We start from the raw sequence: 143808 nt of genomic DNA on the forward strand, positions 1-143808 counted from the left end.
ACATAAAATTATCTACCACAATGTCCTACCTGTCAATGACTACTTCAGCTTCAACCACAACAATACACAAGCAAATAATAGATATAAACTCAAGGTAAACCGCTCCAAACTCAATTGCAGAAAATATGACTTCAGCAACAGAGTGGTCAACGCCTGGAATGCTCTACCTGACTAGTTTATTCCCCAAACCCCCAAAACTTTAAGCTTAAACTGTCTACTGTTGACCTCACCCCATTCCTAAGAGGTCTGTAAGGGGCGTGCATAAGAGCACCTGCGTGCCTACCGTCCCTGTCCTAATATTCCTTTTTACTTACTCTTTTCATGTATCCAAATTATGTTTATACTTTTACCAGTGGTGAAATCCACATTTTTTTACTACCAGTTCTGTGGGCATGGCTTGGTAGGGGTGGTGTGGCTTGGTGAGCATGGTAGGGGAAGGATACTGCAAAATCTCCATTCCCACCCCACTCCTGGGGGAAGGATATTGCAAAATCTCCATTCCCATCCCACTCTGGGGCCAGCCGGAGGTGGTATTTGCCAGTTCTCCGAACTGCTCAAAATTTCCGCTACCAGTTCTCCAGAACCTGCTGGATTTCACCCCTGATTTTTACCTGTTATCTTATATATTGATCATCAATTGTGTTGTAAATGTTGTACCTTGATGAACGTATCTTTTCTTTTATGTACACTGAGAGCATATGCACCAAGACAAATTCCTTGTGTGTCCAATCACACTTGGCCAATAAAAAATTCTATTCTATTCTATTCTATATATCAGTGGTAGTCAACCTGGTCCCTACCACCCACTAGTGGGCGTTCCAGCTTTCATGGTGGGCGGTAGGGGTTTTGTCCGATACTGAAGCAATTTCCTTTTTTTTAATTTAATTTGATTTTTAAAAAATTTTTCATAGCATTATTTAAAAACATTTTTATTAGGTTTTCATAAAATTCCCCGTGACAATTTCTGAAGATATACTATTTGTATCGCCCGCGCATAAGTTTAGTTCACGTTACGTAAGTGAAACTAAATGGTAAGTAATTATTATTATATGCTTTAACTTGCTGTAACTCTGCTTTATAAATTTTATAAAGTAAAGTTACTTCCCTACTTTATAAATCACCATTACTGTGGAACCGGTGGGCGGTTAGGAAATTTTTACTACTAACAGAGATACAAAAGTGGGCAGTAGGTATAAAAAGGTTGACTACCCCTGTTCTATATGATTGATTGAATAAATAAAATAAGCCAGACATTGCCCCATCGGAGGAAGCCCTTCATGCATCGCTCCGCTTAGGTTGCAGAAGAATCTTGTTTTTGGCGCCCGCCCGCTTTAAAGAACTCCGCATCCTCCGCCTTTCCTCAATCGGGCTACCTAGAGAGAGAGACCGGCTGGCGGTGGGCGGAGCCTGTCACTAGTTTCCTCGATGGCTCGAACTCGCCGGGCCCCCGCCCCCGCCTCCTTTCCAGGCTTGTGGGCTCGGCGTCAGTCACGTGACGGGAAGCGGAAAACCCGTGGAAAACCCGTCCGCATAAGCAGCCGGGGGAGTCCGAGGGACGCGCCCCGTAGTTCCCACCCACCCCCACCTCCCTCCGGTTCCCTGCCCTTCCTTTCATCCGGAGCCTGACCCGGATCTTTTCCCTTTTTTAAGGTGCTCTTGCCAGTCTCCCCTCCCCTCCCCCGAAGCAACCCTCGGAGCTCTGTAATGGGGGGCCGGGCTTCCTCCCGGCTGGTCTTGGCGCCGAGGCCACTGCAGCCTTCATGCCGACGGAGGGCGGCGGTGGGAAGGGAAGCGACGGGGCTTCTCGGGGTCTTCGCGCCTGGCTGCTGGACGGGGGTGCGACGCGTATTTTGCATGGAGACGACCAGCTTCCCAAGGCTTTGAGCCTGGAAGCTCCGCGGGAAGGAAGGCGGGAGAAGGGAAATTGCAGCAGCAGCAGCAGCAGCAGCAGCAGCAGCAGCGGATCTTCCGAGCGAGCAGCGATCCTGTGGCTAAACGGGTGAGAATAACACACACACGCACACAAAACACACACGCACACCCCTACACCTGTTTCTGAAGCCAGCGAAGCGATGCACCTCCACGTCCCCTTTGCTACAGCCTCTGCTAACCCTATCCTTTATTTGCTCGTTCAGGATAGCAGGAGGTGGTGGCTAAAGGGGTGAGAGTAACACACACACACACAAACACACTACCCACACATACACAAACACACTACCCACACATACACAAACATACACAAGCCAGCACCCGATCCACCTCCCCTCTCGTTTGCTACAGCCTCTTCCTACTCTATCCTTTATTTGCTTGTCCAGGATGGCAGGATGGCTGTATTTGCTTGTCTAGAAAACACACACACACCCCTACGCATCAACCTGACTAGGTGGCTCAGTGGCTAAGACACTGAGCTTTTCAATCAGAAAGGTCGGCGGTTCGAATCCCTAGTACAGGGGGTTGGACTAGATGACCTCCAAGGTCCCTTCCAACTCTGTTACTGTTATCTGCTAACCTATTAAAAGCACCTCGATCCACCTCCCCTCTCCATTGCTACAGCCTCTGCTAACCCTATCCTTTATTTGCTTGGAGGGCAGGAGGTGTTCCCCAGATTTTACATCTCTGTTTGGGTTCTCGTGTGATGCTGCCTAGTGTTGTGTGCATTTGGCCGGGATGTGCAGTTTTGGCCTGAGCGTGTCAATGCTGTCTTAAGCCATTTGGATAGTACAGAAAATCATAGTTTTCATAAGCGGGTCTTAATAAGCAGCCACAAGTGATGTCTTCCAAACGACAGTACTGTCAGAGCTATCATCCAATAGGTTGGCCTTTACAATGCTGTAATAGAATGGTTCCCAGTTCTTATTGATACGTATACCGCCACCATCCCATCATCAAAACTTTTGAGGATCGCCATAACAATCAAGGATCAGTAGTGAGGTGGATACAGTACACAAATGCTATCATACATACAGTATTACTGTCCTAAATGGTTCAACAGAAATCCAAAGTCCAGCAAAAATGACTTTAGGCTCTTCTTTTTACAATTTAAAAAGGCTGAGACTTCATGCAAGCAACAGCTCTTGCTGTTTCTTAGTGTTTTATTGTTTGAAGCCATCTGAGATTCAGGGTGAGACAGTCAGAATCATGTGAAATGTAACGATGCTTGAATTTGGTGCCATTTTCTAGTAATTAGAATAGAAGAGAAGAGAATAGAAGAGAATAGAATTTTTTATTTGCCAAGTGTGATTGGACACACAAGGAATTTGTCTTGGTGCATATGCTCTCAGTGTACATAAAAGAAAAGATACGTTCATCAAGGTACAACATTTACAACACAAATGATGGTCAATATATCAGTATAAATCATAAGGATTGCCAGCAACGAAGTTACAGTCATACACTCATAAGTGGAAAGAGATTGGTGATGGGAACGATGAGAAGATTAATAGTAGTGCAGATTTAGTAAATAGTTTGACAGTGTTGAGGGAATTATTTGTTTAGCAGAGTGATGGCCTCTGGAAAAAAACTGTTCTTGTGTCTAGTTGTTCTGGTGTGCAGTGCTCTATAGCGTCGTTTTGATGGAAGGAGTTGAAACAGTTTATGTCCTGGATGTGAGGGATCTGTAAATATTTTCACGGCCCTCCTCTTGATTCGTGCAGTATACAGGTCCTCAATGGAAGGCAGGTTGGTAGCAATTATTTTTTCTGCAGTTCTAATTATCCTCTGAAGTCTGTGTCTTTCTTGTTGGGTTGCAGAACCGAACCAGACAGTTATAGAGGTGCAAATGACAGACTCAATAATTCTTCTGTAGAACTGAATCAGCAGCTCCTTGGGCAGTTTGAGCTTACTGAGTTGGCGCAGAAAAAACATTCTTTGTTGTCCTTTTTTGATGATGTTTTTGATGTTAGCTGTCCATTTTAGATCTTGCGATATGAGAGAACCTAGAAATTTAAAGGTTTCTACTGTTGATACTGTGTTGTCTAGTATTGTGAGAGGTGGAAGTATGGAAGGGTTTCTCCTAAAGTCTACCACCATTTCTATGGTTTTGAGTGTGTTCAGTTCCAGATTGTTTTGGTTGCATCGCAAGGCTAGTCGTTCAACCTCTCGTCTATATGCGGATTCGTCATTGTCTCAAATGAGACCAATCACTGTTGTGTCATCTTCAGTACTGCGAACTTCAGTAGCTTAACAGATGGATCATTGGAGATGCAGTCATAGGTATACAGAGAGAAGAGAAGTGGGGAGAGCACACAGCCTTGGGGGGCCCCTGTGCTAATTGTACAGGTATTTGATGTGATCTTGCTTAGCTTCATCTGCTGCTTCCTGTTTGTTAGGAAGCTTGTGATCCACTTACAAGTCTGTTCCGGTACCTGTAGCTGGTTTAGCTTAGTTAGAAGAGTATCTGTAATGATGGTATTGAATGCTGAACTAAAGTCTACAAAGAGGACCCTTGTGTAGGTCTTTGGAGATTCAAGATGTTGTAGGATGTAGTGCAGAGCCATATTAACAGCATCATCTGTTGATCTATTTGCTCGGTATGCAAATTGCAAGGGGTCTAACAGCAGATCCGTGATGGTTTTCAGGTAGGAAAGCACTAGCCTTTCAAAGGTTTTCATGACTACAGATGTTAAAGCAACTGGTCTGTAGTCATTCAGTTCCTTGATGGTGGGCTTCTTCGGCACTGGGATGATGGTAGGGCGTTTGAAGGAAGAAGGAACATAGCACATCTCTAGTGATTTATTGAAAATATGGGTGAAGATGGGGGCCAATTGGTCAGCACAGACTTTTAAGCAAGAAGGAGTTATCTTGTCTGGGCCTGGAGCTTTTCTTGGCTTTTGTCTGTGAAATAGATCCTGCACTTCCTTTTCTGTGATCACTAGGGGTTGTGAACCCAATGAAATGGGGTCAGTTGTAGGAGGCTTGGCTGTTGTTGGTGTGTCTGAGATGGGGGTTGTGGAGATAGGTGGCTGTAGTTTCCTTTCAAACAAATTATTTTTATAGGCAATCCTCTCCAGTATCCACATGGATGATCAGGGTCACAGGTTGGAAATATTGTAATCTAGTGCAGGGTCCCCAACCTTTCGGACCTCAGGGACCACTAAATTTATAATTTTAAATCCCACAGACTACCAATATGATCTGCCTAATGACTGTCTGGGTGGGCATGGCAACATGATCATGTGACTGGGTGGGTTTGGACAACTTGATGTCACTCATGTTGAGAGAGGCGCCTTGCCAGCCTCTACTCACCGCTCCTCACCTTCCTGCCCGGGTTCCTTAGGGCCACAACAGGAAGCAGTTGTTGAAGCTAAGTAGCCACCAGGAGAAAGAGTCGGCAAAACAGCTGGCTCAGTTCAAATTGGATTTGACCGAGAAGGAGGCTCAGCAGAAACACCTCACTGAGGACTAGGAGCATAGGCTTTCCAAGCTGAGGGAAGACTTGCGGGAGTGCAAGGCCAAGTACTGGCGCCTGGAGGCTCAGCGGTCTGAGATGGTCAACCAGTTCCAGACCATGATGCAGTCCCACTGGAGCAAGGCCCTCCAGTTCTTTGCCGCCAGTGGTGCTTCCCCCCAGCCTTCGCCTAAATATCCTGCACCAGGAGGCTGAAGTAGACCCCCAAGTCGGAATTTCTGCCCTTCTCTGAGCCACACAAGAAGACCCCGAAGGGGGAGACTCTCTGCAGTAACACAAACATTCATTGCATGTATCCAGCCCAGGGGCCGTAGTTTGAGGACCCCTGATTTAGTGCAATATAAAAAATGCAAATCATTTTTCTGCAGACCACCAGAATTTTCTCGCTGACCACCAGTGGTCCACGGACCACCAGTTGGTGACCGCTGATCTAGTGTGTTCAAAGTTGTGGGAACTAGAAGCTGATAGAGCGCTGCATGGCTAGTGCAAGATCTCTTGATCATTCCAGTTTAGAAAAAGATCAAATGGCTGGATGTGAAAAAAGAAATATTTAAAGGTCATTAGTGGACCAACTGTTCCCTTAACTTTCCTCTTGTTCCTTACATATCAAAAGAAACTCTTTTTTGGAGGGTTTATTTTTGGCATTTGTTGCAAGTCTTATCTCATTCTTCTGAGCCTTAACTTTCTCTGTTCTTGCACATTTTGGGCTATTTGCTGATTATTCTGCTTTAGTTACAAGTTGCTCTGTCCATTATTTTTATACTTGTCCTTTTTGTCCCTCAGCTAATCAGAACGTTTTGTGCAACCATGATTTTTAAATCTTGATATTTTTTTTTAATCAGTCATGCATTAGGTTAGGCTGTGAAGCATGGCTTATTTAAAAAGGCTGGACTCATTGCTCAAGCCAAAACACATAAATTTGCTTCTAGTGCTTCTGCTGCCCCAATAGTTTTTCATATTATGTCCTCCTCCTCCTCCTCTTCTTTCTTCTTTCTTCTTCATTAAAAGTGCATGCTTTTAGCTTGCCTTTAGATTAGCAATTCTCTCCCAAAACACAATCTATTGAGAAAAGAAAATTCTGCCATGAAGTATCAAAAATCTTTCTCTCCCAGTTTAATTTTTGACTAGGACTCAGGGGGTGAAACCTCTCCTCCTCCTCCTCCTCCTCCTCCTCCTCCTCCTCCTCCTCCTCCTCCTCCTCCTCCTCCTCCTCCTCCTCCTCCTCCTCCTCCTCCTCCTCCTCCTCCTCCTCCTTCTTCTTGAAATGGGCACAACTCCTCATCTTTTCATTCTGATGTTTTTCTCGCTCATTTCTGTCTAAAAATATAACAGGCATATTAGATATAAAAAGGACGTCAGTTTTTTACAGACTTCGTAGCATCCTTGGTGCACTCTGAACTTGGTGCGCTTCCTTGAAGATGTTTCATTACCCAACTAGGTAACATCATCAGTGTGAGTATGTTTGTTAGAAACTTGGGCAGATGGAGTTTGCATGGAGCTGAAGAAGCGTTCCTGGAATTTGGAAGAAAAACACACTTTTATCTGTGATTACACAGTTTATTGCGAAAGATTATGAATTATCACTGGAGACAGGTGGAGAGGATAGCCATTGGTCCCTGCAATCAACAATGGCCACACCCAATTCGATGGCACCTACCTAAGTAACTGAAAACATCATTGATAGAAATTTGAATCCAGAACTGGAGTAGATTTCCCCAGTGTGGGTGCCTTCCAGATAGCTGACTTCAACTTCTACGATGGTCAGCAAGGGCCACAATATGCAAGAAATTCTGGGAAATATGGTCCATGTGTCTCAGGATACCCAGGTTGAAGAAGGCTGCTCTTGTCATGTCCCCCTCCCCCTCCGACGACCGGGTCTGGGAAGTCTGTATCAAGCGTGGCCACGAAGCCTCTGCAGCTTTGCCAAATTCCTTTCAGATTTCTCAGGCAGGCAGGAATCCAAGGTGTGACTTCAGCAAACCAGATGAGACTTTGCTTGACTCAAGGAATGCTAAAAAGCAGATCCTTTATATAGGCCATGAGGTGTGGCTCCATGACTCAGCACTTATCCAGGCCTGCCCCTCCCTTCCTTCTGCTGACGTCGCCTCTCAATTCTCTGGAAGCGGGGATCCATCCACTGTAAATTCCCTTCCTCTGGATCTGCTGCCGGCAATTCTAACACGTGGCTGGCTTCGTGCTCACATGCTGTAGGAGTGAGGTTTGTTTGTTCATTCCTGACATTCTGTCCGGGCATGGTGCCAGGGCTGGGGGCTGGGGGCATGCCAGGCCGTTCCTCTTCATTATCAGACTCTGAATCTGATAGCAGGCCTGGCAGGAGGAGGGAGGGGCCCGGCTGAGGAGAGGAAGGCGGGCGAGGCACAACAGCTCTGGGTTTTCATGAGCTTTTCCTCTATGATCATCCGTAATTATCACCGTATGGTTTTTGGCAGGTTAGTAGATGTTCTGAACTGACTTACATGCCTGGATTCAATCTTTAGACATCTCAATCCCTGGAATGGCATCTACCAGCCAGAGTACACATTATTGGATTGCCATGGGGTGGGGTACATAATAGAAAGCCCTTTGCAAATTCTGCAAAAAATTTATGCTTAAAAACAGGTGCTATTTTTGTTTCAGGGACACCAAGCAACCGCTGAAGATGCAGCCCTGTGCATCTTGTGAAGGAGGAACCACAGACTTCTGAACCCAAATCCATGAAACTGATTCTGAGCAGATACGCAAGAGAATTCCAGGAAAATGTCTTCGTTGGGTAAGGATTTCATTCTCCTTTTACGGATTGGAAGGGTACTGGTTACGTTGTTTTGTGGGCCCATACTGATCAAGGGACATCCCTTCCTGAAATCACATTTCCGTTTTTGTTTTCACCTGAAGACGAGTTAAACCATCTTGGAGTAAAATCAACAAATTCTAATCAGGGAGAGAAGCAACTTAGAACTAAGGAGAAATTTCCTGACATTTGGAACAATTAATCAGTGGAACGACTTGCCTCCAGAAGTTGTGAATGCTCCAACGCTGGATGTTTTTAGCAAGAGATTGGATAACCCATTTGTCTGAAATGTTATAGCCGTGATGGCAGACCTATGGCACATGTGCCTGAAGTGGCACGCAGAGCCATTTTTCTAGGCACGTGAGCTGTCGCCCAACTCACCTGCAGCTGCGCATGCGCTCAGACCCCAGCTGGTTTTTGGGTCTCCGGTGCACATGCGTGCAATTCAGGGAACCCAGCTGGTCTTCGGAGCTCTCCTGCGCATGCGCACATGTTTGCACACGTATGCGAGAGTACTTGCCTGCAGTGCGCGCATGCGTAGACGGCGTACTCGCTCAAGCATTGCATATGTGAGAACCATGTCGTGTCCCACTCCTCCGCTGACGGCCGGGTCAGGGAAATCTGAATCAGGCGTGCCTCTGCAGCTCTGCCAAAGTCCTAGCAAAGTCCTCAGGGCAGGCAGGAGACCAGAAAGTGACTTCAGCAAGATATGTTTAGACTTTGCCTGACTCAGAGACTGCCAGAAAGCAGATCCTTTATATAGGCTATGGGGTGTGGCTCCATGACTCAGCACTTATCCAGGCCTGCCCCTCCCTTCCTTCTGACGCCGCTGCCTATCAATTCTTCTGAAGCGAGGGTCACTCCAATCGGCAGCTGTTGGTAATGAACCTTCCTCAGGCTCACATGCTGTGGAGGAGAGGGAGGGGTCTAGTTGCTCCGTTTGCCTGGGCATGGAGCCAGAGCTGGGGGCTGGAGATACTTGCTCTTCTTCAGCCTGTCTGGGCATGGAGCCAGGGCTGGGGCCGGGAGATGCCCCTCCTCAGCCTGTCTGGGCATGGAGCCAGGGCTGGGGCCGGGAGGCATGCTAGGACATTCTTCAGCGTTCGGAAGCAGATAAGCAGACCCCGGCTGTGGTGGTGAGATCGGACGAGACACAACAAACCATATGTATGCGCAGATGGTGGGATTGCGCATGCAGTGCACAGGGGGAAGCCGCCCGAAAGCCGCACGCATGTGCCGATGGTGTGGTTCCGCGTGCAGCACAATGGAAGGAGCCGCACGTTAGCTTGGATAGCACGGCTTTCGTTGAGTAAAAGGTTTGCCATCACTCTGCTATAGGGTTTCCTGCCTAAGCAGTCAAGTTGGACTAGAAGACCTTCAAGGTCCCTTCCAATTCTGTTGTTCTATTCCAGTGACGGCTAACCTTTTTGCCAACCGTGCCAAAAGCTGGTGGCGTGCCGGTGGGACTCCACCCATATGGGTGTGTGACTCCACCCATAATTCGGTGCACCCCACCCCCCTGCACATGCACGTGTGACACCCACCCGCGCTTTTGGCACGCGATGGCACGGTGGGCACGGTAGGCCTGTTTTTCACCCTCCCCAGGCTCCAGAGGCTTTCTTGGAGCCTGGGGAAGGTGAAAACGGCCTTCCCCACTCTCCCGGAGGTCCTCCAGAGGCTGGAAACAGACTGTTTGCTGACTTCTGGTGGGACCGGAAGGCCCGTTTTTTGCTCTCCCCAGGCTCCAGAGCCTTTCTGGGAACCTGGGGATGATGAAAACGGCCTTCTCCCCCCCCCCTCCCCAGAGGCCAGAAGCAGCCTGTTTTGTGACGTCCAGTGGGCCCGGAAGGCTGAAAAATCAGCTGGCTGATGTGCGCCGGAGCTGAGGTAGGGCCACACTCACGTGCCCACCGATATGGCTCCACGTGCCACCTGTGGCACGTGTGCCATAGGTTCGCCATCATGGTTCTATTCTAATTAGCCAAGTGCATGTTTCCTGGAAAAAGGTAGATTGTTTTTTTTCTCTTGAAGTTGGAGCTACTTCAATGAATTCAGCATTTGTTCCCAACAAATGCCCCTCCCCACAGCGTCTCCTTAAGTCTCAGTCCCCATGTGTGCGTTGTGAAGGGGGCAGGGCGCTCTCCTCCCAAGTAGTAGTAGTGGTGGTGGTCAGCCTGCGCTGTTCCCGCCTTCTTTCCACTCTCCGTGCTCGAGGATCAGGAGGGGGTAGTCCTTGCTCATCACCTGAGCTGTATCTCTCATGTTCACTGCTTAGCTTCTCTTGGTCATCCTGCCCCTCTTCCTCCCTGCCTACAAGCCATCCCACTCCTGAAAGGCCCTGGCTTGACTCGGCCTGCTCCTCCCCATATTCCTCCGAAGCCAACAAAACCGCCTCCTCAATCTCCATCGGCTCCAGTTCCAGTTCGTCTTCCTCCGCAGATTCAGGCTCCGACGGGAGCATGACACTATGCCTCCATTGCTTCTACAAGCTAAGTTGCCTCTTATCTGACCGTTATCTAGTCTGCAGCTTTTCTTCCTGTCTCTCAGATGGAGATATCTGCAGCTCTTTTATTGGCCTCAAAGGCGGTCAGGACGTTATTTGTAAATGATAGATGTGAGCAATATCATATACTGTATCCTCCCTCCCGCCAACGCAAGAGTCAGCAATGTCTTCTTTTTCAATATCTTCCCTCTCTCTTAATTAGAATTCCCTAACGTGACAATAAAGTTAGAAGACAAAGAAGATGTCTCCTGGCTTCCAAACAACCAGGTGGCAGAAGGAAGTCGGAGTTTCTCAGTTGATCGTTCAGGTACAGAAAAAGTAACCTAGATTTGTGCCCAGTGCTTTTTAAGGCCCACGGAATGGAGCTAGACAAAATTAAGGAACTAAATTCCTTAAATGAAGTGTAGTGGAGCATAACGATTACAGGCAGGGGTGGCATTCACTTACCTTGGCTATCGGTTCGCAAATGTGAGCGCGCGCCTCCGCCACGCATGAGCAGGGCCTTCCACGAATGCGCAAGCAACAAAAACGGGACATGACGACGTCCAGGCGGGTGGGCGGAGCCTCCCGCAACCGCCACTATCGGTTCACCTGAATCGGATAGAAGCAGCTGAATATCATCACTGATTATAGGGCTGAACCAAGAGCTAGGTTGTGCACAGCTTATATTTATTACCTTAGTCCAGGAGTCTGCAAACTTGGCTCTTTTAAGACTTGTGGACTTCAACTCCCAGAGTTCCTCAGCCAGCTTTGCTGGCTGAGGAACTCTGGGAGTTGAAGTCCACAAGTCTTGAAAGAGCCAAGTTTGCAGACCTCTGCCTTAGTCCAAGCAATCTACCGTATTCCATCTTCAGTGCTCTTCTCCAATATTTGGGATAAGTATATAATATTAGCAAGCTTACTTCTAGAATGATTAATGTAAATTTCACTGAGCCAAGAACACCCCCACCAACACTTGCAGGCCAAGCTACTTGCATATCAAGGGAAAGCAAATCCCACTCCTTTCTGGCACTGATGTTGTTACCTAGTTGGGTAATGAAACATCTGTAAGAAAACAACGAAGCACACGGCGCGCCGAGAACCTCACAGTTGAACCTTGAGATACAAATAATACTTATCTGTTTGTTTTCTTTCTGTGTAGGATTTCCAGTTCCCAAGTCTGAAGTGATCCATGGGGGAGATCCATGGATTCCGGAGCCTATTTCGCAAGAAAAAGAAATTCCAGTAGATTATGGTTCCGGTAAGATTAACTATTGAGAGAATTATTGCGATTAATCTAGATTTCCCACATCAGGAGTTCCTTAATTGGGGTACCACTGAAAAGACCAGCTTATGGAAAAATTCTTTCCATGTGATTACTAAGAGTTGACACTAAGTTGATGTCACATAATCAATTAGTCAATTAATCTAGCTTTCTCAGATTAGAAGTTCTCTAATTCTGCTCCATTATACCTTTAAAAAACTACTACACTGTAGCATTGATCTAGACTTTGGAAAACCAAGTTCAGTTATTAATTCAGCCATTGGATCATCTTGATTTGAGGATAACACAATTGGAGAAATACCATGATTATATTTTGAAGTATGTTAAAACAAAATTACTTTTCTTTCCCTCCATATATGCCCTTAATGTTGTGCTTGGTAAAATGTGCCCATTCTGAAATTACTGTGTATTTTTTTGGGTGGTGGGGGGACTATCCTTCACAGACTGGCTCTAAGGCAGCGTATTGTCCTCCAGATATGTTAGTATTACAGTTCCCAGCATTCTAAGGCATCGGAGCAAAGAGAATTCTGGCAGTTGAAGTCCCAATACACACGGAAAATCCCGGGTTGGGAACAGTTGTTCTGAATTATTGCCTAAAAGTTCTGGGATTTGCCCAGAAAATTGTAGATATCTCCCCCCCCCCCCCCGTTGCCAGTTATCAAAATAACATTTCTATCGTTTCTCATTTCTTCTGATCAGAGCTTCCAGATGTAATAATAAAGCTGGAACAGGAAGAGATTCCATATGTTCCCTGCCCCCAGGTTTCAGAAACAAGTGTGACATTCAAAGCAGTTCAATCAGGTAAGTGAGATTAATTTACTCCATTAAGTTTTATCATTAGGAAGAAAGAACTGTGCTGACCTTACCTCAAATTCCTTCTAAGAACCAGTTTGGTCTAGTCAGCAGTGGTGGGATTCAATTTTTTTTACTACTGGTTCTGTGGGCGTGGCTTCGTGGGCGTGGCAGAGGAAGGATACTGCAGTATTCCCATTCCCTCCCCACTCCTGGGGGAAGGATACTGCAAAACCCACATTCCCTCCCCACTCCTGGGGGAAGGATACTGCAAAATCTCCATTCCCACCCCATTCCAGGGAAAGGATACTGTAAAATCCCCAATCCCTCCCCACCCCACTAACCTGCTTTCCAGCTCCGTTCTTCTGTGCAGGGCAACAAAAGAAAACCCAGCTGATCAGCTGGGACTCAGGAGGCAGTGAATAGATCTGGGCCAGGGCCAGCCAGAGGTGGTATTTGCCGGGTCTCCGACTTTCCTTAGGCATGAAACTGGCTGGGGAACTTTGGGTCAGTCACCCTCTCTGAGCCCAATCTACCTCACTGGGTTATTGTTATTGTGGGGGAAAGAAAAGGAAGAAGGAATATTAGATAGATTTGCCACTTTGAATTATTTATAAAAATAATAAAGGTAGGATAAACAAATAACATAACATAATAAGAGAGTTGGAAGGGACCTTGGAGGTCTTCTAGTCCAACCCCCTGCACAGGCAGGAAACCCTACACCATTTCAGACAAATGGCTATCCAACATTTTCTTAAAAATTTCCAGTGTTGGAGCATTCACAACTTCTGCAGGCAAGTCGTTCCACTTATTAATTGTTCTAACTGTCTGGAAATTTCTCCTTAGTTCTAAGTTGCTTCTCTCCTTGATCAGTTTCCACCCATTGCTTCTTGTTCTACCCTCAGGTGCTTTGGAGAATAGTTTAACTCCCTCTTCTTTGTGGCAACTCCTGAGATATTGGAACATGGCTATAATGTCTCCCCTAGACCCCTAGTTTTCATTAAACTAGACATACCGAGTTCCTGCAACCGTTCTTCATATGTTTTAGCCTCCAGTCTCCTAATCATCTTTGTTGCTCTTCTCTGCACTCTTTCTGGAGTCTTAACATCTTTTTTACATCATGGCGACCAAAACTGAATGCAATATTCCAAGTGTGGCCTTACCAAAGCATTATAAAGTGGTATTAACACTTCACGTGATCTTGATTCTATCCCTCTGTTTATGCAGCCCAGAACTGTGTTGGCTTTTTTGGCAGCTGCTGCACACTGCTGGCTCATATCTAAATGGTTGTCCACTAGGACTCCAAGATCCCTCTCACAGTTACTACTATTGAGGAATAGTAGTAAGGAATGTATAAATAAGGAATGTAATGTTCCCTCTCAGTCAAGTACTTGCTTTCCTACTTAATCTCTTTCCAGTATGCACTAAGCAAGATGTTACTTCTGAACCAAGGTTCTCAACCTGGGTGCAATAACATGACATAAACATGTATGTGTATCTCTGTGTGTGTGTGTGAAATCCATATTCATTCTGCTTTTAGAGGATCTGAGATACCAAGCTGGAGAAAGACCTTGATCTGGGACACAAATTACATTATGGTTTAACACAATCTATGTAAACTGGGGCACCACCTGGGATAGATCTTAATGATCTTATTTCCATGAGTTAGTCAAGATATCGACCGAGGAGGTCTTCCAAGAGATGTCTGAGGACAATCAAGAGGTCGAAAATCCTGTCACAACTCCCCCAAACATTTTGACTCCCCCATCCCATCCCGCCAGATGTTCCAGCTGAAACCCTAATCCTTGCTTGATTTTTTTAATTATTATTTGCCTTTATATCCCGCCCTTCTCCGAAGACTCAGGGCGGCTTACACTATGTCAAGCAATTAAAAATGAGCATTTCTTTGTTTATCCCAATAGGAGGTGGCCATGACAAAATGTTGCAGAGAGAAATACCATTTTACTCCGGCTGTGTGAGACGTTTCCCTGACAAACCCGACCGTGTCAAGCAAGAGAACCAGAACACAGCCGAGAAGCCCCACAAGTGCTCTTGCTGCACCAAAAGCTTCATGAAGAGGTCCAACCTTCGTACCCATGAGAGAATCCACACGGGGGAGAAGCCATTCCGGTGCTCCGAATGCGGCAACAGCTTCAGCGATGGTTCCAGTCTCATCAGGCACAAGCGGAAGCACACCGGGGAGAAGCCGTACAGCTGCTCGGCATGTGGGAAGCGGTTCAACCAGAGCTCCAGCCTCATCAGGCATGAACGGAGTCACACAGAGCAGAGACCCTACAAATGCTTGGAATGCGGGAAAAGGTTCAATCAGAGCTCCACCCTCGTGCGGCACGAAAGGATCCACCGAGAACAGAGACTGTACAAATGCTCGGGCTGCGAGAAGAGATTTATTCAGAGCTCCAGTCTCCTGGCTCACGAGAGGATCCACCGGGGAGAGAAACCTTACAGCTGCACAGTTTGCGGGAAGGGCTTCGTCCAGAAATCTAACCTTCTGATTCACGAGATGAAACACACCGGTTTGAAGCCGTTCAAATGTCCGGACTGTGGAAAAGGTTTCAATCAGAATTCAAGTCTCGTCATACACCGGAGAATCCACACGGGAGAAAAACCGTACAGTTGCTCGCACTGCCGGAGACCTTTCAGCGACAAGTCGAGCCTTAACAAACACGAGCGAGCCCACCGAGGGGACAAACCGTACAAGTGTTCCAGCTGCGGGAAAAGTTTCGTGCGGAGGTCTCACCTCCTGACTCACGAAAGGATCCATACAGGCGTGAAGCCGTTCAAGTGTTCAGACTGTGGTAAAAGCTTCAGCAGCCGGTCGCACTTGATCAGACACGAGGGGACGCACACAGGGGAGAAGCCCTACGATTGCTCGTTCTGCGGGAAGAGCTTCAACCGGAAGTCCAACCTGACGAACCACGAGAGGACACACACAGGGGAGAAGCCTTACAAGTGTTCTGATTGCGGGAAAAGCTTCAGTGACAGGTCCAGCCTGATTAAACACGAGCGGATCCACACCGGGGAGAAGCCGTACAGTTGCGCGAACTGCGAGAAGAGCTTCAGCGACAAATCGAGCCTTATCAGGCACGAGCGAATCCATACGGAGGAGAAGCCGTACAAATGCTCCGATTGTGGGAAAGGATTCAACCAGAGTTCGAGTCTCATCGTGCACGAGAGAACCCACACAGGCGAGAAACCCTTCAAATGCTCCGACTGCGGGAAAGGCTTCATTCGCAGGACGATTCTTAATAAACACGAGAGGACCCATGCTGGGGAGAAACAATAAAAAAAAAAATCACCCCGGGTTAGTGGACAAGGCCCAGATTCCGTTATGAACTCCTAAGTCTTCTGATTTGACAATATACTTGCTTGAAGGAAGCTGTTGGAACGAATGTAGGCTAGTCATAGAGCTGTGCACTGAGAAATTCTTTTATTTCTGTGGTTTTAGATAGCCTTAGAGCAGAGAGGGACAATTACGGCAACTTTAGGACCTGTGGACTTCAACTCCCGGAATTCCTGAGACAGCCATTTTATGCTGGCTCAATAATTATGGGAGTTGAAGTCCACAGGTGATAACTTTCCCATAGTTGCCCATCCCAGCCTTAGAGAGATGTTTCTCCTGGCCTTCCAAGCCCTTTGTCGTCATCATGTGACATGGGGAATTACTCATAGACCATGGGTCAATACAGAATTCCCCGTTTAAAGGCATTACGTCAAGTGAATTGCAAACATGCTAGATTCTGCTGCTGGAATGTGATTCTGATATTATTCCTCCATGGAGATCTGTTGGCATATGTCATAGAGAAGGGGATGCGCAAGACAGTCTATAACGGTTAACAGTCTATAGACTGGAGGATTGTGAGAAAATAAAACGAGAGTGTATGATGGGAAAAAGAAAACATGGATTGTAAAGAATTATGAACCTAAACTAAGAAAAGAGGCGGCTGCATTAGTAACCATAAAAAGTACCTTTTTTAAAACATTTAAGTGTTGTTATCTATGCCATCATGGATAATAGTCCCTATTGGAAGGACGGATATCCCTGTTTAAATGGATGACTGAGTCATTCTGGCTTTCCAAAACATTAGAAGCCGTTTGGGTATATAGAGCAGTGTTGGCAAACCTTTTCGACACTGAGTGCCAAACTGCATGTGCAGTGGGACCAGATATTGGCAAACAGGCTGTTTTCAGCCTCCGGAGGACCTCGGGGGGGGGGGGTGTGGGAGGCCGTTTTTACCTCCCCCCCTGACTCCTAGAGAGGCTCTGGAGCCAGGTGAGAGAGAAAAACGGGCCTTCCCCACCACCCCCGAGGCCCTCCGGAGGCAGGAAACAGCTCTATGTCCCTATTGGTAGGCCCAGAAGGCCCGAAAATCAGCTGGCCGGCGCGCGCATGCACGCCGGAGCTGAGCTCATGTGCCCACTGATATGGCTACGAGTGCCACCTGTGGCACACGTGCCATAAGTTCGTCATCACGGATATAGAGTTTCACATCTGTAATTAGATTTCTTTTTCCCTCTCTTCTCTTGCACACCCATGTCCTCACTGTAAGTCTTCCTTAAGACTAAGGGGAAATACGGTAACAGTCTAGCACAGGGCTGTCAAACTCGATTTTGTTGAGGGCCGCATCAGGGTTGTGTTTGACCTTGGGGGGGGCCGCGGTCCTCCAGAACTCTGTTTTCGCTGGCAGAGGCACCACGGGCCAGTCCTTCGCTGTTTCCAGGGTGCCCCCCCCCTCCCCGGACCAGATCTAAGCACCCTGGTGGCCGGATTTGTCCCCCGGGCCTTGAGTTTGACACCCTGGTCTACAGACATAGATAATGCTTGTCTTACAACTACAGTTAGGATCAGAATTACTGATCCTAAAAGCAAAACGGTTGTTAAATGAGGGGGGCCTGATTTACGACCTTTTTTGCCATAGTTGTTAAGCGAATCACTGCAGTCGTTAAGCGAATCACACGGTTGTTAAGGGAATTCAGCTTTCTCCGATGACTTTGCTTGTCGGAAGCCAACTGGGTAGCCAACATGACCCCAGGACATTGCGACCATTGTTAACGTTTGCCGGTTGCCAACCTTCCAAATTTTGATCATGTAACCATGAGGATACTGCAACGGTCGTAAACACAAGGACTTTTCTCAGTGCCGTTGTAACTTTGGTTGCTAAACGAATAGTTGTAAGTCGAGGACTACCCATATCTAAAAGGCATCGGTGGAGAATCAAGTTGAGCATGGACCAAGAGATTGAGCTGAAATTAAGAAAAAGGAAATTCAGGGTGAATATACAGGCAGTTCCTCGACTTATAAACACGATGGAGCCCCAAATTTCTGATGCCGAGACATTTGTTAAGTGAGGTTTGCCCCATTTTATGACCTTTCTTTGCCACTGTTAAGTGAATCACTGCATTTGATAAGTTAGTTGGTTTTTTTCTCTATCTCAGAGGTTGGCAACCTTAAACACTCAGAGCCACAAAGGCCCTAACTGGAAGCCCCCTATTCAATTCTGGAGACCGTTCCCCCCCACCCCCGTGTCTCCTTCTAGTGCAGCGTCCTTTTTCCTCTACCTATCCTAACTGAAAGTCCTATCAATTGCGGAGCTGACTGGCAATGAAGCCGCAGCAGAGGGATGAAAGAGCCACATGCGGCTCCAGAGCCACAGGTTGCCGACCTCTGGTCTATCCCAGGAGTGAAATGCTCCCAGTTCGGACCGGATCACCTGATCCAGTAGCATTGGTGGTGGGTGATTCGGAGAACAGGTAGCAAAAATTCCCTCCCACCCCCCTGCACATGCCTAGCTGAGCCGGGGTTTTTTTTCTCTTAAAAGCATTTTTTCTTTGGCCGAAGCTCAGCTGGGATTATCAGAACCTTTTGAAAGCATTTTTTTCTACAACCTCATTAGAAGGTTGCAAAAGGTGATCACATGACCCCAGGGCATGGCAAGAGTCATAAATCTGAACCAGTCGCCAAGCAGCTGAATTTTGATCACATGATCATGAAGATGCTGCAAAGGTCGTAACTCTGAAAAACGGTCATATGTCACTTTTTCCAGTGTCATCGTAACTGAACGGTGACTAAATGAATCACCGTACACCAAAGATTACCTGTCTTAAATTCTCCAGCTATTGTTGTATTATGCAGACCAGAACTGAACATGGTGTTTCAGAGTTCACGCTCTTGATAAAATAGCTTGGTTGGTGATCAGCCCAACCTTGCATTGGCCCCAGCGGTGGGCTGCTGGGAGTTCACAGGGGTTCGGGAGAAGATTCTGTGCAGTTCGGAGAATCCCCAAATCCCACTCCTGGCTGCCCCTGCGCCGCCCACCCCTTCCAGGAGTCTCCACACAGCCTGTGTTGGATGCAGGTAAGTGTAGGGCATTCGCGGAGGCTCAGGGAGGGCGAAAAACGGGCCTACCCCAAGTTAGGGAAGGCCAGAAATGGGCCCGTTTCTGGCCTCCAGGATGCCTCTGGACCCTGGGGAGGCCATTTTTGCCCTCCCAGAGGCTCAAGGGAAGCCTCCAGAGCAGGGGTCTCCAACCTTGGCCCCTTTAAGACTTGTGGACTTCAACTCCCAGAGTTCCTCAGCCAGCTTTGCTGGCTGAGGGACTCTGGGAGTTGAAGTACACAAGTCTTAAAGGGACCAAGGCTGGAGACCCCTGCTCCAGAGCCCAGGGAGGGCAAAAAGCCCCTCCCCCCCAGCCGTGATGCAGGAGGCTGACTAGGCCACGCCCACCATGGCCACGCTCACCCAGCAAAGGGCAGAGAACCCCTTGCTAAAAATTTTTTGAAACCCACTCATGATTGGCCCTTATGGCGGCAGCAGCTGGAATTAGGCACAAAATTGTGTGTGTGAGAGAGAAAGAGACAAGATGGAACCAGTGACTTTGGCCTCCCACAGCTATGCATGTAGGTCATCAGAGATGACCTCAATAAACAATTACTGAGCTCCAGGAGTTGTTGATCAGGGAATTCATTTAACACATATTTGTGTGCATGTGTTTTTTTTTATTTAATGTCCCTTGTCAGTCATCAAAATTCAGGTAAAATCCCTGATTTAGGACCACAATCGAGCCCCAAATTTTAAGACATTTTTGTCACAGTTTTCAAGCAAATCCAACTACTCCCACCCCCATCCCAATTGACTTTGCTTGTAGGAAGCTAGCCATGAAGGATACAACTGGTGCTCACATGTCTCCCTGGGGCAGTGCAATTGTCATAAATAAATGCCAATTGCCAAGTGTCTGGATTATTCAGAAATCAGTTCTTGTGTTCTGCCCTTCAGACATGTCACTTGATCTAAAAGCTCCAGGATTGAATATTGGCAGAGATCACACATTCTGCTCAATGGGCATCTAATTTACGTTAATCACATTTGGCTGGATGAAGTCACAGATGAAGTCTAAGTCTAAGCCATGATTTAAAGATGGCTTGCCTTTTTTTAAAGGACCACATAGATGGATTTTTTCCTATGGTGATGTGGCCCAAACCTAGTTCTTCAGGTCTTCAAATGGTGCCCCCATTGCTGCAGTATCTGAGTTCATCCATCTTTTAGAGCAGGGACAGGCAACCATGACCAGTTTACAACCTGTGGATTTCAATTATGGGCCGCGGTGTGGCTCAGGCTGTAAGAAGCCTGTTATTAAACACAGCTGCTTGCAATTACTGCAGGTTCTAGTCCCACCAGGCCCAAGGTTGACTCAGCCTTCCATCCTTTATAAGGTAGGTAAAATGAGGAGCCAGATTGTTGGGGGGGGCAATAAGTTGACTTTGTATATAAATATACAAATAGAATGAGACTATTGCCTTACACACTGTAAGCCGCCCTGAGTCTTCGGAGAAGGGCGGGATATAAATGTAAAAAAAAATAATAATCTCAGAATTGACGTATAGCTGGCTCAGGAATTCTGGGAGTTGAAGTCCACAGGTCATAAAGTTGCCATAGCTGCTCACCTAATTTAGAGCTTTGTGTCCTGATCTTGGCAATTTCCAAGTGTGTGGACTTCATTTCCCAGAGTTCCTTAGTAAATGCTTATTACTGAGGATTCTGGGAGTTGAAGTCCACCCATATGAAAAATTTGAAAATACCAACAGAATATTGGGTGAGCCCAATTTGGATATAGCAACTTTACTATTGAAGTTGTAGCTTACAGAATTTAGTGAATATTCCCTATAGATCTTAAATACTATGCATTTATACACCGAGCCTGTCAGAAACAGTTGCTTGCAATCTTGGTGTATGAAATGAAAATTGCCTTCACCTTAAGTGAGCATACCTACATTTGCCGGATGATCTCTGCATGCGGCAGCCGTTGTTCTTTTTAATTCACTGATGATCTTCCAGGTGTTATTTTGGGGATCAAAAGAGTTTGGAGAACAATTGCGCTAGAGGTTTTCTAATCAAAGATAATTTTTTTTAAAAAAAAATCTCACTGCAAATAGGCCTCTTGAATCCTGGTTTGTGTATGCATCAGTGGTGGGTTGCTACCGGTTTGACTCAGATCAGGCGAACCCGTAGCGGCGGTGGGAGGCTCCGCCCATCCACCCAGATGTTTCTGCACATGCACAGAAGCATCGCACGGGCAAGCCCACAAGTGCGTGCACACCGAGCGAACCAGTTATACATGCATTTACACCGGTACATACACAAACATACAAACCAGGATACAGGGAGCTTATTAACTATTAGTTTTTTAATTTGATCACATGATGCAAAGATCCAGCTGTCTAGAAAAGGCTCTGATGCTGGGAAAGGAGGAGGGAAAGAGAAGAAAAGGAGGATGAACTCAGATACTGCAGCAATGGGGGCATCATTTGAAGACCTAAAGAACCGGGTTTGGGCCATATCACCATAGGAAAAAATCCATCTATGTGGTCCTTAAAAATCAGCAACTCAATGGCACATAATCATGTTTATCATAGGAGACATGATCCACTGAAGACCCACTGAAATAAGACATTTTGGGCAGTGCTTGCAACATGCTCTCAAAATTTGGAATTTTAATTCTCATATTTAGAATGGTGTCCAATGAAATAGGCACCAACTGTTCTGACCCAGCCTTCACAGAAGCAAGAAACAGGCTCCTCGCAAAAAAAAAACCCTTTTATTTACACCTTGTGAATTAACTGCATTCACCCACAAAGTCCAGGCAAGAGTCCTGCAAGGAGTTAAGTGAAGCAATAGGCCTTATCAGCTTGCTGCAAATTAAGTTAGTTCAAATGAGCAAACCACAGTTCTGGCAAAAAGGGATGTGGTGGCTCAGTGGCTAAGACGCTGAGCTTGTCGATCAAAAGGTTGGCAGTTCAGCGGTTCAAATCCCTAGTGCCGTGTAACAGGGTGAGCTCCCGTTACTTGTCGCAGCTTCTGCCAACCTAGCAGTTCGAAAGCACCTAAAAAATGCAAGTAGAAAAATAGGGACCACCTTTGGTGGGAAGGCAACAGCGTTCTGTGTGCCTTTGGTGTTTAGTCATGCCGGCCACATGACCACAGAGACGTCTTCGGACAGCGCTGGCTCTTCAGCTTTGAAACGGAGATGAGCACCCACCCCCCCAGTCGGGAACGACTAGCACATATGTGCGAGGGGACCCTTTACCTTTACCTTACCGTTCTGGCAAGGCAGTCTTTGTCGCACGAAACACAATGAGCAAAATCTCCAGAAATGCGAACGGTTGTCTGCTACGACCACCACTCCCCTTCCACCTATTTCTTCCCCAGCCAGGGAGGGGCCATTCAGTGTCCATGTTTGTTTTGGTTCCCAAGTTGACTTCTTGTCCTCCGTTGTTCATCTCTCCTATCAGCTCTGCGCATACATGCATCTGGAACAGGCCCCAGCTGTTCTTCCTCCTCACTCATCTCTGATTCCAAAGTCAGCTGCCTCTCCAGTGTCTGGGAAATGCCAGATGGCCCTGGCTCTATCTCTGTGTCCGACGCTGAGCATCCATCAGAGCCTTCCCCAGGCTCCAGAACTGGCCCAAGTTCTTCCCCAACCTCATCATCATCTGAGTCTGTTGCCAGCTCCACTGGGAGCTGGCAGTCCACAACACCAACACAATTTCCTAGTAGGCTTGGAATTGTACAATTTTAAGACTGGTGAATTATGGGACTTGCACATCTTAAAATTGCTGAGGTTGAGAAACACTGTTCCAAGAACTGGAATGAAAAGGAATATTCCTGGAATCCAATATAATGCTTAATATTTCCAAAAGTGCCACTGCTCCCTCTCCCAATTTGCAACCATTCCTTTAAAAAATACATTGTTTGCCAATTTTGCACTAATATACCTGAAATACATCTGAAGGTATGGAGGAAACTATCCGTCAGCACTTGCAAGCTGTAAAACCCAAAACATATATTCTTTTAATGATGTTAAATATGTTAAATTTATTCATCAACAATATTTATGACTCTTAATAATTAGAGCCTTGGTGCAGCTTACAGTGACAAAAAATAAGAAAAACCACCTTCTACTAATTTTAGAATAAACTCATCATTGTAACAACAAAGGTTTTAGCAACCTATCAAATATGAGAGCTGAAAGTATGGGATGAATAGAATAGATATACTCCACTTCTACTTCATTTTTGAAATGGTGGCATTGACGGATCTCTAAATCCCATCTCTAAATATGGCATTAAAGCAACGTTTCTCACCCTCAGCGGCTTTAAAGATGTGTGGACTTTAACTCCCAGAATTCTCCCAGTCAACATGCTGGGGAATTCTGGGAGTGGAAGTCCACATACAGTATGTTAAATTGCTGAGGTTAGATTTAAAGTCAAGTTGAGATTGTGTGTCTCCTTCAAGGCAAAGCTGATCTAGATCAAGAAAAGGAAAAATTGATTCAGTATCTCAGAAAAGGCTTTGTCCATTCCCGCCTTTTTCTCAATATGGATTGGATCCTCTTCAACAAAAGGATTTTGGGGTGTGTGTGTGTGTGTGTGTGTGTGAATTCAATCAGAGTGTTTTTTACTGGTTCCCACTGTCCCGCTGTTGGAAGAAATATCCATCTGGGTTCAGTTCCAAGTGGGGACAAAGACACTGGAAACATGGAGAGTGCTTGGAAAGATGGTTTAATGGTGGTCAGGATCACATGGCTTGAGATCCTGAACAGAAAAGGGTGAGATCCTGTGTGCTCCCTGGTTTTATGCTTTTTCTGAGCTTTGAACTTTCTGGGGCACAGGAAGAATACCCTGATTGGCTGTCAGACTCCCAGGGGGTGGGGGTCTTAGCTAGCATTGTAGGTTGTCCCTCAAGCTTGCCTGAGCCTTGCCATGTGGTGAGTTTCTGTTCTATTGTGTTGCAAATGATGGGGGGATTGAGTGAGCTTGGCTGAAGCCTTAATTGCCCATTGACAAAGGTGGGGGGGAGTCAGGAAGCTGCTTTGTCTTTAAAACATGTTTCTCCATTTCTCATCCAGGGAAATATATTCTGCCTTTTAAATATTTTCTAAAATATTTCATTCTTCTAGGAGGGGGGTGGGTGCTAAATTCCTATACCGCAACTAAAATACTGAATGTGGCATTGTACATAGCTAATAATTTTATTTAGTTAATTTAATAATTGTAACCCTATTACAAATGACAGGATTCCCTTCATTCCCAAAATTTCTCTTTGCTCCATTTCTTCTTCCATCAGCTGTCTCAATGTCTGCAGTCCCCCAAAACTAATGTTATCATTTGAGAATTTTCTCCGAACATCCCATATGGATAACTGAACTTCTAACAGTCCTGATGTTTTCTTTCTGAGAAATTAATTAAATAAAAGTGATAGCCAAAACAAAAGTAACCGATGCAGGTGTAAAGAACCTGCCCCAAATTCAGAATTAAGGATAAGGTCTGTGATGGATCCAGAAATTTAACAGATTTAACAGAGTTGGGAAGGACCCTGCAGGTCATCTAGTCCAACCACCAGCCCAAGCAGGAGACCCTACATCTGCCTCTATCTAGGATTGAACACACAACCTCCCGATTGTGAGGCAAGAGCTCCACCTCTAGGCCACAGAAGCTGGCATAATTACATAAAGCATCAATATAGTACTTCTTCATGCTGTTGGAGAATACTTTGTTCCTCCATACAAGCAAGAACACCCTGCAAGTAGAAAACAGATAAAGGAAGTCCTCAACTTACAACCGCAATTGAGCCCAAAATGTCTGTTGCTAAGTGAGACAGTTGAGGTGTCAATTTTGCCCCATTTTATCACCTTTCTTGCCACAGTTGATAAGTGAATCACTGCAGTTGTTAACAGTTTCTAACACAGTTGTTAAGTGAAACTGGCTTCCCCATCGACTTTGCTTGTTGGAAGGTCGCAAAAGTTGATCACATGACTCCAGGACACTGCAGCTGTCATAAATATATGAACCATGAACCATAAATATGAACCAGTTGCCAAGCAACTGAATGTTGATCATGTAACCATGGGGATGCTGCTGCAATGATCGTAAGTGTGAAAAGCGGTCAGAGGTCACTTTTTTCAGCGCTCTTGTGACTTTGGACAGTCACTAAATGAACTGTTGTAAGTCAAGGACGACCTATCTATTAGGGATTTCTTTTCCCTGCTACGCTAAATTCTCTTCAGGAGGAAGATTGTAGTTTCTATACATTTCCACGATCTAAGGCTCTTCAGATGTGAATGCAGCCATGGCTGCTGGGGAATTCTGGGAGCTGGAAGTCCACACATCTTAAAGGTTGAGAAGCACTGGCCTACAATCTAGGGATGGTTTGACCACACAACAGAAGATGCAAATGGTAGTGTTACCATTCTAGGCATTTCCTATGATATCTAGTGAAACTCAAACTCCATTTTTTCTTCACATCATCAAAAAAAACACAACCCCAAGCCTGTCTTAGTGCCCAGCATGACATTTCTAGTGTCTGGTAAGCTTTGTTCAGTCGCTAACAGTTTTCCCACAATGAGAGCCTTGATCATGAGATCATAGGGCTGGAAGGAACCTCTTATGTCTTCTAGATCAGGGGTCTCCAACCTTGGCAACTTTAAGACTTGTAGCATACTTGTGGACTTCAACTCCCAGAATTCCTCAGCCAGCAAAACTGGCTGAGGAATTCTGGAAGTTGAAGTCCACAATTATGTTGGTTGAGGAATTCTGGGAGTTGAAGTCCACAATTATGCTGGCTGAGGAATTCTGGGAGTTGAAGTATACAAATATGCTGGCTGAGGAATTCTGGGAATTGAAGTACACAAGTATGCTGGCTGAGGAATTCTAGGAATTGAAGTATACAAGTATGCTGGCTGAGGAATTCTGGGAGTTGAAGTCCACAATTATACTGGCTGAGGAATTCTAGGAGTTGAAGTGCACACGTATGCTGGCTGAAGAATTCTGGGAGTTGAAGTCCACAAGTACGCCGGCTGAGGAATTCTAGGGGTTGAAGTCCAGAAATCTTAAAGTTGCCAAGGTTGGAGACCCCTGTTTTAGATCAGCCCCCTGCTTAAGGTAGGAGACCTTATAACATCCCGATCAAAGGATTGTCCAGTCTAGGGATGAAGCACCAACAACTTCCGGAGTTAAGCCCCATGTGGGTGCTCTTGTGTGCAGGCAAAGTGATTGAATCATAGATTTAATTTTTCTTTTTTTCATCCTGCATGAGTTCTCTCATGTTTCCTCAGGCTGGATTTGTATGAAAAGCTTTTCCCACAACCCAAACACGAGTAGTTTCTCCCCTCCATGGGTTTCCTTGTGGACCACAAGAAATGGTTCCTCATAGGGGATGAATTGGTTTGGTTTCTCTTTTGCACACATCCCTGAATTGCTCATCCGGTTCATGTGCAACCTGGAACTTTCCCCACAATCCGAGAACAGATTCTCCGGTTCTCTTTTGTGGGTGTTCTCGTGCTGGAGAAGGTTTGATTTCTGGATGAAGCTTTTCCCACATTTTGAACAGATGTAGGGTTTTTCCCTTGTGTGGATCCTCTCGTGTTTCATCAAGCTGGATTTGCTGGTAAAACCTTTAACGCAGCTGAAGCACTGGTAGGGCTTTTCACTGGTGTGGGTCCTCTTGTGTACGCCGAGAGTTGGTTTATTGATCACATTCTTCCCACACTTGGCACAGTCCAATCCTCCTGTGTGGGACTTTTGATGTTTTAAGAGGTTCCACCAGCTGTTGAAGAATTTCCCACAGCCAGCACATTTGTGTTGCTTTTCACCCACATGTGTCCTCTCTTGCGCAATAAAATTGGACCTCTGGCTGAAACTTCTTCCACACGCTCGTTTAGATGGTTTCTTTCTTAGATGGATTTTGTCATGTATGACGCGCTTACATTTCAGCCTGTATCCTCTTCCACAGTGGCAGCAGGTGTGCAAATCTGATCCATTATGGGGGCCCTTGGGAACCACAAGAAGCTTTAATTTTGGAATGATGCTTTTTACACAGGGAGAGAACCAATATGGCTTCCTTCCCACTTGAGGTCTTTTGTGTCTGAGGAGAGCTAACCTAGAACCAAAGTGTTTCCCACCACCGGGGCAGGAATACAATTTCTCCCCTTGCTGTACACTTTCGTGTCTGCTAAAACTCGTTTTATCAACCAAGCTTTTCCCATGATATGTTTTCTCTCTTGTGTGGCTTCTTTGGTGGATCACAAGGCTTAAGCTGTGATGGAATCTCTTCCCACACTTCAAACACTCATAGGGTTTCTCTTTCTTATGCGTTGTCTCATGGACGAGAAGGTGCGACCTTTGAAGGAACCGCTTCCCACAGTCTGTGCATTGATAGGGTTTCTCGCCCATATGGACCCTCTCATGTATCCGGAAGTTCGACCGCTGAATGAAACCCTTCCCGCAGTGCTCGCACCGATAAGGCCTTTCTCCCGCTTCCATTTTTTCGTGCCTGAGGAGCGCCGATTTGTGACGGAAACACTTCCCACATTCGGAGCACATGTAGGGCTTCTCTCCCGTGTGGGTCCTCTCATGCCTGGTCAAGATGGACCTCTGGCTGAAACTCCTCCCGCATTCCGTGCATTTATACGGCTTCTCCCCTGTGTGAGTTTTCTCGTGTCGAACAAGGCTGGATCTCTGAGCGAAGTTTTTCCCGCAATCGGAGCACTGATGAATTTTCTCCCCCGTGTGGCTTCTTTCGTGGATGAGAAGGCTTAAGCTGTGATTGAATTTCTTCCCGCATGTTGAACATCCATGAGATGCCTCCTGCTTATGGGTCATCTCATGGACGAGGAGATGCCACCGCTGGACAAAGCTTTTCCCACAATCCGAGCACAGGTACGGTTTCTCGCCCGTATGGATTCTCTCGTGGATGAGAAAATTTGACTTCTGAATAAAACCCTTCCCACAGTGTGAACATTCGTAGGGCCTCTCCCCAGCCTCCATCTTTTCATGCCTGAGGAGTGCTGATTTGTGGCAGAAGTTTTTCCCACACTGAGAACATTTATATGGTTTCTCTCCTGTATGAGTCCTCTCGTGTCGAGTCAAGATCGATCTCTGACTGAAGCTCCTCCCACACTCCAAACACTGATATGGTTTCTCTCCTGTATGGGTCTTCTCATGTCTGACAAGGCTGGACCGTTGCGTGAAGCTTTTCCCACAAGCGGCACATTTATTCTCCTTATTTCCCGCGTAGTTCTTTGTCAGCTCCTCTTCTGTGGGATAAACAGAAAATCACAATGTGAAAATAAGCAAAGGAAGTCGTTGCAAAGAAATTCAGGATAGGGTATATATCACAGGCATTCCATGTCAACTCTGAAGCAAGCCTGGCTGAAGCCATCTTGTGCTGCCTCATTGTTGCCACGAAGCCTGAGAGGCGGAAGCGGGGGAGTAGATAGCCTGGCTAACAGTCAAAACAATTTTTTTTCCTGTGGGAACCAAAGTCATCATATCAGGTTGAAGGAGAGGAGGAGCCTGCCATCCATCTTCACTGGCCAATGTGACCGGTGAAACCTGGGAGGGGGGATTTTTACTTTTTTAATTAGGTGAAAACCGCGGGAACTGTTAGAGTTGGTTTTCACCGGCTGTGCTATAATGTCTCCAATGTTCTTTGAGAAATCTACTTGCCTCAGAGTTCTGCTTTCAATTTCAATGGGTGCGTTACTTGGAACGCTGACATCCTACTCTCTGAAGTGTGAAGAAGAGAAAATTGTGGTTATAGCTAGTCCTCAACTTACGGCTACAACTGTGACCAGACTTGCCATTGCAAAGCAAGGCAGTTAAGCGAGTCACTCCAATTTTATGACATTTTATGTCACGGTTATTAAGTGACTTCACTTATGATTCTTAAGTGAATCATTCAGTTCTTAAGTGAATCCAGCTTCCTCCCCATTGACTTTGCTTGTTGAAAACTGGCTGGACTTTGAACATCCGTAGGGTTCCCTCTTCCTTATGCATGGATGAGAAGATGCGATCTTCGAAGGAACCGCTTCCCACAGCTGGTGCATTGATAGGGCTTCTCGCCTGTAGGGATCCTCTCGCAAATGGTAATCACGTGAACTCCCCCCCCCCACGACAAGGCAACCATCTTAAGTAGACGCCAATTGCCAAGCATTTGAATGTTGATCACGTGACCCTGGGGGATGCTAAGATGGTTGTAGATACAATGACCAATTAGTCGCTTTTGTCATTGATGTTGGAACTTTGAACATGAATGATTGTAAATTGAGGACTACATGAATGATTGTAAATTGAGGACTACCTGTATATTCTTTTACAGTCCACTGTCTGGTGTTTCTATTTTCAAAGTTCACACTACTGAGTAGAAAACTTCAGGCGTCCTCCTCAAGTGTGAAGTATGCCTATTTAATGTATTGTATTAAACAAATTTATATATATACAGTGACTCAGGCAGTTAAAAACCCACAATTTAATCCTTTGGTAGCAACCACAGAATTATGATGTTTGTCAACTAATTGCAGAAGTTGAAAATTAGGCTGTTCAGTCTTGTAGTTTCTTCTCTGAGGGTGAAATGTTTAATACCATCGACATGTAGTCTTCACATTTGATAAAGCACAAATAAATATGTACTTGGGTACAAAAACTAAGAATACAGCCAAATCAGGCATATTGGAAACTTGAGACAAAACAAATAGAAAACATGAACAACAATACCATTTGTAAATATCTGAGATAGAATAGATAGAATAATAACTTTATAACAACTCATTATAAAGTTCGTCTGAACTTGTACTACTTGCTGGTTCTAACAGCCATTACTGGCAGCCATTGCTAGACAGTGTTCCTTCAATCTTGACCTTCACAGTAACTGACAATAAGACAGGCAGTAATAAAAGCAATTTTTACTCCAAGTCAGTGATGAAATCCAATTTTTTTTACTGCCGGTTCTGTGGCCATGGCTTAGTGGGTGTGGTTTTATGGGCATGGCAGAGGAAGGATACTGCAAAATTCCCATTCCCTCCCCACTCTGGGGCCAGCCAGAGGTGGTCTTTGCCCGTTCTCCAAACTACTCAAAATTTGCGCTACTGGTTCTCCAGAACCTATCAGAAACTGCTGGATTTCACCCCTGCTCCAAGTACTTGGAAATCCAGTAAAAACTGTTGAATTGCTTCTCTACGTAATTTTTGATTCGGCGATCCTGGAAGCTGATGTTTCTTCTCCTTCTTTCTGATGACATAACGATGCGTTATTTCAGGATCTAGCCATCTTGTGAAATAAAAACTCTTACCTGAACGAGCAGCTGGGAAGGCCCCATTTCCTTCAGAAGCCTGGCGATATAGCACCCACTGAACTTCCTGTTCTTCCTTCTTTACGATCCCAGCAGGAAACTCTGCTCAGAGAAATGAGACAATTATAGTACTTAGACATTTGCCAAAATCAAAAGTGTGTCTCCTTTGATTGCCTTATTGTCATCCTTGTAACATTTTTTTCCCCTGACATCTTGTTATATACAGATAGTCCTTGACCTACGTCCATTCGTTCAACGACTGTTCGAAGTTATGACGGTGCTGAAGGAATAGGGGTTACGACCGGTCCTTGGAGTTCTGGATGTCCAAGCACCCCCCCAGTCAACATGATCACACAATCTGGATGCTTGGTAAGCAGTTCACACTTACGATAGTGTGCTGTTCCCTGCGATCATGGGATTAGCATTTGCAACCTTCCCCGATGGTTTCCCCAGAAAGCCAATGGGAAAGCCAGCAGGAAAAGTCAGAAGTTGCTGAGATAAGTTTCCCCTATCTCCAGACCCTCTGTGTTCACGCTGCGCCTGCCACTGGTGCACACCCACACTCCCATCCTGACCTGCGTTCTCATACACACTCCCTTGCACCTCGCACCTCCCTACCGAACTTTTGCGTCTTATACACCCTTGTGTACCCCATCATTCTCTCTCCCTGGCCTGCACCTCTTACATATCTCCTTCTCAATCCATACCTCTTGCACACCCTCCCTGACCTGTGTCACACTCTTACACACACTCTTGCTCCCTCTCAGTGACCGATGTCACACACCTCATGTAACCTCAGGGGTGCTGGAATAACAGGAATCTTGGGACTGGGGTATAAGGACCATTCATTCAGCACCATTGTAATTTTGAACACCTGTTGAACAAATTGTTGTTAACCAAGGTCTACCTGTATATTCCTTCCATACACAACTAAATAATTCCCTTCCACTTTCTTTTTTAATGTTACTACAGGTTGTCCTCAATTTACAACAGTTCATTTAGTGACCGTTCGAAGTTACAACGGCATTGAAAAAAAGCGACTTATGATCGTTTTTCACTCTTCCGACCGTTGCAGCATCCCCATGGTCTTGTGATCAAAATTCAGATGCTTGGCAACTGACGGTTGGCATTTATGACAGTTGCAATGTCCTGGAGTCATGTGATCGGCTTTTGCGACCTTCTGAAAAGCAAACTCAGTGGAGAACCCAACAACCTTGTTACTATCTGAACAAATGCAATGATTCCCTTAACAAGAAAAGTCATACAATGTGGCAAAACTCACTTAGCAACATAAATTTTGGGCTCAATTGTGGTCGTAACTCGAGGACTAACTGTATATGTTCTGCAGCAAACTACTTTGTATGTATCACACAAGACTTATCTTCTTCCTGTTCTGATTTGTTTATGGGCTTCCTTAGAAGTGGGAGAAAATATTCTGGCCATTCAACTTTTAGCAATTACCCCATGGAATTCTGCAGTGCTTGAGCGCTTTGATCTTTCAAAAGGTGGCGCAGTGGTTAGAAGGCAGCACTGCAGGCTAGCTCACCGCCAGGAGTTCGATTCTGACCGGCTCAAGCTTGACTCAGCTTTCCATCCTTCCAAGGTGGGTAAAATGAGGACCCAGATTGTTGGAGGCAACAGGCTGACTTTGTAAACTGCTTAGAAAGGTCTGTAAACCACTATGAAGCGGTATATAAGTCTTAGCGCTATTGCTATTGCTATCTTCTTCAGAGGTGGTATTCAGCCGGTTCACACCGGTTCAATCGAACAGGTAGCAGCAATCGCGGGTGCGGCTGCCCAACCCACCCTGGCTCCAATTCGTGCTATTTAGATACGTTTTTGAGGCCTGGCGCCTGCGCAAAAAGCACGCATGCACAAACCATATGCATGGAAGGCCGGACGTATGCGGGGACAGCACTCACGCGGGGTGAACCGGTGGTAAAGGGAAGCGAAACCCACCCCTGATCTTCTTGCTTTTTTATTCATTTCTACAAGAGACTTTTGCCTTTGCAATGAGACAGAAGATTTCTAACGATTTGAGATGAACTGGACTTTCCTTCTTACCTGGAGTGTTATCTGCTATAGTTTCACTTTCTTGGCCAGGTGAGAGCAAAGCTTTCCTTTCTTGTTCCACATTTCCTGACAGCCACTTCTCCTCTCCTTGTTCCAATTTTATTATTACATCGGGGAACTCTGCCAAAAACAAAATATATGGCTCAATGAGTCAACAGAATGATATTCTTGGGGAGAGGAGAATCGGGAAGTTCTTGATCATTCTCTATGGCAGTTTCTAGTTTTTTTCCACAAGAAAAGAAAGTATTAAACCAGGGGTGTTAAACTCAAGGCCTGCGAGCCGGATGCAGCCCGCAGGGTGCTTAAATCTGGCCCGCGGGGCCACCCTGGAAATTTACCTCTGCTGTTTGATTTTGTATTATAGCACTTAACAACAGCACTTAGACTTATATACCACTTCACAGTGCTTTACAGCCCTCCCTAAGCAGTTTACAGAGTCAGCATATTGGCCCCAACAATCTGGGTCCTCATTTTACCCACCTTGGAGGGATGGAAGGCTTGAGCTAGTGAGATTTGAACTGCAGGTAGCAGTCAGCTGAAGTAGCCCGCAGTGCTGCACTCTAACCACTGCGCCATCTCGGCTCTTGTCATTATCATGTTATTTATGCTATTGGTTTTTATTATTAGTTGAATAATAAAAATTAAAATAATAATAATAATAATAATAATAATAATAATAATATTTTTATTTATAGACCGCCCTTCTCCCGAAGGACTCAGGGCGGTGTACAGCCACAAGTAAAATACAGAAAGAAAACAACGGTACAAAACTAAAAACAAACAAATAAATAATAAATAAATAAATAAATAAAATAAAATAAATAAATAAATAATAAAAATAAGAATACAATAGTACAAATGGCTTTTCTGCCTGAAAAAGCAATTTATTATTAAACAATGGGGTATAAATTTAGAAATAAAATGTTTAGCGGAGTATGAAGAATAATAGAGTAATCGATGTTTGCCAGTAATATCTGGTAGAAGAGATAGGAAAATGGTTATAGTACAGAACTGTGGAAAGAAAGAAGAGAAGGGGGAAAAAACGCATCTTGAGGGCATCTGTGTCAAATGCCCACTATGGCCATGGCCATGCCCACCCCAGCCACACATCCACCCTCTGCGGTCAAACACAACCCTGATGCAGAACTCAATGAAATCGAGTTTGACACCCCTGTATTAAACTGATTCAAAAATGTCACGTTTTACAACGTCTTAAACATTTAATTCAAAGACTTTGCAAGGCAAAACTTAGAACTAAGGAGAAATTTCCTGACAGTTAGAACAATTAATCAGTGGAACAACTTGCCTCCAGAAGTTGTGAATGCTCCAACATTGGAAATTTTAAAGAAAATGTTGGATAGTCATTTGTCTGAAATGGTGTAGGGTTTCCTGCCTGGGCAGGGGGTTGGACTAGAAGGCCTACAAGGTCCCTTCCAACTCTGTTGTTATTATTATTATTAAAATGTATCTGAAAGGAACGTTTTCGTCAGCTCTCTCACCTAAGCCATTCTCCAATGGAATCCCCTCTTCGTTTGCTGCCGGATGAGCTGAGTTCTGGGCTTCTTTTCCGCTCTTGAGCTGTGAGGTCATGTCACGCTTGGGACCTGGGCGGAAAGAGAATCAATCCAAATGCAGGGAATCCTCAACTTACAACAGTTCACTTAGTGACCATTCGAAGTTACAACAGCACTAAAAAAAGGAACTTATGATCATTTTTCACATTTATGACCGTTGCAGCATCCCCACGATTATGTGGTTTACATTCAGATGCTTGACAACTGACTCACATTTATGACGGTTGCAGTGTCCCGGAGTCATGTCATCACTGGTGACCTTCTGGCAAGCAAAGTCAATGGGGAAGCCAGATTCACTTAACAACCATGTTACTCATTTAAGAACTGTACTGCGTCACTTAACAAATGTGCCACGAAAAGTTGTAAAATGGGGCAAATCTCACAACAAATTTCTCACTTAGCAACATAAATTTTGGGCTCAATTATGATCGTACATTGAGGACTATTGTATAGTCTCTGGTTTATGACCAGCCCTTAGTCAACATTTTAGGGAATTTTAGAGGCTAGGATAATGATTTGAAGTTGGTTACAAAGTTTGGCCTAGCTCTAGAGCAGTGATGGCTAACCTTTTTTGCCATCGCATGCCGGGGCGGGGGGAGGGTCATGCGTGGGCATGCCCGCATCCATAATTCTATGCACCCCACCCCTGCGCATGTGACCCCTCCCCCCTCCCCCTGCTTCTTGCACGCGATGGCCCAGTAGGTCTGTTTTTCTCTTTCCCCAGGCTCCGGAGCCTTTCTAGGAGTCTGGGGAGGGCGAAAATGGCCTTCCCCCCACTCCCGGAGGCCCTCTGGAGGCCAGAAATGGCCCATTTGTCAACTTCCAGTGGGAAGCCTGGGGAGAGAGAAAAACGGGCTTTCCCCAACACTCCCCCAAGGCCCTCCAGAGGCAGGAAACAGCTTGTTTCCCTACTTCTGGTGGGCCCAAAAGGTCCGAAAATCAGATGGCCGGTGTGTGCATGCGCGCCGGAGCTGAGCTCATGTGCCCACCGATATGGCTATGCATGCCATAGGTTCGCCATCACAGGTATAGAGTCTCCTGCTTGAGCAGTGATATTGTCATTGTCATCGGGACACTTGGTACCCTGTCCAAGAATTTTATAAAATACATCAAGAAATTGCAGCTTCCTGCAATAACACCAGTGGAACTGCAAAAAACTGTGCTACTCAGAACATCGTACATCTTAAGAAGGTGCTTGGTTGATACCCAGGATGCTAGCAGCAATCCGCATCAACCATTAGCAGCAGTCAGTGGTATTTGTGATGCATTTTTGACACTCAGTTGACTGAGTTTCATAGTTTAATGAATAAAAGAGGTAATAGAAGCAGAAAATCTTTTTTTAAAAAAATCCTCGTTTCTAGAGCCGGTCCCAGAATAGCTCGAGCACCTCCCCCACCCCACCCAGCTGCAACAGACAAGCAGAGCTGGTAGCCGGCACCCCCCACCCCCCAAACCCAATCCACGATGCGCAAGAGGCATGTGCAGACGACGATACACAGCGCATTACTATAGGCGGTTAGAAAATTTTACTACTAACAGAGATACAAAAGTGGACAGTAGGTATAAAAAGGTTGACTACCCCTGGCCTAAACCAGAACAGGTTTCTGCATCACTGGATTTGAGGCAAGTGACAACCTATTCATAAATTAAAAGTCTGCCAAATCATAATATCTTCCAAATTGTTTATTGTTTAAATCCTCGTTTCTAGAGCAATTCTTCAGCCGTGAACGCCAACTCAACATCGGAAAACTGATCGAGGTCAAACCTTCCCCCGCACCCATCCATCAATCCATCAATCAATCAGTCCGTGCATATGAGAGAAAATTGTGGATTAGTAGGGAAACTCGACCCCTTTTTAATGCATTAATCCTTATGCATTCATTCAGCAGCGCTGAGGGGGCCGCGCTGCAAAGGGAGATCCCCGGATTCCACCGAGAGATTTACGCGTCTTGTTGTTTTTTGCAACCTCGCTCGCTTCTTTCCTAGCTCCTCCCATGTGTTTATTCTCTTTTTTTTTCTCTCTCTCCCCTGCCACCCCGCCCGGCCCCCTCTCCCCTTCCCTCCAACTCACCCGTTCCTTGCAACCTCGCCATGGCCGGATCTGCAAAGTTTAGGATTCTGCAAGATCGCGCAAGCCAGATCCAAAGGCTCAAGCGCGGCGTGGATGCAACATAGGGAGGGGGGGCTCTTTTTTTGGGGGGGGCACTTTTCTCCACCTCTCAGATCTTTGCCCGTCTGATCCTGTCTAGGATTGTCCGCTCGCTCCGTTTAACCCCTTCGGCGTTTAGGAAAGCGAGGGACGGGGGGGAGAGACATCGCTTCTTCCCGGGAAAAGACCAGGACAGGACAGGAGGACGGAAGCGAGGCTGGATAGCTCAATATCGCCGCAGCTTCCACTACGCGCAGGTGGGTGAAAGCTTATGTCTCTTATGCTCAGTTTGGTGAAAATTTATTTATTAAATTTGTTTGGCATCCATCTCACCCGGAGATAACGCTGGTATCTCCAGATATTAAAAAAGAATAAGATTAGATTAGATTAGAATTCTTTATTGGCCAAGTGCGATTGGGCACACAAAGAATTTGTCTTTGGTGCATATGCTCTCAGTGTACATAAAAAGATAAGATACGTTTGTCAAGAATCATAAGGTACAACGCTTAATGATAGTAATAGAATAAAATAGAATAGAATAGAATAGAATAGAATAGAATTTTTTTATTGGCCAAGTGTGATTGGACACACAAGGAATTTGTCTTGGTGCATATGCTCTCAGTGTACATAAAAGAAAAGATACCTTTATCAAGGTACAACACTTACAACACTTAATGATAGTCATAGGGTACAAATAAGCAATCAGAAAACAATATCAATATAAATTGTAAGCAACAAAGTTACAGTCATAAGTGGAAGGAGACGGGTGATGGGAACAATGAAAAGATTAATAGTAGTGTAGATTTAGTAAATAGTTTGACAGTGTTGAGGGAATTATTTGTTTAGCAGAGTGATGGCGTTCGGGGGAAAAAACTGTTCTGGTGTCTAGTTGTTCTGGTGTGCAGTGCTCTATAGTGTCGTTTTGAGGGTGGGAGTTGAAACAGTTTATGTCCAGAATATGAGGGGTCTGTGGATATTTTCACAGCCCTCTTCTTGATTCGTGCAGTATACAGGTCCTCAATGGAAGGCAGGTTGGTAGCCATTGTTTTTTCTGCAGTTCTAATTATCCTCTAAAGTCTGTGCCTGTCTTAAAAAATATAAATAAAAAACATTGAAATCCATTTATTCAAAGTGCACCCTCCCGCCAAAATACAGGTAGTCCTCAACATAATTGAGCCCAATATTTGTGACAAATGAAAAATTTGTTAAAGTGAGTTTTGACCCATTTTGTGACTTTTCTTGCCACTTTGGTTAAGGGAATCACTGCAGTTCTTAAATTAGTCACATGGTTGTTGAGTGAATCTAGCTTCCCCGCTGACTTTGCTTGTCAGAAGGTCGCAAAAGGGGATCATGTGATTGAGACAATGCAACCGTCATAAATGTGAGTCAGCTGTTAAGCATCCAATGTAAATCGCGTGACCATGGAGATGCTTGCAACAGTCGTAAGTGTGAAAAATGGTGATAAGTCACTTTTTTCAGTGCTGTTGTAACTTTGATCACTTCTTGTGGGAAAATGAACTATTGTAAGTCAAGAACTACCTATATACCCATCTTGGCCCAATCTCATTTTAGCATGAATTTGAACAGGTTGGATTACTTTGACTCAAAAGAAATTTTAATAATTTTAAGCCTAAATAATGCCTGTCCGTTTGGCACTGGATTAGAGAAAACTGAGTTCTAATCTTAGTTTAGGACTAAATTTAGGAAGAAGGCACCAAGGCAAATCACTTCTGAAAAACATTGCCAAGAAAACTTCAGGAACCTGCCCCAATGTAATCACCAGGAGTCAAGACTGATTCAAAAGCAGAGACTTAAAATAATGTATTCAATTTCCTGACAGTGAGAACAATTAATCAGTGGAGCAATTTACCTCCAAGAAGTTGTGGGTGCTACAACTTTGGAAGTTTTTAAGAGGAGATTTGACAACTATTTGTCCAGAATGGAATAAGGTCTAGAACAGTGGTCACCAACCAGTGGTCCATGGACCACTGGTGGTCCGCGAGAAAAATTATTTGCATTTTTTATATTGCATTACATTTTTTTTAAAAAAATCCATATTAGTGGTCCTCGGAATTTAAAATTATGAATTTGGTGGACCCTGAGGTCCGAAAGTTTGGTGACCCCTGGTCTAGAAGACCTTCAAGGTCCCTTCCAATGCATGAAAGATTATATCTATATATTTCTTATATCTCTATCTCAGAGATATAATCTAAATAGAGAGAGAGAGAGAGATGGTTGGATAGAGTTAGAGATGGTAGAGATAGCTAGCTAGAGATAATGATAGATAGATAGATAGATAGGTAGGTAGGTAGATAGGTAGATAGACAGATAGATAGATAGATAGATAGATAGATAGATAGATAGATAGATAGATAGATAGATAGATAGATAGATAGATAGATAGAAAGAAAGAATTGGAAGGAAAATCCATCTGGTTCAGTTCCAAGCCGAGAGGAAGGCACTGGAAATAAAACGGATGGCTGGAGGCTTTTCGTTTATTGATGAAGCAGAATCACACACAAAGACAGCATGCAATTCTGGGTCAGCTGAACAACTGGTTTTTCTTGTACATCCAGCTTTTTTACAATTTTTACAGCAATTTTGTAATCTGGAGGCTTGCTTTGTGTGTTTTTATTATTTGATTGGTTTTACTTGTTCCGCAAATGCTCATGATGGGTCTTAATTGTTAGTTCCTTAGTCTTAATCCTGTAAAGCATCTGTAATTGATTTTATCCTATTATCTATTGCCTCTAGCCTGCCTTTCTTAATGGACCAGGATTGTTTTCTGCTTTTCTTAATTGAGTCAGGATCATGTCCTGTCCTTTCTTAATCCCATCTTAATTCCTGAAGGTGTTTGTGAATAGATTGGCCCAGTCTTTCTGAATGGATTACCAAATCTGTCTTCCTTAACATTTTTTCCTTTTCTCATTTAGGGGAAATATTCTATCCTGCCTTTTTAAAATTTCCCAAAATATTTCATTCTTCTAGGAGGGTGGGGGGCTTCCTACAGTAGAGAGATATAGTAGTGGCCAAAATTATGAAAACCTTTTGGGAAAAGTGTATTTTTGAGGTTTGATGCCTAGTAACACCACTTTTTTTTTTGAGTTAAGTGAGATACTCATTCTACTGCTGGAATGGCCTGGGAATAGCCCAGACCTTAACCCAACCAAAAATCTATAGAGCTGACTAAAGAAACTTGTTAGTCAGAAGCGACCCAGCAATAAAACCCAACTTAATATAAGCTATCATTCAATCTTGGTTTCACATTATAACAGCTGCAGAATTAAAGGACTTGGTTCACCCCATGGGAAGACCGTTGTAAGGTCATAATTCATGGTAAAGGTTACCCAAATAAGTATTAACTGACATGGTGATAATTTTTTGTATATCTCGTTTTTTCTATGTGTCATGTTTCACTTTTCTTCTTTATACTGTAACTGCTATTCTAATAGCAAATCCTTCATAGAAGTTATTGCATTACATTCTTGATTAAATTATCTTTCCATTGATATATATAATTTTATGGTACAACTACTCAAAAAAAAAGTGGTGTTATTAGCTAGTTTTAGAAAACACACTTTTCCCAAAAGGTTTCCACAATTTTGGCCACTAATGTAGATAGATGATAGATAGTTGCTGGATAACTGGAGAAAGATTACAGATTACAGATAGAGTTGGAAGGGACCCTATAGGTCCATGATGGCTAACCTATGTCACGCGTGAACTTAGCTTTGCCAGCTGATTTTCGGGCATTCTGGGCCCACCAGAAGTAGGGAAACAGGCTGTTTCCTGCCTCCGGAGAGCCGAGGGGGGGGAAGGCGTGTAACAAGCATATGCACAGGGCGGAGCGCATAGAATTATGGGTGTGGGCACTCCGGTGCATGACTCCCCCCCCGTACTTCCCCTGCTTTTGCCATGCGATGGCAAAAAGGTTAGCCATCACTGTTATAGGTCATCTAGTCCAACCCTCTGCTGAAGCAGCAGACCCTATACTATTCCTGACAAATGGCAGTCCAATCTTTTCTTGAAAGTCTCAAATGATGAAGCTCCCACAATTTCCGAAGGCAACTTCTGTTCCATTGGTTATTGCTCTCACTGTCAGAAAGTTCCTCCTCATTTCTAGGTGGAATCTCTCCTTGGTCAGTTTCCAGCCATTATTCCTTGTCTGGCTTTCGGGTGCTTTGGAAAACAACTTCACCCCTTTTCTCTCTGTGGCAGCCCCTCAAATATCGGAAGAGTGCTATCATGTCTCCCCTGGTCCTTCTCTTCACTAGACCAGCCATGCCCAGTTCAAAGAGACAGAGAGGGAGAGAGATTATAACATAATAACAGAGTTGGAAGGGACCTTGGAGGTCTTCTAGTCCAACCCCCTGCCCAGGCAGGAAACCCTAAACCAGTGGTTCCCAACCAGTGTGCAGACAAATGGCTATCATTCATGCATTGAATAACCTGTTAAAAGAAATGGACTTGGTAAAAGCAACGAAGCACTTATCCGTAATAAAAAAAATATGCTTCAAAACAGAGGCCTCTAACTTTGGCAACTTTCAGCCGGGCGGACTTCAACTCCCAGAATCCCCCCAGCCAGCAAAGCTGGCTGGGGGAATTCTGGGAGTTGAAGTCCGCCCGGCTGAAAGTTGCCAAGGTTGGAGGCCTCTGCTCCAAAAAGCAACGCGGGATCGAAGGATGCATTCGTACTCCCTCCCCCCTCCCCTCTCGCGAATGCAAACACGCTAAGAGGGGGGCGGGGGGAACCCGGGAAGAGGAGGAGGCGGAGCCACGTGATCAAAACAACAACAAAGGGCCAACTGTGGGCAAAGGAAGGGCGCGCGAGCTTCGGCGGCGGCGCGCGAGCACGCTCGAGGCCGAAAGAGGCGGCGCCCTCCCTCCCTCCCTCTATCATAATAAGAGCCTCCTCCGCTCCGCTTCCCTTTCTTCGTTCCCCCTTCTCTGTTTATTCGCCCAGCTCTGCCCGGGCCCGTCTTCCCGCCGCCGAAGCGCCTGGCGGAGTGCTGCGGAGCGCGAATCCCCGCGAACGAGGTATGGACTTTTTCCCCTTTCCAAACCCCCCCCCCCAAAAAAAAGTCACTTGCAAGAGGGCGAAGCGAAGCGGAGGGGGGGGATCCTCCGCACGAAGCCCCTCCACGTGCATGGGAGGGGGGGGGAGAGAAGATAGTCAATTTCCCCCCCCCCCTTTCAGTTTTTAAAATTGCAATGCAACAAGCCTTCCCGAATGCCGATCTTGCAAAAAGTAGTTCGCGTTCCTAGGCGAATACGGGTTTGGTTCTCGGTTGGTTTGTTGTTGTTTGTTCTCCCGGGATTCGAACCTGTTCCCCAACGTGGATTTGGGCCAGAGGAAACAAAGCCACACACTCACACACACACACATATATAATATAGATGCCATGTGATCTCTGGAATACTGCAAACAATCATAAACGTGAGCTGATTGCCAAGTGCGCAAAATGGGATCATGTTAATCGGGGGTGACTTGTTAGAACTATGAATCTGGATCATAAGTTGTCTTGGGGAGGTCCATCAAAACTTGGAATGGTTACTAAGCCTCCAGTCATAAATTGAGGACTGCCCGTAGGTACAGTACCGGTAGTCCTTGACTTATGATCACAATTGAGCCCAGAATTTACGTTACTAAGTGAGAAATTTGTTAAGGGAGCTTTTGTCCCTTTTTTCGACTTTTAATCACTGCAGTTGTTAAATTAGTAACACGGTTGTGTACACACACACACACACACACACACACAGACAGACAAACACAGGAAACTGCACCCCTTTGGCAGTGCGCTTTCTCCTCCTTTTCCTCCCTACCTCTGCAGCGCTTTTGGAGAATGGGTATTGTAGTCTCTGGGGCAGGTGCCTTGGCTCTAACGGGGAGGGGACTTCATATATCCCATCAGCAGCCCCCTCCTTCTCTTGCATGTCTTCTCCCTCTCTTGCCCCTCTTGAGGATTTGGGTTCAGAAGCGCAAATTCGCTTTAAAAAAATTTTTTTTATTGAATTTTAACAATTAAACAATTTTTATTCAACTCTTGTGCATGACTGTGACCATTTACATAGCATCCCATTAGTGTTCTCCTATACTCTATATAATTTTACTAAATTATATTACTAATTCTAATTAGAATTACTAAATCTTACTAATTCTACTATCTGTTATTTCCCCTTTTTTCCTATTTTCCTATACTCTATATCAGGGGTCTCCAACCTTGGCAACTTTAAGCCTGACGGACTTCAACTCCTTTGCTGGCTGGGGGATTCTGGGAGTTGAAGCCCTCCAGGCTTAAAGTTGCCAAGGCTGAGACCCCTGCTCTATATAAATTTACTAAATCTATTATTTCCCCTTTTTTTCTATTTTTGACCCAATTATACAAATTTTTTTATTTGAATTTATATCCCACCCTTCTCTGAAGACTCAGGGCGGCTTACATTGTGTTAAGCAATAGTCTTCATCCATTTGTATATTATATACAAAGTCAACTTTTATTGCCCCCAACAATCTGGGTCCTCATTTTACCTACCTTATAAAGGATGGAAGGCTGAGTCAACCTTGGGCCTGGTGGGACTTGAACCTGCAGTAATTGCAGGCAGCTGTGTTAATAACAGACTGCATTAGCCTGTTGAGCCACCAGAGGCCCTTTTCTCCCATATTACATAAAAATCCCAATCCGTCTGTCCTTTCACTTCATGTCATTTTGTCCATCTCGGCGCAATCCAATACTTTTGTAATTATTAACTCTTCAGAAGGTGTATGTGAGCTTCTCCAACATTGCGCAAATGCCAATCAAGCTGCCGTTGTCATATGTAAAATAATATATAGAGAGCATATATGGCAAATTCGCTTTTATTACCGTACTTTGGATAGGAAGATCAGGGTCAGCTTTGTTCTGGAATTTGGCAACCGCTTGTGAAATCCCAAGATGTTTGCATGTCTGCAACAAAGTGGCGTTATAAATCCTCCAGATGTTGGCCAGTTTGGTAGATTAATCTTCGATGTCGAATTAATTAGGGTAGTTACATGGTTTGCTATGGGATGCTCTTAATTATAGAAACTTCTCTTTCCCCCCCAAAAAAAACATGGAACAAATTTTCTCATGCAAAAAATGCAGGTAGTGTTTGACTTACGACCACAATCTGAACCAGGCCCAAAAGTATTTGTTTGTTTTTTCCCAAGAAGCAACTAGACTTTCTGGTGTTTTTTTTTTTTTTTTGAAAGTCCAATTGCCTTTTTTAAAAAAAGCACCTTTGGGGCAACCTCGATCTGGATGGCTGAGTAATCTCCATAGACAAATCTGAACCAGAATTTCCATCATAATTTAAGATGGTCGTAAGCTGAGTATCATCTGACTTTATGACTATTTTTACCATAGTCATAAGGTGGAGCACTGCAGTTAAGTGAATTATTTGATTGTTAAGTGAATCCAGCTTTGGATGAAAATAGAAAGTTGCAAATTGCAATCTCTGAACCACAGCATGTCATAAATGGAAGCTTTGGTGCCAAATGCTTGACTTGTGATCACACATGAACCACAGGGGGTGTTACGATGGTCATAAGTGTATGTGCAAGATTTGTTTTGTAGTTTTGGAAAACTACAGTACAAGGAAGTGTGATTTTGTCAGTCAAAGTGTGTTATCAGGCCACATTTTTAGGCAAATGATCAGGTACCTATCTCTATATCGGGGGTCACCAACCTTTCGGACCTCAGGGACCACTAAATTCATAATTTTAAATCTCGTGGACCACTAATGTGATCTGCCTAATGACTGGCTGGGTGGGCGTGGCTAGGTAGGTGTGGTCAACTCGATGTCACTCACATCAAAGGGCACCTTGCCCCTCTCCTCCCAGCCACTCCTCACCTCCCCGCCCGGGCTCCTTAGGACCCCAACAGGAAGCAGTTGTTGGAGCTAAATAGCCACCATGAGACAGAATTGGCAAAACAGCTGGCTCAGTTCAAATTGAATCTGAACGAGAAGGAGGCTCAGCAGAAGCACCTCACTGAGGACTAGGAGCCTAGGCTTTCCAAGCAGAGGGAAGACCCGCAGGAGTGCAAGGCCAGGTATCGGTGCCTGGAGGCTCAGCGAGCTGAGATTGTCAGCCAGTTCCAGGCCATGATGCAGTTCCCATTGGAACAAGGTCCTCCGGCTCTTCGCCACCAGCGGCGCTTCCCTCCAGCCTTCGCCCAATGCCCCACATCAGGAGGCTCAAGCAGACCCCAACTTGGAATTTCTGCCCCCCTCCGACCCACACAAAAAGACTCCATAGGGGGAGACAATGCAGCAACACAAACGTTCACTACACATTTCTGTCCCAGGGGCCGTAGTTTGAGGACCCCTAATTTAGTGCCATATAAAAAATGCAAATAATTTTTCTATGAACCACCAAAATTTTCTTGCAGGCCACCAGTGGTCCATGAACCACCAGTTGGTGACTGCTGCTCTATATGTCAGGGTTTTTTTTTCCTGTAAACCTGTGAGCAGGTGAAATGCTACTAAATACAGGTAGTCCTCGACTTACAACCACAATTGAGACCAAAATTTCTGTTGTTAAGACAGTTGTTAAGTGAGTTGTGTCCCGTTTTACAACTTTGATTGCCCCAGCTGTTAAATAAATCACTACAACCATAGTTGTTAAGTGAATCTGGTTTCCCTCATTGACTTTGCTTGTCAGAAGGTCACAAAAGGAGATCATGTGACCCTGGGACCCTCCAATTGTCATAAATATGAGCTAGTTGCCAAGTGTCTCAATTTTGATCATGTAACCATGGGGATGCTGCAGCGGCTTTAAATGTAAAAAACGGTCATAAGTCGTTTTTTTCAGAGCTGTTATTTCGAACGGTCACTAAATGACGCAAAGGTGCTTTTTCAAGAGGCCAGCTGGACTTTCTTGTTTTCTTTGAAGACGTTTCGCTTCTCATACAAGAAGCTTCTTCCGCCCTACCATCCAGTCAGAGCTGAAGAAACTGCTTGGATGAGAAGATGAAACATCTTCAAGGAAAAACAAAGAAAATCCTGTTGCCTCTTGAAAAAGCACCTTTGGGGGACAACTATGACCTGGATGACTGAGAATCTCCATAGACGGTCACTAAATGAACTGTCGTAAGTCAAGGACTACCTGTATTCCATAGCTGTTTTGGGAACTGACCCAATTGCACATAGCCTTTAAATGAATGAAGATGGAATGCTTACAGTGTAGATACAGAGAGGTCACCCTTCCTGAAATAGATTTCCTTCTCTTATTTTTGTTTATTTTGGTAGATTGCTATCTATAGCAGGGGTCTCCAACTTTGGTCCCTTTAAGACTTGTGGACTTTAACTCCCAGAGTCCCTCAGCCAGCAAAGCTGGCTGAGGAACTCTGGGAGTTGAAGTCCACAAGTCTTAAAGGGACCAAAGTTGGAGACCCCTGATCTATAGCACTCTCCGAAATACCAGGACTGTTGCATTTATTTATTTATTTATTTATTATTCATATTTATATACCGCCCTATCTCCCAAAGGACTCAGGGCGGTTTACAGGCATTTAAAAAACAGATAAATACAGTCTAAAAACAATTAAATTTGCATTGCTCACTCAGGCTCTAAATGTAGGTCTTCATGCAGCCAAAATGACATCATCCACCTACAGAAAGGAGCATCACTAAGTTCTGGAAAAAAAATAAAAATCAAAGGGATGAGGAAAAAAAATGGAGCAATGTGAGATTAAAAGATTGTGTTCATTCTTTGTTAGAAATACATAGGGTTTTCCTTTTACGTTCATTTTAATAACTTTATACTGTAGTTACGTTTTAATGCATTATGATTACTGTATTGTTATTTCAACTGACTACATTCCACTAAAATGATTCAAAGAAAAAGTGTGCAATGGAGGTGCTAAGTACGTCTGCGAGGGATGATGACAATGATTATTCATATTTCACCTTTATTATTTTGATAAATAACTGAAGGTGGCAAACACGGGATTAGAACTCACTGCCTCCTAGTGGTTGGCCCAAACCCAGCCTGCCTTCGTGCCTAAGGCAGGACCTGCACCCACAGTCTCCTGGTTTTGAGCCTGGTGCCTGGCTCACTAGGCCAAACTGGCTTTCTGATGATGATTTGTAGCAGTGCTTCCCAAATGTGAGCAAATTACTCAAAATAAGGTAAATGTGGTTTTTCCAAACCCATTCCCCATCACAATAGGGATATTCAAATTGTCTTAAAGTACAGTAAACATTCAAAAAATTCCTGTAGGGATGAAAATCCATGAAAGCACATGAGAGGTGCTTTTTTCCCAAACGTGGCAATCTATTGAAATGACATAAAGGTCATTCAATGATACCTCTTTTATTACACAGGTAGTCCTTGAGTTGTGACCATTCGTTCAATGACCACTGAAAGTTATGACGATGCTGTAAGAAGGATCTTACAATTGGTCCTCAAAGTTTGATAACACTGATAAGCGATTTTGGGGAATAGCAATACCACTTAGACTTCCACTTCATAGTGCTTTTACAGCAGTTTACAGAGTCGGCATATTGGCCCCAACAATCTGGGTCCTCATTTTACCCACCTCAGAAGGATGGAAGGCTGAGTCAACACTGAGCTGGTGAGATTTGAACTGCTGAACTGCAGCTAGCAGTCGGCTGAAGTAGCCTGCAGTACTGCACTCTAACCACCGCGCGACCTTGGCTCAGTGGTGAACTTTGAAGGCAAAGTTCTACAGATGATTTACAGATGCCCCATTCCAAGAAATTGGTGATTTGCAAAGTCCAAAATGCAGTTTAATGCCAGACTTGAGAATAGAGCCAGATTTTCAAAGACTTATGAAGCAACTACCGCTTCTGAAAATTCATGCTTCTGTAGCCTTAATTTTTTAGAGGCAAGTGGATCTCAACATGAGAAATGGTGCAAAGATTGAATGGATGGTGCTTTTTGTCTTTCAGATGCCGGTGAATTTCAAAGAAGTTGCTATGTATTTCCCAGAGGATCAAGGACTGTTGTTGGATGTAGGTCAAAGGAGTCTCTATGAAAGTGGCATGCAGGAGAATGGTAGGTGGCACTAACTAGAAATGAAATTAGAATAGAATAGAATAGAATAGAATAGAATAGAATAGAATAGAATAGAATAGAATAGAATAGAATAGAATAGAATAGAATTTTTTTATTGGCCAAGTGTGATTGGACATACAAGGAATTTGTCTTGGTGCATATGCTCTCTGTACATAAAAGAAAAGATATGTTCATCAAGAATCATAAGGTACAACACTTAATGGTAGTCACAGGGTACAAATAAGCAATCAGAAAACAATATCAATATAAATCAAAAGCAACAAAGTTACAGTCATTCAGTCATAAGTGGAAGGAGATGGGTGATGGGAACGATGAGAAGATTAATAGTAGTAGTAAATATTTAGTAAATAGTTTGACAGTGTTGAGGGAATTATTTGTTTAGCAGAGTGATGGCGTTCAGGAAGAAACTGTTCTTTGTGTCTAGTTGTTCTGGTGTGCAGTGCTCTGTAGCATCGTTTTGAGGGTAGGAGTTGAAACAGTTTATGTCCAGGATGTGAGGGGTCTGTAAATATTTTCACAGACCTCTTTTTGACTCTTGCAGTATACAGGTCCTCAGTGGAAGGCAAGTTGGTAGCAATTGTTTTTTCTGCAATTCTAATTAGATCAGTCTTTTTCAACCGTGGCCACTTTAAGATGCGTGGACTTCAATTCCCAGAAATCCCCAGCTAGCTCATGCTGGCTGGAGATTTCTGGGAGTTGAAGTCCCCATGTCTTAACATAACTGAACGTGAGAAACATTGAACTACCAAATTGTACATCATCTGCTCCTAATTTAAGCTTTTGACCGATCTATTATGGAACCAAGAAGCCAAATTTCCTTGGAACTAAAAAACAGGATGAAAATTACTACTGGCAATATCTATAAAAGGTGGAATGAGAAAACACTGATGTTACGTAGTTTTAGTAATGAAACATCTGCAAAAAACCAACAACCAAGCTCAGAGAGCACCAAGGACCCCCTCACTGAAAAAAACTATAATATCCAATCTGGGAAAAATCAGTGTGACTGTTCTAAGAAATGCAACCCACATGGTAAATGCCCTGGGGACCAAGGACACATCCTGAAAAATAACATTTGTAGAAACAGATTAGCAACAATTAATTCCTCTGGAAAGATTTTCTTTGCCAGCCTGCTGAGATTATGTCCATATACCAATTGTTTGTTTGTTTGTTTTATTTAGCAGGTGATGGGCAGATCCACGAGAAGAAAGAAGGTGTGTTAGGGCAAAACGATCACCAAAATCAACAAATTGGAACATCCCCGGACACAGTGGATGAAGCAGTGTCCTTGTTTTTTGAAGCAAGAGAGCCAACCGTGAAGCATCTCAACCCAGAGAGGCAGCGTCAACACCATTTAGCAAAGAGAAGAGACAGCTCTGCGGCTTACACCCAAGTCCCCCAGCCTCCGGGCCAAGGTGCACCTGGAAAGACCAGGCGCAGATCCAAGATCCCAAGAACCTGTAATGAATGTGGGAAGACGTTCGCTCAGGCTTCCAACCTCTTGGCCCATAAACGGATCCACACGGGCGAGAAGCCCTATAAATGCGTCCACTGCGGGAAAAGCTTCACCGAAAGGTCGAATCGTAACCGGCATCAGAGGACCCACTCGGGACAAAAGCCCTACAATTGTCTTGACTGCGGAAAAAGCTTCAGCTTCAGGTCCGACCTCATCCGACATGGGATCACCCACACGGGAGAGAGGCCGTACAAATGCTCGGATTGTGGGAAAAGCTTCAGCCATGCCTCGACCCTCATTCGGCATGAGAACATCCACACGGGGGAGAAACCCTACTCCTGCGCGGACTGCGGGAAATGCTTCACCCAGAGCTCGTCTCTTCTGGCGCATAAACGGCTGCACACCGGAGAGACGCCGTTCATCTGCCCTGTTTGTGGAGAAAGCTTCAACTGGAAGTCGCATCTGGTGACGCACAAGCGGACCCACACTGGGGAACGGCCATATAAGTGCGGCAAGTGCGAGAAAAGCTTCATCGAGAAATCCAAACTGAACAGGCATCAGAGAACCCACGTGGAGAAGGAACCGTATGGATGTGGGGAGTGCGGGAGAATCTTTAGCCTCCGATCCAACCTGGCTCGGCACGAGACCACTCACCACTCATCCTACCCCTGTTTGAGCTGCGGGAAAAGTTTCAACCAGTCGGCGAAACTGATGCGGCACGAAAGGATCCACACCGGAGAGAAGCCCTATTCCTGTTCAGGCTGTGGGAAAAGTTTCAGCCAGACCTCCGAACTCCTGCGGCACGAAAGGATTCACACCGGAGAGAAGCCGTACAAATGCTCGGCCTGCGGGAAGTGCTTCAATCGCAAATCGCACCTCAGCACTCACGAGGCAACCCACTTAGCTGACCTGCCACGTGGAGGGCTACAAAGCAGGACAGTCTATGACAGCAGCTCACTCTTTATTGCAGGGCTGAGTCCCCACCAGCAGACCCACACAGAGGGCCAGGCGTATCCTAGCTCCGACAGTGAAAAAGACTACAGCCACAGTTCGATCTTTATTGCGGGGCTGAACCCCAGCAGGCCCACACAAGTAGGTGACCAGCTGTATGAATGGCCCAACAGCGAGACAAACTATGGCCATTGTTCCCTCCTAATCACTGGAATCAATCCACAGGAAGGCACCCAGGCAGAGGAACCCCCGTTTCAGGGTCCAGACAGAGAGCCCAGCTACACTCGAAGCCCCTTATTTAAAAGCATCATGAACACACGCCAGGTGGTCCTTTCAGGAGGCCGACCGATTGCCTGCCTGGACCGCGAGAAAAATTGCAGTGACCCTTCGCTTTTCCAGAAGGAGGAGAAACTGTTTAAATGTCCCGAATGTGGAAAGAGCTTCAACTGGCAGTCTCATTTCACCAGGCACAAAAGAATCCACACGGGAGAAAAGCCGTACGGTTGCACGGACTGTGGGAAAAGTTTCAACCGCAGGTCACACCTCGTTCGACACAGCAGGACTCACAACGGACTGAGCCTGTACTCTCCGACTGTTGAAGAATCCTCAGTTCAGGACCCTATTTTCTTAAACCCAAGTGAATCAACGCAGGAGAAAACTGTGATTAACACACAGACTGTGGGGGCTTCCTTTATCGCTCACACAAGGTTACAGCCTGAAAACCTCACAATTCTGTCTGCTGAACCCACTCAGGAATAAATGTTGTGCAGGTTCAGTGCAGGATGAAGTATTAAAGAACTCATCCCGGGGAAAAGCTGTGTAATGGGCAACTTAGTAGTAAAATATCAGTTCTCACTAGGCCCAAATGCCTGTGGCAAGGAAACGGTGGCCTTAGCTCTTATGAATAATAGAAGTGATAAAACTGTTCCTAGCAGGAGAGATCACACGGAGGTTTTTCCATAAAATAATTCCAAATCTCCATGCTCATTGAAAAGTAGCATGTCAAGGAGCTAAATTAGCAGTCTTCCTGAGGTGCTTCTATACCAGTGATATACTGCCGAGTAGGTCACGTGGAAACGTGCGCACATGCTCTTGTCAGGGCCATGCTCCGGAAAAGTCAAAACTTCTGGGTTCTAGCATGCGTGCGCGCCCGATGATCAGCTGGTCAGCACACATGCACAGGCCAGTTTTCAGCACTGCCGTACATGCGAAGAGATCGCACTCTGGAAAACCATACTTCCGGGTTCTGGTGTGCATGCACACCTGACAATCAGTGGGGCAGCGCTTATGCGCCCGCCGGTTTTCGGCACTGCCACACATGTGAGGGACAGGTGATCATTGCGCGCACATGCACGCTAGAAACCCAGAAGACAAACAGACAAAGCCGCGTGTGCTGGGCGACATGGTTTCACGTGCTACTTTGGGCACACGTGCCATAGGTTCGCCATCACGGTTCTTATATAATATATAATATAATATAATATAACAACAGAGTTGGAAGGGACCTTGGAGGCCTTCTAGTCCAACCCCCTGCCCAGGCAGGAAACCCTACACCATCTCAGTCAGATGGCTATCCAACATTTTCTTAAAAATTTCCAGTGTATACTAGAAATTTTTGTATTCCAACATACTTAAGGGTTTGTTTTTTTCATGGACGTACGACCCTCCGGCTTCCAATCTGTCATTCAAAAGAAGGCTATTAAAATAAAGTTTTCAATCCAAAGCTAAACCATATGGAAGAATTCATGGCAAGGATGTTTTCTCTTTTCCCGCATTTGCAAATTCTTCCTGTAGAGCTGAGGTGGGGAAACCTGGCCTCTCCAGTTGTTGCTGTATTTTCGCTAACATTCGCCTCAGGCAGTGAATATCAAGGATGATGGGGATTAGAGTCCAGCAGGGTCTGGAGTAGTACAGGTGCTCAGTCTCAACTGTTAGGGAAATGACAAGACCACTCAAGATAATAATGGGATTGTAGAGCTGAATAGGGATGCGGTGGCTCATTGGCTAAGACGCTGAGTTTGTCGATCGAAAGGTCGGCAGTTCAGCGGTTCGAATCCCTAGTGCCACGTAATGGGGTGAGCTCCTGTTACTTGTCCCAGTTTCTGCCAACCTAGCAGTTTAAAAGCACGTTAAAATGCAAGTAGAAAAATAGGGACCATCTTTGGTGGGAAGGTAACAGTATTCCGTGTGCCTTTGGTGTTTAGTCATGCCGGCCACATGACCACAGAGACGTCTTCAGACAGCGCTGGCTCTTCAGCTTTGAAACAGAGATGAGCACCGCCCCCTAGAGTCGGGAACGACTAGCGAGGGGAACCTTTACCTTTACTTTTTAAAGCTGAACAGCTCTCAATGTTAGAAAACTCCTTCCATTAAATTAAATTAAAGTATTCCAGTATTTGAGAGGCTGCCACAAAGGGGAGGGGGTCAATTTATTTACCAATGCACCTGTAGGCAGGATAAGAAACTGGATGGAAACTAATCAAGGAGAGAAGCAACCTGGAATTGAGGAGAAACTTCCTAACAATGAGGACAATTAACCAGTGGAACAGCTTTGCCTTCAGAAGTTGTGGGTGCTTCATCACTGGAGGTTTTTAAGAAGAGACTGGACTTGTCTGAAATAATATAGGATCTCCTGCTTGAGCAGGGGGCTGGACTAGAAGACCTCCAAGGTCCCTTCCAGCTCTATTCTGATTGATTGAAATTAAATTCCTGCCTAGATGGGGTTGGAGTAGAAAACCTTCAAGGTCCCTTCCAACTCTGTTCTGTTAAATTAAAAAAAAAACACACACCCTCACCTGTGTTTTGAGAGGCAAGTTCCACTTAGGCTAGTAACAGTGTTTCCCTGCTTTCTGAAAATTAGATCTTAAAGCCATTTCCACCTGTCTATATAGATAGCAAAGGTAGCCTAAAGGAAATTGCATGAATTGGTAAGTTTAGATGATAACATATTAATTAGAATGACAGTACAAACAGTCTTTGACTTACGACTGTAATTGAGCCCAGGATTACAGTTGTAAATCAGCCTGGTCTTTAAGCAGGACACCCTGTAACCACACCTGACTTTACAACCTTTTTTTGCTACTGTCGTTAAACAAAAGCTGCAGTATTAAAGCAAATTCATTGTCTGCAATGGGTGGTTTTTGGGTTGTTGTTGTTTTTGTTGGAAACCAGAAGTAAAAGCTGTAATATATATAAACCAGCTCATGTTTATGATTGTTTGCTGTTGTGACTCGTCCTCCCTCCTCTCCTCAGCCGGGCCCCTCCCGTCTCCAACCGGGCCTTTTATCAGACTCCGAGTCTGATAATGAAGATGAACGGCCTGTCATGACTCCAGCCCCCGGCCCTGGCCCCATGCCCGGAGAGGATTCAAGGAGTGAAAGGAGAAGCCCAATAAACCTCACTCATACAGCGTGTGTTCCTTTGGCTCAGCCTTCAGAGCAGGAAGCCAGCCAGGTGGTGGAATTACCCGGGCCTACTCCCTCTGACCCCTCCCTTTCCCAGATGCTGGCAGCAGATCCAGCTGAAGACAATTCAGATTTGGTGGCCCCTCGCTTCTGGAGATCTGAGAGGCGATGCCAGCAGAAGGAAGGGTGGGGCAGGCCTGGATAAATGCTGAGTCATGGAGCCACACCCCACAGCCTATATAAAGGACCTACTTTTGGCATTCCAACCTTGAGTCAAGCAAAGTCTTAGCTAGTTTGCTGATATCGGACCCTATCGCTGAAGTCACAACTTGGACTCCTGCCTGCCCTGATAAACCTCGAAGGAACTTGGCAAGCTGCAGAGGCTTCGTTGCCAAGTTTGTTACGGACTTCCTTGACTCGTTCGTCAGAGTGGGGGTGGGACACGACATTTGCAGTATTCCAGAGATCACATGACATATATATACATACATACATATATATATATCTCAATTCCTGGCAGATAGATGGTGAAGAAATGGAGGTAGTGACAGATTTTATTTTCCTGGGCTCCAAGATCACCGCAGATGGGGACTGCAGCCAAGAAATTAAAAGACACTTTGCTCCTGGGGAGGAAAGCTATGGCAAATCTAGACAGCGCACTTTTCTGCCAACAAAAGTGCGTATAGTCAAAGCTATGGTTTTCCCAGTTGCAATATATGGCTGTGAAGGTTGGACCATAAGAAAGGCTGAGCGCCAAAGAATTGAGGCCTTTGAATTCTGGTGCTGGAGAAGACTCCTGCAAGTCACTTGGACTGCAAGGCGAACAAACAAGTCAGTTCTAGAGGAGATCAACCCTGATTGCTCTTTAGAAGGCCAGATCCTGAAGATGAAACTGAAATACTTTGGCCAACCAATGAGAAAGAAGGACTTACTGGAGAAGAGCCTAATGCTGGGAAAGATTGAGGCCAAAAGAAGAAGGGGACGACAGAAAACGAGGTGGCTGGATGGAGTCACAAGCAGTAGGCATGAGTTTAAATGGACTCCAGAGGATGGTAGAAGACAGGAAGGCCTGGAGGAACGTTGTCCATGGGGTCACGATGGGTCGGACACAACTAACAACAACAAAAATTGCTCGCAGAAGCACAAAGCCGAAAGCACCAGCCTGAAGATGATGAGTGAGACTTTGTCGAAACGTCGCCAAGATACTCTCAACCTTACACGGGAAAAGACCCAAATATGCCAAGACCTACATAAACACACACACACACACAAACAGGTACATACGTGCGCGCGCACACACACACACATATATCATGTGATCTCTGGAATACTGCAAACAATCATAAACGTGAGCTGGTTGCCAAGTGCCCAATATGGGATCATGTTAATCGGGGGTAATTTGTTAGAACTTTGAATCTGGATCATAAGTCGTCTTGGGGAGGTCCATCAAAACTTTGAATGGTTGCTAAGTCTCCAGTTATAAATTGAGGACTACCCATAGGTACAGTACCGGTAGTCCTTGACTTATGATCACAGTCGAGCCCAGAATTTACGTTACTAAGTGAGAAATTTGTTAATGGAGTTTTTGCCCCATTTTTCAACTTTTAATCACTGCAGTTGTTAAATTAGTAACACGGTTGTCAAAGAGAATCCGGCTTCCCCGTTGGCTTTGCTTGTCAGCGCAACCGTCATAAATATGAACCAGTGCCCAAGCATCTGAATTTTGATCACATGACCATGGGGATACTGCAACGGTCATAAGCGTGAAAAATTGTCACAACTCAACTTTTTTCAGTGCTGTTGTAACTTCAAATGGTCACTAAACAAACTGTTGTAAATCGAGGACTACCTGTATATGCCAGGAAAACATGGGATCTCTTCTTGCAGGAAAACATTTTTATACTAACTAGACTGTACGAAAAATGGAAAGCAAGAACCTTCTTCCTAGAGAGGAGATGGAGAGAAAATTAGGACTGGATCTGAAGAAGGATGAGCTAAATGTTCTGGAACAACCTCTGCAGTCAATAGTTTGCAACAGCTTCTTCTTGAATTAAAATAAAATAAAGATGTTAAATGGATTCTCCATGACCCAAGACCTTTTTTCCCCTGGGTCCGTATCACAACTCTTCAAGAAGATCAAGATGTATTTCTTACATACATACTACTTCACTTTTTAATATTTAACTTTCCTCCTTAATCTTTCAGATAGAACCTCCTGAGATGCCAAGAATAATTTAGGCAGACCCAATGCGTAGATTTTGTGGGCTGGTCAATAATAGAAGATATGGATTTTTAGTTTTCGTGGGTTTTCCCCTCTCATTGACAATTTCATTAAACCTCTTTTAGATCAATTGCACTAAAAATTGGTTGTGTGCGTGCTTCCAATAATTCTAAAGTGCTGGCTATGGGCGATGGGAGTTGTACTCCTGCAAATTCAAACTGGGGAAACTTTACATTTGCACTGCACTTTGCCTATATTATTTATTCATTTATTTGATTTCAATAGAATAGAATTTTTTAATGGCCAAGTGTGATTGGACACACAGCTATTGTCTTTGAATAGAATTTAATGAATAGAATTTTATTGGCCAAGTGTGATTGGACACACAAGGAATTTGTCTTGGTGCATATGCTCTCAGTGTACATAAAAAAACAAGATACATTCATCAAGAATCATAAGGTACAACACAATGATAGTCATAGGGTACAAATAAGCAAAAATCATACTAGGAAATATCTCAGCAAGCGACTCTTAGGTTTGTATATCAAACTAGGAAGAAGTTTAGTGGCAGATCATCGTGGAGAAAAATTTATCACTGATCGGTGGGGATCGAAAACCAGAGACTAGGCAGTCACTTGCCTGAAATAGTTTCCTGCTTGAGCTGGGGGCTGAACTAGAAGACCTCTAAGGTCCCTTCCAGCTCTATTCCGATTGATTGATTGGCCGGCACATAATTTAAAAAAACAAACTTAAAACGCCCCGGGGGCGGGAGGGAGGAAAGAGATCAGACGAAGGTGTTTTTCAGCCATCTGTCACTAGATGGCGCTGTACAAATGTTCAACGCACGCGCCTAGATAGCTGCCTACAGGAGCCCATCGGTAACGGGTTAAAAGGAATGGAAACCACCGAGTATTAAATTACTAGAGCGGATGCCGGAGTAGAGAAGACCCGAGGAACTTCCTCTTCCTGCTCATCCCTGGGAGGATGATGGCGTGCAGGGTGGCTCTCTTGTTCTTCCCAGGGTTGCAACAGCAGCTGGAAGGTGAGTCGAGGGCAGATCGGAGGAAAGGGCTGGGAGCAAGCCCGGCTGCCTGGTTTGCTTCCTTGGTGTAAATGCAGAGGAGCTGCTCCATATCCCTTCCCACCCCAGATTTAATCCCACTGGTGCTGCAGGCTTTAAAGCTGCTGCCTGCAATTTTCTGTGGGTTGGGAGATTTAAAAAGTCTCCTTCAAGGTAGAATCGACTTCTTGACTTCTTTATTGACATGTTGTTTTCTTGGCAACAATCTGGGACTGATCTGCCCACCGCTGGCTTTTTATTTTTTTTTAACTTCCCCATCCAAACGGGATTTCCTGGTGGTGTCCCATCCATGTTTTAACCAGATTCAGTTCTGCTTTACCCTTATCCTTTTGGGTTCAGTTCCAAGTGGGGAAAGACGCTGGACACATGGAGGCTGCTTGGAAAGATGGTTTAATCAGATTTTTTTCTTAAAAAAAAAATAGCTATTGAGAATTATTTGAGATGTTCAGTTGTATACATAGTCCGCATTTACCACTTATTTATCGACCGTTATGATTCTGAAAAAGGAGACTTAGACTTGGTCCTTGAAGGTGTGATTGCCGCAGTGATTTGGGTGCGACAACCGGCGCACAGTGATAATGATCAAAGCATTCTGCAATTGGCGATCACCGTTTGCAAACCTCGAAACTTGGGCACTCCCATGTTTGGTTGGTGTGGACAACTGATGCCTGAATTTGAGAGAGGCACTTTTACCTTTGCAAAGGGGTTTCTGAAAATACAAATCGCAAAGTAATTCAGGCAAAGCAAAAGCATTTAAGAATAGAATAGAATTCTTTTATTGGCCAAGTGTGATTGGACACACAAAGAGTTTGTCTTTGGTGCATATGCTCTCGGTGTACATAAAAAGACAAGATACATTTGTCAAGAATCATAAGGTACAACACTTAATGATAGTCATAAGGTACAAATAATCATATCATACTAGGAAACAGTATACATTGTAAGGATACAAGCAACAAAAACATAAGTGGAAGGAGATGGGTGATGGGAACAATGACAAGATTAATAGTAGTGCAGACTTAGTGAATAGTTTGACAGTGTTGAGGGAATTATTTGTTTAGCAGAGTGATGGCCTTCGGGAAAAAACTGTTCTTGTGTCTAGTTGTTCTGGTGTGCAGTGTTCTATAGCGTCTTTTTGAGGGTAGGAGTTGAAAAAAAATTATGTCCAGGATGTGAGGAGTCTGTAGTTATTTTCACAGACCTCTTTTTGACTCTTGCAGTATACAGGTCCTCAATGGAAGGCAGATTGGTAGCCATTGTTTTTTCTGCAGTTCTAATTGTCTATGTCTGTCTTGTTGGGTTGCAGAACCAAACCAGACACTTATAGAGTGTTTGTGTGTTGGGGGGGGGTGTTTTTACAGGGTGTAGAAACATGATACCTTTTTCTGGCATGTGATGCATCATAAAGTAAGCTATCAAATTAAAAGATACAATTTACATGTAACACGTGAACAAGAGGAAACTTTGATTCTAGGTAAAATTCCACAAGTAGCAAATTTTGTGGCTTAAAATATTTCCTTTCCAGGCCTGGCTTGTCCTTTTTAGACTTGCAAGTGTACAGATAATCCTTGACTTCATTCATTCAGCAACCCAGGCCTCCTCCATTCCTTGGCACCCCTTCTCCACATAATGGCTGCAATGGGGAGAGCCGGGATTGCATGGGTGCCTTGCTTAATGACAGAAAGAACTTAATTCTGGAGTCCATTGTTATTTAGGCCATCCGTTTAGGTTTAGGAGCTGTGTACAAAAACAAAACTTTCACAAATGTTCAGCACCCAGCACCTGGCTAATCTTGTGCAGCTAAGTTGCATCTAACTGTACTGTTCAAGCTTCCCTCAGCTGCAAAGGTACGTTTTGATGAGTTTTCCTGCACCCTAAGAACAGTCTTCCTTGATCCCCCAAGGGAGGTGCGGTTTGTTGTTCCCTTTTTGGACAACGTTCCCACCTCCTCTCCGAAGAATGCTTTCCCTTGGTTTAGTTCTCGCTTCTTGCATACAAAATTTCTAGCTCAGATTTATGGATGGATGGATGGATGGATGGAATTCCCGTGCTTAGAAAACCGTCAACGCGATAGGAATAATTGCCCTTTAAATATTAAAGTAGTCTGATTGTAAGCTGAAAGAGGCAGAAATAAAGTTAGATAGGGAAAATATTAGAATATATTTTTTATAAAATAAATAAAAATAATAGAAAGATTAGGAGTTTACATGTTAGGCATTTTTTTTATGTATGTTTAAATAATATGAGGATTACTTAAAATTTGATAAATGTGATGGAGATTACTAACATTGTTAGCATGAATTGGATTAATATGAACGGTACCCAGAAACAACTTTGCCTATGCACAATAGAGAAATGTTTAGATTGAACAAGAAAGATATAGATGAAAATAGAGATAAAGATGAGGAGTTAGGCATTTTTTGTTTGTGTATGTTTGAACAATATAATGAGGATTACTTAACTTTGACAAATGTGATAAGAGATTATTAATACTGTTACTGCGAGTTTGAGTAACATGAATGATTACCCAGAACCAACTCTGCCACACACAAGATGGATGTATATATATATATATATTTAAAAAAGAATAAAAGAAAAAGAAAAGAAAACCGTCAGTGTAGTAGCGACATCGGCGGCTGTTTAGACATACAATGGCAGAGGGAGTGATTGGATTGAATTGAATTGGTGGTGAAACCATTGAGTATCAAATTGCTAGAGAGAGCATAGAGGAGACGAGAAGGTAAGAGGAACTAACTTCCTTTTCCGGCTCACCCATGGGGAGGGGTGTAGATATAGTGGCAGCTCTGCAGTTCTTCCCAGGATCCAAGCAGCAGCAGCTGGACGGCAAGGAGGAGAGACCAGGAGCAAGTATTTATTTATTTTATTTTATTTTATTTATTTTCGTCAAGCATGTATTTTATGACAGATACAACATAATTATAAGCACACGTAAAAGGTATGAATAAAAGAAAACTTTAGGACAGGGACGGTAGGCATGCTGGTGCCCTTATGCACCCCCCTTACAGACCTCTTAGGAATGTCAGTAGGAATGTAAGAATGCAAGTAGGTTTCCTCCATGGTGTAAAAGCAGAGAAGCAACTATTAGGCTGAAATATATACTGCTTATTCCTTCCCTCCCCAAATTTTATTCCATTGCCTTCAATCTTCCGCTGGTTGGGAAATTTAAAAAGGTTTTAAAAGTCTCATTCGCTTTAGGGCTGTTGCTATTTATTTATTCCTTCCCTCCTCAAATTTTTATTCCACTAACTTCCTGTGTGATTTGAAATGGGTCCCTTCATTTTTCTTCCGTTTGGGAGATTTAAATATCTCATTCGGATTCCAGTGGTGGTGCTGCTGCCCGCTTTAAAAGACAGCGTCGCCTGCAATTTTCTGCTGGTTGGAAGATTTAAAAAGTCTCCTTGATTTTAGAGTTGACTTCTTGTGCTTTTTATGAGCGTGATGTGTTGTCCCCAAAACTGGGCTCTTGCTTGGTGTCAAAGCCGTGACATCAAGGTGTGATACAGAATTATACTTTTATTTTGGTACCAAGATATAAGGATCCTGGTTCGAAAAGCTAACCAAGGGCCTAGATTAGAATGTTACAGCAATTTTTAGTCAAGGGGTGGTCGCATTCAACCCTTTGCCCTTCCCCTAATAATGCAGATAATAATAATAATGCAGATAATAATAATAATGCAGATAATAATAATACAGATAATATTGATTGTTTATTTGGATTTTAGCCCCCTAAACCCTTACGCTTGTTATGCTAAATAGCTAAATGCCCTTTACACTTGTTATACTAAATAGCTAAATTTCGCATCACCTGTTTTTCACCCCAGGTCACGAGTATCTTGCAAAATGTGCCAGCTATGTGGTTTTTGGGGTTTTTCTTATAAGCGAGCTATTCTTGTTTCTAATATCCCGGCCAGTGGTTTTCTAACAGGTAAGGTGCTATTGCAGAGCAGTTCAAGGCAGCAGACATACCCACCCGTGACCCCTCTTCTTCCGCAGAGAAAAGTAAAAGCAGTTTTAAGTCTTTGTCTGAGGCAGCACCCCCGCAACCCCTGCCTCCTTCTGCAGTGAGAGAAGACAGGAAGGAGCAAAGCTCTTAATTTTTTGTTGTAAGGCAAAGAAATGAAGACAAGAGAAAATGTTTGATCAGACTTCATATTCCTCACTCTCATATCCATTCCATCCACACACCTGGGTCCTATCTCTACATGTGACCCTTCCTCTGCTCCAGTGGTGGATTTCAAATTTTTTTACTACCGGTTCTGTGGATGTGGCTTGGTGGGCGTGGCAGGGGAAGGATACTGTAAAATCTCCATTCCATCCCCAATCCAGGGGAAGGTTACTGCAAAATCCCCATTTCCTCCCAATCATCTGGGACTTAGGAGGCAGAGAATAGATGGGGGTGGGGCCAGTCAGAGGTGGTATTTACTGGTTCTCCGAACTACTCAAAATTTCCGCTACCGGTTCTCCAGAACTGGTCAGAACCTTCTGAAACCCACCTCTGCTCTGCTTCGCAGGGCCTCACCTGTACATACATCCCACCATCTGATCCTTCAGATGTTTTCTTGGCAAGGGAGGATTTCATAGGCAAAACCAGTGATTTAAATCTTGTGGATGCTTTGGGTAACATTTCCTCTAAATCAGGGGTCTCCAACCTTGGCAACTTTAAGCCTGGCGGACTTCAATTTCCAGAATCCCCCAGCCAGCTTTGCTGGGAGTTGAAGTTCTCTAGGCTTAAAGTTGCCAAGATTGGAGACCCCTGTTCTAAATTAAGCCGAAAAGTTTGAAATGTCCCATTTCTGGGACATTTTTCAGGCCGAAATACAAATGTATTTTCTACATGCATACAATATACCATATTTTTCAAAGTATAAGACGCACCTTAGTTTTTGGGGAGGAAAATAAGAAAAAAGCTGATTGGCAAGTGGATTGGCCTCCCAGAATACCCCAAATCAGCTGTTCCCAGAAGTGAATTTTAGCAACAGGTTCCTTGGTTGTGAGCTCTGCGCCTTGCTTTTTTTTTTTTTTTTTTTGCTTTTTTTTCTGCCTCTGAAACTGTTTCAGAAAAAAAAAAATTCTGCCTCTGAAAGCCTCCAAAACAGAACTTCAGAAAAAAAGTCTCTGAAGCTCTGTTGGGGAGCTTCTTTTCTGAATCTCTGTTTGGGCTTTTTTTCCTGAAGCTCTGTTTGGGGCTTTTTTTCTGAAGTTCCATTTCTGATGCTTTTTTCAGCCTCAGAAACTTCCATTTGAGAAACTGGGTGGGGCTACATTCAGAGTATAAAACGCACCCAGATTTTCACCTTTTTTGGGGGGGAAAGGTGCATCTTATACTCTGAAAAACGGTATATAAAATATATCTGTATTTCCTGTGTGCCGGATATATTAGAACATAACAATTTTATAAGGCTAAGAATTTGTGATTTAGTCAAGTCCACAAGAGAATGTCACGATTGTGTGGATATTTGAAATTAGATCTCGCTAGTCTTCTATGTGACAAATAAATTATAACTGATATTTGTAGTTAATGTAGCATTTTCACATGTTTCTTTTTTCATGCTTCTTGTTGTTTTCACAGTTTATATCCAATCATTAAACCAAACCTTTTATGTGATTGTTATAGGTAAAAGAGAGTGCCAGGAAGCTGCCAAGTGAGATCAAAAGCAGAACTAAAAAGGAAAACTATTCCATCCTGCAATTAAAATCCTTCCAATTCCCCCAGAAAACCACAAAACACTTCTCCATCCCAGCACCTGATGGACAAGAGAGATAGTAACTGAAGAGAGTATGAACCTGAAAAAAATATGAGTAAAATTCATTGAGTATGTGGAACTCATTGAAATACTCCCAAAAACGGTCAAGGGAAAAAGTCATTTGCAAATTCAGAAAAAGATGGAAGTATCTGGAAATCAATGGAGGGGACAGTTGGATAACCAGGTGTGGCAAGCAGTCATGCAAGACACGCTGTGTGAAGAAAGAAAGAGTGGCTTGAATGAAAACATCATCCAAGAAGGGATCCAAAACATTTTTGACCTCCCCAATAAGCCAAGAATATCAGTCGTGGAAAAGCCCCATGGAGCTACCTGTTATGAGGATAGTATGGATTGCAAATCGCAACTGATCGTGCCTGAAAGGATTCACATCAGAGAAAAGCCAAAAAAATGTTCCAAGTGTGAGAAATTGTTTTGCTACAGCCCACACCGTTTTGAGGATAAAATGAGTCCCACCGGAGAGAATACGTACCAATGCTCGCAATGCGACAAGAGCTTTTGCAAGGACGCCACCCTAGCGATACACCGGAGGCCTAACACAGAGAAGAAACAGCATACATGTCTGGATTGTGGGAAATGTTTCAGTCGGAATTCCAACCTGTTGATACATCAAAGGACTCACACAGGGGAGAAATCCTATGAGTGCCTATCTTGTGGGAAAACTTTCAATCGAAATTCCCACCTGGTGATACACCAGAGGACTCACACAGGAGAGAAACCTTATCCGTGTCCAGATTGTGGGAAAAGTTTCAGTCGGAATTCCAACTTGTTGATACATCAGAGAATTCACACAGGGGAGAAACCATATGGGTGTCAGGATTGTGGGAAAAGTTTCAGTCGGAATTCTAACCTGGTGATGCACGAGAGGACTCACACAGGAGAGAAACCATATGAATGTCAGTATTGTGGGAAAAGTTTCAGTCAAAATTCTCACCTCATATTACACCAAAAGATTCACACAGGAGAGAAACCATACGAGTGTCTGGAATGTGGGAAAAGTTTCAGTTGGAATTCCCACCTGGTAATACACCAAAGAACACATACTGGTGAGAAACCATATGGGTGTCCTGTTTGTGGGAAAAGTTTCAGCCAGAAATCTGACCTGATGATGCACCAGAGGACTCACACTGGGGAGAAACCATATAAATGTCCTGTTTGTGGGAAAACCTTCAATCGGAATTCCCACCTGATAATACACCAGAATACACACACTGGAGTGAAACCATATGAATGTCTAGAATGTGGGAAAACATTCAGTCAGAGTTCCCACCTGTTGATACACCAGAGGACTCACACAGGAGAGAAACCATACGAGTGTCAGGAGTGTGGGAAAGGTTTCAGTACTAGGTCTAACCTTATAAACCATTTAGGTTTACACACAGGGGAGAAACCTTTCAAATGCCTAGAGTGCGGACGGTGCTTTACGCAATATTCCTGCCTTGCTGCACACAAAAAAATCCACAAGAGGCAGAAGGCGATGACTGTGGAAAAGTCTTGAATTTGTAATTTCTAATTTTCCATTGGAAAATCAATTGAGAAATTAAGTATTAAACGTCTGGCATCATTCACTGTAGTCAAATATATCTCAGTATTAGACATGACGGAGGAGAGAATTGAAAAATATTGGTTTGGTAAAAGGTAACTTTTTGTATCTGGATATATCAGCAAACTTACTGGATATTCCCTTATGCAGAAATCATGCAATTCTACAAAAAGGCTTTGATAGTCGTTTTTTGCACACTGATCATCATAAAACATAGAAATGCTACATAGGGAGTTTCAGGTTTCTTCAACGTAAGTGTCAACTCTGTGTTGTGATCCACCAGCAGCCTGTGGAGCTGGCAATGGAATCGGACAGCAATGAGGCTGAGCAAGAGCGTGGGCCAGTCCTGATGACTGGGGAAGGCCTGGATGAGGGCTCTGCGTTGGAGGCTGAGGTGGGGCCAGGGCCATCGGGGAGTGAGGTGCAGATTCCAGAGCCTCCAGAGACTGACAGTAGTGAGGCAGAGGAACAGGAGGAGCCTGTTCCTAATGCACGCATGAGAAGAGCTGCCAGAAGACAAGAGCAGCTAAAGCAAAGAGGACGACTCGGCAGTAGGGCCAAGAGATGATTGGCCCCTCCCATAAGGCTTAAAAGACCAGCAACGGTGTTTGGGCTCTTTGTCGGAAAACAACGTTGATAGCTTTGTCTTGTTGCATTTATTTTGTATCAGTGTCTTCTGAACTTTTGCCAAGAAAGGCCTTTGGCAGTTTGCCTAATTGGACCAAGATTGGTGATAGGACTGAGGAATTTGTGTTGGGAGGAATTTGCTTTAATTTAGTTGAACTACGCTGAGAATGAAGTAATTCTCAGCTGTTCGAATAAAGTTTGTTTGTTTATACACTGAGTTTCCTACTACCTACTGGGGCCTGGATCACAACACCCTGAAGTTGGCTGAACTGTGGCCATTTTCTTTTTCTTAGTCTCTAGGAAGGTTTTGTTTCTCACTGCTTCAGGCCGGGGGGGGGGGGTGTAGAGATTAGTTGGGATGTTGTAGCCATAATAAAATTCTTTTCCCTGGGAATCAAGGACGTTCGTGCAGGTGTCTTCAGGGTGGAGACTGAGGTCATCTAGCAACTGGGCTGTATGCTGATTGGACCGTGTGACTGAGACTCTGGGGGGATGTGATAATTTTTTACTTTTAATTGGGGTAAAAAACCGGCACCAACTTAGAGCCGATTTTTCACCAGGAAAATGCCAATTTGATATGTCCTAATTAAAAGGTTCTTTGAGGAAATTGCCTGCCTGGGAGTTCTTATTGGACTGGGATGTATTACTTGGAACCTTGACAATGGGTGTGCTGTAGATTTCAAGCCCCAAAAATCATTAGCCAGACCTTTTGCATAAAGTATCTTGAAGTTGTAGTCAACATTTGTGGTAGGTCTCACAACTGGCTACAGCTCCTAAAATATACATTACAATTGCACACTCAGATTTATTTACCGATGGTGGCTTCTCCACTATGACAAAAGAGAGAGAAGATAAGAAGGATCCGAAGTTCGTCTTTTCCAAATACTTCCAACAAATCAGTGCCAGGAAAATCTGTTATTTCAGACTGTGACCTAGGACAAGGGTCTGCAAACTTGGCTCTTTTAAGACTTGTGGACTTCAACTCCCAGAGTTCCTCAGCCAGCAAAGCTGAAGTCCACAAGTTGAAGTCCACAAGTCTTAAAAGAGCCAAGTTTGCAGACCCCTGACCTAGGATAAGCACAAATATCAAAGAAAACCATCAGTGTGGAGACTGTAGGTAGGCCTCAAGTTACAACCATAACAGCCCCAAAATATATCTTGCTAAGTGAAACATTTGTTAAGTGAGTTTGCCCCTATTTTACATTTTTTTTTTGCCACAGTTGAACCATTGCATTTGTTGGTAGCATGGTTGTTAAGTGATCTGGATGCTCCATTGGCTTTGCTTGTCAGAAGGTTGCAAGAGCTGATCACATGACCCCGGGACACTGCAGCCATCATAAATATGAACCAGTTGCCAAAATGAGTTTTCATTACATAACATATAACATAACATAACAACAGAGTTGGAAGGGACCTTGGAGGTCTTCTAATCCAACCCCCTGCCCAGGCAGGAAGCCCTACACCATTTCAGACAGATGATTATCCAACATTTTCTTAAAAATTACCAGTGTTGGAGCATTTACAACTTCTGCAGACAAGTTGTTCCACTTATTGATTGTTCTGTCAGGAAATTTTTCGTTAGTTCTAGGTTGCTTCTCTCCTTGATTAGTTTCCACCCATTGCTTCTTGTTCTACCCTCAGGTGCTTTGGAGAATAGTTTGACTCCCTCTTCTTTGTGGCAGCCCCGGAGATATTGGAACACTGCTGTCATGTCTCCCCTAGTCCTTCTTTTTATTAAACTAGGCATACCGAGTTCCTGCAACCATTCTTCATATGTTTTAGCCTCCAGTCCCCTAATCATCTTTGTTGCTCTTCTCTGCACTTTTTCTAGGGTCTCAACATCTTTTTTACATCGCGGCAACCAAAACTGAATGCAGTATTCCAAGTGTGGCCTTACCAAGGCATTATAAAATGGTATTAACACTTCACATGATCTTGATTCTATCCCTCTGTTTATGCAGCCCAGAATTGTGTTTGCTTTTTTGGCAGCTGCTGCACACGGCTAGCTCATATCTAAATGGTTGTCCACTACGACTCCAAGGTCCCTCACAGTTGAGCAAAGTACCATATATACGGTACCTGTGCATTTTGGGTTTTTTTTTGCCTAAATGTAGAAGATGATATCATGGGTCGATGCAAAGGTCGTAACTGGAAAATGGTCATAAATCACATTTTTCAATCCCTTGTAACTTTGAACGGTCATTAAACAAACTGCTGTAAGTCAAGGACGGCTTGTATACTCTCTTATATCTTTTGGCTGTTTATAATAATGATTTATTCTTAGACTTCCATTGTTTTCTATGCTTTTTTAACTAAATGTAGCCCACAATCCTTATGCTGTCTTTCACTATAATAAACATTTGATTTGATTTCGTCAGGTTATATCATACTTTTTTTCAAAGTTGGTCACATTGCATAGGATCCCTTTGCAGAAGAATACCCAACAATCAGAAACAGGTGAGGAGGAACCGAGTGGTTCTTTAATCGTGACTGAGAGGCTCTTTGGGCTCCATCCAGGTGGCTTCAAATTTAAACAAATGTGCATTTTTTAAACCTTACAATAGTCAGATTATATTGTATTTAGTTCTGCCTTTTCCCTTTTTTGTGCCATGTTTTGGTATGCAGGTATTCCTTGACTTATGACCACAATTGACCCCAAAATTTCTGTTGCTAAGAGAGAGATTTGTTAAGTGAATTTTCTTGCCACCTATGTTAAAAGGATCACTGCAGTTGATAAGTTAGTAACATGGCTGTTAAATGAATCTGACTCCTCCATTGACTTTGCTTGTCAGAAGGTCACAAAAGAGGATCATGTGACCTTGGGCCACTGTAACCGTCATAAATATGAGTCGATTGGCAAACGCTTGAATTTTGATCACATGGCCATAGGGATGCCGCAACAGTGTGAAAAACAGTCATAGATAATTTTTTTCAGTGGCATTATAACTTCAAATGATCACTAAATGAACTGTGATAAGTCAAGGACCTACTGTACATCTTATCATTTTATTGTTCTTAGGAGCTGAAAACACTTGAAATGATTCCAAGGGCTCTCAGTTGCTGAGAAAACCAGTCCATAATGTAAAATCTTAGTGGGTACAGCATTCTAATATCTTTGAGGAATAGAATAGAATAGAATAGAATAGAATAACAGTTGGAAGGGACCTTAGAGGTCTTCTAGTCCAACCCCCTGCTTAGGCAGGAAACCCTACACCACTTCAGACAAATGGTTATTTAATCTCTTCTTTAAAACTTCCAGTGTTGGAGCATTTACAACTTCTGGAGGCAAGCTGTTCCACTGATCAATTGTTCTAACTGTCAGAAAATTTCTCCTTAGTTCTAGGTTGCTTCTCTCCTTGATTAGTTTCCACCCATTGCTTCTTGTTCTACCCTCAGGTGCTTTGGAGAATAGTTTGACTCCCTCTTCTTTGTGGCAGCCCCTGAGATATTGGAAGACTGCTATCATATCACCCCTAGTGAGGAGTGAAATCCAGCAGGTTCTGGAGAACCGGTAGCGGAAATTTTGAGCAGTTCGGAGAACCGGTAAATACCACCTCTGGCTGGCCCCAGAGTGGGGTGATAATGGAGATTTTGCAATATCCTTCCCCCAGGAGTGGGGAGGGAATGGAGATTTTGCAGTATCCTTCCCCTGCCACACTCGCCACGCCACACCCACAGAACCAGTAGTAAAAAAAATTGGATTTCACCACTGCCCTTAGTCCTTTTTATAAGACTAGACTCCAGTTCCAGCAACTGTCCGTCGTATGTTTTATCCTTGAGTCCCCTAATCATAAAGAATAAATAAAAAAATAAAATGGGACATTAGCACAGAGGGAATGGAAGGGAAGAACTTGGGAGAGAGTTCATGGCTGACTGGCTACAGTCTCTGTATAAGATACAGATCTGTATCTAACTGTACTGCATCTGTCCTTCCAAAAAGCAGACAAGTGTCTCAAAAGTGCTTTTTTTTTTCCCAAGAGGCAATTGGACTTTCTGGTTTTTCTTTGAAGACGTTTCGCTTCTCATCCGAGAAGCTTCTTCAGCTCTAGTCCAGTTGCCTCTTGAAAAAGCACCTTTGGGACAACCATGACACGGGATGACTGAGAATCTCCATAGACATCAGACAAGTGTGTTTTTCAGGATTGTGTCGCTAGATGGCGCTCTAGGGATCAGCAACTCCAGCGCCTAGAAAACCGCCGATATAGCAGCGGCTTCTGAGGAAAGAGCATTGAAGTATTGGATTGCTAGAGAAGCTTTGGGGGGGAGAAAAAAGGGCACCCCAGGAACTTCCTCTTCCGGTTCACCCTCCCCCAGGAGGATGGTGTCGTGGGTGGCTGGTTTTTTGTGCTCTTCCCGGGGTCGAAGCAGCAGCTGGCAGGTGAGTGGAAGGAGGAAAGACCGGGAGCAAGCGGGGCTGTTTGGTTTGCTCCAGGGTGTAGAAGCAGAGCAAGCAACGTGGCTGAGACATTCTCAGCTGCTACCTAGTCATGCCCTCCCCAGATTTCGTTCCAGTGGTGCTGCATGATTTAAATCAGGGGTCTCCAACCCTTGGTCCCTTTAGGACTTGTGGACTTCAACTCCCAGAGTCCCTCAGCCAGCAAAGCTGGCTGAGGAACTCTGGGAGTTGAAGTCCACAATTCTTAAAGGGACCAAGGTTGGAGACCCCTGATTTAAAATACGTTGTTGTTCAATTGCTAAATCGTGTCTGACTCTTCGCGACCACATGGACCATAGCAACACACACACACACACACACACACACACACACACACACACAGAGTCCTCCCTTCTCTCCGGGAGTCTTCCCAAATCCATGTTCATTGTGTTGATGACACTATAGCAATAGCACTTAGACTTATATATCGCTTCATAGCCCTCTCTAAGTAGTCGGTCTAATCTAATCATCTATCCATCCATCCATCTATCCATCTATTTCTATCTATCATCTATTTCTATCATCTATTTCTATCTATCATCTATTTCTATCATCTTTCTATCTATCATCTATTTCTATCATCTATCCATCTATCATCTATTTCTATCTATTTCTATCATCTATCCATCTATCATCTATTTCTATTTCTATCTATCATCTATTTCTATCTTTTTCTATCATCTATCCATCTATCATCTATTTCTATCTATCATCTATTTCTATCATCTATTCATCTATCCTCTATTTCTATCAATCTATTTATTTCTATCATTTATTTCTATCATCTGTCTATCTATCTATCGTGTCTATCTATCTATCTCACCATCTCATCCTCTGCTGTCCGTCCCCTTCTCCTTTTGCCTCCCATCTCTCCCCAACATCAGGGTCTTTTCCAGTGAGTCCTCTCTTCTCATTAGGTGACCAAGTGTTGCTTCAGAAGCTTCAGCATCCGTCCTTCCAAAGGACAGTCAGGTTTGAGTTCATTTAGGATCTACTGATTTGATCTCCTCGCAGTCCAAGGGACTCTCCAGAGACTAAGTTCAAAAGCATTCATTCTTTGGCGCTCAGCCTTCCCGAATTGCTGCCTTCGATTTTCTGCTGGTTGGGAGATTTAAATTTTTGCACAATTACCTTGTGTTTTAATAGAATGAGAATAACAGAGTCGGAAGGGACCTTGGAGGTCATCTAGTCCAACCCCTTGCTCAAGCAGGAGACCCTATACCAGTGATGGTGAACCTTTTCGGCACCGAGTGCCCCCCAAACTGGAACATGCGTGCACTGGAGTGCCGGAAACCTGAAGACCAGGTGCCTGGTGCGCAACCCATGGTCTTTGGGTTTCCAGTGCTCACGAAGGCCAGGGGGAAACTCAAATACCATGCACACTGGCCCCCTGGTCTTTGGGTTTCTGGCGCTCCAGCACACGAAGACCAGCTGGCCGAAGCCATAAGAGCAGCTGGTGACAGTGCGTGTGTCCACAGAGAGGGCTCTGCATGCCACCTCTGGCACACATGCCATAGGTTCGCCATCACGGCCCTACACCATTTCTGACAGATGGCTGCCCAGCTTTCTTCCTGAAAGCTTCCAGTGATGAAGCTCCCACAACTTCTGAAGGCAAAGCTGTTCCATTGGTTGATTGTTCTCACTGTCAGGAAATTTCTCTTTATTTCTAGGTTGAATCTCTCCTTGTTCAATTTCCATCCATTATTCCTTCTCTGGCCTTTGGGTGCCTTGGATAATAGGTTGACCCTCCCTCCTCTCTGTGACAACCCCTCAAGTATTGGAACACTGTTGTCATGTCTCCCCTGGTCCTTCTCTTCACTAGACTAGCTTTTTATTTGTGTTATTTCAGGGCAAGTGAGGAGTTTCATGCGCAAAACTGGGGCTTTAAATCTCTCATGGGCTTTGGGCACCATTTCATCAATTAAAAGCCCCCTTCTCCTCACATCAGACCAAAAAGTTTGAGTGTACCCGCATTTGGGACAGTTGTTAGACTGAAATACACATAGATTTTTGACATGCATCTGTACGTAACATTCATAGGTTTATCTACATTTCTCCTTGTGTGAATATATCTGCATCTGTATAACCTCAGCATTTCCAGATTTATTTCACAACAATTTTTAATGCTAAGCATTTGTGATTTACTCAAGTCCAAGAGAATTTCATGATTGAGTGGATATTTGAACTTGTATCTTGCCTAGTCTTCTATGTGTCAAATGAATCACGATGTTAGAGATTAGATTGGTACGTTTGGTTTTTCAGTGTAATATATACTTTTTTCTTGTTTTCATATGTTGTGCAACCATTAAACTAAGTCTTTTATGTGAATCTTGCAGGCGAAGAAGATGCCAAGGAGCGCATTCTGAACAAATGAGAATCACAAGCAGCATTAAAAAAACAAAGCAAATCTATCCAGCAATCAAAATGTATTCCATTTCCTCCAGAAAACCTTTTTGCTTCCACAGCAGGCGACACGACAAGCGAGAGAATAACAAGAAGACGGTTTTTGTGCTGGAAATAATCGAGGATGTGAAACTCAGACTCTCCACAAAAAAGATCAGAGTGGATCGTTTCTAAATTCAGAAAAAGAGGGAAATATCTAGAAATAAGTGGACTGGAAGTAGTCACTTGGATAGCCACGTAAGCCAGATAATCATGCAAACCTCGCCCTGTGAAGAAAGAGCGAGCAGCTTGATTCAAAACAGCACCGAAAAAGGGATCCAAAATATTTTTGACCTCCAGAAACCAGGAATATCATTGGTGGAAAAGTGCCACAGATGCGGCTATTGTGGGAAAATGACAGATTGCAGATCAGAGTTGATTATGCCTGGAAGGACCCACACTGGAGAAAATCTCTCCCAGTGCCCTCAATGTGGCACAAAGTTTTTCAAGCACGCTACTCTACTGATACACAGGAGAAGCCAAATGGCAGAGAAGCCGTACGAGTGTCTGGATTATGAGAAAAGCTACAGCAGTAATTCAAGCATGTTGATAAATCAGAGGACTCACGCAGGAGAGAAACTGTATTTTTGTCCAGATTGTGGGAAAAGTTTCACTCGGAATTCCCACCTGGTGATACACCAAAGGACTCACACAGGAGAAAAACCGTATGAGTGTCCAGACTGTGGGAGAAGTTTCAGTCAGTATTGCCACTTGGTGATACACCAGAGGACTCACACAGGAGAGAAACCATATGAGTGTCTTGATTGTGGGAAAGGTTTCATTCAGAATTCTGACCTGGTGATACATAAGAGGACTCACACTGGGGAGAAACCATATGTGTGTCTGGATTGTGGGAAGAGTTTCAGTCGGAATTCCTACTTGGTGGTACACCATAGGACTCACACAGGGGAGAAGCCGTATGAGTGCCTGGAATGTGGAAAGGCTTTCGGTCGAAATTCCGAGCTAATGATACATAAGAGGACTCACACTGGGGAGAAACCATATGAATGTCCAGATTGTGGGAAAAGTTTTAGTCAGAATTCCCACCTGGTGGTACATCATAGGACTCACACAGGGGAGAAACCGTACGAATGTCCAGATTGTGGGAAAGGTTTCACTACTAGGTGTAAACTCATAAATCATGTAGGTTTACACACAGGGGAGAAGCCTTTTAAATGCCCAGAGTGTGGACGGTGCTTCACTCATCATTCTTGTCTTACTGCACACAAAAAAATTCACATGAGACAGAAGGTGATTCATGTAGAGAAGGCTTGAATTTTGTTTCTGATCCTCTATGGCAGAGGTCTGCAAACTTGGCTCTTTTAAGACTTGTGGACTTCAACTCCCAGAGTTCCTCAGCCAGCAAAGAGCCAAGTTTACAGACCCCTGTTCTATGGGAAATGCAGCTGAGAAATTAAGTGTTTAATTTCTGGCCAGATTCGCTTTAGTCAAAGATGCCTCAGTATTAGATATGAACGAGAAGAGAAAAGAATTGGAAAATGTTAGTTTGATAAAGACTAGCTACGTGTATATGGCTATCAATAAATGTTAATACTTTTCAAGTATTAAAGGTACTTACTTTTCAAGTACCTTAAAGGTACTTACTTTTCAAGAAATACTTACTTTTTAAGAAATAGTGCAATTGCTGCAATAAAGTTTTTGTGTGTTTTTGGGATTTCTATAGATCAGGGCTGTCAAACTGTTGACCCATGGGCCAGATGCATCACGTACTGGCCTCGCCCCCACCCAGTTTACCAAAGGAGAAGAACATTCCCGATACGTCATGTGATGCTGTGAGTTTGACACCCCTGTTACAGATCATAGAAATGCTACATGCAACGTTTCAGCTTTCTACCTCATTATCTTCCAGATTTCAAGCCTCGGAATTCTCCAGCCAGGATTTACCTCTTGAATAAAAATATCTTGAAGTGATCGTCGATGTCTCTGGCTGGTTTCTGAAATATGGGCTAAAAATACTTTGCAGAAAAGATTGCAGCGCTCTTGTTTAGTTAAAGATTATGAATCCTCAAATATGACAAAATGGGATAAGAGATAGAAAGTGAGTTCAAAGAAACTCAGTGGAAGGAGAATCTCGGTTTAGATTGTGGCTGGGATAAAGCGCACAATATAGAAGATCTGAGGGAACTATCCAACAAGGACAAAAGCACTGTAAGATTTAACGTTTGATGCCTATTAAATACGATGGATAAGAGCTGTAGGCACACTGAGTTGTGGAGAAAAGGGCTTGTGGTTTTGAGCATAGGACCTTCAGATTTATTAGGAACTCCTGCTGTAATATTGTTTGCTTGGAGGTGCTTGCTTTGTTTGCCTTTGCTATGCGATACAATGCCAATTTGCTGACATTTTTGCTGCCTCCCCCTTTGGTGGTCGAGATCTGAGAAAAAAGTTGTAGAGCGGTAAATGTTTGATGTCTAAAACACATATCCATAAATAGATATTGAATAAGGAAAAAGAAATGGGTAATGTCAGCGTTGCTATGAACATTGGGGCAAGGTAATGCAAAACTCTGTTCCCAACATATGGGAGATTTTTCCATTTCTTTCACTGCACTATATGTGTTCCATATTCTACCTTATCCTAACTTTTGTCAATGCTTTTTCCCACTGTTAACAAAAGATCAATGACAGTTGTGGAAAATATGGCTTAAACCCCTTGGTCAGGTATAATAGCAATAGCACTTATATACTGCTTCACAGTGCTTTACAGCCCTCTCTAAGTGGTTTACAGAGTCAGCATTGGGTGAAATCTACTTACCTTCCTTACCGGTACAGAAGTGCATGTGCTGTGTCACATGCACGCACATACCTGCGCATGTGTAAAACCTGTGCATGTGCAGAAGGTAAAAAACACATTACTTCCTGGTTAAAACCAGGAAGTAATGACACCCGAGTGGGTGGGCGGAGCTTTGCTCCGCCATCACTGCCGGATCGCCGAACTACTGGCCACAATCACTACTGGATCGCATAATCCTGTCCGATCCGATAGCATTTCACCCCTGGTCAGCATATTGTCCCTCAACAATCTGAGTCCTTATTTTACCGATCTCGGAAGGATGGAAGGCTGAAGTAATCTTGATCTAGTCAGGATTGAACTCCTGACGATGGGCAAAGTCAGCCTGCAGTAGAATCACTGTGTTGTGACCCAGGTTCCTGGACCCGGACTCCTGGACTCGGATGATTCAGAAAGTGAGGGAGAAGACCTGGCAAGGCCTGCTTCTCTTGGGCCCTCTCCCTCTCTGGCACCCACCCAAAGGGAGGAGGAGGGGCCGGCAAGGCCTGATTCTCCCGAGCCTTCTTCTGATTTGGCAACGCCCCAAGAAGAGTTTTGGAGTGATGCAAGACTGCGCAGACGTGACCGGTACGCGCAGCAGAGGAAGCGTTGGGACAAAGCCAAAGAATGATGGTCATGCAGTGACATCTGCAGAGACTATAAAAAGGAGGCGGGACTTCCTGGTTTTTTGTCTTGGACAAAGCAGTGAATTTGCGCGGGCAAACTGTATCAATGGAGGCAAGAATATATTTGTGAGTAATTCTGGCCTTATCTATAATTTCCTCGTTATCTCCAGAGACTTGGCAGGCCCGTGGGTAGACGTGGCCAGGACATTTATCTATGTAAATAAATTAGACGAGAAGGCCTTTGACTGACTCTTTGTTGGGAGTATTGGGGGAGGGAAACAGAACACACTGCAACACCATTGTATAATATACAAAAAACAATTCTAAAGGCAAAAATGGAGAAAAGTAGTCCTGTTTCCTTAAACCAGGGGTCCACAACCCCTGGGCTGTGGCCCACTACTGGGCCATGCAAGCTAGCATGCATGCGTGGGTGCAGCTCTACTCGCATGAATGGCACACCAGCATCTACGCAGCTCCATTCACAGGAGTGGTTTGCTGCCCCACTGCACACAGGAGTAAAGATCCACACACGATATCGGCCCGCCACTCGCATGGCCTGGTTCTCCTCTCCCACCCCCACCACAAAGATTGGGGACCGCTGCCTGACACAAAAACCATGATGCTAATTTCATCCCCCCTCTCACATCAGATCACGGATAAGGGCAGCAACCTTGGGAGGAAGTATTGAGTTGAAGTGTTTGAAGCATGTGTGTTGTGACTCCGCTCCCGAGCCTGTCCTCATGGGGGAGAGTGACTCAGAGAGTGAGGGAGAGGAGCCAGCAAGGTCTCCCTCGCCAGGACCCTCCTCGCTGCACTGCCCCAAGTTCCAGCTGCAGGCCAGGAGGAGGAGCTGACAAGGCCTCCCTCTCTCGCACCCTCCTCCTCCTGGCAACACCTCAAGTCCCAGCTGCTGATGATCAATCCTGGAGTGAGCCGAGGCAGCAACGAAAAGATAAGCGTGTGCAGCAGAGGAAAAGGTATGGCAGGCTCAGAGATTGCTGAGTCACTGAGCCACACCCCACAGGGTATAAAAGTGGGTGGAGCTGCCTTGTGGCCCTTGTGACGGACAAAAAAGCTACCAAGGGTGCACTGCAGCTCGGTTGTTAGAGGGTTAAAGGACTTTGTCAGTGAGTTTTGGCAACAGATCTTGGACACGAGATAACAGACTCAGAACTTGGCAGGCCTTTGCACAGTCACTGCCAAGTATTTTCTCAACTGAAGAAAATCAGGTCTGTAGCAAATAAAAAGTGGGAGACACGCATCTTGGCGTTTGCTCTGTGAAGTGGGAAAGGGGACAGAACAATGTGGAACTCAATGAGACAGTGCAGAAGAAAGACTTAGAAGACTCTTCCTTGAGGGTCTGTTATTGCTTGCCATCTGTGCATAGAGGAAAAACTCCCTGTCCCTTGGCACAGAGATGAGCAACGTGGAAGGGAAATATTGGTCTGGATTTCTCTGAGGAATGGACTTCAGGCCAGGCTCCGTTTCCAAAGAGAGTTTTATTCTGGTCAGCTCATCAGAGATAATTCCCAAGTAGGAATGTGTGATGACAACTACTCAATAAGAAGGGTGCAGAAAGCACAACTCTATGGTTTTTCTTTTTGCAATTCCTTTCCTATTTATATTTCCTACATTCGATTTGTATATTTTTATATTTCACTATCTTAACAATTTCTAATAAAAATGATATCAAAGTATGGTGACATTTCTACATTTTTGTAGAAATGCATAGCGCATAGTACTATCCTTCTTACTGTTGTGGTCCACCAGCAGCCTGCGGAGCTGGCAGCGAAGTCGGACAGTGAGGAGGCTGGGGAGGACAATGGGCCAGTCCTGGAGTCAGGGAATGGCCCGGACGAGGGTTCTGTGTCGGAGGCAGAGATGGGGTCAGGGCCATCTGGGAGCGATGCACAGATTCTGGAGCCTCCAGAGTCGGACGGCAGAGAGGCAGAGGAACAGGAGAAGCCTGTTGCTAGGGCACGCATGCGAAGAGCTGCCAGAAGTCAAGAGCAGCTAAAGTAAAAAGGACAACTCAGGAGTAAGGCCAGGAGATGATTGGCCCCTCCCATAAGGCTTAAAAGAGTAGCCATGGCTCTTGGGCTCTTTGTAGGAAAGCAACATTGCTACATTTGTTTCTAGTCCGAGTCTCTTGTTTCTGAACTTAGTGGGACTTTGCCAAGAAAAGCCTTTGGCAAGGTGCCAAAGAAGACAAAGGTTTGTGATAAGGCGGAAGGACTTTTTCTGAAGGACTTTGTTTTGGACTTAATTTGGACTAAGCTGGGAATGAAGCTAATTCCCAGCTGTTATAATAAAATAGGTTTGTTTTAAGACTAATTGTGTCTTTTATGCCTACTAAGCCTAGGTCACAATACTTACAACTCCTTGAAATGTTTCTTTGAAATGTTTACCAGTTTCTTTTGTGTATATAAATCACTTCTTCTTTTTCAGCCCCTCCTCCTCCCATTTTTGAGGCCTTTTTATGTCTCGCTCTCTCTGACTTTTTTTTTATGTTTTTTTTTTATTCAAAAAGTTTTACAAAAAAATTTTTTCCCCCTTTTCCCCCCAACCCCTTTCCTTCACAAACCCCTCCCTCCCCTGGCTTCCCGGAACAAACACAAGGTATAGTTAAAATAAAACAACCATATGCTAAAAAATTTTTCCCAAGACTATTATACCAATTCTCCCTCTCTAGCTCTGACTTCCTCCTTACATAACCAAAATCCTTCAAAAAATTAACAATAAACAGTAATAAAATATATAGATCAGTAGAACAAATTAATCCTAAAATATTTAAAACCAGCTAAAGCATAAAAATCCAATCCAATTCAGAGAATATCTCCTTATAACTTCTATAACCATATAATTTTCCCCAAGTCTTTCTTACATAAGATCTTTCGAGAATATTCTATTTAAAATTCAATACAACAGATTATAGAATTTCAATACAGGGAAATTACAATATCTGTTCAACTTTAGTCCTTCCTCGTCAAAATCCAGTATAAATCCAAATATCTAGTCTTTTATGATGGTTATAAAACATATAAGCAACCCATTTCTTCCAAATCTTCCTTACGTATTGTCTTTCAGAAAGGCTAAAATCTTTTCTGTTAATATTTCAAAAAAAAATTCTTTCAAAATGATACTTTTGTCTCTTGCCATTTTTGATGCATTAGTCTCTGTCTTTCCTTCATTACTCCTTTTGAAAAGTCAGTCACAATATTTCCTAATAGTTCCTTATGTCCAAGAATCCACGAGTTACTGCCGTATATTCCTCAATCCGAAAAGAGAACTCTTGGAAAGCATTAACCCTGTGAATTTTTCCATTTCGGAGACAGCCTCCTGTAGCACAACTTCAGGCTTTTCATCCAAACTTTTTAAAAAGGCTTCTTTACATCCATTCCATATTCCAAGTCCTGATTACTTTGGTTAATTTCCTCCAAACTCTCATCCAAAACGCCATTTTTTCCAATTCGTATTGTTGAATAATTAAATACATTCTTTCTGTATAATCCTGTATAAAGTCACGAATCCATTCTTCTGAAAAACCTTCATGGCAAAGTTCTTGCTGAAAATCCCTTATGAAATACTTAAACAAACTAAAATAATCCAACAATCCACAGTCCAGTACAATAAGATAAAATCTCCATTCAGTTTCACTTTCTCAACAAGTAAACGCCATTTTATTTCATTGTGTTAATTGTAGATGAGAGAAAAAATTATTATTTTTAAAAGAAAAATAGAAGTCAGATTTAATACTTGCAATTTAAAAGACTGATCTCCTGTGTTTTATTCCGTCTGCTTATAAATATCCATAACAATCAATTGAAGCAGAAGTGGTCGCTCTCTTCTCTGTCTGCTTAAAGCAGAAACACACTGGGGCTGGAGCTTTGCAGAAGGAATTCAGGGAACTTTCCCTTTCGAGTTCCCCAAACGGGGCCTCTAGAGAGAGCTCTACCCTTCCCTCTTCTGCTCTTTCCCTTCTCCTTACTGGGGAAGGTACTTTCAGCCGTTGATTTCGCCGGCTTTTACAGAATCCCAGCGAGGGCGCCCTTAGGGCGTCCTTCGGAGAGAGCGGAGCCACCAGAAGCCCTCGCTCTCTCTGACTTAAATGGAGATTTCTGTGCCAGCAAATTTACAGAAGCACACATGGCTTTTAGCATTTAGCAGAGTTAAAATCTGAAGCAAAAGGTGGCTTGAGAGGAACAGCAGCTGCAATATACAGGTAGTCCTTGATTTACAACAGTTTGCTTAAAAGACCATTCGAAGTTACAACCACACAGTGACTTATGACCGTTTTTCACACTTAGGACCACTGCAGCAGCATCCCCGTGGTCACGTGATTTGCATTCGGACACTTGGCAGCTGACTCATATTTATGACGGTTGCAGTGTCATGTGATCCCCTTTGGCAACCTTCTGACAAGCAAAGTCAATGGGGAAGCCGGATTCACTTAACAACCATGTCACTAACTTAACTGCAGTGATTCACTTAACAACCGTGGCAAGAAAAGTTGTAAAATGGGGAAGACTCGCTTCACAAATTTCTCACTTAGCAACGTAAGGTTTTTGAAATCAGCTCAGAACCTGATAAGTCCAATGAAACTCTGAACACGAGGCTACTGATAATCAGTTTTTATTTTCTGCAGAAAGACTGGACGGCCTTTTTGTCTCCGCAGGCAGAGAGAAAAAGCAGGTGCGCGCAAAAAAAACTTTTCCGAAACATCTTATAGCTCACACAGCTTGCACAGAATGTCATTGCTATAGAAACATAATTTCATATCACGCACATTTCACCATTTTTCTCAGTGCTTCGAAAACAATAGAGTTTAGAACAGGAAAGAAACATATTTTCTGGTGTTAGGGAACGTTCTTTCTGAGAACACATTTTCAGTTACAAGCAAGGTTACTTGGCGGAATCCACATTTTACTTTTCACAAGAAGTTACTTCGCTAGGCTAAGCTTGGCAATTCGCCTAGGAGTTTTATCTATACAGTTTGGCACTGTTAGGTTACAGTGGCCCTTCTCTGAACAGCAATTAACAAAAGCTGAATTAGATTACACTCTGTGTATGCTCTAAGCCAGGAGTCTCCAACCTTGGCAACTTTAAGACTTGTGGACTTCAATTCCCAGAGTTGAAGTCCACAAGTCTTAAAGTTGCTAGGGTTGGAGACCCCTGCTCTAAGCCTTTCAGCTCTGATCCTTCAGGGGCCCTTTCAGCAACATACATGTTGGGCTCAATTGTGGTCGTCCATGGAGTCTGTACCTGTAGTCTGCACTTGGAAACAGCTTGAGTGAAGCTGGCTCCCTTGGAACCTCTGGCCTGCTGGTGTTTCCATCTCCTAAATCCTTGGGAGCCATACCGTTCCTGTCCTATTGTTTCCTTTCGTTGTATCCAATTAATATAGTTATTACATACTCATACTTATATATATGCTTATATATTGTATAGTTATTACATACTTATGCTTACATATATTGTTGTGACAAAATAAAAAAAAGTCATAAAGTTTTGGGATGTAGAGAGGTTTTGAGCGCGACTTGAGAGCCAACTATTAAAGCCCAGGACTATTTAGATCAGCTTTAAGCAACCTAGCTTCCTCCAAGTGTTTTACCCAAACTGTTTGGGAATAGTAAAGCTGAAATCTTAATTACTCTGGAGATTGGGAAAGCTGCTCAGAGGAATTCTGCCCTCTAATGAGATGTAGACTCCCCTATAATGCAAATAGGAAGATCAGCTTGTCGATCAGGAGGTCGGCAGTTCAGCGTTCGAATCGGGTGAGCTCCCAACTTGTCCCAACTTCTGCCAACCTAGCAGTTTGAAAGCACGTAAAAAATGAAAGTAGAAAAATAGGGACCATCTTTAATGGGAAAGTTAACAGCGTTCTGTTGGAAGAAATATCCATCTGGGTTCAGTTCCAAGTGGGGATAAAGGCACTGGAAACATGGAGACTGCTTGGAAAGATGGTTTAATGGTGGACAAGATCACATGGCTTGAGTTGCTGAACAGAAAAGGGAAGGGATCCTGTGCGCTCCCTGGCTTTATGCTTTTTCTGAGCTTTGAACTTTCTGGGGCACAGGAAGAGTATCCTGATTGGTTGTCAGACTCCCAGGGGGTGGGCGGTCTTAGCTAGCCTTGCTGGCTGATGTAATCTTCCCAGGTGTCATGTGGTGAGTTTCTGTTGCTAGGTGGGTCCTATTGTGTTGCAGATAATGGTCCCATTGACAAAGGTGGGGAGAATGAGTTTCTACCTCTGACCCATTGACAAAGGTGGGGGGAGTAAGAAGCTGCTTTGTCTTTAAAACATGTTTCTCCATTTCTCATCCAGGGAAATATATTCTGCCTTTTTAATATTTTCTAAAATATTTCATTCTTCTAGGAGGGTGGGTGAGTGCTAACTTCCTACAATTCTGTGTGCCTTCAGCATTTAGTCATGCCCGCCACACACACACTAATTACAGTGCGGTTGTAGTGGCAATGAGAGCTCCAGGGGAGACCAGAAAGAACAGGTTAGTGATTGTTCATCCTGGAGAGAAGCTATCAGTGTGGTGGTCGGTGGTGTTGAAAACCACTTACTGGCACACAGAGTGATCACTCAGGCTTCTGTCGCTAGATGGCGCGCTATCGATCAGCAACACCAGCACCTAGAAAGCCGCCAATACAGTATAGCGGCATCGGTGGTTGCTGAGTACCGACCTCCAACGGGAGGAGGGGGAGAGACTGGAGTGAAAGGCGTTGAAACAATCGGGAATTGCTAGAGAGGATGCGGGAGAGGAACTTCCTCTTCCGGCTCATCCATGGGAGGATGGTGGCCCAGGCAGCGGCTTTCTCAGTCTTCCAAGGGTCGAAGCAGCTGCTGGAAAGGTGAGTTGAGGACAGGTCGAGGTGGAGCCAGGAACAAGTAGGGCTGTTTGGTTTTCTCCATTGCGTAGAAGCAGAGAATCAACTAAGCTGCAACATACTCAGCTGCTACATATTCCTTCCCTCCCCTGCTGCCACTTGTTTTAAAAGTGGTGGTGCCTTCAATTTTCTGCTGGTTGGGAGATTGAAAAAGGTCTCCTTCAGTTTAGGAGTTGCTTGTGCTTTTTATGAACATGTTGTTTTCTTGGCCAAGAAATGAGTGTCATTGGCAAAACTGCTGTATTAAATCTTGCAGAGCTCTGCGCACCATTTCTTCTGATGAAGCCCCCCCCCATCTCTAAAATTAGACCAATAAGTTTGAGTGTACCCATTTCTGGGACCTTTTTCAGGCTGAAATACACATGGACTTCCAAGATACACATATTTGTAAGTGTAATATCTGTATTCCTCTCTGTGTGTAATATATCCTCAGCATTTCTAGATATATTTGATGATAACCCTTTGTAGTGCTAAGAATGTGTGATTTACTCAAAGTCAACAAGAGAATTTGGATGTTTGAATCTCATTAGTATTCTAGGTGTCAAATGAACCATAATTAACGTTAGGGATTAATCTAGCATTTTGGCAAGTTTGCTTGTTCATTTTAACACATGCTTTTTTACTTGTGGTTTTTCACCTGTTGGGCACCCATTTTATAAACAACTAATTAAACTTATATCAATCTTCTAGACAGAGAGGATGTCAAGCGGAGCATTCTGGATAAGTGAAAATCACAAAGGGAATTAAAGAAGAAAGTGAATCCAGTCAGCAATCAAAATCTTCCAGCTTCCTCCGGAAAACAACAAAACTCTCCTTCCCTGTCAAGTAACAGACAAAAGAGAATAACAGGAACTGGGTTTTGCTGGAAAAAAATTGAGTCTGTGGAACTCATATCCAAATTCAGAAAAAAAGATGGAAATATCTGGAAATCAGTGGGGAGAACCCTGTGACTTGGATAGTTACGTAGGGCAGGCAGTCATGCGAACTTTGCCCTGTGAAGAAATAAAAAATAGCTTGAATCAAAGCGCCATGCAAGACGGGATCCAAAATATTTTTGACCTCCAGAATCCATTGGTGGAAAACCCACACCGATGTGGGAAAAGTACAGATTGTGGATCACAGCTGATTATGCACGAGAGTTTCCACACTGGAGAAAAACCAAATGAATGTTCCAGGTGTGAGAAGGTCTTTTGCTACAGCTCCTTCCCTTTTGAAAATAAAAGGACTTACACCGGAGACAATTCATACCAAAGCTTCCAGTATGGAAATTTTAGCAAGCACGCTCCTCTAGTCTTACACCAGAGGACTCCTACAGGTGAGAAACCATATGAGTGTCCGAACTGTGGGAAAGCTTTCAGTCAGAATTCCCACCTTGTAAACCATCAGAGGACTCATACAGGGGAGAAACCGTACGAGTGTCCAGATTGTGGGAAAGGTTTCAGTCAGAATTCCAATCTCTTGATGCACCAGAGGACTCACACAGGGGAGAAACCATATGAATGTTCAGATTGTGGGAAAAGTTTCCGTCTTAATTCCCATCTGGTGGTACACAAGAGGTCTCACACGGGTGAGAAACCATATGAGTGCCTGGATTGTGGGAAAGGTTTCACTCATAGTTCCCACCTTGTGATACACAGGAGAACTCACACAGGAGAGAAACCTTATGAGTGTCCAGATTGTGGGAAAGGTTTCCGTGTTAATTCCCATCTGGTGGCGCACCAGAGGATTCACACAGGGGAGAAACCATATCAGTGTCTGGATTGTGGGAAAAGTTTCAGTCAGAATTCCCAGCTAGTGGTGCACCAGAGGACACACACAGGAGAGAAACTGTATGAATGTCCAGAGTGTGGAAAAAGTTGCACTCACAATTCCGACCTCCTGGTACACCTGAGGACACACACAGGAGAGAAACCGTATGAGTGTCCATATTGTAGGAAACGTTTCAGTCACAATTCCAACCTGGTGGTACACCAAAGGATACACACAGGAGAGAAGCCGTATGAGTGTCCGTACTGTGGGAAGAGTTTCAGTCGGAATTCGTATCTGGTGATACACCAGAGGACTCACACTGGGGAGAAACCATATCAGTGTTTGGATTGTGGGAAAAGTTTTAGTCACAGTTCTGAACTGGTGAGACACCAGAGGATACATACAGGAGAGAAACCGTACGAGTGTCCAGAGTGTGGGAAAAGTTTCAGTCAGAATTCCAGCCTGGTGATACACAAAAGGACTCACACTGGGGAGAAACCCTATGAGTGTTCGGATTGTGGAAAAACTTTCAGTCAGAATTGCTACCTAATTATACATGAGAGGACTCACACAGGGGAGAAACCATATGAGTGTCTTTATTGTGGGAAAAGTTTCATTCGTAATTATGCCTTGGTGATACATCAGAGGACTCATACTGGGGAGAAACCATATGAGTGTTCGGATTGTGGGAAAAGTTTCCGTCTCAGTTCCCACCTGGTGGTACACCAGAGGATTCACACTGGGAAGAAACCATATGAGTGTCAGGATTGCGGGGAAAGTTTCAGTCAGAATTGTCTCCTGGTATACCACCAAAGGGCACACACAGGAGAAAAACCGTATGAGTGTCCAGACTGTGGGAAAAGTTTCAGTAACAATTCTCATCTGGTGGTGCACCAGCGGATTCACACAGGAGAAAAACCATATGAGTGCCAGGAGTGTGGGAAAAGTTTCAGTCGGAATTCCCACCTGGTGGTGCATCAGAGGACTCACACAGGGGAAAAACCATATGAGTGTCCAGATTGTGGGAAAGGTTTTAGTACTAGATCTAAACTTGTAAATCATGTAGGTTTACACATAGGGGAGAAACCTTTCAAATGCTCAGAGTGTGGACGGTGTTTTACACAAAATTCCTCCCTTACTGCGCACAAGAAAATCCACACGAGGCAAAAGGTAATGAATATAGAGAAGGTTTGAGTTTCCTTTCTGATCTCCTTTGGAAATACAGTTGAGAAATTAACTATTTAATTTCTCAGCTGATTCACTTTAGTAAAATGTTTTAGTATTAGATATGAGGGAATAGAGAAACAAAATGGAAAATGTTAGTTATAGAAATAATGGAATTCTGCAAAAAGTGTTTCGGGGTGGGGTGTTGTTTTTTTTTTTTTTGGTATATTGATCATCATAGGACATAGAAATGCAACATACAAATTAAAGGTAGTCCTCAATTTCCAACTACAATGGAGCCCAAAATTTTTGTGAGAAATTTAAGTGAGTTTTGCCCCATTTTATGTCTTTTTTGCCACATTTGTTAAGTGAATCACTGCAGTTGTTAAATTAGTAACATGGTTAAGTGAATCTGGTTTTGCCATTGACCTTGCTTGCCACAAAAGGGGATCACATGACTTTGGGACACTGCAATGGTCATAAATAAGGAGTCATTTGTCAAGCATCCAAATGTAAATCACTTGAGTACGGGGAAGCTACAACAGTCTTAAGTGTGAAAAATGGTCACAAGTCCCTTTTTTCAGTGCTGTTGTAACTTTGAACGGCAACTAAACAAATTGTTGTAAGTCAGGGACTCTGTATTAGCTTTCTACCTAGATGTCCTTCTGGTTTTCAGTCCAAGAATCCCTCAGCCAACATACTTATTGAATAAAATATTTTGCAGTCATAGTAAACGTTTCTGATAGGTGCCAAAAATCTGTGGCAAGACTTAAAAATACATTATTAAAAAAATAGGAACACTTATATCATTATTCCTCAAATATCCCAGATAAAGAGGGTTTAAAGTTCATATTTTTCTAACATTTTCAGAATTTTATGTCAAGGAGAATCCTATTTAGATTACGGTAAACTAAAGCACAGAATAGCGAATATATGAGGGAGGGTTTAGCAACAACCACACTAAAATTTTACAGGTAAAGGCTGTTGAATATGATAAGCGCTATAAGGATATTGAGGAGAAAAAGGATTATGCTTTTGAGTGTAGGACCTTCATGTTTATTAGAAACCTTCCTATGATCTTGTTTTTTTAGAGGTACCCTTTGATGTCTGGTGGGTGATATTAATGTCAAGATGCTGCTCCCTTTTTTTGCATCCTCCTTGGTGGAGAGCTGAGAAAAAAAATGTGATAAAATGTTTCATTTGTAAAAATGCATTGTGTGAGAACCATAACTTTTGATAAGGAAAATAAAAGGGCAATATCAGCATTGCTATGAACATAAGACAAAAGAAATGCAAAGCTCTCTTCTCAAGACACGGGAGATTCTTTCCATTCTTTCACTCCACTCTCGGGGCTCTTTTTAAATTTTTCCAAAAGCCCCTATTAGTAAAGAAAAAAAATTATTTGGAGCACCTAAGAGGCATTTTAGTTATGCAGATGAATGACTTTTATTGTGCTGTGTCTAAAAGGCTCCAAAGAATTCAAGATTGGTTCATTACATTGACAGAATTCAGAGATCAGATTATAATTACAATGCCCCTGTGACTCTGGACACACACTAACAACAAAGCATGCGTCTCAAACGTGCTTTTTCAAAAGGCAACTGGACTGATTTTTTCCTTAAGGAAGAAGATGTTTCGCTTCTCATTCAAGAAGCGCAATTGGTTCCGGCCAGATCCGATGAAGCTTCTTCGATGAGAAGAGAAATGTCTTCTTCTTCCTCCTTAGGGAAAAAAACAATCCAATTTGCCTTTTGAAACAACTATGTCCAGGATGACTGAGCATCTCCACAGACAAGAGAGCATGTGCTTCTCCAGTGGCTGTATTACAGAGGCATTTGAACAGGCTCATCTCACCATTACTGCCTAAATACTTAGGGGACACAGAACAATTCTATATCTCCCTGTTGCTTTCAGATAGAAACCCTGCTGTAAAATATGTTACCAGATTCTGAGGATCAGCACTTAAAATTTGTCAGATAACGGATGACCTGTGCCATAAATCAGTCTTGCTGAACATCCAGCTTGTCATATTAGACTTTGCAGAGGGATAGATTTAATCTGCCACATATTAACTTTTATGCTCCCTGTCCCTCTCTGTTTTATATCTTTTAGCTGTTTAGAATAATTATTTTTGGATTTTAATTATTTTCTATGCTTTTTAACTTAATGTATCCCATGCTCCTTATGCTGCTCTTTTGGGCACCCCACATCAGATTTTATCCTTAGGAGCTGAAAATGCTTCCGATGGTTCCAAAGCCTCTGGATCTTTGAGAGGACCATACCATAATGCAAATTCTAAGTGACTATGGTACTCTGATGTCTTTGGGGACCTTAGCAAATCTATGTGCTACAAGAGTTCGTTTCAGAGAGTTGTGTTTCTTTTGATTATTCTTTTCTGAAAATGGGTTTTTTTTTGGTCTGTTGGGACATGTCTTATACATACAACCAAAATGGCAGATGACAAAAATGAGGGGCAGTGGGAAGGAATAACAATTTATGCCATGCTTAAGACGTAAGTGCAGAACACTAATCAAAGATGTTATTCATTTATTTTATTTAAATAAAATGAGTAGTATACAAATTAATCAGTACAATAAAATATTAAAAGCCAAATAATTTAAGATTAAAATCTAAAACACTATAAATTTATTGATATATTAATATTAAATTAATATTAATTGAATTTGAATATGCAAAATACAAAGTAGAAACATTGAAACTGACAGTAATGCAATATCAGACATATAGCCCCTTTCAACAGATTAGTTGGACCACACAAAATCTAATATATAACGAATGAATTTGAACAAACTTAACCAATCCTCTTAGATACGGATTGTGTCATGTCATTTACATAAACTTCCATACTGCAGTTACTACTTTTCTGTTAAAAGATCAGATGTGAATATTCTCCATATTTGTACTAACTGAAGATAGATCAGTTCTATTAAAAATATACCCTGCATTCTATGATGTTCCATTCTTGTGATTAAAGAAACAAAAAGCTGCTTTAATGGGCTTTTTTCTCTTTGTTGAGGAGCCATTCTATGTTTTCCTCTCTTTTTATGTTGTTTTCCCCTTTAAAGTCATTTTGGAACAGTACAGTTTCCGAGTGGTGAGCAATTCACGTTCACCAGAGATCCTGAGGATGGGATGCTTCTCCCAAGGCTTGTCTTTGTGACACTCGGAATTACAAATGGCGGGGAGTTTCAATGAAAACTCAATTGGAAGGAGAGCTGTGTGAGTCTTTGGCAGCCAAAAATCGGAAGGCATCTAATAGCTCTTTTCAGGCTACCATATTTTATTAACAGGCATATATACCTGTGTCAGCTATGCATTTTAATACAATTGGTTAGACAGCAACAGTGGTGGAAGAATCGTGGTATACCTCAGAAAGAGTAAACATTATAATTTTTTTCTTATTCATTGCCTTCTCTTACATTGTATATTATATTAAAAAAAATGACTTATCAAAAAGGAATGCTTCACACAAAGAGCATTGGTGACTTACACACTTTGTAGCACACATTTTACAACCCTTTAAATATTTCTTTCTAAAGTTTACCCGTTTCTTCTACCATATATAGTCACCCTCTTTTTAAACACAATTTTTCTAGGCCCTGCTTTGTGTTTCTTGCTTTGACGTAATAGAGATTTCTAGGCAAGCGGATGGCATTTACCATTTAGCAGATTTAAAATCTCTTCCCTCACGAACAAAGCTGGCTTGTTGGGAACAGTAGATTCAAGACACTCTGTGCACTTGGACGCATCTCTTGTTAGTATAAGTGAAAGTGGCTGCTTTGGGATCTCTGCCTTCTCTTGTCCCAAATCCTTGGGAGCCACAGGAAATCAAACTTTTGGGATGTAGAGTTTTTGATCTCCTGAGAACCAGCGAAAGGAAAGAAATTTTTAGGTGAGCTTTCTGCAAACTACTCCCAAGTCTTTTGCTCAAGCTCTTTAGAAGTAATAAATCTGAAATCTAACTTCTCTGGAGATTGGGAAGACTACCCAGAGCGATTCATCCCTCTAATGAGATTTAGGCTTCCCAATAATACCGATAGGAAGATCAAATGTATCTCCTATGTAGAAGTAGTTTGGTAGCAATGCTGGTAGAAGCTTCCAGGTTTGTCCCATGTCTCATTATTATACTGAGTGAAGCTGGTAATCATTTAGAGGCTGTACCCAAAAACAATACCTTCATGAATTTCTAGAGCCCAGAACCTGGCTAATTTTGTGAAGCTATGGTAAGTAAGGTCTAGCTTGACTCTTCAAGCTTCCCTCAATTGTAGAATAGAATAGAATAGAACAGAATAGAATAGAATTTTATTGGCCAAGTGTGATTGGACACACAAGGAATTTTTTTTGGTGCATATACTCTCAGTCTACATAAAAGAAAAAAAATACCTTCATCATTTACAACACAAAAATACCTTCAACATTTACAACACAAAAAATCAAAAGCAAGTTTTGAGGAGTTATCCTGCATTTCCTCCCCCCCCCCATCTCATGAAGTGGCTGGAACTGATTTCACCAAGGAAGGTGCGCTTTATGGTTGCCTGTTTTCCCATGGTTTCATACACACATACACAGAAGCCTTCAAGAATGTTTTTCCCTTGGTTTACCTAAAGGTGCTTTTTCAAATGGACTTTCTATGTTTTTTGCTTGAAGACATTTTTGGGCTTCTCATCCACTGAAGAACCCAAGAAGCTTCTTGGATGAGAAGCCAAACGTCTTCAAGCAAAAAACATAGAAAGCCCAGTTGCCTTCTGAAAGAGCACCTTTAGGTAAACCAAAGAAAACCATCCGTGAAGGCTTCTCTGTGTGTGTGTATGAAACCATTGGAAAGCAGGCAACCGTAAAGGGCAACTTCCTTAGTGAAGTCAGTTCTAGCCAATTCTTCATCTTGGGGGTGGGGGGGAATCCAAGATAATTCATTGGCATTCCCTTGATTTACCCAAAGGTGCTTTTTTCAAAAGGCAACTGGACTTTCTGGCTTTTCTTTGAAGACATTTCGCTTCTCATCCGAGAAGCTTCTTCAACCCTACCATCCAGTTGGAGCTGAAGAAGCTTCTCGGTTGAGAAGCGAAACATCTTCAAAGAAAAGCCAGAAAGTCCAGTTGCCTCTTGAAAAAAGCATCTTTGGGACAACCATGGCCTGGATGGATGACTGAGAACCTCCATAGACATTTTTTTTTATTTTGTCACAACATTATATACAAGCACATATATTGAAAGGAAACAATAGGACAGGAATGGTAGGCACTTTTGTACACTTATGCACGCCCCTTATAGTGCTCTTAGGAATGGGGTGAGGTCAATGGTAGACAGTTTTTGGTTGAAGCTTTTGGGAGTTTGAGAAGAGACCACAGAGTCAGGTAGTATATTCCAAGCATTAACAACTCTGTTACAGAAGTCATATTTTCTACAATCAGGATTGAAGCGGTTAACATTTATTTTTATTTTTTATTTATTTTATTTGATTTTTATACCGCCCTTCTCCCGAAGGACTCAGGGCGGTGTACAGGCAAGATAAAACCAGCAATACAAATATACAAGTTAAAATATCATTTAAAAAACTTATTTAAAAATTAGCCTGAAATTAAATTACCATAAACTAAAACCCGTTTAAAATTAATAAAATTTCCCATTAAAATCCAATTTAGGCCAGCCCCGCGCGAATAAAGAGATGTGTCTTTAGTTCGCGACGGAATGTCCGAAGGTCAGGTATTTGGCGTAGACCTGGGGGAAGCTCGTTCCAGAGTGTGGAGCCCCACAGAAGGCCCTTCCTGGGGGCCGCCAGCCGACATTGTTTGGCGGGCGGCACCTGAGAAGTCCCTCTCTATGGGAGCGACGGGTCGGTGGGAGGCATGTGGTAACAGCAGGCGGTCCCGTAAGTACCCAGGTCCTAAGCCATGGAGCGCTTTAAAGGTCGTACCAACACCTTAAAGTGCACTCGGAAGGCCACAGGTAGCCAGTGCAGTCTGCGCAGGAGCGGTGTTACATGGGAGCTACGAGTAGCTCCCTCTATCACCCGCGCAGCTGCATTCTGGACTAACTGGAGCCTCCGAGTGCACTTCAAGGGGAGCCCCATGTAGAGAGCATTACAGTAATCCAAGCGAGAGGTAACGAGCGCATGAGTGACTGTGCATAAGGCATCCCGATCAAGGAAGGGGCGCAACTGCCGAACCAGGCGAACCTGGTGGAAGGCCCCCCTGGAGACGGCCGTCAGATGACCTCCAAACGACAGCCGATCATCCAGGAGGACACCTAAGTTGCGCACCCTATCCTTTGGGGCCAATAATTCGCCTCCAACAGCCAGCTGCGGCTGCAGCTGACTGAATCGGGATGCCGGCATCCACAGCCACTCCGTCTTGGAGGGATTAAGCTTGAGCCTGTTTCTCCCCATCCAGACCCGTACGGCTTCCAAACACCGGGACAGCACTTCAACAACTTCATTGGGGTGGCCCGGGGTGGAAAAGTACAGCTGGGTATCATCAGCGTACTGCTGGTATCTCACCCCGAAACCACTGATGATCTCACCCAGCGGCTTCATGTAGATGTTGAACAGCAGGGGCGAGAGAATCGACCCTGAGGGACCCCACAAGTGAGGCCCCTCGTGGTCGACCTCTGCCCCCCTGTCAACACCGTCTGCGACCGGTCGGAGAGATAGGAGGAGAACCACCGATATACGGTGCCTCCCACTCCCAATCCCCCCAACCGGTGCAGCAGGATACCATGGTCGATGGTATCGAACGCCGCTGAGAGGTCTAATAGGACCAGGGCAGAGGAATAACCCTGTCCCTAGCCCTCCAGAGATCATCTACCAATGCGACCAAAGCTGTCTCCGTGCTGTATCCGGTCGGAAGCCGGACTGGAACGGGTCTAGATAGACGTCTTCATCCAGGTATTGGGGTAGCTGTCGCGCCACGGCACTCTCTACAACCTTCGCAACAAAGCGAAGGTTGGAGACTGGACGATAATTACCTAAAATAGCTGGGTCCATACAAGCACATATATTGAAAGGAAACAATAGGACAGGAATGGTAGGCACTTTTGTACACTTATGCACGCCTTATAGTCCTCTTAGGAATGGGGTGAGGTCAATGGTAGACAGTTTTGGTTGAAGCTTTTGGGAGTTTGAGAAGAGACCACAGAGTCAGGTAGTATATTCCAAGCATTAACAACTCTGTTACAGAAGTCATATTTTCTACAATCAGGATTGAAGCGGTTAACATTTATTTATTTTATTTATTTATTTGATTTATATACCGCCCCCTCTCCCTAGGGACTCAGGGCGGTGAACAGCAAGATAAAACCAGCAATACAAATATACAAGTTAAAATATCATTTAAAAACTTATTTAAAATTAGCCTGAAATTAAATTACCATAAACTAAAACCCGTTTAAAATTAATAAAATTTCCCATTAAAATCCAATTTAGGCCAGCCCCGCGCGAACAAAGAGATGTGTCTTTAGTTCGCGACGGAATGTCCGAAGGTCAGGTATTTGGCGTAGACCTGGGGGGAGCTCGTTCCAGAGTGTGGAGCCCCACAGAAGGCCCTTCCTGGGGGCCGCCAGCCGACATTGTTTGGCGGGCGGCACCTGAGAAGTCCCTCTCTATGGGAGCGACGGGTCGGTGGGAGGCATGTGGTAACAGCAGGCGGTCCCGTAAGTACCCAGGTCCTAAGCCATGGGCGCTTTAAAGGTCGTAACCAACACCTTAAAGTGCACACGGAAGCCCACAGGTAGCCAGTGCAGTCTGCGCAGGAGCGGTGTCACATGGGAGCTACGAGTAGCTCCCTCTATCACCCGCGCAGCTGCATTCTGGACTAACTGGAGCCTCCGAGTGCACTTCAAGGGGAGCCCCATGTAGAGAGCATTACAGTAATCCAAGCGAGAGGTAACGAGCGATGAGTGACTGTGCATAAGGCATCTCGATCAAGGAAGGCGAACTGCCGAACCAGGCGAACCTGGTGGAAGGCCCTCCTGAGACGGCCGTCAGATGATCTTCAAACGACAGCCGATCATCCAGGAGGACACCTAAGTTGCGCACCCTATCCTTTGGGGCCAATAATTCGCCTCCAACAGCCAGCTGCGGCTGCAGCTGACTGAATCGGGATGCCGCATCCACAGCCACTCCGTCTTGGAGGATTAAGCTTGAGCCTGTTTCTCCCCATCCAGACCCGTCGGCTTCCAAACACCGGGACAGCACTTCAACAACTTCATTGGGGTGGCCGGGGTGAAAAGTACAGCTGGGTATCATCAGCGCATTGCTGGTATCTCACCCCGAAACCACTGATGATCTCACCCAGCGGCTACATGTAGATGTTGAACAGCAGGGCGAGAGAATCGACCCTGAGGGACCCCACAAGTGAGGCCCTCGTGGTCGACCTCTGCCCCTGTCAACACCGTCTGCGACCGGTCGGAGAGATAGGAGGAGAACCACCGATATACGGTGCCTCCCACTCCCAATCCCCCCAACCGGTGCAGCAAGATACCATGGTCGATGGTATCGAACGCCGCTGAGAGGTCTAATAGGACCAGGGCAGAGGAATAACCCCTGTCCCTAGCCCTCCAGAGATCATCTACCAATGCGACCAAAGCTGTCTCCGTGCTGTATCCGGGTCGGAAGCCGGACTGGAACGGGTCTAGATAGACGTCTTCATCCAGGTATTGGGGTAGCTGTCGCGCCACGGCACTCTCTACAACCTTCGCAACAAAGCGAAGGTTGGAGACTGGACGATAATTACCTAAAATAGCTGGGTCCATTAAGTTTGAATCTATTGTTTGCTCTTGTATTATTGCAATTAAAGCTGAAGTAGTCTTTAACAGGAAGGACATTGTAATAGATGATTCTATGAGTTAAACACAGGTCATGTCGGAGTTGGCGGATTTCTAAGTTTTCTAATCCCAGGATTTCAAGTCTGGTGGTATAAGGTATTTTGTTGTTTACAGACGAGCGGAGAACTCTTCTTGTAAAATATTTCTGGACTCGTTCAATTGTATTTATGTCAGAGATGTGGTATGGGTTCCAGACAGTCGAGCTGTATTCAAGAATAGGTCTAGCAAATGTTTTGTATGCATTTTTTTAAAAAAATTTAATTTTTTTTTAAAAAAAAATTAAATTTTTTTTTGGTATACATTGCCTTGGTTTAGTTCTCACTTCTTGCAAAGGGATAGACCCTCCTGGAGAAGAACAACTATGGATGTGGTCAGTAAATGCAGATTTGAAAGCACGTCATAATCAAAAGAGATAAATCTAGCAACCGCCTCAGGATAAATAAATCGCACTAGTGTTTTTTTCCCCCCAGCCTGAGATCGCTCGATGGCGCTCTGGAGCCAACCTCTAGAAAACAGCCCCTATTTGTGAGGTAGAGCATCCGAGTCCTGGAGCGCTAGAGAGGATGGAGGAGAAGAGGCAGAGGAACTTCCTCTTCCGGCTCACCTGAAGGAGGATGGTCGCGTGGGGAGCGGCTCTCGTGCTCTTCCCAGGGTTGCGGCTGCAGCTGGAAGGTGAGTTGGAGGAAGATGGGAGGGGAGGCCAGGAGCAAGTCGGGCTCTTTGGTTTCCTCCAGTCCAGGGTGTACCTTGTTCTTTCCTTCCCCGATTTTTATTCCAATAGTACTGCAGGCTTTTTTTAAAAAAAACAAAACTGTTGTGCCTTTAAAAGTGATGCCTTCAATCTTCTGCTGGTTGGGATATTTAAAAAGATTGGAAAAAGTCTCATTCACTTTGAGGTTGTTGCTATTTATTTATTCCTTCCCTCCTCAAATTTTATTCCACTCTCCCTGCTATGATTTGAAACGGGTCCCTTCGTTTTTCTTCGGATCTAAATGCCTCCTTCATATTCCACTGGTGCTTGCACGCTTTAAAACAGGGGTCTCCAACCTTGATCCCTTTAAGACTTGTGGACTTCAACTCCCAGAGTTCCTCAGCCAGCAGCTGGCTGAGGGACTCTGGGAGTTGAAGTCCACAAGTCTTAAAGGGACCAAGGTTGGAGACCCCCGCTTTAAAAGAGTCTGCAATTTTCTGCTGGTTGGAAGGTGTAAAAAATTTCCTTCACTTTAGGGCAGGGATGTCCAAACTTGGCCCCTTGAAGAGTGGTGGACTTCAACTCCCAGAATTCCCCAGCAAGCAACTTGCTCATGTTTATAGCTCATGCTGGCTGGGGAATTCTGGGAGTTGAAGTCCACCATTCTTCAAAGGGCCAAGTTTGGACACCCCTGCTTTAGGGGCTGACTCCTTGTGTTGTTGTGTGGTTCTTTTTTTTTTAGCGTGTTGTTTTCTTTGCAAGTGAGGTGTTTCATGGGCAAAACTGGTGATTTAAACCTTGCAGAGGCTTTGTGCACCTTTTCCTCCGTTAAAGCTCCATCCCCACCCACCATCTCTAAAATGAGACAAAAAAGGTTGACCGTACCCACTTCTGGGACATTTGTCAGGCTGAAATACACAAGAATCGTAACATATGTACTTTTATAGGTGTGTGGATTTGCATTTGTGTTCATGTATCTGTATAAACTATCCTCGGCGTTTCCACATATATTTGATAATGATTTCAAGGCTAAGAATGTGTGATTTTCCTTGGATCTTGCTAGCCATTTATATGTCAGATGAATCATAAATAATGTTGGAGATTAATCATTAAACTAAATTTCATTAAATTTCAAAAAAATAGGGAAGAACAAAGAAAGTTTAAAACAGACATAATGAAAAAAAGACAAAAGTAACATTAAAAAATGGTCCCTTTTAAATATTTTTAAGATATAAATGTTTAAAATACACTTTTGCTTTAGATAACACAATAAAATAATACAAAACTAAAAATATAAAGATGTACATACCAAACAATCAAATAATAAAAGCAAAACATATAATCTCAATCTAAAGAAAACATATAATGGCTAGCCCATGAATTTGTTGTTGTTAGTTGTGAAGTCGTGTCCGACTCATTGCGACCACATGGACAACGTTCCTCCAGGCCTTCCTATCCTCTACCATCCTCTGGAGTCCATTTAAGCTCACGTCAACTGCTTCAGTGACTCCATCCAGCCACCTCATTCTCTGTCGTCCCTTTCATCTTTTGCCTTCAATCTTTCCCAGCATTAGGCTCTTCTCCAGTGAGTCCTTCCTTCTCATTAGGTGGCCAAAGTGTTTGAGTTTCATCTTCAGGATCTGGCCTTCTAAAGAGCAGTCAGGGCTGATCTCCTCTAGGACTGACTTGTTTGTTCGCCTTGCAGTCCAAGGGACTCGCAGGAGTCTTCTCCAGCACCAGAGTTCAAAGGCCTCAATTCTTTGGTGCTTAGCCTTCTTTATGGTCCAACTTTCACAGCCATCCATTGCAACTAGGAAAATCATAGCCTTGACTATTCGCACTTTTGTTGGCAGGGTGATGTCTCTGCTTTTTAGTACACTGTCTAGATTTGCCATAGCTTTCCTCCCCAGGAGCAAGCGTCTTTTAATTTCTTGGCTGCAATCCCCATCTGCGGTGATCTTGGTGCCCAGGAAAATAAAATCTGTCACTACCTCCATTTCTTCCCCATCTATCTGCCAGGAATTGAGAGGGCCAGATGCCATGATCTTAGTTTTCTTAATGTTGAGTTTCAAGCCAACTTTTGCACTCTCCTCCTTCACCCGCATCAAGAGGCTTTTTAGTTCCTCTTCGCTTTCTGCCATTAGAGTGGTATCATCTGCATATCTGAGGTTGTTGATATTTCTTCCGACAATCTTAATTCCAACTTTTCATTTATCCAGCCCTTCCTTTCTCATGATGTGCTCTGCATATAAGTTAATTAGGCAGGGCGATAGTATACAGCCTTCCAGACTCCTTTCCCAATTTGGAACCAATCAGTGGTTCCGTGTCTAGTTCTCATTGTTGCTTCTTGACCTGCATACAGGTTTCTCAAGAGACAAATAAGATGGTCTGGTACTCCCATCTCTTTAAGAACTTGCCACAATTTGTTGTGATCCACACAATCAAAGGCTTTAGCATAGTCAATGAAGCAGAAGTAGATGTTTTTCTGGAACTCCCTAGCTTTCTCCATGATCCAGCATATGTTGGCAATTTGATCTCTAGTTCCTCTGCCTCTACGAAATCCTGCCTGTACTTCTGGTAGTTCTCGATCCACATACTGCTGGAGCCTAGCTTGTAGGATTTTAAGATAACCTTACTAGCATGTGAAATGAGTGCAATGGTGCCCATGAATGCATATTATCAATTCACATAAACATTACTACATTCTTCTATAATAATTCTATAGTAAACCATTGTCTATTTTAAAGTTAGACAAATACATGAAAACTTAAAAATGTATATCTGTTAAACTACAACAATACACATTTCTATTATCAAAATTTACCAATATCTTTGGTAAGATACTCACTTTGGCTATCCTATTAGCTTAAGTTCTTTGAAAGCATATTGATTCTTGAAATTGATTTATGCCTTTCTGAAAAAGTGTATATTCGCTTTCGGAGCTAGTTTTGTGTCGTCAAGAATCTACCAGTGCCAAATTATCCCATCAATCCAAAGACAGATTTTGGAAATTGTCCTGGATAGGCTTGATTTCGTAGATAAATGGCTCTATCTAAAAGAGAGTTCATTATATCATTCTAATCTCTTGACACGTCAATCCAAATATGAAAATGGAGAAAGTTGAAAAAGAGAAAACTCTTTTTCATCATGTGGAACATAAAAACCAATAATAGATTTAATCCTTTGGGTCACAATTTCTATGGCATGGCCCCATATGTACCTTGCCCATTAACAAAACACTTGGAAGGGACCTTGGAGGTCTTCTAGTCCCACCCTCTGCTCAGGCAGGAAACCCTATATTATTTCAGACAAATAATTGTCCAATGTCTTCTTAAAAACCTCCAGTGATGAAGCACCCACAATTTTTGGAAGCAAGCTGGTCCACTGATGAATTGTTCCCACTGTCAAGAAATCACTCCTTATTTCTAGATTACACCTCTCCTTGATTACTTTCTATCCATTAATTCTTGTCCTCCTTTCAGGCACTTGGGAGAATGGTTCTTTGTGACAATATTCTTTGTGGCAATATTTTTCCAATATTCTTCCCAATATTGGAACACTTCTATCATGTCACCCCTAGTCCTTCTGTTCATTAGACTAGACATGCCCAGTTCCTGCAACCGTTCATCTTATTTTAGCCTCCAGCCCCCTAATCATCTTTGTTTCTCTTTGTACGCTTTCTAGAGTCTCAACATTCTTTTTGTATCATAGTGACCAAAATTCGGCGCAGTATTCTAAGTGTGGTCTTATCAAAGCTCTATAAAGCAGTACTATCATTTTATGTGATCTTGATGCTAACTCTCTGTTAATGCAGCTTAGGATTGCATTTGTCTATGGAGATTCTCAGTCATCCAGATCATGGTTGTCCCAAAGGTGCTTTTTCAAGAGGCAACTGGACTTTCTGGTTTTTCTTTGAAGAGGTTAACAACAACAACAACAACAATAACAACAACAGCAGAGTTGGAAGGGACCTTGGAGACCTTCTAGTCCAACCCCCTGCCCAGGCAGGAAACCCAGGCAGGAAACCCTTTCCAGTGTTGGAGCATTCACAAATGGTTATCCAACATTTTCTTAAAAATTTCCAGTGTTGGAGCATTCACAACTTCTGCTGGCAAGTTGTTCCACTGATTAATTGTTCCAACTGTCAGGAAATTTCTCCTTAGTTCTAAGTTGCTTCTCTCCTTGATTAGTTTCCACCCATTGCTTCTTGTGCTACCCTCAGGTGCTTTGGAAAATAGTTTGACTCCCTCTTCTTTGTGGCAGCCCCTGAGATATTGGAACACTGCTATCGTGTCTCCCCTAGTCCTTCTTCTTCTTCTTCTTCTTTTTTTTTTGCTTCTCATCCAAGAAGTTTCTTCAGCTTTGACTGGATGGTGGGGAATGGAAGGATTTATATTCCTTGCAGACACCTGGTCATTAAAGCCACCTGGAGGTTTATCTGTGTCCTCAGGGTCACCTGAATATTGCAAATGGGTGTGGAGCCTTCTTGGAACTGTTGAAAGGACTGTGTTGTAGACGGGAGATAGAGGATGTCGTATCCCTCCCCCTCTGTTGAGAGAGGGCTGATCGATTTTGACATAGATGGCCTCTTTGACCCCTCTTTTAAATCATTGGTCCTCTCTGTCCAAAATGTGGACTTCGCTATCTTCAGAAGAGTGGCCTGTGTCTTTTAAAAACAGATGGACTACTGAATCTCGTTCTGATGGGTTAGTTCTCCTACATTGTGCCATGCTTTTATGAAGTTGCGAGCAAGGGGAGATTTGGCTGGTTAAAGTTTGCAACCTCCAAAGAGTACAGTACTGTATCTTGCAAACCTCTAGTTGCTTTCCCACCCAGGAACTTGCAGGAGTTAGTGTGCTTCAGGGCTCAGAAGCATCCAACGTAACTTTATGCTTTTGTAGTTTCCTAAAGAGGCGCCTAGTCAGTTAGAGGATCAGCTTCCTTGCAGAGCCAGCCTTGTGGCAAATTCAAGTCCAGAAATATTAAAATCTCCAAGGGAAAAAAAAAAGCTCATAATCAAAAGAGAGCCTTTCTTAAATAACAAATGAGTACCAAAAAAAACCTGTTTAAGAAATAAGGAAATCTAAGAATTGCTTAGTTAATAGGGGACATGGCGGCTTAGTGGCTAAGATGCTGAGCTTGTCAATCAAAAGGTCGGCAGTTCAGCGGTTCGAATCCCTAGTGCTGCGTAATGGGGTAAGCTCCTGTTACTTGTCCCAACTTCTGCCAACCTAGCAGTTCAAAAGCAGGTAAAAAATGAAAGTAGAAAAATAGGGACCACTTTTGGTGGGAAGGTAACAGCATTCTGTGCGCCTTTGACGTTGAGTCATGCCGGCCACTTGACCACGGAGACGTCTTCGGGCAGCGCTGGCTCTTCGGCTTTGAGATGGAGATGAGCACTGCCCCCTAGAGTCGGGAACGACTAGCACATATGTGTGAGGGGAACCTTTATCTTTACCTAAGTTAATTGCCCCACAGCATCACAGAAGACATTCCTCTGCCCCCCAGTTGGCCACTCACCAATCAATGGGAAAAACCACTTCCACAATCTTCTTGCCAGTACTGAATGTACGAAGGACAAATCCAGTGATTCCTAGATTGCTTTTTGATTGCAATGTATGCTTTTTTCCTTGGGGTTTTCATTTGTCGTGCACTAATTCTTTATACCAGGGGTCTCCAACCTTGGCACCTTTAAGCCTGGCGGACTTCAACTCCCAGCTGGCTGGGGAATTCTGGGAGTTGAAGTTCACCAGGCTTAAAGGTGCCAAGGTTGGAGACCCCTGCTTTATACAATCATTACACTAATCCCTTTTTTATGAATCTTTTAGATGAAAAGGATGTCAAAAACAACATTCTGGACAAGTGAGAATCACAAAGAGCATTAAAGGGGAAAGCAAATCCAGCCAGCGATCAAAATCTATTACCTTCTTCACCAGGAAAAAATAAAACTCAACAAAGCACCCCACGAAAAGGTCAAGGGTGGAGGTCCTATACAAATTCAGGGGGGAAAAAAGATGGAAATATCTGGGAATCAGTGGGGAGGAAGCTGTCATATAGATACCCACATAGGGCAGGCAGTCATGCAAGCTTTGCCCTGTGAAGAACGGAAGAGTAGTTTGAATCAAAGCACCATGCAAGAAAAGATTCAAAATCTTTTTGACCTTCAAAATCCAGGAATATTAGTGGTGGAAAAGCCCTGCAGATCTACATATCATGAGAAAAGCATAGATTGCAGATCACAACTGTTTACACCTGAAGGGATGCACACCGGAGAAAACCCGAATGAATGTTCTGAATGTGGAAAGGTATTTTACTACAGCTCTCATCCTTTTGAGGATAAAAGGACCTACAATGATGGGAATCCATACCAGTGCTCTCAATGTGATAACAGATTTCGGAAGGATACACCCCTACTGATAAATCACAAGAGACACACAGGTGGGAAACCATATGAGTGTATGGAATGTGGGAAACATTTTACTTACAATTCCCACTTGGTGAAACACCAGAGGACTCACACAGGGGAGAAACCTTATGAGTGTCCAGATTGCAGGAAAAGGTTCCGTACTAATTCACACCTGGTGGCGCACAAGAGGACTCACACAGGGGAGAAACCACATCAATGTATGGATTGTGGAAAAAGCTTCAGTCGGAATTCCCAACTAGTAATTCACCGGAGGACGCACACAGGAGAGAATCTCTATGAATGTTTGGACTGTGGGAAAAGTTTCAGTCAGAATTCCCATCTGGTGGTACACCAGAGGACACACACAGGAGAGAAACCGTATGAATGTCCATATTGTGGGAAACGTTTCAGTTACAGTTCCAACCTGGCAGCACACCAGAGGATTCACACTGGGGAGAAATCGAACGAGTGTCCGGATTGTGGGAAAAGTTTTAGTCGGAATTCCTACCTGGTGATACACCACAGGACTCACACTGGAGAGAAACCGTATGAATGTCCTGATTGTGGGAAAAGTTTCATTCACAGTTCTGAACTGGTGAGACACCAGAGGACGCACACAGGAGAGAAACCATATGAATGCCCAGACTGCGGGAAAAGTTTCAGTCAGAGTTCCAGCCTGGTGTCACACAGGAGGACTCACACTGGGGAGAAACCCTATGAGTGTCCAGACTGTGGGAAAACTTTCAGTCAGAGTTGTTACCTGGTTATACACGAGAGGACTCACACAGGGGAGAAACCATATGAATGTCTATATTGTGGGAAAAGTTTCATTCGGAATTATTCCTTGGTGATACACCAAAGGACTCACACAGGGGAGAAACCTTACGAATGTATGGATTGTGGGAAAAGTTTCCGTCTTAATTCACACCTGGTGGTCCATCAGAGGACTCACTCTGAGAAGAAACCATATGAGTGCCAGGATTGTGGGGAAAGTTTCAGTCAGAATTGCCTTTTGGTATATCACCAGAGGCGACACACAGGAGAGAAACCATATGAGTGTCCAGATTGTGGGAAAAGTTTCAGTAATAATTCCCACCTGGTGGTGCACCAGAGTATTCACACAGGAGAGAAACCATATGAGTGCCAGGAGTGTGGGAAAACTTTTAGTCGTAATTCTCACCTGCTGATACATCAGAGGTCTCACACAGGCGAGAAACCGTACGAGTGTCAGGAGTGTGGGAAAACTTTCAGTCGGAATTCCCACTTGGTGATACACCAAAGAACTCACACGGGAGAGAAACCATATGAGTGTCCCGATTGTGGGAAAGGTTTCGCTACTAAGTCCAAACTTGTAGTTCATGTAGCTTTACACATTGGGGAGAAACCTTTCAAATGCCCAGAGTGCGGACGTAGCTTCACACAAAACTCTTCTCTTACCGCACACAAGAAAATCCACATGAGGCAGAAAGTGATGAGTCTAGAAAAGTCTTGAATTTCATTTCTGATCTGTAGTTAGACGTGTGGGAGATCTATAGAGGCCTAATGGAAGCATCGGGCCTTCCCCACCCCAAGATACACAGCCAGTGGCCCAGCTGTCCTGCCAGCGAGAATCGGTGGGGAAGGAATCTGTGCCTGCCTTTCTTAATTCTGCCTCTGTACTTCCTGCTCCCAAGGTACCCTGCCTTTCTGGGGCAAAAACAACAACAAAAACCAGTTCCTCAGCTTTTTGGGGCTTTCTTCCCTAATCAGGTGTCCACCTATTAGCTGTCCATGAGGATGCTGCTAAGCTCCTCTGCCTCTCTAGGCTTTGAGGGAGGGCCCTTGCTAAAAGCGCAGCTTTAGGACAAGCTTCCGAAACCTTTCCCTTCCTTAACATTCTCCTCCTCTCTCAAAAAAAAATCTTCAGTAAAAAAAAACAAAAGGAAAAACTGGAAAGGATAGGCTTGTTGATCTTCCTTCACCCTGCCCCATTTAGGTGCTAAAACTAAATTCTCCCTCTGCCCTCTAACCAATATCCTTTTTAAAAAAAAAACTTACTTTGACTCCAGGCCGAAGAGTGGAAGAATGAAGCCAGCAAAGAGACTTTTTATTTCCCGTGAAAAGTTGACTAACCGAAAACATGTCCAGGGAGGGATCCCTGAATGGTTTTTACCTAGGCTGTAACTCTTCCAACTACTAACTGAAGGGACTGGCATTCCTTCAGTTTGTATGAAGCACCTGGATTAGGGAGAGTCTAAGGATTACTCCAAAGTGAGAAAAATCTTTCTGCAGCCTTTTCCCACTGAGGTTAAAAAAACACCACAGCAAATCTCTAATAAAAGTTGTGCCAGCAAATAGAGCAGGGGTCTCCAACCTTGGTCCCTTTAAGACTTGTGGACTTCAACTCCCAGAGTCCCTCAGCCAGCAAAGCTGGCTGAGGAACTCTGGGAGTTGAAGTCCACAAGTCTTAAAGGGACCAAGGTTGGAGACCCCTGAAATAGAGGATGCTAGGTCTTTGCAAGCTTAAGCTGCCGGTCAGTCCCCGTGTAAAGTCCAGCCAGGGCTTGAAGGCTACACTGGTGGAGTCAAAATTGTGGCTTTCTGAAGAATGGAGGCTATTAAGGAAGGGGAAAGTTTGGGAAGCTTGTCCTGAAGCTGCATTTTGTGGCCGTAAATTAGTCTTAATAAGCATCCAGCTTGTCATGCTAAACTATGGGCAGTGATAGATTTAATCTGCCACATAACTAACCTTTATCCTCCCTAAACCCATCTCGTGTTCCTAGTCGTCCTTTTAGCTTGTTTTTATATATGCATTCACTTTTATATCTTTCAATTTTCTATAATAATCTTTATTTTAACAATTATTTAGATTATTATTTTTTAATAAAATGTACCCCACAATCCTTATGCTAGTCTTTCGGCATAATAAAGATTTCATTTGATTTCACCAGGTTATATAGTACCTTTTTGTCTCCAGCAGATCACATTGCATATGAATTCTTTGCAGAAAGATATCTAACAACCAGGGCGAGGCCAGGGGTCAGGAGGAACCAAGAGGCTTTTTTGAAGCTCCAGGTGGCTTCAAATTTAAAAGTGCAGTTTTAAAAGAATCAAATTACACTTAAATTTTCTCTACTTTTCTCTCTCTTTGTGCCATTTTTTTTGGGTGCGCCCATTATCGCATCAGATTTTATTATTAGGAGATGAAAAACCTTGAAATGGTTCAAAAGCCTCTGGATCTTTGAGAGGACCATACCGTAATGCGAACTCTAAGTGACTACAGTATTCTGATTTCTTTGGGGAATAAAATGCGATATTAGGACGGAGGGAATGGAAAGGAAGAACAAGCCCTAATTCTATCACCTTTTTTTAACAACCATTTAAAATGTTTATTTGAAAAGTTTATTAGTTTCTTTTACCAAATTTAAACAGCCCCATCCTCCTTCTAAACCAGGGGTCTCCAACCTTGGCCACTTTAAGACTTGTGGACTTCAACTTCCAGAGTTCCTCAGCCTGCAAAGCTGGCTGAGGAACTCTGGGAGTTGAAATCCACAAGTCTTACAGTTGCCAAGGTTGGAGATCCCTGTTCTAAACCCTCTTTTTTCTACTCCCTGCTATTATGTCTCTCACTTTCACCTAGAGGAGACCTTTGTGCAAGGGAATTTACAGAAGAAGATGGCATTTAGCATTGTGGGTGCCCCCATCTCTAGAGGCTTTCAAGAACAGACTGGACAGCCATTTGTCTGAAATGTTATAAACTCCTGCTGGAGCAGGGGGTTGGACTAAATGACCTCCAAGGTCCCTTCCAACTCTGTTATTCTATAAGGATAAATTGTCCTGGAGGGGAACTATCGATGTGGTCGATAGATGTCAATTTGAGGACATATAATAATAAGAAATCTGGTAACCGCCTCAGGATTAGAGATCCGACAAGCTGTCTTTTTCAGCATTATGCGGGTAATAGTAACACCAATCCTGCGCGGCTTGCACTGGCTTCCTGTAGTCTTTCGGGTGCGCCTGGTCACCACCTTCAAAGCGCTCCATGGCTTAGGACCCGGGTACTTACGGGACCGCCTGCTGTTACCTTATGCCTCCCACCGACCCGTACGCTCACACAGAGAGGGTCTTCTCAGGGTGCCGTCCGCCAAACAACGTCGGCTGGCGGCCCCCAGGGGCAGGGCCTTCTCGGTGGGAGCTCCTACGCTCTGGAACGAACTTCCTCCTGGATTACGTCAAGTGCCTGATCTTCGGACCTTTCGCCGTGAGCTGAAAACACACTTATTTATTCAAGCGGGACTGGCCTAATATTTTTAAATTTTCAACTGGGGTTTTATCATTTTAGGGTTTGGAATTTTAAATTTTAAATTTTTAATACTGGCCATTTTTTCTAATTTGCTCGGTTTTAAATTGTTGTTTTAATTGTATATTTGTTATATTTTTTATCTTTTGGCTGTACACCACCCTGAGTCCCTCGGGAGAAGGGCGGTATAAAAATTTAATAAATAAATAAATAAATAAAATGTTCTCTAAACGAGGAAGATACAAAAATAAATGTGTTATAAAACCACAACTATATTGAAAATAGCCTGTCCCCTCCCCGCTAATCTACAATAACCGCAGCTCAAGAAAAAACTTGATTGAACAATCAGGTTTGTCGACTATTTTTGTTTTCTTCTTTTCACAAGAAGCTTGGTGGTTTAAGGACTTCAAGCCTGTAGAGATTCTCAGTCATACAGGTCATGGTTATCCCAAAGGTGCTTTTTCAGGAGGCAACTGGACTTTTTTGTTTTTCCTTTTGAAGATGTTTTGCTTTTGGAGGGATTTCTAACCCTTCCAAAACATTGGTTCAAGCAGAATCCCAGTAATATTTGTGGCAAAGACGAAGCACATAATGGAAAATATATGAGAGAAAGTTTGGGGCAGTGATAAAAGCAATGTGAAATTTCATGTGTAAAGGCAGTTGAATGTGATGTCTAAGTGCTGCAAGAATATTGAGTTTAGGTGAAAAGGCATTTTAGCTTTGATCATGGCACCCATACGCTGACATCTTGCATCCCACCTTCGTGGTAGAGATGTGAGGGGGGAAAAGTATAGTTGTAAATATCTAAAATGCATTCATAAGATCCATGAATCTCTTTTGAGAAGAAAAAAAAAGGGTAGCATCAACGTTGCTATATAAACATTGTGGGCAAGGTAATGCAAAGCTCTCTTCCCAACTCATTGGATATTCTTTCACTCCACTCTCAGGGCTCTTTTTAAATCGGGTCTCCAACCTTGGCCCCTTTAAGACTTGTGGACTTCAACTCCCAGAATTCCTGGGAGTTGAAATCCACAAGTCTTAAAGGGGCCAAGGTTGGAGACCCCTGTTTTAAATGGTTCCAGAAAATCTTACTAGTAAAGAGTGGTCCCAAAGGTGCTTTTTTCAGGACTTTTTTCCTTTTGAAGATGTTTTGCTTCTTATCCAAGAAGCTTCTTCAGCTCTGACAGGATAGTGGGGAATGGAAGGATTTATATTTCTTGTAGTCAGCTGCTCGTTTGCATCCTTTTAGAGCAGTGGTTCCCAACCTTTTCTTGTTTGAGGCACCCTTGGAAAGCCTTTCAAAAGTTCCCGGCACCCTTATAAGGAAATAGGCCACAGGCCCCAGTCAAAGTTACGACGGCATTGAAAAAAAGTGACTCCCAACCATTTTCCACACTTACAACCATTGCAGCATCTCTTTCGGTGACGTGATTTTACATTTGGATGCTTGACAACAACCAGTTTGTATTTATGCCAGCTGCAGTTTTCCTGGAGGTCACATGATCCCCTTTTGTGACCTAGTCAATGGGGGAAAGCCAGATCCACTTAACAACCTGCGTTACTAACAACCGCAAACTTAACAACCGCAGTGATCCACTTAACAAACAGGACCAGAAAGGTTGCAAAGTGAGGCAAAACTCACTTAATCCATTTTTCCCTTAGCAACATCAATTGGGGAGAGGAAGGCTCCTTTGGGGTCGTAAGTCGAGGACTACCTGTACTGTATATACGGATACGGTACTCAACGCCAACCCCTCGAGGCTGGTAGGAAAAAAAAATAAATGAAAATAAACTAGAGAATGAAAATCGCCTCCCAGGAGGGCATGCAAACAGCACCCACTCTTTGACGTTAAGCCTGTGGCTTTTAGCCTGTGGCTTTTATTCCGACTGGAATAAAGAACCCTGCCCAAGCACGCCTTGCAAACGGGCGGTATTCCTTCCGTTAGGGTCCTCGCGGAGGAATAGCAAAGGAGAGACCCCCTCACCCTCCCTTACCTGCTCTGACCCTCGTCCTCGCTCTCCACAAACCCGCGCTGCTGCCAGGAAACCAAAAGCCGGAGGTGCGCAAAAAAAAAGAAAAAGACGTTAAGTGCAGCAACTGCGGCGACGCTGCTTTTTGGCCGCAGTTCTTATTTCTCCGCCCACAATTTCTCGGAGCAAAATTTTCCTGAGGTCAGTGCTTGGCGCATGCGCGAAGGCGGTGTCTTGCCTCGAGACGCCTTTTGCGCATGCGTTGATCGGATAGCGTCACTTCACAGCCCTTGTAACGAGATCCTCTGGTCTCGCGCGTGCGCGCGAAGTCGAGTCTGAATTGAAGAAGGGGGTTCTTTTTTAAAATAATAATAATAATAAAATAAAATAAAAAGAGCCGGGCGAGTTAGAGCAAACCTTGATCGATGCTTTCTCCGAGTGCATCGGTAGTCCCCTCCCTCCCCCTCTCCCGCCAAGAGAGAATGCAATTTTTTTCCCGAAATTTTGGCGGCACCCTCAAAAGATCTCACGGCACCCCTTAGTGCCGCGGCACACCGGTTGGGAACCACTGTTTTAGAGGGTCGCTGAAGCACTTGGAGGTTTATCTGTGTCCTGAGGGTCACCTGAGTAGTGCAAATGGTTCCTGTAATCTGCTATTTTTCCTCCTCTGGAAATCCATTCCTGCTCCCACACCATTCAAAGGGTATTCATCCCAAATTGTATAGCTAAAAGTCTGTAGGGATTCTCAGCCATCCAAGTCATGGTTGTTCCAAAGGTGCTTTTCACCTACTCGGGTGACCCTGAGGTAAAACTCCCAAGTGCTTCAATGACCCTCTAAAACAGAGGTCTCAACCTTGGTCCCTTTAAGACTTGTGGATTTCAACTCCCAGAGTCCCTCAGCCAGCAAAGCTGGCTGAGGAACTCTGGGAGTTGAAGTCCACAAGTCTTAAAGGACCAAGGTTGGAGACCCCTGCTCTAAATGGATGAAGATTACCAGCTGTCTGCCAGGAATATAAACCCTTCCCAAATAGGAATGTGTGATGACAATTACTTGATAGAAAGAAGGGCAGAAGACAAAAAAAATTCCAATTCTTTGCTTTTCTGTTCATTTTTTGTTTGTTTTGCATACATTTTACTACATTAAATTTGCTTTTACTTTAAGAAAAAGAATGCGTCAGACAATTACGGCAGCATTTTGTACACTTTTGTGTGCATATGCATAATATCGTCTCTCACAACTGCATGAAATGTTTCTTTGGAAAGTTTATCATTTTCTTTTACTGTATGCGGACAGTCACTTCCTCTTTCTAAGACAGAAAAACTGCTCCCAGACTCGTCCTGACATACTGTGTAGATATTGAGCAAATCCCAGCATTCCAGCCAATAATGTCCGGGCTGCAAGGTGACAGGTGTTATAGTCTTACCATGTCTGTGGGACAGTCTCACCTATTCTATTCTATTCTATTCTATTCTATTCTATTCTATTCTATTCTATTCTATTCTATTCTATTCTATTCTATTCTATTCTATTCTATTCTAATTTCTGTTCTGTTCTATTCTATTCTAATTTCTGTTCTATTCTTATTTCTCTTCTGTTCTATTCCTATTTCCTATTCTTATTCCTATTCATTCCTATTCTTATTTCTGTTCTTATTTCTCTTCTCTTCTCTTCTCTTCTCTTCTGTTCTATTCCTATTCCTATTTCTATTTCTAGAGAGGGACTTCTCAGGGTGCCGTCCGCCAAGCAATGTCGGCTGGTGGCCCCCAGGGGAAGATCCTTTTCTGTGGGGGCTCCCACACTCTGGAACGAGCTTCCCCCGGGTTTACGCCAAATACCTGACCTTCGGACCTTTCGCCGCGAACTGAAGACACATCTTTTCATTCGCGCGGGGCTGGCTTAGATTTTATCGATTTTAAAATCTTTATTATTAATTTTAAATGGGTTTTAGTTTTTATACATTTTAAATTTTTAGGCTAATTATAATAAGTTTTTTAATCTCGCATTTTAAACTATATTTTCTTGTCTGTTTTTATTTTGCCTGTACACCGCCCTGAGTCCTTCGGGAGAAGGGCGGTATAAAAATCAAATAAATAAGTAAGTATTCTATTCCTATTCCTATTCCTATTCATTCCTATCCTATCCTATTCTATTCATTCCTATTCTTATTCCTGTTCTATTTTATTTCTCTTCTGTTCTATTCCTATTTCTATTCTATTCCTATTCATTCCTATTCTATTCTATTCTATTCTATTCTATTCTATTCATTCCTATTCTTATTTCTGTTCTATTTCTATTCTATTCTATTCATTCCTATTCTTATTTCTATTCTATTCCTACTTCTATTCTATTCTTCTATTTCTATTTATTTATATTCGTTTCTGTTCTATTCCTATTCCTATTCTATTCTATTCTATTCTATTCTTCTATTTCTATTCATTCCTATTCTATTCATTCCTATTCTTATTTCTGTTCTATTTCTATTCTATTCTATTCATTCCTATTCTTATTTCTATTCCATTCCATTCCTACTTCTATTCTATTCTTCTATTTCTATTTATTTATATTCTTGTTTCTGTTCTATTCCTATTCCTATTCCTATTCCTATTCTATTCTATTTTATTTTATTCTATTCTTCTATTTCTATTCATTCCTATTCTTATTTCTGTTCTATTGCTATTGCTATTGCTATTGCTATTCTATTCTATTCTATTCTATTCTATTCTATTCTATTCTATTCTATTCTATTCTATTCTTCTGCTGCTATTCATTCCTATTCTTACTTCTATTCTATTCCTATTCCTATTAATTCCTATTCTATTCTATTCTATTCATTCCTATTATTATTTCTGTTTTATTTCTATTCCTATTCGTTCCTATTCTTATTTCTGTTCTATTCTGTTCTATTCCTATTTCTATCCATCCCTATTCTACCCTATCCGTATCCCATTCTATATTCAATAGCTTTGAATTCCAAATTCCCCCCTGAAGATGCAGATGAGCACACGCAACTTTCCCTTTCAGCCTCAGGGCTTGCTTTGAGCCTTCGGCTTTTCCCTCTGGGTGACGGGAGCGAGGAATCCTCTCCAGCAGGACCGGACTGGGGGATTTTGGCACTGCTCGGTCCCACACACACACCCCTGCCCATCCGGGCTTCAGCGAAAGGGTTAAACGCAGAGAGCTTTTTCCTTTGCCGCCTAGATAGGAGGCAGGAGAAAGGGAGAAAAAGGGGGGCTGGGAATCCCAGTTTCCTGCCCCTCCCGTCCCACCCTCCCTTCCAGGTCTGCTACGCCAGGATTGCGGAGATCCCCTCGCGGGGGAGGGGCGCCAGGTGAGCAAGGACGCTGGCAAGAGGGCAGGTGGACCCCGAGCGAGGGGGGGGGGAATTTCCAGGGAAGGGAAGGGGGGATTCCTTGGGGGAGGTGGGCTTTTGCCAGCTGCGCCCTCTTCCCTTTGGAGTCCCCGAGTTTTTTGCTTGCAAGTTTTCCTGCTCCTTGCAAGCTGCCGCGCCGCTGCTTATCCTCCTTGGTTGCTGCTTCTGCGTCCGATCCCCTTAAAATCCTTCAAGCGCCTCCCCACTTCTCCGAAGCCCAACATCTTGATGCAGCCGAGCTGCCGGTTAGTTTAACAGATTAACAGAGTTGGAAGGCCTCATAGTTGGCTTTGTTTGTTCAGGATTAACTCCCAGACTCCCCAGCCAGCAAAGCTGGCTGGGAATTCTGGGAGTTGAAGTCCACCAGGCTTAAAGCTGCCAAGCTTGGAGACCACTGATCTAGTCCAACCCCACCCCTCCATCCCCGCTCAAGGAGGAGACCCTGCTTACATCACTTCTGACAAATGGCAGTCCAATCTTTTCTTGAAAGTCTCAAGTCGATTTGAAGGCACGTAATTGCAAAAAAAAAAAAAAAATCTTGCAAACGCCTCAGGCAAGCGCCTCCCCCCCCCTCCATCCTGGACCACCTTTCCCATGTTCTCCTGTCGCTGCTGGGGAGGATCAGCCTCCCCAGTATCTGGAGGGGGAGGAAGAGGACTCAGGGAGATCTGAAATCAGAGGGAACAATCACTCCATGCATACAAGGAAACATATGACTGGTTTCTCCCTAATTACCTATATAAGGACCATTTTCTATATTATTCATATTATTTTGTATTTTGTTATGGATTGCACCAGTAGAGGCTAAATCAATTTCGTTGTATATATGTACAATGACAATAAAGGTGGTTGTTGTTATTACTGTAGGAATAGAATAAGAATAAGAATAAGAATAGAATAGAATAGAATAGAATAGAATAGAATAGAATAGAATAGAATACTTTACTTTATTGGCCAAGTGTGATTGGACACACAATGAACTTGTCTTGGTGCATATGCTCTCAGGGAAAAGAAAAGATGCGTTCATCAAGAATTCTAAGGTGCAACACTTATTGATAGTCATAGGGTACAAATAAGCAATCAGGAACCAAACAATATCAATATAAATCGTAAGGATTCAAGCAACAAAGCTACAGTCATACAGTCATAAGTGGAAAGAGATTGGTGATGGGAACGATGAGAAGATTAATAGTAGTGCAGACTTAGTAAATCGTTTGACAGTGTTGAGGGAATTATTTGTTTAGGAGTGATGGCGTTCGGGAAGAAACTGTTCTTTTGTCTAATTGTTCTGGTGTGCAGTGCTCTTTAGCGTCGTTTTGAGGGTGGGAGTTGAAACGGTTTATGTCCAGGATGTGAGGGGTCTAAATATTTTCACAGCTCTCTTTTTGACTCGTGCAGCATACAGGTCCTGAATGGAAGGCAGGTTGGTAGCCATTGTTTGTTCTGCAGTTCTAATTATCCTCTGAAGTCTGTGTCTTTCTTGTTGGGTTGCAAAACCAAACCAGACAGTTCTAGAGGTGCAGATGACAGACTCAATAATTCCTCTATAGAACTGGTTCAGCAGCTCCTTGGGCAGTTTGAGCTTTCTGAGTTATGAGGGGTCCTTGGTACTTTCTGAGTTTGCTTGCGGATGTTTCATTACCCAATTCGGTAACCACCAATGTTAGTAGGGAGTGCAGTTTTCTGTCAGTTTATATTTTGGTGGCTTGCCCTGTTGGTGTGGTGGTGGTCTTGGAGGTTCTTTGGTTCAGGGGCGTGGCCAGCCAGCCTTTGCTCCTAGTTCAGCGAACCAGCCCCAATCTCCTCTACCTATTTACCTGATCCGGTCCAATCCAGTAGCATTTCACCCCTGGGATTCACCCTTATTTATTTATTTAATCAAATTTTTATACCGCCGTTCTCCCGAAGGACTCAGGGCGGTTTACAGCCAGATAAAAAGACAGCAATATAAATACAGAATAAAATAATATTTAAAAAACTTATTCAATTTGGCCTGAATTAAAATATCTTTAAAACGATAAAACCCACTAAAATTAAAACCAAATAAAATCTAAAACCCTATGCCAGTCCTGCGCGGATGAATAAATATGTCTTTAGCTCGTGGCGGAAGGTTCGAAGGTCAGGAAGTTGGTGAAGTCCTGGAGAAGTTCATTCCAAAGGGTGGGAGCCCCCACAGAGAAGTCCCTTCCTCTGGGGGCCGCCAACCGACATTGTTTGATGGATGGCACCCTAAGGAGTCCCTCTCTGTGAGAGCACACAGGTCGGTGAGAGGTAGTCGATGGTAGTAGGCGGTCCCGTAAGTAACCCGGTCCTAAGCCATGGAGCGCTTTAAAGGTAGTAACCAGCACCTTGAAGTGCACCCGGAAGACCACAGGTAGCCAGTGCAGCCTGCGCAGGAGTAGTGTCACGTGGGAGCCACGAGCGGCTCCCTCTATCACCCGCGCAGCTGCATTCTGAACCAACTGGAGCCTCCAGATGATCTTCAAGTGGAGCCCCATGTAGAGAGCATTGCAGTAATCCAAGCGAGAGGTAACAAGACCATGAGTGACCATGCATAGGGCATCCCGGTCAAGGAAGGGGCGCAACTGGCGAATCAGACAAACCTGATAAAAAGTTCTCCTGGAGACGGCTGTCAGGTGATCTTCAAAGGACAGCTGTCCATCCAGGAGAACGCCCAAGTTGCGCACCCTTTCCATTGGGGCCAATGACTTGCCCCAAACCATCAGCCGCGGCTGCAGCTGACTGTACCGGCGTGCCGGCATCCACAGCCACTCCGTCTTGGAGGGATTGAGCTTCAGCCTGTTTCTCCCCATCCAGACCCGTACGGCTTCCAGGCACCAGGACAGTACTTCGATAGCTTCGTTGGGGTGGCCTGGGGTGGAAAAGTACAGCTGCGTGTCATCAGCGTACAGTTGGTACCTCACCCCAAAACCACTGATGATCTCACCCAACGGCTTCATATAGATGTTGAACAGGAGAGGCGAGAGAATCAACCCCTGCGGCACCCCACAAGTGAGGCACCTCGGGGTCGATCTCTGCCCCCCTGCCAACACCGTCTGCGACCGGTCAGAGAGATAGGAGGAGAACCACCGATAAACGGTGCCTCCCACTCCCAAACTCCCCAACCGGTGCAGCAGGATAACATGGTCGATGGTATCGAAAGCCGCTGAGAGGTCTAATAGGACCAGAGCAGAGGAATAACCCCTATCCCTGGCCCTCCAGAGATCATCAACCAATGTGACCAAAGCCGTCTCTGTACTGTATCCGGGCCGAAAGCCAGACTGGAACAGGTCTAGATAGACAGTTTCCTCCAGGTATTGGGGTAATTGACGTGCCACCACACTCTCTACAACCTTCGCCACAAAGCGAAGGTTGGAGACCGGACGATAATTTCCTAAAACAGCTGGGTCCAGGGAAGGCTTCTTGAAGGCTTCTCATCACCGCCTCTTTCAAAGCAGCAGGAAAGACCCCATCCAACAACGAAGCATTAGTAATCCCCTGGAGCCAGCCTCGTGTCACCTCCTGTGTGGCCAGTACCAGCCAGGAGGGACACGGGTCCAGTAAACATGTGGTGGCATTCAACCTCCCCAACAACCTGTCCATGTCCTCGGGAGCCACAGGGTCAAACTCATCCCAAACAGTCTCAACAAGACGCGTCTCCGACCTCTCACCTGGATCTACCCAATTTTGATCCAACCCATCCCGAAGCTGATCCAACCCATCCCGAACCCTTGGGACACCCAAAAGAATAGGTTTGGGACAGATTGTCCTGGAGAAAAATCTATCAATGTCATCACCAGGAATTGAAAATGACTTGGTAGGACATAATCAAAAAATCTTTTCAGCACCTCAGATGGGACAGTAAGGCTATTTTTCAGCCTTAGTTTAATTTGCATGGTTTTAAATCTTTAATTGCTTTCCAATTTATCTTTTTATGAACTGTAAGATGCCCAAGATCACCTTATCAGAGAGATTGGTGGATCAGGAATGCTCATCCTTAGAAACCAATAAGTACAGGAGCAGCTGCTGAGGTATAGCTAAAAGGTGTTGAAACCATCGAGTATTCTTGGATTGCTAGAGGGGATGTGGAAGAGAGGAGAAAGACATAGGAAGTTTCAATTAGGGGATTATGGAGGGCAGTTCTTGTTCTGCAAGATCCAATCTGGGTCGGTCACCAGGACCACTCCCTTCCGAGCTTTTGGACTCATGCTGGTGCCCATCTTCAGGGAACTTCTCTCTAGCAGAGTGTGTGCTGTTCTGTGTGTGGTATTTGTAGTGTGTGTGTTGTAAGTAGCCTTTTAGATGTTGATTGGGGCAAGGATCTCCAACCTTGGCAACTTTAAGACTTGTGGACTTCAACTCCCAGAATTCCTCAGCCAGCAAAGCTGGGAGTTGAAGTCCACAAGTCTTAAAGTTGCCAAGGTTGGAGACTCCTGGATTGGGGTGTGTTGATAGCTGGTTTTTGAGTCATTAGCTGTCCCTTGCTTGTGTTGTCCAGCCCTCTCCTTCTAAGTACTTGATAGGCTGGTGGTCAATTAGCACTCCTGTTGACTGACAATGGGTCCTTTCTCGGGTTTCAATCACTTCCCTGGCTGTTTTTGTGCCTGCTCATCCAACAATCTTAGTAGCAGCAAAACTGAATCTGTGTCCTTGTTCATTGCAGCGGGAGGCTACCAATCAGTTTGGGTCTCCTCGTCTGACCGCTCACTTGTGTTCTTGCAGTCTGGTGGTTAGCTTCCTCCCCGTCAGTCCTACTTAGTCACAGGGGCAATCCATGCAGGAGATTCAGTAGATTACATTAGAAGTATCTCCCACCTCCAAGCGATCTTTACAACGTACAATTTGTCCTCGTCTGGTAGCCTCTGGGCGAGCCGTGTGCGATGCCCACTTCCAGATCTCGGAAGCTGCGTTCTGCAGCTTCTGAAATGTTTTTGATGTATGGCAGGGTGTGCCATGTGGTTGGTCTTGTGCCTTGTTCTCTTTCTAGAGTCCATGCAGCAGCTAGAAGATGAACTGAGGAAAGGTCAGAGAGCAAGTAGGTCTATGTGGTTTGCTCCACAGTGGAGAAGCAGAGAAGCAAGGAGGCTGGAACGTATTCGGCTGCTACATATACCTTCCCTCCCCAGTTTTTATTCTCCTAGTCGTGCTGCAAATTTAAAACTGGTACCTGCAATTTTCAGCTGGTTGGGAAATTTAAAAAGTCTTCATGTTAGGGTTCACTCCTTGTGATTTTTCTGTACATCTTGTTTTCTTGGAAACTGAGGCATTTCATGGACAAAACTGCTGCTTTAAATTTTGCAAACACTTTGGGCATGATTTCATTTCTTGAAGCCTTCCCTCTCTATAAATTGCATCAAAAATACCCACTTCTGGGACAATTTTCAGGCTGAACTGGATTTCCAACTTACCCACATTTGTAGATGTGTGCATATCTGTTTATCTCTCTGTATGTATGTATTAGTATCTATCTATATAAACCAGAGGTGAGGAACTATGACCTTTTTATGACCTGTTTGCTCAGGAATTCTGGGAATTGAAGTCATAACAGAGGCAAAGTTTTGGGAGTTGAAGTCATCAAAGTACCATAGTTCCCCGACCCCGATAATAAGCTTTCCTCAGAATTTGGAAACTCTTGTGATGATAACAGACTGCAAGGATTTCTGAATTATGCAAAACCAGAAGAGAATTTCATGCTTCTGTGGATATTTGAATCTGGTTCGCACTAGATTTCTGTGTCAAAGGAATCATAATTAATGTTAGAGGTTAACCTTTGATTTTTGGCATTTGTTTTTTCATTGTAATGTAGGAATTTTTCTTGCTGTTTTCGCATCTTGTGCAGCATTTTATATACAATAATTAAACTCACCACTTTATGTGAATCTTTTAGATGAAGAGGATGTCCAGAAGACCATCCTGAGCATGTGAGAATCAGAAGCAAAACTAAAAAGGAAAACAAAACTGGCGAGCAATCAAGAGTTTTTTCCACTTCCTCCAGAAAACTGCAAAATTCTTCTCCTTCCCAAGGCAGGTGAAAGACAAAAGAGAGAATAACAGAAAGAGAATTTTGAGCTGGAAATAATTGAGGATGTGGAACTCACTGAAACACTCCATGAAAAGGGCAAGGGCAAGATCATTTCCAAATTCAAAATAATCCGGAAATCCAGAATGGAAGGGGTCACTTGGATAGGCACATAAGGTAGACAGTCATGCGAGCCTCATCATGTGAACGAAGAAAGAGTAGCTTGAATCAAAGCACCATTGAAGAAGGGATCACAAATATTTTGGACCTTGAGAATCCAAAAATGTAAGTGATGGAAACACCCCTGCAAACATTTCAGATCATAGCTGATTATGCATGAGACGATCCAAACTGGAGAAAAGTCCGCCCAGTGCCATCACTGTGGCAAAATCTTTAGGAAGCAGGCCACCTTAAGGATACACAAGAGGACCCACACAGGGGAGAAACCATATGAGTGTCTGGATTGTGGGAAAAGATTCAGTCAGAATTCCCATCTGGTGAGCCACCATAGGACTCACACTGGGGAGAAACCATATGAGTGCCCTGATTGTGGGAAAAGTTTCAGTCACAATTCCGACCTGGTGGTACATCAGAGGACTCACACAGGAGAGAAACCATATGAGTGTACGGATTGTGGGAAAAGTTTCAGTCACAGTTCCAACCTGGTGATACACAAGAGGACTCACACGGGAGAGAAACCATATGAGTGTCCTGATTGTGGGAAAAGTTTCAGTCAGAATTATGCCCTGGTGACACACCAAAGGATTCACACTGGGGAAAAACCATATGAATGTTTGGATTGTGGGAAAAGTTTTAGTCAGAATTCCCACCTGGTTATACACCACAGGACACACACAGGGGAGAAACCATATGAGTGTCCAGATTGTGGGAAAAGTTTCAGTCATAATTCCGACCTGGTGGTGCATCAGAGGACTCACACAGGAGAAAAACCATACAAGTGCCCCAACTGTGAAAAACGTTTCAGTCACAGTTCAAACCTAGTGATTCATAAGAGAACTCACACTGTGGACAAACTGTATGAATGTCCCAATTCTGGGAATAGTTTCAGTCACAATTCCGATCTGGTGTTACATCAGAAAACGCACATAGGAGACCAACCATGTGAGGGTCAGGAGTATGGTAAAATAGTCAGTCAGAATTGCCACCAGATGTCTCACACTGAGGATAAACCACATGAGGGTCCAGATTGTAGGAAAAAATTCAGTCAGAATTCTGATGTTGTGATACACCAGAGGGCTCACATTGAAGAAAAACTGTATGCGTGTCCAGATTGTGGGAAAAGTTTCACTCGGGATTCCCACCTGGTGAAACATCAGAGGTCTCACACTTGGGAGGCACAATATGAGACTACAGATTGTGAGAAACGTTTCATTCAAAATTCCAACCTCGTTGTACATCAAAGGAGACACATCAGAGAGAAACTGTATGAGTGTCAGGAATGTGGCAAAACCTTCGGTCACAATTCCCACCTGGTGATACACCAGAGGATTCATACCGGGGAGAAACCATATGACTGTCCAGATTGTGGGAAAAGTTTCAGTCGGAATTCCCACCTTGTGATACACCAGAGAACACACACAGGGGAGAAACCATATGAGTGTCCAAATTGTGGGAGAAGTTTCAGACAGAATTACGATCTGGTAATACACCAGAGGACTCACACTGGGGAAAAGCCATATGAGTGTCTGGATTGTGGGAAATGTTTCCGTCGGAATTCTCACCTGGTAATACACCAGAGGACTCACACGGGGGAGAAACCATACGTTTGTCTGGAATGTGGGAAAAACTTCACTCGGAATTCTGAGCTGGTTATACATCGAAGGATTCACACAGGGGAAAAACCGTATGAATGTTTGGATTGTGGGAAACGTTTCAGTCAGAATTATACCCTGGTGATACACCAGAGGACTCACACTGGAGAGAAACCATATGAATGTCCTAATTGTAGGAAAAGTTTCAATCGGAATTCTGAGCTGGTGATACACCAGAGGACTCACACAGGGGAGAAACCATATGAGTGTCCGGATTGTGGGAAAGGTTTCAGTACTAGGTCTAAACTTATAAATCATGTAAGTTTACACATTGGGGAGAAACCTTTCAAATGTCCAGAGTGTGGACGGTGCTTCACACAAAATTCCTCTCTTACTGCACACAAGAAAATCCATATGAAGCAGAAGGAGATGACTATAGGGAAGGCTTGAATTTCATTTCTGAGCTGCTTTTAGAAGTAAGGCCGCAAAATTAACTAATTTCTGGCCTTGTTCAGTTAGACAAATGTGCTCAAAAGTATTAGAGATGAGGGAGAAAAGAAAATTCTTAGTTTGATAAAGGCTAATTTCCCATGGCTGGCTATCAGCAGAAATTACTGGATATTCACTGGTAGAGAAATAGTGCAATTCTGCCAAAAAGACTTTTAAGGTGTTTTTTGCATATTGATCATCATACATCATTGAAATGGCCAGGCAGAAAATTTCAGCCTTCTACAAAATTATCTTTCTCACTTTGAGCCCAAAAGTTCTACAACCAGCAGGCCTTTTTAAAAAAATGTGGGAGTCATGTTTCTCGGAGGCTCCAAAAATCTGCTACAGATCCTAAAAAATACATCACAGAATAATGTTGGAAGGGATCTTGGAGGTCTTCTAGTCCAACCCCCCTGCTGAAGCAGAAGACCTTTTACCATTCCAGATAAGTAACTGTCCAGTCTCTTCTTAAAGGCCTCCATTGATCGAGCATCCAGAATTTCTGAAGGCAAGTCGCTCCACTGGTTAATTGTTCTCAGTGTCAGGAAATTTCTCCTTAGTTCTAAGTTCTGGTTCTCTCCTTGATTTGTTTTCAAAACGACACTATAGAGCACTGCACACCAGAACAACTAGACACAAGAACAGTTTTTTCCACGAACGCATCACTCTGCTAAACAAATAATTCCCTCAACACTATCAAACTAGTTACTAAATGTGCAGTACTATTAATCTTCTCATCGTTCCCATCATCCATCTCCTTCCACTTATGACTGTATGACTGTAACTTTGTTGCTTGTATCCTTATGATTTATATTGATATTGATTGTTTCCTGATTGCTTATTTGTACCCTATGACTATCATTAAGTGTTGTATCTTAGAATTCTTGATGAAGGTATCTTTTCTTTTATGTACACTGAGAGCGTATGCACCAAGATAAATTCCTTGCGTGTCCAATCACACTTGGCCAATAAAAAATTCTATTCTATTCTGTTCTGTTCTGTTCTGTTCTGTTCTGTTCTGTTCTATTCTATTCTATTCTATTCCCTCCATACAAAAAAGATAGGAGCACTTAGTGATTGCGGCTCCTCAAATGTGAGCTGATGGAAGAGGAGTGGTAAAGAGGATTCAGAGTTCATCTTTTTCTAACATGCACAAAAATTGAGTGCAAGGAGAACAGTAAATTCAGTGCTCGGGTTGTGAACAGGGAAGCACAGCGCAGTGAAGCACAGAATGGAGAACTTATCAGGGAGGTTTGAAACAGTGAGAAGAGCACAAAAATTTTATATGTAAAGGTTGTTGAATATGATATGCAAATACTATTGTACTATAGAGAAAAAGGGGTTGTGGCTTTTGAGCATAGGATCTTCAAATTTATTACCAACTCTTGCTGTGATCTTTTTTGTGTGGAGGTGCCTCTTGTTATCTTTTGAAGGCTGGTGGATGATAGCAGTGCCAAGATGCCGAGTGTACCAAAGAATTCAAGGTTTGTTCATTTCAGTAACACATTTCAGGTTATAATACAATGCCCCCATGACTCAACACCCAGAAACAATAGAGCATGTGCTTCTCCAGTGGCTTTTATAAAGCCTTGATAAGGCCACACTTGGAATATTGCATCCAGTTTTGGTCGCTACGATGTAAAAAAGATGTTGAGACTCTGGAAAGAGTGCAGAGAAGAGCAACAAAGATGATTAGGGGACTGGAGGCTAAAACATATGAAGAACGGTTGCAGGAACTCAGTATGTCTAGTTTAATGAAAAGAAGGACTAGGGGAGACATGAAAGCAGTGTTCCAAAATCTCAGGGGTTGCCACAAAGAAGAGGGAGTCAAACTATTCTCCAAAGCACCTGAGGGCAGGACAAGAAGCAATGGATGGAAAGCAATCAAGGAGAAGCAACCTACAACTACGGAGAAATTTCCTGACAGAACATTTAATCAGCTTGCCTCCGGAAGTTGTGAATACTCCAACAGTGGATGTTTTAAAGAAGAGATTGGACAACCATTGGTCTGAAGTGGTGTAGGGTTTCCTGCCTAAGCAGGGGGTTGGATTAGAAGACCTCCAAGGTCCCTTCCAACTCTGTTATTCTGTTATTGTGCTTTATTGCAGAGATGTTTGTACCAGTACTGCACAAATACTTTGCACACAAAGGAGAATTCTACAATTCCCTGCTGCTTTTAGATAGACATTGTACTACCGGTATCATACTGGAACTATCATGTTGTATAATATGAGTATGGTTGAGTATTTGAGTTCTGTTAAGTATTTATATATTTATATTTTTATAGTATTTTATTCGTAGTGTTTATAGGTTTTGCATATTTTTATCTTGATAATAAGCCACCAAGAATTAAGATAGGCAGACAATGAATTGAATTGAATGAACGAATGGATGGATGAAGTTGCCAGGTTTTGTGAATCAGCATTTAAAATTTATCAGATGATGGATGACGTATGTGGTAAAATCATTTTAACCAGCATCCAGCTTGTCATATTTGTGTGCTCTGTATTGTGATAAATTTAGTCTGCCACATAACTAACCTTTATGCCAGGGGTTTTCTGGCTGAGGAACTCTGGGAGTTGAAGTTCCACCCTCTGGAACGAGCTTCCCCCAGGACTTCGTCAACTTCCTGACCTTCGGACCTTCCGCCGCGAGCTTAAGACACATCTATTTATTTGCGCAGGACTGGACTAGATTTTTAAATTTTAATTGTTTAAATTTTAGATTTGGTTTTAAATTGGGTTTTATTATTTATGTCTATTTTAAATATTTGGCCTATTTAATAAGTTTTTTAGATTAATGTTTTACTTTGTATATTTATGTTGTTTTTATATGGCTGTACACCGCCCTGAGTCCCTAGGGAGATAGGGCGGTATAAAAATATGAATAAATAAATAAATAAATAAATAAATAAAAATAAGTCCACGAGTCTTAAAGTTGCTAAGGTTGGAGACCCCTGCTTTATGCTCCCTACCCCCATCTCACCTTAGCTTTTCTTTTAGTTCCATTTAAACTGTTTTATATATATATTCCCTCTTCCTATGTATTTTAAAATAATTATCATTTTTAGACTATTATTCTTTTCTGTACTTTTTAACTGTGTGCTGATCTTTCACCGTAATAAACGTGATTTTGTCACATGATCTAGTACATTTTTTCCTCCAATAGATCACATAGCATATGAACCCTTTACAACAGAGGACTTCAAACTTGGCAGCTTTAAGACTTGTGGACTTCCAGTTCCCAGAATTTGAGCATAGCTGGCTGGAGAATTCTGGGAGTTGAAGTCCGCAAGTCTTAAAGGTGCCAAATTTGAAGACCTTTGCTTTACAAGAAGGAAACCCAGCAACTAGAACCAGGCTAGGGATTAGGAAGATTGATTGGTCTGAGCCTCACGCTCCAAATGGCTTCAAATTTAAATACATGCAAAGTTTTTAAACTTTAAAATAATCAATTTAGATTTAATTCTCTTTTCCTTCTCTCTTTTGGCGGCACTTTTTTAGCACCTGTTTTATTATGCTTAGGAGCTGAAAATGCGTGAAATTGTTTATAAAGGTCTGGATCTTTGAGAGCCCTGTATAAGATAAGATATATGTAATGTATCTTTAAATGGTTTTGGCGGGAAACAAGCACGTTGCTGATTGGTTAAAGCCGCCGGTTGAACTGTATATAAGGAGAGGTTTTTCCCCAGCCTGTTGCTGGGTTCACCATATATTAAAGAGCTGTTGTCACTACCCTGGTCTCCAGCCTCGTTACTTCCTGAACTTAACACTGGCGACGAAGGTGGGATCTCGAGGCTAAAGAGCACCAGGAACGAGCTGAAGCACGGAAGAACCGAACCCAGCAAACTCAGGGCAGAAACGCGGAGATGGCCAGCTATACTCCGCCCGCGCCGTTTGACCCAGCCAGGGAGAAATGGGGGCGTGCATGACCCGTTTGAAAGCTTCCTAGAGGCAAACGAACTGCAAGGAGTTCCAGACAACCGCAAAGGGCATATTTCCTGAGCCACTGCGGTCCCGAGGTCATCGACATCGCGGAAGCCCTGGCAGAGCCAACGCCGTACAATCGGTATCGTGGCAAACTCTGCAAAATTTATTGAAGAACCATTTCGCCAACACCGTCCAAATACGTGCGGCGTTTTGAATTTGGGGCGAGACAGCAAGAGGCGAATCCATCAGCGATTACATGGCCGCCCTGCGAAAAGCCTCCAAGGACTGTGGGTACCGAGACTTGGACGAGGAGCTGTTAGAGCAACTCATCCGTGGGGTCAGAGACATGCGTTTGCAGAGGCGGCTGCTATCAAAAAGCAATCTAACGCTGGCAAACGCTCTGGACGAAGCCAGAGCTCATGAGATGTCCACCCAAGCGGCGGAAACCCTACAAAGCCACTCACACGGCGAGCGCAGCAAATCAACCCGGTCCACAGAAGAAATCCAGACCGAATCAGACGGCGAGGATGAGGAAGGGTTTGCCTCACCGAGAGAAGGGGCAAAGAAGACCGATGAATGCGGAAGTTGCGGAGGGCAACACCAGCGCCAACGATGCAAGTTCAAGGACGCTACATGTCGGTGCGAGAAGAAGGGCACCTGGCTCAAGTCTGTCGAGCACCCCAACCTTCCGCCGAAAATTCAAACCAACCAATCAGAGCGCAGGATCGGCAAGGCGACCCGATTGGTCAAAACAAAAAGTGCGCGAACTCAAATCGAACGACCGTGATCATAGGCCGTGCAGCAACCCGCGTCGAGAAGAAAATCTTCACTAAACCGAAAATCGAAGGAGTGCCGTGCCGACTAGAAGTGGACACCGGGTCAGCGATCACAAACATGTCCTGGGGCACTTTGCAAAGCTTTGCCGAGGATCGCAAAACGCAAACTGCAAACACAACGGCTACGGGTGCACGACTACCAAGGGAATCGCATCCCTGTTCGAGGGACCACCTCCGTCCGCGTCGAGTACGGACCACACAAGAAGACCCTGCCCATCACGATAGTCGAAGGGACCCTGCCAAGTCTGTTGGGACTAGACTGGTTCCGTGCATTGGGCATGGGAGTGTCTGGCATCTACAGAAGTGACTTTAACCTAAAGACACACTCATGAACGAGTTCGAGATGTCTTCAAGGACTGCCTGGGCAAGTACAAGGGGGACCCCATTTCCTTCAATTTAGACCCCCAGGTAGCCCCCATTAGGTTAAAGGCAAGGAGAGTCCCTTTTGCCCTTAAACCTAAGATTGACAAGGAGATAGATAAGCTCATCAGTCAGGGGATTCTGGTGCCAGTCGATCACGCAAAGTGGGAGACGCCAATCGTCACCCCAGTGAAACCAGATGGGTCAGTTAGAATCTGCGCTGACTACAAGGCGACGTTAAACAAAGCCTTACAAAAAAGCGCTTACCCGGTCCCCGTGGTGCAACACTTGCTGCACTCGCTGGGGCAAGGGCACGTTTTCGCCAAGTTAGATTTGGCTCAAGCCTATCAACAACTGCCTGTAGACGCCAACACAGCCGAAGCCCAGACGATTGTGACTCACAGAGGTGCTTTCAAGTGTACCAGGTTACAGTTTGGGGTGAGTGTGGCACCTGGTCTATTCCAAAATTTAATGGAGCGACTTCTGCAAGGGCTCCCGGGGGTAGTCCCCTATTTCGATGATGTATTGATATCAGCCGAAAATTTAGAAGAATTGGGGGAGCGTTTGAGAAAAGTTCTGGGCGTTTTCCGGTCAGCCGGTCTAAAGGTTAAAGTGAACAAATGCCAGATAGGGGTAGAATCCGTAGAGTTCTTGGGCTACAGAATAGACAAGGAGGGAATTCACCCCACTGAAAGCAAGGTCAAGGCAATACGAAAGGCTCCAGCGCCCAAAAACAAAACAGAGCTACAGGCATTCCTGGGTCTAGTGAATTTTTACGCGGTCTTTTTAAAAAATAAGGCAACCGTTGCCGAGCCGCTACATAAGTTACTGGGAAAGAATACTGCTTGGTCTTGGGGAAGGTCGGAAGCTAGGGCTTTCGAAGCAGTAAAAAACCTACTATCGAGCGATAGCTTACTGGTTCAATATCATAGCTCATTGCCATTGGTATTAGTCTGCGATGCTTCCCCTTACGGGGTGGGGGCTGTGCTCAGCCACAGGTTTCCAAATGGCACAGAAGCCCCAATAGCCTTCTACTCCAGAACGATGTCCTCGACAGAGAGGAACTATAGCCAGTTGGATAAGGAAGCGCTAGCTATTGTGTCAGGGTAAAAAGTTTCACGAATCGTTTTGGTAGAGACTTTGAAATTGTGACAGACCATAGACCACTGTTAGGGATACTGGCTGGCGACCGCCCAACGCCTGTGGCAGTTTCGCCACGATTGACCCGATGGACTATCTTCTTAGCCGCCTATTCCTACAAACTGCAGCATCGGCTGGGAAAAGAATTGGGGCATGCGGACGCATTAAGCAGATGCCCACTACCAGGGGCGATCAAGACCCCACTCCGGGGCGCCCATACTGTTAATTGACTCTCTGGACTCTGGCCCAGTCACATCTAAGGAGGTGGCTCGGGCGTCATACCGACATTACTTTGAGAACTGTACTGGTTGGGTACAAGAGGGTGGCCGCTGCGCGGCGTTTTAAAGAATTTGTAAAAAAGCGTGGGGAACTTTCGGCTCAAGGGGTGCCTGCTATGGGGGATAGAGTGGTGATCCCAGAAAATTGAGGAAAAGGGTGTTGGACCTCCTCCACGAGGGTCACCCAGGGATCGTTAGGATGAAGGGTCTAGCGAGAAGCTATGTGTGGTGGCCCTTAATGGACTCAGAAATTGCTGAAAGGGTAGGGAAATGCCAGGCCTGCCAGAGTCCAGACCGCTACCCCCGGCCCCGGTTCGGGAATGGGAGAAACCCCAGGGCCCTGGTCTAGAATACACATTGATTTTGCGGCCCTTCCACGGCCAAACCTTCCTGGTAGTAGTGATGCCTACTCCAAATGGCTGGAAATCATTCTCATGAGATCCATGACAGCCGAGGCCGTGATCTCAGTCCTCGGCACCTATTTGTAACCCATGGGTTGCCCGACACGCTAGTTTCCGATAACGCCCGCAATTCACGGCAACCCAATTTGAGGAGTACTTGGCAGAGGAGGGCATCCGACATGCCCTCTCGGCGCCTTTCCACCCTGCGACGAATGGCCTTGCAGGCGTTCCGTCCGGGCGCAAAGAGGCATTGTCCAGACTTAAGCCAGGCGACTGGCAAACAAAAATCGATGTTTTCCTGGCGTCCAACACAGAACCCCTGTGTCACAACCGCAGAAGCCCAGCCGAATTATTAATGGGCGAAGCTCAGGTGCCCACTAGACCGCCTAAATCCAAACTATACACCGGAGGGTTACAAGGGGAAATAGGAAAAACAAGAGAAATGGACATAGGCGACAGTGTGGGCACACAACTATGGTGAAGGCCCAACCTGGATAGCAGGACAAATCCTAAACAGAACAGGTCCAAAATCATACTTGGTAGAGTTAAAGGACGGCCGAGTATGGGCGCCACATAGACCAAATAAAACGCATAGCGAACAATCTGAATCTACGAAACGGGCCCTGACTACACAATGTTTGATTCCACAGCTGACTCAAACCAGGAAAAATCGCAGGACTTATCTGAAATTCCGGAGGTCCAGCGGCGCCCACAGGTTCCAGTAGAAAACAGCAGGGACGACTCTGCTAATAATCCAGGGCCGGATGGCCTAGAGAAGGAGCTGAGAGGAGCAAACAGCCCCTCCGGTCAGCTCGACCCACTCCCAGGGAATGTACTGCGCAGGTCCGAAAGAGTCAGGAGACGCCCAGTCTATTTGCGTGATTACGTTGAAAAATAATATGTAAATATCATGTAAATATGGGTAAAGTGTTTTCTGGGGGGAAGGAGTGTAATGTATCTTTAAATGGTTTTGGCGGGAAACAAGCACGTTGCTGATTGGTTAAAGCCGCCGGTTGAACTGTATATAAGGAGAGGTTTTTCCCCAGCCTGTTGCTGGGTTCACCATATATTAAAGAGCTGTTGTCACTACCCTGGTCTCCAGCCTCGTTACTTCCCGAACTTAACAATATATATCTATAAGATAACATTCTGATATCTTTGGGTCATCAAGATGGGTCATTAGCACTGAAGAAAGTTAGCACCTTGGAGTCCTAGTGGACAACCATTTAGATATGAGCCAGCAGTGTGCAGCAGCTGCCAAAAAAGCCAACAAAGTTCTGGGCTGCATAAACAGAGGGATAGAATCAAGATCACGTGAAGTGTTAATACCACTTTATAATGCCTTGGTAAGGCCACACTTGGAATATTGCATCCAGTTTTGGTCGCCACGATGTAAAAAGGATGTGGAGACTCTAGAAAGAGTGCAGAGAAGAGCAACAAAGATGATTAGGGGAATGGAGGCTAAAACATATGAAGAACGGTTGCAGGAACTGGGTATGTCTAGTTTAATGAAAAGAAGAACTAGGGGAGACGTGATAGCAGTGTTCCAATATCTCAGGGGTTGCCACAAAGAAGAGGGAGTCAAACTATTCTCCAAAGCACCTGAGGGTAGAACAAGAAGCAATGGGTGGAAACTAATCAAGGAGAGAAGCAACTATAGAACTAAGGAGAAATTTCCTGACAGTTAGAACAATTAATCAGTGGAACGACTTGCCTGCAGAAGTTGTAAATGCTCCAACACTGGAAATTTTTAAGAAAATGTTGGATAGCCATTTGTCTGAAATGGTGTAGCGTTTCCTGCCTGGGCAGGGGGTTGGACTAGAAGGTCCAAGGTCCCTTCCAACTCTGATATTATTATTATTATATGATAGGACTAGCCTTCTACCCAACCAGCAAGAAGAAGTCACCACCTGGCACCTGGGGAGATTGCATCACTCAGCAAGTGACCTCACCCCATTCCTAAGAGGGTTATAAGGGGCGTGCATAAGAGCACAAAAGTGCCTACCGTTCCTGTCCTATTGTTCCCTTCATCATATCAAATTGATATAGTTGATGCATATTTTTTACATATATGTATATATTTTCTTCAAAATATGTTGTTTTATCTATGACTATTGTTTGTGTATACAAAAAGGCTCAACCAAGCCTGGGACTCAGGACAGCCTACAGAGTTGCCCCTGCATGGCCGCATGGGAGTCTGACAACGGGGAGCCGGTTGCAAGAATGTTGGACTAGATCTTGAAAGATTGCAGCCGCAGGAGCAGCTGAATGGATAGATTTTGTGGGCAGTAAGTAGTAGAGCCACTTTGGTGTCGTCCTGGAAACCTCAAGGCTAGAGACTGAGAAAAGCTCAGCTCCAGTCCTGCCTTATGCGCGAAGCCATCAACAAAACTCATGCCTAGAAAGCTGGCAACAGAAGAGCAACATTCCTGGTTGCTGTGTAATAACACCCAACCGGAGGGGGAGCGACTAAGCTGAAAGGTTTTATAACAATCAAGTATTGCTAGAGAGGATGTGGGAGGGAGCAGAAGAGAAGAGGAACTTCCTCTTCTGGATGATCCATAGGAGGATGGAGGAATGGGGGACACTTTTCCTGCTCTTCCAAGGACATCGGCTGAGAGGTGAGTTGAGGACAGGTCGGAGGGGAGGCTGAGAGCAAGTTGGGCTGTTTGGTTTCCTCCAAGGTGCAGAAGCAGAGAAGGAACAAGGTTGAAAGATCCCATCTACGACATGTTTTTCTTTTCCCTCCACAAAAACAATTTCACAGATTCTGCTCACTTTAAAACCCGTGGTTGCAATTTTCTGTTGGTTGCGAGATTTAAATGTCTCCTTCACGTTAGGGGCGACACCTTGTGGTTTTTATAAGCGTGTTGTTTTCTTGGCAATGAGGAGTTTCATGGCCAAAACTGGCACTTTAAATCTTGCAGAGGCTTTGGGCACCATTTCCTCCGTTAGAAGGCCCCCCACTCCAGGGGTGAGATCCAGCAAGTTCTGACAGGTTTTGGGGAACCGGTAGCGGAAATTTTGAGTAGTTCGGAGAACCGGCAAATAGCAGCTCTGGCTGGCCCCAGAGTGGGGTGGGAATGGGGATTTTGCAGTATCCTTCCCCCAGGAGTGGGGAGGGAATGGGGATTTTGCAGCATCCTTCCCCCTGGAGTGGGGTGGGAATGGGGATTTTGCAGTATCCTTCCCCTGCCATGCCCACCAAGCCACACCCACAGAACCAGTAGTAAAAAAAATTTGGATTTCACCACTGCCTCCCTCCCAAATATTAGACCAAAATATTTATATTTCTTGCTATGTATATCTGTATAATGTATCCTCAGCATTTCCAGTTATCTTTGATAATAACAATGGTAGAAAATTATGATATACAGGTAATCCTCACCCTACGACTACAACTGAGCCCAAGATTTCTGTTGGTAAGTGAAAGACTTGTTAAGTGAACTTTGACCTATTTTACGACCTTTCCTGCCACAGTTGTTAAGTGAATCACTGAGGTTGTTAAGTTAGTGTCATGGTTGTTAAGTGAATTTGGCTTCACTTTGTCTGTCAGGTCGCAAAAACATGACCTTGGGACACTGAAACCGTCATAACTATGGGTTAGTTACCAATTTTGAATTTTGAGCACATGACCATGGGGATGCTGCTATGGTCATAAGTGTGAAGAGTGACCATAAGCCACCTTTTTCAGTGCCTTTGTAACTTTGAACAGTCACTAAATGAACTGTTGTAAGTTGAGGACTACCTGTATCAAGTTAACCAGAGAATTTAATGATTGTACGATTATTTGAACTTGGATCTCATAGTCTTCTATCTTTGAAATGAATCATAATTAATGTTATAGTTAATTCTAATACTTTGGCGCGATAGCTTTCTGACCGTAATTTATGCTTTTCTCCTTGCTGTTTTCACATCTTGTGCATCCACCTATATTATATGAATCTTTTAGACAAAGAGGATGTCCAAAAGACCATCGTGGACAAGGGAGAATCAGAAACAGCATTAAAAAAGAAAATCCGGCCAGCAATCAAAGGTTTTTCCCCTTCATCCAGAAAACCACAAACTTTTCCTGCCCCAGCAGATGACAGATAAAAAGAATAAAAGGAAGAGAGTTTTGAGCTGGAAAAAACGAAGACTGTGGAACTGAAGGAAGCACTCCATGAAAAGGTCAAAGGGGAGCATTTCCAAATTCAGAAAAAGAGGGAAATACTTGGAAATCAGTAGGAAGGAACGGGTCACTTGCATTACAAGACGGTTTGCCCTCCGTGGCAATATTTTTGACTTCCACCTCCAAAATTGTCAAAGGTCGAAAAGGTCCACAGATTGGACAGTACTCTGGGAAAAAGCACAGATTGTAGACCTTACCTGATAATGCACAAGAGGACCCACAGTAAAGAAAAGCGCATCCAGTGCGGCCAATGTGGCAAAACCTTTAGGAAGCAAGCCACCCTACTGATACACAAGAGGATGCACACAGGAGAGAAACCGTATGAGTGTTCCGATTGTGGGAAAAGGTTCAGTCAGAATTCCCACCTGGTGAACCACCACAGAACTCACAGAGAGGAGAAACCAGTTTGCCTGGAATGTGGGAAACGTTTCAGACACCGTTCCGACTTGGCGGTACACCAGAGGACTCACACTGGGGAGAAACCGTATGAGTGTCCCGATTGTGGGAAAAGTTTCAGTCATAATCCCGACCTGGTGATACACCAGAGGACTCACACTGGGGAAAAACCATATGAGTGTCTAGATTGTGGGAAAAGTTTCATCCGGAATTACGCCCTTGTGATGCACCAGAGAATTCATACTGGGGAGAAACCGTATGAATGTTCAGACTGTGGGAGAAGCTTCAGTCGGAATTCCGGCCTGCTAATACACCAGAGGACACACACAGGGGAGAAACCGTATGAGTGCCCCATTTGTGGGAAAACTTTCAGCCAGAATTCCCACCTGGTGAAACACCACAGGACACACACTGGGGAGAAACCATACAAATGTTCAGATTGTGGGAAAAGTTTCAGTCAGAACGGTAGCCTGGTGATGCACCAGAGGACTCACACAGGAGAGAAGCCATATGAGTGTCCGGACTGTGGGAAAGATTTCAGTACTAGGACTAACCTTATTAATCATGTAGGTTTACACACAGGGGAGAAACCTTTCAAATGTCCAGTGTGCAGACGGTGCTTCACGCAAAGTTCCTCCCTTACTGCCCACAAGAAAATCCATATGAAGCAGAAGGTAATGACTGTAGGGAACGCTTGAATTTCATTTCTGAGCTGCTTTTAGAAGTATGGCTGAGAAATTAACTATTTAATTTCTGGCCTGATTCACTTTAATGAGATATGTCTTAGAACAGGGGTCTCCAACCTTGGTCCCTTTAAGACTTGTGGTTGGACTTTGCTGGCTGAGAGACTCTGGGAGTTGAAGTCCACAAGTCTTAAAGGGACCAAGGTTGGAGACCTCTGTCTTAGCACGAGTTATGTGAGAGGAGAGAAAAGAAATGGAAAATGTTAATTTTTATAAACAATAACTATCTGTATCTGGCTGCGAGCAGAACAGGCTGAAAAAGGTTTTGACAACTTAAATTGGGACTTTATGAAAAACCAATTAGTAAAAATGAATTCTGGAGAAAAATTTATACAAAATGATTAGACACTATACAAGATAATAATAAACAGGGAACAAACAGAAAGCTTTGAAATATCTAAAGGAGTAAGACAAGGTTGCCCCCTATCCCATCGTTATTCATTCTGTCTGTAGAGACATTGTTATCACAAATTAGAAATAATTTGGAAATAAAGGGATTAAAAATTAAGTCACAAGAATATAAGGTCCAAGCATTTGCAGATGATTTGGCATTTATTATTGAGGAACCTCTAGTGTCTGGACCTAATCTATTGCAAGATATAAACCAATTTGGGATGGTAGCAGGATTTAAAATGAGTAAAGACAAAACCAAAATATTGACTAAGAATTTAACCAACAGACAGAATGAAGAATTAGAGGAGAAACTGGGAATTTCGAGAGCAAAAAAATTAAATATTTAGGAATTTGGCTATCTGAAAAATGTACCACGATAAAGAGGGATAACTATGATACACTTCTAGTACAAATACAAAAAGATCTGGATAATTGGACTATATCACTAATTGGCAGAATTTCGACAATCAAAATGAACACACTATCCAAGCTACTTTATCTATCTATCTATTATCTATTTCAAATGGTACCAATAAAATTAGGAAACCAATTCTTTGAACAATTAAATAAAGTGACATCAAAATTTATATGGTCAGGGAAAAAACTGCGCATCAAATTCAAATTATTGCAAGATAGTAGAAGGGAAGGAGGTTTCGGTTTACCAGAATGGGAATTTTACTACCAAGCGACATCCCTAACATGGTTTAAAGATTGGATACATCTTAAGAATAAACAAATACTAACAATAGAAGGCCATGACCTCCAACTAGGGTGGCATGGCTTTTTTGGGGATGGGAAAAATAAATCACATACCTATTTTCAAAAACATACGCTAAGAGATGCCCTACTGAAAGTTTGGGAAAAGATAAAAAAGAATCATTATACAAAGGTCCCAATTTGGTTGTCTACAATGGATGGTGAAATGGTAAAATACACAGAATTATTAGATACAAAAGGAGAATTGAAATCAGTACAAAACATGGAATAAATTTGGATTGGTGGCCATATTTGCAAATTAAAACTAAAGTTAAAAAAGATAAGGAACAATTTGGCATAAACAGGGAACAATCGGAATTAGATAAAATATTATTAGGATTTGGGAGAAAAATGATTACAAATATTTATAATTACCTATTAAGATACAAATTGGAAGAAGAGACGGTGAAAGAAATGATAAGTTGGGCTAGGAATTTTCGATATACTATAGAATTGGAAAAATGGGAAAAATTGTGGGAAACAAATTATAAATTGACTATGGCAGTAACATATAAAGAAAATGTCTATAAAATATTTTATACATGGCATTTAGCACCAGTGAGATTGGCAAAAATGTACTCCAATCTGTCACCTAAGTGTTAGAGATGTGGCCACAAATTAGGAACATACTATCACATGTGGTGGATGTGCCCCAGTGCTAAAAAGTTTTGGCATAAGATCAGAAGATGGTTAGAAGAGATTACACTCCAAAAGGGCCTCTGGTGGCTCATCAGGCTAATGCAGCCTGTTATTAACAGCAACTGCCTGCAATATTGCAGGTTCAAGTCCCACCAGGCCCAAGGTTGACTCAGCCTTCCATCCTTTATAAGGTAGGTAAAATGAGGACCCAGATTGTTGGGGGGCAATAAGTTGATTTTGTATATAGTATACAATTGGATGAAGACTATTGCCTGACATAGTGTAAGCCGCCCTGAGTCTTCGGAGAAGGGCGGGATATAAATGCAAATTAAAAAAAAAAAAAAAGATTGATTTTAAACCAGAGGTGTTTCTTCTAGGAATGATTGATAAGAAAACTGAAAGAAGTCTGTACTATATAACGTTGCACATATTAACAGCAGCCAGTATTGCTCTGGTGCAAATGTGGAAACAGATAAACACACCACTGGAAGAAATAGTAATTAAAAAAATCCTCGAATGTGTTACAATGGATAAAATGACAATGGAGATTAAAGAAAAAGATGATTCGGATTACTACAAAGTGCAGAACAGATTCTATGCGTGGCTAGAAAATAGAAATCAAAATGAGTAATAAGAATTTTGACTAACTGAAATGTAAGAGTATTAAATATTGGTAAGGATAAAATACTGACTATGTCAATATACAGGATGTAAGTATATATAACAAAATTGTATATAAAAATGCTCAATACAGTTATACAAGAATAAGGGATTATTTAGAAACACTAAATTTAATAGCAAGGAAACTCAATACAGAAAGTTGTTATTATATAATGTTTTTATATTTGTTTTGTATTTTAATATTTTATGTATGTGTATGTCTTCTTTCCTTTTTTTCCTTTTTCCTTTTCTTTTTTCGGTTTTTGTCTTTTTTCATTATGTTTTTGGTTTTAAAAATGTAAAATACTCAATAAAAACTATTTTTTTAAAAAAATAAAAAATAAAATAAGGCAATATTTCAGTTTTTGAGAGGTTGCGCCAAAGAAGAGGTCAACTTATTCTCCAAAGCACCAGAGGGCAGGACAAGAAACAATGAATGGAAACTTAATCAAAGAGAGAAGCAACCTGGAATTAAGGAGAACCTTCCTAACAGTGAGGACAATTAACCAGTGGGACAGCTTTGCCTTCCTACGTTGTGGGTGCTTCATACCTGGAGATTTTGAAGAATAGACTGGATATTATATATGTTGATGGCAGCAAGAAAAAAAAAGAAATCCAGAAACCTCTGAAGACCTGGATCTGCCAGCGGGCCTGTGGAACCCAGAGCGGGATGGAACCCATTATATGGCTTGTGTGATCAGCTGTTGTTGGGGTGGGGGATGATTTTATTATATTATACTATATTAATTTGATTCTTTTTATTAGTTTTATTGTTTTAAATGTGGCTTTATAGCAATGCTCCCAGTTCGGACCCGATCACCCAATCCGGTAGCGATGGCGGCGGGTGGTTTGGAGAACTGTGTCGTGTCCCACTCCTCCGCTGACGGCCGGGTCAGGGAAATCCGAATCAGGCGTGCCTCTGCAGCTCTGCCAAAGTCCTAGCAAAGTCCTCAAGGCAGGCAGGAGACCAGAAAGTGACTTCAGCAAGATATGTTTAGACTTTGCCTGACTCAGAGACTGCCAGAAAGCAGATCCTTTATATAGGCCATGGGGTGTGGCTCCATGACTCAGCACTTATCCAGGCCTGCCCCTCCCTTCTGACGCCGCCGCCTATCAATTCATCTGAAGCGAGGGTCACTCCAATCGGCAGCTGTTGGTAATTGACCTTCCTCAGGCTCACATGCTGTGGAGGAGGAGGAGGGGTCTAGTTGCTCCGTTTGCCTGGGCATGGAACCAGAGCTGGGGGCTGGAGATACTTGCTCTTCTTCAGCCTGTCTGGGCATGGAGCCAGGGCTGGGGCCGGGAGATGCCCCTCCTCAGCCTGTCTGGGCATGGAGCCAGGGCTGGGGCCGGGAGGCATGCTAGGACATTCTTCAGCGTTCAGAAGCAGATAAGCAGACCCCGGCTGTGGTGAGATTGGGCGAGACACAACAAACTGGTAGCAAAAATCCCTGCCCCCCCACATGCCCAGCTGAGCCACGCGATCATCAGAGGTTGTTTTTTTTTACTTTTAAAAACTATTTTTCTTCGGCCAAAAAAATGCTTTTAAAAGTAAAAAAAAAGGCTCTGTTGATCGCGCGGCTCAGCTGGGATTGTCTGAACCTTTTAGAATAGAATAGAATGGAATGGAATGGAATGGAATAGAATAGAATAGAATAGAACAGAATAGAATTTTTATTGGCCAAGTGTGATTGGACACACAAGGAATTTTTTCGACAACTTCTTCAGTCGAAGAGGTTGTCGAAAAAATGCTTTTAAAGGGTTCTGGCGATCAGGCAACTCAGCCGAAAAGGTTGTAGAAAAAATGCTTTTAAAAGTTTTTTTTAAAAAAAGTTGGCCACGCCCACCCAGTCACATTACCCCCGAAGCCACGCCCACAGAACTGGTAGTAACAAATCTTACATTTCACCCCTGCTTTATAGTCTAAGCCACCTTGAATTGCCATGGGTGAATAGGCGGCAATATACATTCAATAAATAAATAAATAAATAAATAAATAAATAAATAAATAAATAAACAAACAAACAAACAAACAAACAAACAAATAAATAAATAAATGAGACTATGCACAAAAATAGAAGGATATTTTGATTCCCACAATAGACAAATGGCTGCAAAAATTGTGGAGTTAGCAGAGATGGCTAAATTGACTGCTTTGATTAAAGAAAAGAACACATTTTTAAATACCTGAAAACTGCTTTTTGGATTTTGTGCTTGAGGTGACAAAAAAATCAAACTTTGATTTTGGGTTTTGCTGATTAGATAGGGTTGTCGTCATTGACGTGGCTGGTATATATTGTTATATAAAAATAAAAAGTTGAGGTATGTTACCTTATTCTTGTGGTTAGTTGCGAAGTCGTGTCCGAGCCATTGCCACCCCGTGGACAATGTTCCTCCAGGCTTCCTGTCCTCTATCATCCTCTGGAGTCCATTTAAACTCATGCCTACTGCTTCAGTGTCTCCATCCAACGACCTCATTCTCTGCCGTCCCCTTCTTCTTTTACCCTCCATCTTTCCCAGCATTAGGCTCTTCTCCAGGGAGTCCTTCCTTCTCATTAGGTAACCAAAGTATTTCAGTTTCATCTTCAGGATCTGGCCTGACTGGCCTTGAGAGCAGTCAGGGTTGATCTCCTCTAGGACTGACTTGTTTGTTCGCCTTGCAGTCCAAGGGACTCGCAGGAGTCTTCTCCAGCACCAGAATTCAAAGGCCTCAATTCTTTGGCGCTCAGCCTTTCTTATGGTCCATACCTTATTCTACTGCACCAAAAAGATAAAAAAATCAATGCTTTTCCTGTTCCTCTTTTCCTCCCCTATTTTCCCATTATTTTTCAATTTTCTTTATATTTCAATAAGCTAATAAAAATTTGCAACCCAAATGAGGAGAAAGGAATAATACCGATGGGCTTGATTAGTTTAGGGAATCTTTCTGACACAACTTTGATCTTTACACCTGGAAGACAGCCTATCTTCTCTTGAAAGATTGTCCTGTCTACGAATTGCTGGATTTGGTTCTCTGAGAAATGAGTCACCAACATTGTTGAAGTCTGTCAGCAGCCTGTGGAGCTGGCAACGGAGTCGGAGAGCAATGAGGCTGTGGTGAGGCCAGGGCCATCGGGGAGTGAGGTGCAGACTCCAGAGCCTCCAGAGACTGACAGTAGTGAGGCAGAGGAACAGGAGGAGCCTGTTCCTAATGCACACATGAGAAGAGCTGCCAGAAGGCAAGAGCAGCTCAAGCAGAGAGGACAACTCAGGAGTAGGGCCAAGAGATTATTGGCCCCTCCCATAAGGCTTAAAAGACCAGTACCGGTGTTTGAGCTTTGCCGGAAAACAATGTTGTAGCTTCTGCTTCGTCCTCTGCTTCGTCTACGTCTTTGTTTTTGTGGCTTCTGGGCGTTTGCCAGGAAGGGCTTTTGGCAGTTTGCCTAATTGGACCAAGATTTGCGAGATAACTGAGGAATTTGTGTTGGGAGGCATTTGTTTTTCTTTGAGTTGAACGATGCTGGGAATGAAGTAATTCCCAGCAGTTTGAATAAAGTTTATTTTTCCTCGGAGTAAGTTTATTTACTACCTACTTGGGCCTGGGTCACAACAAACATCATACACCTTGTTTTCTTTGGAAACTCAGCGGGCTCTTCTTGGTGACAGTCTGAGCTACTTTTTTTCAAAAACAGAACATTTGATGTTCTGGATGTGTGTGTGTGTTCTCTTCCAGGGGAGGATATGAAATTTTTTTTGTCCTCTGAGTGACATGCTGCCAGTTGGTCTTCCTCTAGGGCTTCATTTTTTCCTTGTATTTTTTTCCTTGCTGAGTTTAGTTTGAATACATCTTCCACTTTCTCGTGCAGCAATCTAATCCATTTGCATGGTGCTGGTCTAATTTGAGACCTCTGTGGGCAAGAATACAAACATAGCACACTAGCTTGCAGGTCACCATGTTGTTAGCCTCTTTCTGCAGAATGTTGTTAGTTTTCAGGATTTATGCAGATGCAAATAAATATTCTCTTGTTGACTTCCTGCTTTAAATTTTTAGTTATAAGATTCCTAGGGTGCTAGGAATGTGGACAGCTAGCTTGATCCCCTAGATCAGGGCTCTGCAAACTTGGCTCTTTTAAGACTTGTGGACTTCAACTCCCAGAGTTCCTCAGCCAGCAAAGCTGGAGTTGAAGTCCACAAGTCTTAAAAGAGCCAAGTTTGCAGACCTCTGCCCTAGATGAAGTCCCAGTTTTCTATTGCTCGCGATGAGCAACTCTTTGTTCTCTCAGCAAACCTCTGCAAATGCATTCGGTAACTGTAGTATTTTGGCATCTTTGCTATTTGATTGTAATTTATGCTTTTTTTCTTGCTGTTTTCACATCTTGTGCATCCATTTTTATACAATAATTAACTTTTATGTGAATTTTATAGACCAGAAGACCATCGTGGACAAGTGACATTCACAAACAGTATTAAAGGTGAAAGCAAATCCAGCAAGCAGGTTTTTTCCCCCACTTTCCCCAGAAAACCACAAAAGTTGTATGGCTTCCTCTTGGCAGCATCTGAGCCCAGTTTTCTCGTTCTTTTTTCCTCAAATTTGGAGGGACATCCAGTTCTCTGTAATGTCACTGTTGTGCCATATTTTTTCCACTTGTTGATGGCTGTCTTCACAGTATTCCATGGTATATCCAATGCCGCAAAAATAGTTTTGCATCCTTCTCCTGGCTGAGATCCAACCATGAGATCCTTTAGATGCTTTATAAGATTTCTGCAAACCATGTCTTTTTCTGTAAGAGGCAATTGAGTGAATGTGAGAAAAATCCTGCTAGCACAGCTGAATGTGACCAGAGTCACTTCAACTGATGGCACTCTGTACTCACTACTGTTTGACATCAATTTGAATATGACTGGTTAATTCTGAACACAGAACATCCCTACTTATAAGAGGGTGTATCACTTTTCCATCACATTACTGTGAGTTTTTGTTATTTTCCTGCCTAAAACAGAATTTCTAGAAGTCTGGCACTTTGATAAATTAGCGATCAATAGACATATAGACCTAAATATATCTACGTACTGTGCAAAGGAGACAATCAAGAAGCCAAAATAGGGAACAAAAAGACCAAACAGTTTCCCAACAGTAGTGAGCTGAGCATAGATTAACTCCAAAATTTACATGAAACCAACATTCAATAAGTAAACAATACCCCAATCAAGAAACTGCCAAACAGTAAACAGCCCCACTATAGAATCTCCAACACCACTCCCACCAACACTATACTACACTACTACACTCCCACACTACACTACTAACCAGAGCATATAAAACATTTGCTAGACCAATTCTTGAATACAGCTCACCTGTCTGGAACCCATACCTCATTTCGGACATTAATACAATTGAGCATGTCCAGAAATATTTTACAAGAAGAGTTCTCCACTCCTCTGATTACAATAAAATACCTTATGCCACCAGACTTGAAATCCTGGGTTTAGAAAATTTAGAACTCCGCCGCCTTCGACATGATCTGAGTTTAACTCATAGAATCATCTGTTACAATGTCCTTCCTGTCGAAGACTACTTCAGCTTCAATCGCAGCAATACACGAGCACACAATAGATTTAAGCTTAATATGAACCACTCCAATCTTGATTGCAGAAAATATGACTTCAGTAACAGAGTTGTTAATACCTGGAATGCAGTACCAGACTCTGTGGTCTCTTCCCAAAATCCCCAAAGCTTTAACCAAAAACTATCTACTATTGACCTCACCCCATTCCTAAGAGGTTTGTAAGGGGCGTGCATAAGAGCACAAACGTGCCTACCGTTCCTGTCCTAATGTTCCCTTTCATTGTATCCAATTCGTATAGTTATTACATACTTATGCTTATTAAAAAAAAATACCAGACAGGGGCAAGCCCCTAGAATATAAACTGAGAGCAAACCCCACTCCTTACTAGCATTGATGATGTCTAGTTTGGGTAATGAAACATCTGCAACAAAACAACAACCTGAGAGAGCACCAAGGACCCCTCATAATTTGCGAACTCCATATGAAGGAATACAAATGGAGCGCATACCTTGCAGGTCACCCCAGTGCTAGCCTCTTTCTCCAGGACTCTTCAATATTTCTCCAATTAGATATTCTCTTGTTGATTTCCTGCTTTAGATTTTTAGTTGTAAGATTCATGGGCTGATAGGCAGTAGTGGGATTCAGCCAGTTCGCACCACTTCGGGAGAACCGGTTGTTAACTTTCTGAGCAGTTTGGCAAACTGGTTGTTGAAAGAAATCATTAGGGCAGAGAACTGGTTGTTAAATTACTTGAATCCCACCACAGCTGATAGCTACCTGGAACGTTAGCTTGATCAACTGGAGGAAGTCCCAGTTTTCTGCAGCTCATGGTGAGCAGCTTCTTGCTCTCCCAGCAGTTTCTGGTGTTATGTAAATGCAAACAGTAAGTTGAGTACTATAGCATGTCTGCTTTTTTATTCTGATTTTTTATATTTTTTTCTTGCTGTTTTCCCATCTTATGCATCTATGCATTATGCATTATGCATTATGATGTCAAACTATTTAACATCACAGACAATACTTCTATCATTCAAAACGACCTTGATCATCTAACCGCTTGGTCTAAAAATTGGCAGCTCCAAATTTCAACCAGCAAATGCTCAGTCTTACATATAGGAAAAAAGAACCCAAACACTAAGTACATACTAGATGGACATTACCTTACAGACGACCCCCATCCCGTTAAAGACCTTGGAGTTTTCATGTCAAATGATCTAAGTGCCAAAGCCCACTGCAGCTACATAGCAAAAAAAGCTCTAAGAGTTGTAAACCTAATCTTGCGTAGCTTCTTTTCCAAAAACACCAGACTACTAACCAGAGCATATAAAACATTTGCTAGACCAATTCTAGAATACAGCTCGCCTGTTTGGAACCCTCACCATATCTCTGACATCAATACAATTGAACGTGTCCAGAAATATTTTACAAGAAGAGTTCTTCATTCCTCTGAAAACAACAAAATACCTTATCCCACCAGACTCGAAATCCTAGGCTTAGAAAACTTGGAACTCCGTCGCCTTCGACAAGACCTAAGATTAACTCACAGAATCATCTATTGTAATGTCCTTCCTGTTAAAGACTACTTCAGCTTTAATTGCAATAATACTAGAGCAACCAATAGATTTAAACTTAATGTCAACCGCTTTAATCTAGATTGCAGAAAATATGACTTCTGTAACAGAATCATCAGTGCTTGGAATACTTTACCTGACTCTGTGGTCTCTTCCCACAATCCTAAAAGCTTTATCCAAAAACTGTCTACTATTGACTTCACCCCATTCCTAAGAGGACCATAAGGGGTGTGCATAAGCGCACAAACGTGCCTACCATTCCTGTCCTATTGTTTTTCTTTTCTTCTTCCTATATATATGCTTATACCTCCTTATATTTACCCATATATGTTTATATACTATATAATCTTTTGTATGATTCCTACATATATTGTTGTGACAAAATAAAATAAATAAAATAAATAAAATCTATTTATATACAAGAATTAAACCAACAATTTTATGTGAATTGTATAGATACAAAGAATGCCCAGAAGACTATTGTGAAAAGTGGGAAGCAGAAGCAACATTAAAAGGGAAAGCAAATCCAGCCCGCGATCAAAGTATTTTCCATTTCTTTCAGAAAACCACAAAAGTCCTCTACTCCCCCAGCAAGCATCAGACGAAAGATAATAAACAGGAAAAGAGTTTTGAGCTGGAGAGAATTGAGTCTCTGGAAGAAACAAAAACATTCCACAAAAAGGTCAAGGAGGATCATTTCCAAATTCATAACATGGGGGAAATGTCTAGAAATCAGTGGGGAGAAAGGGAACATTTGGATTGCATCACTGTCGGCCTACGTGGCAATATTTTTTTATTTCCAGAATCCAAAAATAACACTGGTGGGAAAGATGTGTATATTGTGGGAAAAGCACAGATTACAGATCATACCTGATTATGCATGAGAGGACCCACACTGAAAAAAAGACCTCCCAGTGCCCTCAATGTGGCAAAAGGTTTAGGAAGCATGTACTCTTAATAATAAACGAGAACTCACACAGGGGAGATACCATAGGAGTATCCGGATTGTGGGAAAAGTTTCGGTCATAGTTCCCAAATGAATCACCATGGAGGGTGGGAACCATACACAGAAACAAGACAGCACATACTCCTCCGGGGCCTGTATTAGAGGGACGTTAGTATGGGGGTCATCTTTCCTGTACTGCATAAATAAAATTCTAGAGTTTCCTGTTGCTTTCAGAGTCACTCTGGTACACAGGATAATGTTGCCAGGTTCTGAAGGAAAAGCACTTAAAATTGGACAGATGATGTGCCATAAAGTAGTCTTAAGGAGCATCCAGCTCATCATACTGTGTGCATTGTGGAGTGATCGATTTAATCTGTCGCATGCTAAACTTGATGCACCCTACATGAATTTGATGCTCTTCTCCGTGCTCTTAGTTCCATTTAGGCCTCTGTTTTTATATATACTGTCATCTCTTGTTTTTTTGTATAATTACTGTTTTTACGTTGTGATTACCTTCTCTACTTTTTAACTGAGTACACCTCATGTTCATTGTGTTGGTCTTTGACTTTGTAATAAACTTTTTAAACTTTAGACTAATCCAATTATATTTAATTTTGGTCATATTTAATTCTTTCTTTTTGGTGTACTTTTGGGTACATCTGTTGCCACATTTTTATAGTTCAGGCACTCAAAATGCTTGAAATGGCTCAAAAGCTTGTGGATCTTTGAGAGGACCATTCCGTAAAGCAGACAGTTAATGTCTACAACATTCTGAAGTCTTTGCGGAACGAAGTGGAACATTAGGCATAGAGAGAATAAAAGGGAAAAATTTGGAAGAGTTTAAAGGTGACTTTAATTCATTGCAAAGAAAGAGTGGTTTTCTTTTTAGCATTCTGCAAAATAAGGCATTATACATTATATAATATACAATAAGGCATTATACAAATTATACAAAGACTCAAAGTAGACAAACTGAAACTGATACAAAGGGAATGGTGGAATTTCCAACACATAACCCCCTTACAGTAGAATGAGTAAATTTAGGAAAGGATATGGAGGTTTTGAAAGAGGTCAGGTGTCTACCTGGTGCTACTGCCAGCAGAGACAAGAGGCGTATTCTTAAGATAGTCAAGAATGCCAGTAAGGATTCTGATGTTGATGCTATTATACACCTTGGCACAAATGATTTGTCCCAAAAGGATGTGCTTTCTGTGCAGAATGATTTCCAGAGCTTGGGGTATGAACTTAATAGCATAGGTTGTAGGCTTAACTTTTCAGAGGTTTTACCAGTACATAAGGAACAAAAAGGTAAAGGCCAGCGTGTAGTGGTATTTAATGTGTGGCTAAAGGAGTGGTGTAAATGGGAAGGCTTTGGTTTTATTAGTCATGATGTCTGCAACTGGTCCAATGAAAAATTGTACAAAAGAGATGGATTGCATCCATCAAAGAAAGGGACTGAGTTACTTAGCAATAAATTCACAGATTTTTCTGGATAAAAATTTAAACTGAACAGTGGGGACAGAGAATTAACTGATACAAAAAATTTCTGTCTCCAGCAATCGAAAACTAAAAGGGTTATCAGTGCATGTAACATAGATGTCTGTATGGGTAAAACTATCAGCCCTGCTATCAAGCAAAACCAAGCATTTAACAGTGAGTGCCATACCATGTGCACTAAACCAACAGGTGGCAAGAAAGTAGGGGCAGTCAACACAGGTTATATAGACAGTAAACACAAGGTCAATCCAAATGGACTCAAATGTCTATACACCAATGCACAGAGTATGAGGAATAAACAGGGTGAATTAGAAATCCAAGTAAATGAGGGCAGATATGATATTGTTGCCATTACGGAAACTTGGTGGGATGAAACTGACAAATGGAACATACAGCTAGAGGGATATAAATTATTTAAAAGAAATAGACCAAATAAAAGAGGAGGTGGAATTGCACTATATATAAGAAATAACTACATCTCTACAGAAATAGAGCACAACAATGATGAAAATCATCTTGAATGTATTTGGGTCAATATAAAAGGGGTGAAAAACGATATTGCCATAGGTCTATACTATAGGCCACCCAACCAAACAGAGGAAGTAGATGAACTTTTTGCTAGTCAGCTAACTAAGGTATGTAGGAAGCACATCACAGTAGCAATGGGGGATTTTAACTACCCTGACATCAACTGGGAAACAAACTCTGCACCAAGTGGAAGATCCAACAGGTTCCTAACAAACTTAGCAGACAACTTTGTTTCCCAAAAATTAGAGAAGGTGACAAGGGGATCAGCCATACTGGAATTAATTCTCACTAACAGAGATGAAATGATAGAAGGTGTTGAAGCTACAGGAACCTTGGGGGCAAGTGACCACGCAATATTGGAATTCGACATTAAGCAAATACAAGTAGTAGAACAAAGTCAAACTAGAGTCTTGGACTTTAAGAGAGCTAATTTCAATAAACTTAGAGAGAGCTTGAGAAGGATTCAATGGATGAGAATCCTCAGGGGGAAAACAACTCAAGAAGCTTGGGAAATTTTGAAAAGTGAGATTATAAAAGCACAGTCTAACACAATACCAATGAAGAAGAAAAATAGTAGATCTCAAAAGAAACCAGCATGGATGCATAAAGAACTATCTGACAAATTGAAAGACAAAAAGGACAAATATAAAAAGTGGAAAGGGGGCAAATAACTAAGGCAGAATATCAGCAAATAGCCCGAGCCTGTAAAGATGAAGTGAGGAAAGCTAAGGCTCACAATGAACAAAGGCTAGCGACAAAAGTA

General features: G+C 43.4%; 5 protein-coding genes across 9 annotated transcripts; 4 read left to right on the plus strand and 1 right to left on the minus strand.

Moving 5' to 3' along the window:
• Positions 1-1615: 1615 nt before the first annotated feature.
• Positions 1616-55349, plus strand: LOC131190371 (zinc finger protein 585A-like). The gene is made up of 9 exons (XM_058167691.1): positions 1616-1999; positions 8045-8177; positions 10901-11005; positions 11840-11938; positions 12662-12763; positions 14677-16055; positions 36215-36445; positions 47121-47226; positions 48429-55349. The coding sequence occupies exons 2-9, from the start codon at positions 8165-8167 to the stop codon at positions 50411-50413; spliced, it is 4020 nt and encodes a 1339-aa protein (XP_058023674.1). The 5' UTR covers positions 1616-1999; positions 8045-8164; the 3' UTR covers positions 50414-55349.
• LOC131192471 (zinc finger protein ZFP2-like) lies at positions 20590-36228 on the minus strand. 2 transcript variants are annotated; one of them, XM_058171644.1, is made up of 5 exons: positions 36111-36228; positions 33965-34069; positions 32457-32585; positions 30393-30494; positions 20591-28359 (listed from the first exon to the last, which is right to left on the minus strand). In XM_058171644.1, exons 1-5 carry the CDS (start codon positions 36130-36132, stop codon positions 26366-26368), a joined length of 2352 nt encoding a protein of 783 aa, XP_058027627.1. In that variant the 5' UTR covers positions 36133-36228; the 3' UTR covers positions 20591-26365. The 2 variants fall into 2 exon arrangements, with proteins under 2 accessions (XP_058027628.1, XP_058027627.1); XM_058171645.1 differs by lacking the exon at positions 32457-32585 and having other exon boundaries at positions 20590-28359.
• An 851-nt stretch (positions 55350-56200) lies between the features above and the next one.
• LOC131192498 (zinc finger protein OZF-like) lies at positions 56201-66682 on the plus strand. Of its 3 annotated transcripts, none has more exons than XM_058171682.1 (2): positions 56201-56321; positions 61996-66682. In XM_058171682.1, exon 2 carries the CDS (start codon positions 62265-62267, stop codon positions 63639-63641), a length of 1377 nt encoding a protein of 458 aa, XP_058027665.1. In that variant the 5' UTR covers positions 56201-56321; positions 61996-62264; the 3' UTR covers positions 63642-66682. The 3 variants fall into 3 exon arrangements, with proteins under 3 accessions (XP_058027665.1, XP_058027668.1, XP_058027667.1); XM_058171685.1 differs by lacking the exon at positions 56201-56321 and adding an exon at positions 59010-59228; XM_058171684.1 differs by lacking the exon at positions 56201-56321 and adding an exon at positions 59172-59316.
• Positions 66683-81377: 14695 nt separating this feature from the next.
• LOC131192520 (zinc finger protein 420-like) lies at positions 81378-102733 on the plus strand. Its single transcript, XM_058171728.1, has 3 exons — positions 81378-81467; positions 82194-84312; positions 100453-102733. The coding sequence occupies exons 2-3, from the start codon at positions 82416-82418 to the stop codon at positions 101844-101846; spliced, it is 3291 nt and encodes a 1096-aa protein (XP_058027711.1). The 5' UTR covers positions 81378-81467; positions 82194-82415; the 3' UTR covers positions 101847-102733.
• LOC131192478 (zinc finger protein 268-like) lies at positions 82752-133279 on the plus strand. Of its 2 annotated transcripts, XM_058171657.1 has the most exons (4): positions 82752-82818; positions 93728-93929; positions 115863-117778; positions 129604-133279. In XM_058171657.1, exons 3-4 carry the CDS (start codon positions 116327-116329, stop codon positions 130462-130464), a joined length of 2313 nt encoding a protein of 770 aa, XP_058027640.1. In that variant the 5' UTR covers positions 82752-82818; positions 93728-93929; positions 115863-116326; the 3' UTR covers positions 130465-133279. The 2 variants fall into 2 exon arrangements, with proteins under 2 accessions (XP_058027640.1, XP_058027639.1); XM_058171656.1 differs by lacking the exons at positions 82752-82818; positions 93728-93929; positions 129604-133279 and adding an exon at positions 109835-109933 and having other exon boundaries at positions 115863-119241.
• The last annotated feature ends 10529 nt before the right edge of the window (positions 133280-143808 follow it).

The sequence above is a fragment of the Ahaetulla prasina genome, chromosome 2 (genome assembly GCF_028640845.1).
Source record: "Ahaetulla prasina isolate Xishuangbanna chromosome 2, ASM2864084v1, whole genome shotgun sequence".
NCBI classification, from domain to species: domain Eukaryota; kingdom Metazoa; phylum Chordata; class Lepidosauria; order Squamata; family Colubridae; genus Ahaetulla; species Ahaetulla prasina.

Coding starts and splice junctions, on each gene's coding strand:
- LOC131192478 (XM_058171657.1), top strand. CDS start 116,327: ATGCATGAGACGATCCAAACTGGAGAAAAGTCCGCCCAGTGCCATCAC. Junction 117,779..129,603: donor ACACGGGGGAGAAACCATAC/GTTTGTCTGGAA, acceptor AGTAAAGAAAAG/CGCATCCAGTGCGGCCAATG.
- LOC131192520 (XM_058171728.1), top strand. CDS start 82,416: ATGGAAATATCTGGAAATCAGTGGGGAGAACCCTGTGACTTGGATAGT. Junction 84,313..100,452: donor TAGATCTAAACTTGTAAATC/ATGTAGGTTTAC, acceptor ACTTGGTGAAAC/ACCAGAGGACTCACACAGGG.
- LOC131190371 (XM_058167691.1), top strand. Junction 11,006..11,839: donor TTTCTCAGTTGATCGTTCAG/GTACAGAAAAAG, acceptor CTTTCTGTGTAG/GATTTCCAGTTCCCAAGTCT. Junction 11,939..12,661: donor TCCAGTAGATTATGGTTCCG/GTAAGATTAACT, acceptor TCTTCTGATCAG/AGCTTCCAGATGTAATAATA.
- LOC131192498 (XM_058171682.1), top strand. CDS start 62,265: ATGGAAGTATCTGGAAATCAATGGAGGGGACAGTTGGATAACCAGGTG.
- LOC131192471 (XM_058171644.1), bottom strand. CDS start 36,132: ATGGCGAGGTTGCAAGGAACGG. Junction 30,495..32,456: donor TATAGCAGATAACACTCCAG/GTAAGAAGGAAA, acceptor TTCTCTGAGCAG/AGTTTCCTGCTGGGATCGTA. Junction 28,360..30,392: donor CTTCCCAGCTGCTCGTTCAG/GTAAGAGTTTTT, acceptor TTTATCCCACAG/AAGAGGAGCTGACAAAGAAC.